Raw genomic sequence first — 144,179 nt, forward strand, 5'->3', positions numbered from 1 at the left:
TTTTTTTAAAACATCATCAAAAAGGTACATTGATTCTGATGGTTTTTTACTAAGTTTTGTGGTTGCGTCGAAATTGGGAAATGTTAGATCTGTGGTACGTATGACCCACATCTTATGTAATTTTAATGTTCAAATAGATTTTCCTTGTTGAAGTAAAAATCAACCATTTGCGTGTCTTGTATGTTTGAAGAAGTTTAAATAATTTATTTGCAGGCTCGCAAAGTGTGCTATCATATATTATAACCTGTCAACTGTGCGGTATTTTTACTGCAGTTGCACGACTGACTGCATATTGTACATATTTTACAGTCCTTTAAGATGTGATTTTATATTATGATGTATATATATTATTACTAAATATACTAGTTTCATAAAGAATAATAAAAAAACACTCAATATACTGTGTGGAGTGAATTATACTGTAGCATATAATATTAAGAGCACTTAACTGCTAAATCACTACCAATTAGTTTCAAGCAGATATAGATCTACTCTCAGATGAGAACAGGTCTATGTAGTCTTGAAATAAATTTGTACTGATTGACAACCTACTAAGTAATCTTTATATATTGCGCTTTGTATATTTATATCTATAAATAGACTAAAACTTATTTGGAAAGTTAAACTTTTTCATTTTGATTTTAAATATGTAAAGAGTTCTCCCCTTGGAATGTGGAACGAGATTAGTATAAAATTTGACGTGCCAAATAAGCTCTAATCTAAAAAACCACTCCGCTTATTAATATTAATATTATTACTATTATTATTATTATTCTTATTACTAGTGCAGAGTTGTTTTGTCACTTTCAATTTGACTTTATCTTATGTATGTTTAGTTGTAGAATTACTTTTGACCATAAACATGAAATAACTGACTATTTAAATATACTTATGTATATAAGTATATTTAAATAGTATATGTAATATATAATAATTCATGTATACATAATAGTAAAACGTTTCAACATGTTTATTAGTTTGATCATGACTTTATCTATAGGTTTTTTGTTTTTTGTAGCAACATTTCTCGCAAAAGAATGTTTAGGAACTGAGGTAAGTTGGTTTATGCTGCCTAGTAAAATGCTCTAGAAATATAACACTCTAAAAATATAACACTCTAGGAATATAACACTCTAGGAACATAACACTCTAGAAATATAACACTCTAGGAATATAACACTCTAGAAATATAACACTCTAGGAATATAACACTCTAGGAATATAACACTCTAGGAATATAACACTCTAGAAATATAACACTCTAGGAATATAACACTCTAGGAATATAACACTCTAGGATTATAACACTCTAGGAATATAACACTCTAGGAATATGACACTCCATGAATATAATGCTCCAGAAATATAATGCTCTCAGAATAGTTTTCTAGGATTATAATGCTCTAGAAATATAACGCGCTGGGAATATAAAACACTAGGAATATAATTATGACGGTGAACGGTGAAGGAGATGCCTTAGGAGTATCAGGCCGTTGGCTTATCTACAGCAGATTGTCTCTCATATAGTTAAAGAGACTCGCCCAAGCAAATGTTAGAAAAAGTTTGAAAGTGGACTACTGACCTACTGACTACTGCTGTATAAACATTTAACTATTACTCTGTTACAACTTTATTATTTATTCTTTAATTTGTTGAATTATAAAATTTAATCAAGTAATTTTCTTTTACAAGTTTGTATTGAAAAATGTTATTACTTTTTGATATACATTTGTATAGTATTTGGCAAGGCTAATCGTTATTTTCATTCATACCTTTTTGTTTCATTTTCTAGTTTTCTAAGAGACAGCATGTGTGAAGACGTTTTTTAGATCCATAGTTTGCTGTCTACAAGTATTTATGATTGAACTAAGAACTTTCGGTCTCCAAAAATTAGTGCAACAAGTTTGCAGCTCTAAGTTATAACAATTCAACTTCTTCAATTGTAATCTACTCTGTTAAAGGAGGGTATGGTGAAAAAGACTGTAGCTACTTTGCTCAAAGCTGGTTCTCTGGAAATGCCGATTCCACAGAAGAACTCTGGTTTCTTCAGGTTAGTGAATATTTGTAAACATTTAGTTTAGCAAATCCATTCATTCACTTGAGTTGCTAGTTTGGAAAAAATTTATTATAATACCTTGTTGCGTTTTTTAAAAGATATTGCTGGCTGCCTTGATCAAATATATATGGCTGTCTCGGTAGCTGCCTTGATCAAATATATATGGCTGTCTCGGTAGCTGCCTTGATCAAATATATATGGCTGTCTCGGTAGCTGCCTTGATCAAATATATATGGCTGTCTCGGTAGCTGCCTTGATCAAATATATATGGCTGTCTCGGTAGCTGCCTTGATCAAATATATATGGCTGTCTCGGTAGCTGCCTTGATCAAATATATATGGCTGTCTCGGTAGCTGCCTTGATCAAATATATATGGCTGTCTCGGTAGCTGCCTTGATCAAATATATATGGCTGTCTCGGTAGCTGCCTTGATCAAATATATATGGCTGTCTCGGTAGCTGCCTTGATCAAATATATATGGCTGTCTCGGTAGCTGCCTTGATCAAATATATATGGCTGTCTCGGTAGCTGCCTTGATCAAATATATATGGCTGTCTCGGTAGCTGCCTTGATCAAATATATATGGCTGTCTCGGTAGCTGCCTTGATCAAATATATATGGCTGTCTCGGTAGCTGCCTTGATCAAATATATATGGCTGTCTCGGTAGCTGCCTTGATCAAATATATATGGCTGTCTCGGTAGCTGCCTTGATCAAATATATATGGCTGTCTCGGTAGCTGCCTTGATCAAATATATATGGCTGTCTCGGTAGCTGCCTTGATCAAATATATATGGCTGTCTCGGTAGCTGCCTTGATCAAATATATATGGCTGTCTCGGTAGCTGCCTTGATCAAATATATATGGCTGTCTCGGTAGCTGCCTTGATCAAATATATATGGCTGTCTCGGTAGCTGCCTTGATCAAATATATATGACTGTCTCGGTAGCTGCCTTGATCAAATATATATGGCTGTCTCGGTGGCTGCCTTGATCAAATATATATGGCTGTCTCGGTAGCTGCCTTGATCAAATATATATGGCTGTCTCGGTGGCTGCCTTGATCAAATATATATGGCTGTCTCGGTGGCTGCCTTGATCAAATATATATGGCTGTCTCGGTGGCTGCCTTGATCAAATATATATGGCTGTCTCGGTAGCTGCCTTGATCAAATATATATGGCTGTCTCGGTAGCTGCCTTGATCAAATATATATGGCTGTCTCGGTAGCTGCCTTGATCAAATATATATGGCTGTCTCGGTAGCTGCCTTGATCAAATATATATGGCTGTCTCGGTAGCTGCCTTGATCAAATATATATGGCTGTCTCGGTAGCTGCCTTGATCAAATATATATGGCTGTCTCGGTAGCTGCCTTGATCAAATATATATGGCTGTCTCGGTAGCTGCCTTGATCAAATATATATGGCTGTCTCGGTAGCTGCCTTGATCAAATATATATGGCTGTCTCGGTAGCTGCCTTGATCAAATATATATGGCTGTCTCGGTAGCTGCCTTGATCAAATATATATGGCTGTCTCGGTAGCTGCCTTGATCAAATATATATGGCTGTCTCGGTAGCTGCCTTGATCAAATATATATGGCTGTCTCGGTAGCTGCCTTGATCAAATATATATGGCTGTCTCGGTAGCTGCCTTGATCAAATATATATGGCTGTCTCGGTAGCTGCCTTGATCAAATATATATGGCTGTCTCGGTAGCTGCCTTGATCAAATATATATGGCTGTCTCGGTAGCTGCCTTGATCAAATATATATGGCTGTCTCGGTAGCTGCCTTGATCAAATATATATGGCTGTCTCGGTAGCTGCCTTGATCAAATATATATGGCTGTCTCGGTAGCTGCCTTGATCAAATATATATGGCTGTCTCGGTAGCTGCCTTGATCAAATATATATGGCTGTCTCGGTAGCTGCCTTGATCAAATATATATGGCTGTCTCGGTAGCTGCCTTGATCAAATATATATGGCTGTCTCGGTAGCTGCCTTGATCAAATATATATGGCTGTCTCGGTAGCTGCCTTGATCAAATATATATGGCTGTCTCGGTAGCTGCCTTGATCAAATATATATGGCTGTCTCGGTAGCTGCCTTGATCAAATATATATGGCTGTCTCGGTAGCTGCCTTGATCAAATATATATGGCTGTCTCGGTAGCTGCCTTGATCAAATATATATGGCTGTCTCGGTAGCTGCCTTGATCAAATATATATGGCTGTCTCGGTAGCTGCCTTGATCAAATATATATGGCTGTCTCGGTAGCTGCCTTGATCAAATATATATGGCTGTCTCGGTAGCTGCCTTGATCAAATATATATGGCTGTCTCGGTAGCTGCCTTGATCAAATATATATGGCTGTCTCGGTAGCTGCCTTGATCAAATATATATGGCTGTCTCGGTAGCTGCCTTGATCAAATATATATGGCTGTCTCGGTAGCTGCCTTGATCAAATATATATGGCTGTCTCGGTAGCTGCCTTGATCAAATATATATGGCTGTCTCGGTAGCTGCCTTGATCAAATATATATGGCTGTCTCGGTAGCTGCCTTGATCAAATATATATGGCTGTCTCGGTAGCTGCCTTGATCAAATATATATGGCTGTCTCGGTAGCTGCCTTGATCAAATATATATGGCTGTCTCGGTAGCTGCCTTGATCAAATATATATGGCTGTCTCGGTAGCTGCCTTGATCAAATATATATGGCTGTCTCGGTGGCTGCCTTGATCAAATATATATGGCTGTCTCGGTAGCTGCCTTGATCAAATATATATGGCTGTCTCGGTGGCTGCCTTGATCAAATATATATGGCTGTCTCGGTGGCTGCCTTGATCAAATATATATGGCTGTCTCGGTGGCTGCCTTGATCAAATATATATGGCTGTCTCGGTAGCTGCCTTGATCAAATATATATGGCTGTCTCGGTAGCTGCCTTGATCAAATATATATGGCTGTCTCGGTAGCTGCCTTGATCAAATATATATGGCTGTCTCGGTAGCTGCCTTGATCAAATATATATGGCTGTCTCGGTAGCTGCCTTGATCAAATATATATGGCTGTCTCGGTAGCTGCCTTGATCAAATATATATGGCTGTCTCGGTAGCTGCCTTGATCAAATATATATGGCTGTCTCGGTAGCTGCCTTGATCAAATATATATGGCTGTCTCGGTAGCTGCCTTGATCAAATATATATGGCTGTCTCGGTAGCTGCCTTGATCAAATATATATGGCTGTCTCGGTAGCTGCCTTGATCAAATATATATGGCTGTCTCGGTAGCTGCCTTGATCAAATATATATGGCTGTCTCGGTAGCTGCCTTGATCAAATATATATGGCTGTCTCGGTAGCTGCCTTGATCAAATATATATGGCTGTCTCGGTAGCTGCCTTGATCAAATATATATGGCTGTCTCGGTAGCTGCCTTGATCAAATATATATGGCTGTCTCGGTAGCTGCCTTGATCAAATATATATGGCTGTCTCGGTAGCTGCCTTGATCAAATATATATGGCTGTCTCGGTAGCTGCCTTGATCAAATATATATGGCTGTCTCGGTAGCTGCCTTGATCAAATATATATGGCTGTCTCGGTAGCTGCCTTGATCAAATATATATGGCTGTCTCGGTAGCTGCCTTGATCAAATATATATGGCTGTCTCGGTAGCTGCCTTGATCAAATATATATGGCTGTCTCGGTAGCTGCCTTGATCAAATATATATGGCTGTCTCGGTAGCTGCCTTGATCAAATATATATGGCTGTCTCGGTAGCTGCCTTGATCAAATATATATGGCTGTCTCGGTAGCTGCCTTGATCAAATATATATGGCTGTCTCGGTAGCTGCCTTGATCAAATATATATGGCTGTCTCGGTAGCTGCCTTGATCAAATATATATGGCTGTCTCGGTAGCTGCCTTGATCAAATATATATGGCTGTCTCGGTAGCTGCCTTGATCAAATATATATGGCTGTCTCGGTAGCTGCCTTGATCAAATATATATGGCTGTCTCGGTAGCTGCCTTGATCAAATATATATGGCTGTCTCGGTAGCTGCCTTGATCAAATATATATGGCTGTCTCGGTAGCTGCCTTGATCAAATATATATGGCTGTCTCGGTAGCTGCCTTGATCAAATATATATGGCTGTCTCGGTAGCTGCCTTGATCAAATATATATGGCTGTCTCGGTAGCTGCCTTGATCAAATATATATGGCTGTCTCGGTAGCTGCCTTGATCAAATATAAAACTATTGCTGGTATCCAGTAGATATATTGGTCTGGCTTCCCATGCTTACAACTCCTAGGTTATGAGAGGAGCAGTGGGCTGGCAAATTATTTGGTAAACATTCTAATCGAGAGGTGAAAAAATATGGTGCATTTGTTTGAATTCCACTCACATTTCGCTATCATATTGCTATCCTTTACTTAGAGCAGTGACAGTTTCCTCTCTGGGATTTAGTTTGAGTCTTAGATATTCTCAATAGCTTTATATTCCAGCTGCATGATACAACATGAGAATATATTTAGAACAGCAGCTGCAAAGTAGTTGTTTTTATTTATTCTATCGTAGACAAGTTGCTAAAGTTAAACCAAAACAAACCATTGATGTATCACAAAAAACTAACACAAAAAACTAACATACCGTATTGGCTTTTTAACTGGGATTGTCATAAACCTTTTTTAAAAGATCTGTTGCAGTATTTTTATATTTACATTACACTTCACAACAGCATGATGAAATGTTTGTAAACAAACCACTTACAACACAACCAAATAATAATAATAATAATTCTCGCAGCGAAGAGCTTCCAGAGGTGTACCCAGCACCAGAATTGAGAGAGCCGACACACACCAGTTGGATAAATCCTGCACTCGGAGGAAAGAACACACAAAGAAGCCGCCAGACAGCCATAAAGAGGAGTTTACAGAAAGACGATGAGAGGCATCGGAGAATCAAACGATCTGATGTATTTATCTAAACTTTATAGTTTTACAAGTTTATTCTCCAAAATTATGAGAGACGATAAGTATGACTCATATTGACAGCAAGCAGCTAGTGTGTCTGTCAAAAGTCATAACTTGAGAGAAAACATAAAAGAGACTTTGGTGACTGCCTCTAAATGATGACATTTTCTTTTAGGGTGCGTTCTTTTTGTAAAAGAATTGGGTTACATTAGAGAGTCTAATGCGCGATGTTTAGCCTGCTAGTTTGGATTTTCTAATCTACAAACTGTAACCTAGTAATCTAAGATTGTCTAACCTATGGACAGCAGGCCAAGTTCCAATCTTGACAGAGGCAAGAGGCATCCAACCTTAGAATGTTCCCTCTGTAAGATTAGCATTGCAGATTATTCTGCTGAGACTTTACTAATATTCCAATTGATGACCATTCAACATAGGCTGACTAGTACATGAGACTAACTCTGATCGGGGCTGTCGGTTAAACTGTCACAAAATACTTCTTCTCTTCTAGATCGGAAACAGTTTGTCGGAGGGATACAAATTCTCCCTGAAAGCTCTTTCTCCATATGATAGCGATGGAGCTACATTCAAGTTTGGCTCGATCATATCCTACCAGTGCATTATTACTGCTAGCGATGTGGACAAAGACTTGTCGGTGAGTATCTTCAATAAAAATGGGTCAGCAACGGAACAGCGGTTTTTGACTCATCCGGTACCAGACCACAGCTCGTTGAGATTATGGAAGTTTTAATGCGCTTGTAGAGCTTGCTTCAGAGTATCTCTAAGATACAGTGTGTATGAGCAACAAGGGGGTGAACATGTAGTGTGTATGAACAGCAAGAGTTGAACATACAGTGTGTATAAGCAGCAAGGGGGTGAACATGCAGTGTGTATGAACAGCAAGGGGGTGAACATGTAGTGTGTATAAGCAGCAAGGGGGTGAACATGCAGTGTGTATGAGCAGCGAGAGGGTGAACACAAAAAAAAAAGATACGACAAATTGGATTCAAAGTTAAAAACTTACTTTTAAAAGTCCAGTCTAACCATTGAACTACTTCACACATGTTGGGCAATCAGTTGATGCAGCCGTATTAAAACTTTCGTAATTGAAGCAAACGTAGTTGATTGGCAACAGGGTATAAGTTGACAAATGCAATGCTTCAAAAAGTCCAACTTTTGGGAAGTAAAGCAAGTAATTTTTGATGTACTTGTAAAATACAGATTTCTCAAGCACTTTGACAGTTAAAATCATCTAAGATTTTTGTTTTAAGTTACGATGAAAATGTAAATTCATAGAATTGTATTGTAGCTGGAAGTCTATACAGACCTGAATGGTGGGGCATATTTCATGATCTCTAATGTACGATTTGGATATGTGGGTAGTAACCTTGACACCTTCATAGTGGAAGAGAAAGAAATACTTTACTATTCCACCTACAAAGATGGCAGAGTGAGTGACTATGAACTTTAGTTTCAAATTCTTTAACTATACTTACATTTAGCCTCTTAAATATTCTGGATTACATTATAATATTAGGTGTAAAACACAATCTTCTATGATATATTGTGCTTTAAAAGAATATAATAATATATCGTAATGTAATATAAGATAATATGATATAATACAGTTTAAAAAACATGGTATTGCATAATATAATCTAACAAGCCTACATTTTAATAAAGTCAAATGTATTGATAAGTGATATAATACAATGCAATGAAACACAACTTACCATAACATAACATACCACAGCGTAGCATAACATAACTTAACATAGCATAACACAATGCAGTGCCATGTCACATAACATAATACCATGAAAGTATAACTCTATACTAAGCAGTGTTATTGGAGTCAACGTAAAGCTGTTATGTGCTTCGCTATGCAATGATATTTATTGTGATGCAATACAATGAAATACAGTACAGTATAGTACAATAGGTTACAATATCACACAATAGTCACTATACCATAGGATGCAGCACGATTCCATATGATGCTATACGATATTACATAATACATAACACAATATAATATATTATGGAAAGCGAGTGGCCACTGTCAAATTCAAACTACCGGTAATATTTTAGTATGACCGTGCAACAATAGCCCTGGGAAAGGTACACAACTCTCTCGCAGATCTGAGTGATTATCAGCCCAGTCAAGTTGAGATACTGTTTGAGGTGCAAACTCTGCCTCATAGCGAGTGGGTACACGGAGAGTCCTACCGGATTAGCATAGCTGCTCTCTTGGATTCTGAGCTATTCTCTGTAGCTCAAGATGCTGTAGTATATGACAGCACATTTGATGCCTTGGTATGTGCTACTAAACATAGTTAAATATATACTTATTTACTTTAAAGTTTGACTTCACTGCTAATAAAAGATAATACATATTTTTATTAATGCTAATGTTTTCCCATTTTTTATAATTCAAGCATGCTGAATTGGCATAACAAGCCTCTAACAAGTTATTTGCAGTTGTTATATCATGAGCACCTGTTGATTGCCTGTCAAAGCCTGTCACCCTAACATGATAGCAACAAAGCTTATTATCAGTTATAAGAGTACGGTTGACTAGTAGCGCTTCGAAGGACATAAGTTTTTTTAGCTTCAGTTTTTTAGAATCAAGGGCTACTGGGTTAGTATTTAGCAGCATGCTAGAGTTTGAGAAACTACCAATTCTGCATAGGATAGCATAAATATACCCCAACATTTTCAGAAGTTAATGTATCAGCATCATTATTACATTATTATTATTATTACATTATTACAGCATCAGTATTACTTTAATTTTACAGCCAGCGGTAGAGCAGGGCTTAACAGGAAACATTTTATAAATAAGATAAAGCCTGAAAAAAAAAACAAATATTACACATTTAGCGTTTGTTTTGTTTATATCAAGCATTGGTAATGTTGAAATCTATTTGTTATCAATAGTATATTTTATGACTCATAAAATGAACACAAAATTTTGTCTGTAACCATCTTGTGTCAAGGTCGCCATTATATATAAGTGACAAAATAGGTGTGATAGTTTACTGTTATCTCTCACTCTCCCTTCCAAAGATGTTAGCAGCCGTGTAGTTAATTACTAATATGTGTTTACTTTTTCCTCTGCTTTCTCTTTTCTGATTGCTGAATCAATCGAACAAAAAACTTAAAAATATTTATCTCTCACTTTTCTGTCTCAGCAAGCAGAGAATCACGGAGTCTAGTTTACACCCAGATGTAAAGTTCTTTTTAAAATCATAACACTGCGATAGTAACATTGCTAAAGAAAGTCGAGGACACGTGACAGTTGGTCATGGTAGAGGGGGCAGGGGCGGGGGTAAGGTGGAGTGCTGGGGGTAAGGTGGAGTGCTGGGGGTAAGGTGGAGTGCTGGGGGTAAGGTGGAGTGCTGGGGGTAAGGTGGAGTGCTGGAGGTAAGGTGGAGTGCTGGGGGTAAGGTGGAGTGCTGGGGGTAAGGTGGAGTGCTGGGGGTAAGGTGGAGTGCTGGGGGTAAGGTGGAGTGCTGGGGGTAAGGTGGAGTGCTGGGGGTAAGGTGGAGTGCTGGGGGTAAGGTGGAGTGCTGGGGGTAAGGTGGAGTGCTGGGGGTAAGGTGGAGTGCTGGGGGTAAATTGGAGTGCTGGAGGAGATATAAACATAATATCCTAAGAGGGTAGTAGATAGTGTTACCCATCTAATATCCATATAAGACTTTAGTTTTATATCTTTACAATATTCTAGGACGTGGCCTCCTACAACCAATTTTCTGCTGATGGACCAGCAGAGTTAATGATTGGAATGACGGATGTATGGACAGTAACCGCTACCATACATGACCTCTCCTCTACTCTGGTTCTAGATGTCTTCACACCCATAGATCTACCTCAGGGCATGTCTATCGATCGTGTGTCAATCGCTTCTGTTGGTAAGTAGTTGGTGGTTACTTCTATGACTCATATAGTAGCAATAGGTAGCATCTCCACACATCTATGAACTCACAGCTCTATGAACTCACAGCTCTATGAACTCACAGCTCTATGAACTCACAGCTCTATGAACTCACAGCTCTATGAGCTGTCAGACATTTTCAATCCATGTTCATTGTCAGTCCATAGCATGAAGACTATGCATATACTTGGTCAATCCATAATTATAGCAGATAAAACATGCAACAAAATGTCATATATGATTTTAATGAAAAGGTATTCAGAAAATGTTTACAATTAGGATTTCATTTTCATGGCTGGTTTGTCTGGGCTTTTTGAACTTTTTAACATTGGCCTTGACATACAATGACAACTTTATTCACGGAAATACGCTGAGATGATTTCACGTACCAGAGAAGGTATTATTCACACACTGAATTCTAACCTTGTACATACAAGCAGGTCCCCTTGTTCCAGACTGTGGTCCTAGAATGTGTTAACAACTTTTTATCTACTGTGAACGCAGTTCAATTAGCACAATTCTTTTTGAACTAAATATAATTTTGAAGTGGTAACTGGAAAAACATAATGATTACAGTGCACCGAGTCTGATAGAGTCTGTATATTTGCTATGAATAAAAAAACAACTAGTTTCAATACTCATCTTGTTGAGGAGAAAAAGCTTTCAAGTTTTTTCTATTTTAGAGTTTTAATTACAAAAAATTTTAATCAGTGAGTCATCAGAAACTAATGCCCAGTTAGCAGCCATTTTTTATTTCTCATCAGTTTGAAACGATCTTGGTATTTTGAAGATATCTCAAAAACTAGCTATTCAATCAACTCGAAACTTTGGAATTATACTGAACACACATTACCCACAAAGTTACCACACTTTTGTAATTTTTGCTAAACTATAAGTAGGTGAAAACAAAGCAAAACCACCTAGTCGGGTTTCATTGGGCGTAGGATCAGGTAGGAAAACAACTCCCCGAATTAGCTTGTGCCCAGGTGTCAGAGTGTTAAGGTTACTGTGGAGCCATTTGGATGGCAATTACAAGATTAGCTTAATAAACTCTTCACTAATTTTACTTATATTTTTATTATGATTACAAAAAGTAAAACAAAAAAGTAAAAGGTTAACTATTGTTCCAAAAATGTCAGCGCCCAAGCCGTAACGACATTCTTCAACACCTTGATTATTTGCAGCAGTGTCACCAACTTGCTGACACTTGTCAAAAAAACCATATGAATTGCTTACTTTAATACAAAAATGCATTTTGCTTATAGTATGTTCTCTCAGGTTGATGGCAAGATAGCGTGTGTCAAGTAGAAAAAATATACATATAAATATACATTTCTCATACATCCTTATTAATTAAACTTATAACCAAGGTCAAACCATAGCCTAGGAACCTATACTCGTACAATCTCGCAGGTGCAAGTTATCAGAGTGGGATCAACAGCGACACATATAACGTAACGAGACAAGGATCAGCGGAAAGTGGAGACTATGTCAGAGTTGAACTCGGCACAGTTGTCAACACAGGTAAGAGCTCACTGCTAATTCAATAAAGGTGTCAGATGAGTAACAGATGAACTACAAAAGCATACATAGTGAAACCCATTAACATAATCTGTCATACATAATAATATTATGTAACACTCGAGCAGTAATTCATAAATCTGTTATCGCTGTATTATTTGTTTAATCATAATTATTCAAAGTTGTCAACAAACTTGTTACAAATTGTTTGTTAATATTTCCAAAGTAATCAAGTTTGATGCACTAACAGGGTTTTTACCTAAATACAATAAATTTTAATACAATTAAACAAAATAATGTTGAGGTGGGACCGCAATGCTACTATCTATCTATAATTAAGCGTTAATCAATGCCACAATTTAGAGTCACATCAAAATTATATTGTATCACATTGTATCATATTGTGACATATTATTGTGTTATATTATGTTAAAATGTATTAAACTAATCATACCATACTATATTACAATACATCACATTATTATATATTATAATATATACATGTAATGTATATATTGTACATATAAATGTAATTCTGTATTGCATTAAATTACTCGATGCCACAATTTAGAGTCACGCCAAAATTATATTGTATCACATTGTATCATATTGTAACATATTATTGTGTTATATTATGTTAAAATGTATTAAACTAATCATATCATACTATATTACAATACATCACATCATTATATATTATAATATATAATTTTGTATTGCATTAAATTACTCAATGCCACAATTTAGAGTCACGTCAAAAATTATATTGTACCACATTGTATCTTGTCATAATATTTTATTGTGTTATATTATCTTGGGATGTATCTTATTATATAGTATCATATCTTATTATTTTGCATTATATCGTATCTAAATTATACAACAACCTATCATGTTGGTTACAACTTATATGAAACTAAATAGAAGTTATCGTATTATCTCATCTTTTCAAAATTGTTTCCTACTTTTACTGCTGAAAATTATTAAGTATTAAATTTTCGTTTTGCTATCCTGTGGTTTATAACTATTTATAAAAGTTAATTCGTAAGAAAATGTACTAAAAAAGTTTACATAGGTCTTAAAATTGAATGAACATGCTTTACATGTCACGTATGCTCTGGTGTACATTCTACATCCTGTAAATGTACACACATCTTGTCCTTTATAATTTGATAGAATTGCATTTCACAGTCATTATTATATTGTTACTAGGCCTGAAGTCAAGCGCTGGTCATAGCATTGTTCAGATATTGATCTGTTTGAGATATGCCAATAATTGCAATTAGAGTCTTTCATATTTCTGCTCATCATTGTTCTCAACTTTGAAGCTTGTACAGCCTTTGCCTCCATCGCTTCTCTGTCACTCCACCATAACTCCACCTCCACTCCACTATCACTCCACCATCCCTCTACCATAACTCCACCTCCACTCCACTATCACTCCACCATCCCTCTACCATAACTCCACTTCCACTCCACCATCACTCCACTTCCACTCCACTATCACTCCACCATCCCTCTACCATAACTCCACCTTCACTCCACCATAACTCCACCATAACTCCACCATAACTCCACCATAACTCCACCATAACTCCATCTTCACTCCACCATCACTCCACCATTACTCTACCATCACTCCACCATAACTCTACCTTCACTCCACCATCACTCCACCATAACTCCATCTTCACTTCACCATAACTCCACCATAACTCCACCATCATTCCACCATAACTCCATCATCACTCCACCATAACTCCACCTTCACTTCACCTAACTCCATCATCACTCCACCATAACTCTACCATCACTCCACCATCACTCCATCATAACTCTACCAACACTCTACCATAAATCCTCCGTTACTCTCCAACAGCAACTTACCCATTTCTCTACCATAACTGACAGCTCACAGTTGACAGATGATATGATATGTGTAAAAAGACTGTGACTACTCAATTTGCTGTGTTATAAGTAAGACATGTAAGAAGATATTGCAGGCCATTGTGAATAGTGTAGTTGTTATTAACTAGAGCTGTTAGCTAAATCTGTTTCTAGAGCTGTTTCTTCTGCTTGATTTTAATTCCAATCATTTGATTGGTGGATTGAAGGTTTGTATTAACCTCACCTTGTAGCTGAGGTGTAGTTAGAATATAATTCTAATATTATTACTTTTTGCCTTAGTCTGAATACAAGTATAACCATGTGTGCATTGCGACAAATTCAAGTCAACTTATCACAGGCTATCTCTCAAGAAACTATGACGTCAATGACAACACAATAACATTTGAAGTTGTCATCACTATGCTGGAGCATGAACTTGATGCTGAGAATCCGTATGACATAACCTTTGCAATATGGAAGAGAAGGGAGTCTGACTCTATGGAGATAATGTGGACTGGCAGTGTGCCTGTCCAAGCTGTCGATGCTAATCTCCCAGAAATGGTAGGCTGCCAATATTGAGGGTGTACGATTGAGTTTGTTAGCTATATGTTTTAGAATGCAGATATGTGTATAGACGTTGTCTCTCACTTATATAAGGCTCCAAACAAAACCAGTGATGTTTGCATTATTGATGTCAATTCAAATTTTATAATATTTGATATTTCTTTTACAATATTGGTAGGATAAATTCAACTCTGTTGACAAATTGCTCAAATATTCAACCTACTATATATAATTCACACACTTTTGCTGCAGAGGGCCTACATTCGTGTCAACACCAATTACCAGAGTTATCCACCCCTTTGAGCCTTTATTTCTTTATTCAACCCTAACTCAGTGTTCAGTCCAGTATGGATTGTAAAGGTACGTGCTAACCGCAGTAATGACATCTTTGTTGCAGGAGATTTCAGCTGACTTCATGACATGGCCTAGCACTGACCAAGTGGCTATTGATGGTTTTTTCGGTATTGCTATCAACTTAACAATTCCAGCAAGCACGATCACTGATTACCTGGTGAGACAATTACAGCAAACAACTTTACTGATTAGATAATAAAACAACTCCTCTTCTCTCTTTTACTGCTTTAATGATTTGTTAGAGCCTATAAACATTCATCAATGACAAGACAACTCCTGTTAACATTTGCATTAATTGTTTTATATATTATATTTTTAAATTATATCTATATTTCAATTTTTTTATATATATGACTCGCATATAAATTGTTTTCTCATCCCATTTAATTTGAGTAGGCAGTAATGTCTACTAAAACTCAGGTCTTCTACCGGAGACCTGGGAGTTTGAGCACTTGCTTCAAAATTTTAGGCATTCCCAATCCCGCGCTTTGCTGCAACTCACTTGTATAAATTTGCGCCGGTCTTTGGGCAAATAACATTTGATGTGCAGGTGTTATTGCTTCAACGGCTAATAAAATTACAATTACATGTATTCTCATATGCCAGCACTTTTCAATCTCCTCACCGAGTGAGAGATATTTTTCGACTTTTTCCTCTTTTTGCTAGTTTTGTTTTAGTCATTGAGTACTGCTATATCTATATATATATAAATATATGTACATGTATATGCATATATATGTATATGTATATATATATATGTATATATATGTATATATACAAATATATGCATATATATGTATAGACATGTACATATATTTATACATAGCAGTAAATATATACATATAGATATAATATCTATACATTGTACAGTTGTGATGATAGCCGTCTTATCAACAAAGTATGGTCTGCAGGTTGAAGTCAATGTACCTGTACATGAAGGTAACTCGATAATGAACATAGAGAGCGAACGAGTGTCTAAGATTGGATTCAACATGCCACATCTCGAAAGGTTTACTGACTATGGCATAACTAAAGTATCAAAGGTATTGTGATGATTGCACCTCAAATATTTGGATTTATCCTTCCATCATATTACTTGCCACTGTTATTTATCTTAATGGTATGAGACTGTGTGATACTCTTAGTCAGTTGGACTATACATATGGATTTTTGTAAATTGGGCCATACAGTATTTTATGTAGCACACAGTATGACACTCAAAATTCTGAAAGTGAGGTATGACACAAAGGAGGAGTCGCCTTCTCAATATGCAGATATTACAGTATACTATGATTACATAAATTAATGCTAACTATACTTCGAGGCCAAAGTTGTGCGACAATTCCACCAAACTTTAATTGGCTGGAAAGTCAACATAAAGAGGAATTATTGCAAATTATTTAATTATTAATTGAATATTCCTTCAAACCGTTATTCTGTTTAAGCTCTGTATATAGAAATTGATGTTAGCACTTTCAAAGTGCGGAACGTAGCCAAAGCTGAAACTCTTACAACTTATGTCCAATGTAAATAACGAAGTTAAATTTTATAGGTTGAATACTGTTTTGATAAAATAGTTTGTAATAATTTTTTTGGTTTTAGTAAGTTGAATTAGTTAATAGTTATTTGTTAAAGTTTTAGCAAATTACGACATTTTACTGCAAAATATTAAAAGTTTTATAAACTTCTGTTTCACATTTAGAATATAAACATGCAAACTGGATAAGCGGTAAAAATCTAACTGTTATCAAAAAGTAGAAACATAGAACTTACCGACCAATAATGAGGCTTGTAATAGACTTGGACCAATAATGAGGCTTGTAATAGACTTGGACCAATAATACTGTCTTGTTGAAGAATCTCACAGAGTTTCCTGAGATGCTTAAGTATGCATCATGGGTTTTATTACATTCAGTTTTATTTTTAGGATGGAATTAATGTGGACTACCTTTCCATGCACTTTAGGAATGTTGGCAACATCGGGCAGAGAGATAGACCTGATGATGAGACTGTACAGGTATGCTGACCTATATCAGACTTCACCTCTCATCACTATTTTATGTCTAAATTAGTGTTTCCTTATAAGAGTCAGTCCAAAAAATGCTTCTCAGTTAAGATTTTTATACAAAGTTGAACCATCCTAACAATGGAACCAGAAGATGAATAAGATCACAAAATGGAAGCCAGACAGCTTTAGATAAATACAAATGTCTTATTTTAATTCTAGTCCCGACTTGTAACTAACGCCAGATTGGAATACGTCTGAACTGTCAAATATTTTTAAAGCAAGTAAATATTTGCTGTAGTAAACATATTTAACTACCAAAAACGTCTAAATTGAACATACTTAGACACCAATTGTTGTTATGAATAGAAAAACACATGATACAAAACATTTGGTTAGTGTTTAAAATGCTGTTAGTACTATATAGCTTATTTAAATTTACTTTTACCATAGTAAAACTATGTTATTATTTTAAGTGTTTTATAGCCAACTCATTCTGTTTATGCAGATAGAGATAGGTTTACGGCTTCTCAATGTAGTCACAAGCTACTACACTCTCAGCGACACACTACCTGTAGAAGTAGGTGTGACACATAATGAGAAGATCTACTGGGTGGATATTGTTAACGTGGATATGTCTGAAGTGCCCCAGAGCTATACAGTTGAGCAGGTATGTATGCCTGATATATCACTCAATTATTCACTTGAGTTGACATGTATGTCTGATATATCACTAAGTTATACACTTGAGTTGACATGTATGTCTGATATATCACTAAGTTATACACTTGAGTTGACATGTGTGTCTGATATATCACTAAGTTATACACTTGAGTTGACATGTATGTCTGATATATCACTAAGTTATACACTTGAGTTGACATGTGTGTCTGATATATCACTAAGTTATACACTTGAGTTGACATGTATGTCTGATATATCACTAAGTTATACACTTGAGTTGACATGTATGTCTGATATATCACTAAGTTATACACTTCAGTTGACATGTATGTCTGATATATCACTAAGTTATACACTTGAGTTGACATGTATGTCTGATATATCACTAAGTTATACACTTGAATAAGAATAGATCGTGTAAACTAAATTTGATGTAATCCTACACTAGCTCAGCTCCAAACTTAGTTTTGTATTTGACTAATATTATACAATACAGTCTGACACCTGTTTCATGTTAAACTGTTATCTTTATAACTGGTATACACTCTCTAGCTCTGACTTGCAGCTGCCTTCCTTTTCATTGGCGAATGTTATGGGAAGAAACTACAACATTACATCAGAAACAGGGGGCGTTGTCGACCTAGATATCATCATACCTCCTGCTTTATCATATGACTCTATGACGGTAAGATGAATGTAGCCATTTCTCATATCTACAACAGACTGCCTTAACAATGTGCTGTTAAGAGATGCCTTCAGCAACACTTTCTCTTTCGATAGTATACATGCTTTTATTTCTCAAAATATTGTTTACTAGTTTCATTACACCTATGTTTACAACCAGATTCATTTTTTGGGAAGGATGTTGAGGGAGTATTCTATGCTTTACTCTATGCTTCACTCTATGCCTTACTCTATGCCTTACTCTATGCTTCACTCTATGCCTTACTCTATGCCTTACTCTATGCCTTACTCTATGCCTTACTCTATGTCTTACTCTATGCCTTACTCAATGCCTTACTCTATGCCTTACTCTATGCCTTACTCTATGCCTTACTTTATGTCTTACTCTATGCCTTACTCTATGTCTTACTCTATGTCTTACTATATGTCTTACTCTATGTCTTACTCTATGTCTTACTCTATGCCTTACTTTATGTCTTACTCAATGCTTTACTCTATGTCTTACTCTATGTCTTACTCTATGCCTTACTCTATGCCTTACTCTATGCCTTACTCTATGCCTTACTCTATGTCTTACTCTATGCCTTACTCAATGCCTTACTCAATGCCTTACTCTATGCCTTACTCTATGCCTTACTTTACGTCTTACTCTATGCCTTACTCTATGTCTTACTCTATGTCTTACTATATGTCTTACTCTATGTCTTACTCTATGTCTTACTCTATGCCTTACTTTATGTCTTACTCAATGCTTTACTCTATGTCTTACTCTATGTCTTACTCTATGCCTTACTTTATGTCTTACTTTATGCCTTACTCTATGTCTTACTCTATGTCTTACTCTATGACTTACTCTATGTCTTACTCTATGCCTTACTCTATGTTTTACTCTATGTCTTACTCTATGCCTTACTTTATGTCTTATTCTATGCCTTACTCTATGCCTTACTTTGTGTCTTACTCAATGTCTTACTCTATGTCATAGAGTAAGACATAAAGTAAGGCATAGAGTAAGACATAGAGTAAGACATAGACTAAGACATAGAGTAACACATAGAGTAACACATAGAGTAAGACATAGAGTAAGACATAGACTCTATGTCTTACTCTATGTGTTACTCTATGTCTTACTCAATGTCTTACTCTATGTCTTACTCTATGCCTTACTCTATGCCTTACTCTGTCTTACTCTAGGCCTCTATATGGTATGCCTCTATTTAGGTTGAGTTTGCCACAACAAACACATCTCAGGATATGACAACTCTGAAGATTGTCGAAGTAAAACCTGATCATGTTGGCAAGTCTCTCATCTTTAGAAGTGAAGGTGTTTGGTACTATGGCAGTGCTGAAACTGAAGGTTAGCATAATTTAAACGATGCTCGCTGCAAGTAATACAATCAGCGATACGCTCTTAAAGCCTCTTGGCGTTCGTCATTCGTGTTAGTCTTTTTATATTTGAGTACTAACTTTGAATCTATAATACATATTTAATTTCAATTTTTTTAGTGATTTTGAGCCAGCGTTTCTCAGCTGCAGTCTTTCAAGTTTCTCAAGTATATAAAACTTGCTGTTTTTGATCAACTATGAAGTTATTGCTATATTAGTCAAGATACAATACAGAGTCTTTCACTGCAAACTGCTATTAACTTTTATGCTATACTAACCACGTGGCTAGTATATTCTTATACTAGCCTCTATCCTTTGCTGAGTTTTATTCTAAAGACATTTTTTTATTTCCATTTATATCTTAAATTCTGTAGTCAATCAGGATGCAGTGTATAACCATGCAAACAAGATCTTTGAATACTTGACAAGTTTGAAACGCGAGGACAGCCCGAGGTACGCGTATGAAGACAGAACTATTAGGCTAAGAGCCTATGTTGTCTGCAGAGGTCGAACTGCTGCCAGTTTGACTGATGGAGAAATTCTGTGGCTGTTGGTACGTCTCAGGATCATGTTGCTAGTTTATGTCAGCACTTAATTGCATTTAATAAATATATAATAAATAATTTACATCTTTTATCATATTATACGCTTATTTAAAATAGTACATGGACAGCAAGGAAAATAAGTTGTCAGCAGCATTTGAACTTGGGTTCATGAACTGGTCAAGGAAAACAAATCCAAGTTTAATTTTAATATGGAACATTATAATGATAATGTCATTATACATATGATGTTATATATCCCTTTTAAAGTTTTTCAAAATTTTAGAGCTGTTCCATCGCCTATTGATCAGTAGATATGCAATACCTAGCAATAGGATACTTCTATTCGCTCTACATTTGAGCGGCTTTTTAACTATAAACAATTTATTTCCCATGGATTATTTTCCAAGTACAGAACTATGACCAGGGAACCATTGTGAATATTAGTTTCTTATTGCAGGCAACTGTGACTCTCCCTCAAGGATACATCTACACAGCGCGAGTTGGATTCACTTACTCTGCTACAGCTCCTGACTATTACACAAATGTATGTTTTGGTATGAGACAGATAGCTCAGCCGCTAGATGTTGGCCTTCCAACATGAAGGTTATCTGTTAAATCTCAGATGGTGGTTCGTTTTATTGTAAAATGAAGCTCTCTGCATCTCCTTCTAGATCTGTCCACGCAACGCAATGCAGTCTGTTCAATAGGTTGGCCTGAAAAACAACACAGAAAAAAGCAATTGCAAGTTTCAACCATTCATACGATTGAGTAAGAGAGGAAAGAGTTGGTTGATAACTGTGATTGTTGGTGTTTTGCTAAGATCAAATAACTTTGGATGCAGACACCAAGTACAACTGCAATGCTTAGCCCAGAACATATGCTTAATCATTCCTCTTGAATTGATAGAAATCACAAACAAGTTACAACTCTAGAAGTATGTTTCCTGAGTGTGTAGCGACATTGTGTTATAGTTTGACTGGCAACCAGACCTCGACATGCGAATGGCGGAGGGCTACAAAACAAACGTTGTGAGACGAGGAGAAGTACTCAGATACAATATTGCAGTCAACCTTCCTTACCGGACCTCTGCTGACCTATATGTGAATATCGAGTCACTCTCACCTCAAATTCAGGTCTGTATTATCTACTGACAGTTTCAGACTGATAGTTTTGTTTAGTAAAATTTAAAATACAAATATGAATTACCTAATACATGTATTTAGCAGGTGTGGAAGGTGCTTGCTTGGCAGGTCTGCAATGTGCTATATTTGGCAGGGGTGCAAGCTGCTTGCTTGGCAGGTCTGCAATGAGCTACCTATATTTGCGAGGTCTGCAATGCGCTATACATGTATATGGCAAGGGCGCAATGTGTTATATTTGGCAGGAGTGCATTGCGCTATATTTGGCAGGTGTGGAAGGTGCTATACTGTATTTGGCAGGTGTGCAATGAGCTATATTTGAAAGGGTGCGCTGTGCTATATTTGGCAGGTGTGCAAAGTACTACGAGAAGGGTTCGGAAAAGCTCTTGTCGACTATCTTCCTCCGAACACAACTGATGCTGAAATCTTCTATGAGCCAGAAACTCACAGGCTTTGGAAGTCCTCTCTGAATATTCCTGCAGTGACTAGCTACAGTGTGTACATTACATTAAATCTTTTATTTAGTGCCAAACAGATTGTGAAACATATGACAGCTTTGCACAGTTTTTCAGGTTACGAAAGAATTTTGCGATACCACATACTTTTTTAACAGTTATATCATCTACGCAGCCTGTTCACCTAATTTCTTGTTATAACATCTACACTACCGACCACATATCTTTTTAGGCTATGACATCTACGCCGACCACCCACCAGAGGCGTTTGCAAATTTCACAGCTATTATAATGCTGGATGAGTCAGCAGCAATAAATGAGACATACACCTTCAGGTCAGAGGTCAGCCTCGGGCAGCTCACTACTGTTGAGTATGAACCTGAGATTGTGACCACAGCTGACCTCCCTGTTATTGTAAGTTGAAGAAGTTACAGGAAACACCTACCGATACATTGCTTGAGTTTTTATAGGTTAAGGGAAGGGTGCTGAGGGCAGTTGTGAAAATTTGTAGAAAAAAAGGCAGAAACTGGAATCCATAAAATAAAATTAGCCTTATAGGAAATGCAGTTTTTCATCACTAGGAAGTTTCTGACATGGCACTTTCGAGTGATGATAACAATTCGATGCATTGGTTACAATGATTTTCTCTCGTGATACTTAATAGAAATAGAAATAGTGTAGAAATATCTAGCATGCTGCTTTTTAGCCTTAAGAGGATTTTTACTATTTGAAACTCTGTTTATATTCAATCCAAACTGCAGCAATAAAAAGCAAAAAACTTTCCAAAATACGCCATCTTTTAAAAAGAAGTGTGACTGACTTCCCAGAATTCCACTAATATATAGAGCAACTTAGAATGTTTTCACTATTTACATAGCAAACTCAATCTCATTTTATTCATATTCTCACGACCTTTACCCAAACGCTTGATAATTCTCTATTTGCCTAACATTGGAATTCCCAGTAAGTTGATAGAATTTTTTTCTGAGACATTCTACTATTTATGATCATATCTTTCCATGAATGCTGCATACACCTTTACTGCGCTTGATTGACAGCAAGAGAGGCCTGTGTTTAAAATACTCCATCAGACGGAAACAGACACAATCAATGTAGGAGGTTCAGAAGTGCTATACTTTGACATGTACATTCCACCTGCCACCTCTCATCGCTACCACGTCATTGTCCATGCTCCTTGGAATGAGAGCAACTACGGTGAGTTCAATTCTCTTTTTAAATTGATTAAAAATTAAAATATAATTTATTGTAAAAACAAAAACTTTGTAATAATCCATGTACATATTTTGTTTTTGAATTGATGAACAATTTTTAATTATGGCGCCAAAATCATGTAAAAATATTTATCGTAAATAATATTGCAACTCAACCTTAGAAGCAGCTATAGCCTTAGTGGTCTAAAATGCCGAACCTGGGAAAAGCAGGTTGGGGTTCAATTCTCCAAGCAGTCCACCATGGTGACAAGAAGAGCGGGTAACTCTTAATCGCTCTATTTCTGTCTCGACTAGTCAGCAGGTTGACAGGCAATTTCTTATGTTGATTTTCATGAGTGAGTGAGACTTATCAATCTATATAGTTTTAGTTCTTACTGGAGAGGTTAAGCGGGTTAACACCTAAACCCAAATCAACTCTGTTCTCCTTTATGTTCACCAAACATATTGTCTCTACTTTTTCTTTAAAACTTATACTGAAATAGAGGATGACAGAGGATGACACGACTGAGTTGGCTAGTGAGGTTCAAGGTGCTTATTATGAACGGACAACTCCAGGGTTAAGAGAAGTTAAACTTTCATAAGGAAAGTTTTACATCAATTATATTAGTTTTACTTTAATTAAAGGTATCAAAATCTTTCAGAGTTTGTTTCCTTGTTTTTTACAGAACAGTTACAGGTTTTCAACTCATTTAAACTTACATGATATGAACAAATTGCATACAGCAACTAACAATTATTTTGAAAATAGTATCCTTGCTGGTTGCTTTAACAATCTTTTACCTAATGTCCGTTATCTTAGCAAAGAAAGACATTTTAAACACTACACGTACATGTCAAACTATTTATCCGATTTTCGTGTTTTGTTTCTTTTTTGTTTCATTATTGTTGTATGGCATAATTTCAAAAACCTTTCAATTTGAAATAAAATTATTGCCAATAAAGTAATATAATATAATATTAAGTGGATACACAAAAAGTTATGTTTTAAATCAATTAGTACTGTAGAATCTTATTCAAATAAGAGCCACTCTTTACAAGCTCATAAGCGATAACCAGTCCCGTAGACCATAACCCATCCCATAAACCATAACCCGTCCTGTAGACCATAAGCCGTCCCATGGATCATAACCCGTCCCGTAGACCATAACTCGTCTCATAGACCATTACCCATCCCATAGACCATAACCTGTCCCGTAGACCATAACCCGTCCCGTAGACTATAACCCGTCCCGTAGACTATAACCCGTCCCGTAGACTATAACCCGTCCCGTAGACTATAACCCGTCTCGTAGACCATAACCTGTCCCGTAGACCATAACCCATCCCGCAGACCATAACCCGTCCCGTAGACCATAACCCGTCCCATAGACCATAACCCGTCTCGTAGACTATAACAAGTCCCATAGACTATGACCTGTCCCGTGGACCATAACACGTCCCGTAGACTGTAACCCATCCCATAGACCATAACCCGTCCCATAGACAATAACCCGTCTCGTAGACTATAACAAGTCCCATAGACTATAACCCGCCCTGTAGACCATAACCCGTCCCGTAGACTATAACCCGTTCCGTAGACTATAACCCGTCCCGTAGACCCTAATCCGTCCTGTAGACCATAACCCATCCCGTAGACCATAACCCGTCCCGTAGACCATAACCCATCCCGTAGACCATAATCCGTCCCGTAGACCATAACCCATCCCGTAGACTATAACCCGCCCCGTAGACCATAAGCAGTCACGTAGAGCACATTCAACACAGTTAAACTAATTACAGCTAAACTTTTGAATATTCAGTTAAGACAAATGTGATTTACACATTAAGCATGGTTCTCAACGGTTGCTGTCTACTCACATAATTGACAGCCAAGTGAAAGTGCCTGTATGTGAACATTAAAGACAAGTGATGCAGGTAAGAATTTTGTGGACTCATCAAACTTTTTTGCCTCAATTGACTAATAAAAACTCTGACGGCATGTGAAGAGAGTTGGTAAGTGTTCATCTGAACTACTCTTCAACATCTTATAGGTCAATATACGATTCTGGATGCCTTCATGGTGTCGGCTGGAAGTGACCTTTCCTGTTTCAATGGCTACACTACAAATGTCACCATCCTGCAGTCTGAAACCGTCTCCAACAAGGCAGTCTTCACCACGAGTTATATTGCTAATGTGGACACTGCTCAGGAATTTGTGCTCAAGGAAAGCGACAAGGTTAGGTGTTATAACATCAAGTTTTTGTGTTAGCGTGTGTAGAAGTGTATGCAGTCAGTGAGAGGCAGCCGGGAAAACAGTTGAAACTGCAAACCTAAAAATCTTTGTAATCTTTCGTTGAAACCACTGCTCTTCCAATTCTTGACTTTGAAATGTCTTCACAGGCTATTCTGAGCATATGGAACTGATGCTAAGGAAGCAAGTTCATTGGTTAAACTTTAAATAATGTTTAAATTTGTTCTCCTCCTTCCTTTTTCTGCTCATCCGATCTCGTTAGCTGAAAAGTTCAGAGATAAGCATTAATGTTACCTGCAGGTAGGGGCCCAAGGCCAGCAGACTATTGCAAAGTTTGCCTGCAGGTAGGGTACACAAACACTACAGACTATTGCAAAGTATAACTGCAGGGAGGGTGCACAAACAAGAGACTATTGCAAAGTTTACCTGCAGGTAGGGTGCCAAACACTGGTGACTATTGCAAAGTATACTTGTGCATACAAGGTGTGAAATTATTCAAATTATTCCAAAATGAGCTTAACACTCCACTTTTTCATTTCAATAGAAATCTCAGATTTTTACATTCATTTGGCGACAACTTATCATTTTTGTTTTTGAGCTACACTTTCTCAATCAAATACTTTTTTTTATTAACTTTTCTCTGTTTTATTTTGAATACAACAATGATAGAATAATCCAACATCTATGATATATTGCAGGTTCGTCTGGCTGTGCATGTGGCTCTTATTGCCAACACAACAATACCAACAGGAGATCGCATACCGGTCACATTTACTGTTGATATGAACAATGGAGCGGATGTATACTTTGACTATGTCAACCTTGAAGTTATCTCCCCTGATGATGACAGAAATACAAATGTAAGTTTATTTCTCAGTCTCTATCAACACCATTGGTCCTTTTACCTCAAATTGGCAGCGGTTTCCTCTGTACTAGTCATTGCTGTCTTAGATCCTTAAAGACATTACGAATATAAGGGCTATTACTAATTTAAAAACTTGTCTCGTACTTCTGTAGTGTTTGTTTAACATTAAAACCTTATTACTCCATATCAATAAATCATACTTTGTCATTGTGCAGCTGTTAGTTTGCATAAATGCGATGCATTTTCACATTTTTCGGCCGATTTCATTCAAACTTAATATACATTTGCCCTTGCCTTCAGCCAGGTCGGTAAAAAATATTTGGTCTCAAAACTCCATTTGGTTCCTGAGAACTAGTGACCTACCTGCAAGCTATCTGCCAGCTATCTGCAGTCTATCTGTTTGAAAATAAAAGAAATCCTTGGCGTCACTGGGCTTACTGGTAACTCGGCTGTAGGATAGAAGGCAGTCGATTGGTACAGGTCATAAAGTGGTGATCTACTCAGCTGCATGTCATGATTTCATGTCTTATACAAAACAATCTGTTATGGAACACTTCAAATACCCCTTATATTATTTCTTTAGTGTGACAGTATCAAACAAGATTACAACAGTTTTCTTGTAAGTACATGTGTAAGTACATGCGCAAGTACATGCGCAAGTACATGCGGAAGTACATGCGAAAGTACATGCGGAAGTACATGCGCGAGTACATGCGCGAGTACATGCGCGAGTACATGCGCGAGTACATGCGCGAGTACATGCGCGAGTACATGCGCGAGTACATGCGCGAGTACATGCGCGAGTACATGCGCGAGTACTTGCGCGACTACATGCGCGAGTACATGTGCGACTACATGCGCGAGTACATGCGCGAGTACATGCGCGAGTACATGCGCGAGTACATGCGTAAGTACATGCGTAAGTAATCGGCTGCCTTCCAGCTTTGCAGTAAAATCTTTAATATAATAGGAGTGGTGTTCGGTGGCATTAAAAAATTTTCCTGCAAGGGAAGATTTATAAGAGCAGACTACCTGAGCCCTAGCGTTACCTTTAGTTTACGTAATGCGAAAATCAGGGCAACTCCAAGCAACACCATACTCAACTGACAATCTTAAAACTTTTTTTTTACATAAATACGCCATGATCTATTTGATTTGGCACTCAAGAATGCATGTTTGCATTCTGCAGTCCTTAATGCGCGCATTAAGGACAATTGTCTTCAATTAACGCCTTCATGGACTGTTGTCATGAAAGCAGTCTAGCAATTTGCAGAGAAAATCCTCAGGCTCACTGCAGGCTAGCTGATTAAATTTGAAAGAGATTCCAGGTTGACTGTGATTCTTTTCTATGATAAAAAAAGTGTTTGTTCATCGGTCCGTCTGAAGCCAGGATTGGAGGGTTTGGTTAGACGGGTACTTTTGTGGTACCTGAACTTATGGTATTCACCTTAGCGGTGAGACACTCTAACACATGCCCCAATCAACCATGTTAAAAAATATTCAGAATAATTATGCACATACTTATTATCTGTGCTTTAGTGGCACAAGATACTAGTATGTATAACAGTAACTGTGATAGTCTGATGCAAACAGGAAACTATTGAAGTCTGACAAATCAACATGCTGCCAACTTGTTATAGACATTATAACAGCACGCTGCCAACTTGTTATAGACATTATAACAGCACGCTGCCAACTTGTTATAGACATTATAACAGCATGCTGTTAACTTGTTATAGATATTATAACAGCACGCTGCCAACTTGTTATAGACATTATAACAGCACGCTGCCAACTTGTTATAGACATTATAACAGCACGCTGCCAACTTGTTATAGACACTATAACAGTCTGACACAATATTTAAAATCAATTATATTTTGTCGTAGCCATTGGACAACATGACAATGGCCATCACTGCCCTTGGTGACAGAGTGTTCTCTACTGGAGAGACACAGCACTTCTATGGGCTGATTAGATTCCCATCTGGTGCAGCTGTGACTAACCTCAAGGTAAGTGATTTGCACTACATTGTATGTATGTATGGCCAACATACGCTCTTGGCAACATTTATTTTTTTTAATTTTCAGCAGAATCAGGTGCTGTATTTATGTTGGTACCCAATATTGGTATTTAGTTGGTACTTGAAGCAATATAAAACTACATCTGAACACCTATTTGATTACGTGTCTATCATTGAGATATATCGGTTACACGATGTCTCTATCATGGTCTTTTTAAATAACTGGCTACTGGTAACTAAACACAGATGTTCTCTGAGTTTTTAAAAACATTTTATAAAGACTTCGCATTGTCCATAAGAATATTAATCATGAGATGTTGAAGCTCAACCGACGACCTGTAATGATAACAATCACCTTTGCTGACTGCTAATTTAGTGCCATGTATGAACCTGTAATGATAACAATCACCTTTGCTGACTGCTTATTTAGTGCCATGTATGAACCTTTAATGATAATAATCACCTTTGCTGACTGCTTATTTAGTGCCATGTATGAACCTGTAATGATAATAATCACCTTTGCTGACTGCTTATTTAGTGCCATGTATGAACCTTTAATGATAACAATCACCTTTGCTGACTTCTAATTTAGTGCCATGTATGAACCTTTAACGATAATAATCACCTTTGCTGACTGCTAATTTAGTGCCATGTATGAACCTTTAACGATAATAATCACCTTTGCTGACTGCTAATTTAGTGCCATGTATGAACCTGTAATGATAACAATCACCTTTGCTGACTGCTTATTTAGTGCCATGTATGAACCTTTAATGATAATAATCACCTTTGCTGACTGCTTATTTAGTGCCATGTATGAACCTGTAATGATAATAATCACCTTTGCTGACTGCTTATTTAGTGCCATGTATGAACCTTTAATGATAACAATCACCTTTGCTGACTTCTAATTTAGTGCCATGTATGAACCTTTAACGATAATAATCACCTTTGCTGACTGCTAATTTAGTGCCATGTATGAACCTTTAACGATAATAATCACCTTTGCTGACTGCTAATTTAGTGCCATGTATGAACCTTTAATGATAACAATCACCTTTGCTGACTTCTAATTTAGTGCCATGTATGAACCTGTAATGATAACAATCACCTTTGCTGACTTCTAATTTAGTGCCATGTATGAACCTGTAATGATAACAATCACCTTTGCTGACTTCTAATTTAGTGCCATGTATGAACCTGTAATGATAACAATCACCTTTGCTGACTTCTAATTTAGTGCCATATATAAACCTGTAATGATAACAATCACCTTTGCTGACTGCTTATTTAGTGCCATGTATGAACCTTTAATGATAATAATCACCTTTGCTGACTGCTTATTTAGTGCCATGTATGAACCTGTAATGATAATAATCACCTTTGCTGACTGCTTATTTAGTGCCATGTATGAACCTTTAATGATAACAATCACCTTTGCTGACTTCTAATTTAGTGCCATGTATGAACCTTTAACGATAATAATCACCTTTGCTGACTGCTAATTTAGTGCCATGTATGAACCTTTAATGATAACAATCACCTTTGCTGACTTCTAATTTAGTGCCATGTATGAACCTGTAATGATAACAATCACCTTTGCTGACTTCTAATTTAGTGCCATGTATGAACCTGTAATGATAACAATCACCTTTGCTGACTTCTAATTTAGTGCCATGTATGAACCTGTAATGATAACAATCACCTTTGCTGACTGCTTATTTAGTGCCATGTATGAACCTTTAATGATAATAATCACCTTTGCTGACTTCTAATTTAGTGCCATGTATGAACCTGTAATGATAACAATCACCTTTGCTGACTTCTAATTTAGTGCCATGTATGAACCTGTAATGATAACAATCACCTTTGCTGACTTCTAATTTAGTGCCATGTATGAACCTGTAATGATAACAATCACCTTTGCTGACTTCTAATTTAGTGCCATGTATGAACCTGTAATGATAACAATCACCTTTGCTGACTTCTAATTTAGTGCCATGTATGAACCTGTAATGATAACAATCACCTTTGCTGACTTCTAATTTAGTGCCATGTATGAACCTGTAATGATAACAATCACCTTTGCTGACTTCTAATTTAGTGCCATGTATGAACCTGTAATGATAACAATCACCTTTGCTGACTTCTAATTTAGTGCCATGTATGAACCTTTAACGATAATAATCACCTTTGCTGACAGCTAATTTAGTGCCATGTATGAACCTTTAATGATAATAATCACCTTTGCTGACTTCTAATTTAGTGCCATGTATGAACCTTTAATGATAATAATCACCTTTGCTGACTGCTAATTTAGTGCCATGTATGAACCTTTAATGATAATAATCACCTTTGCTGACTTCTAATTTAGTGCCATGTATGAACCTGTAATGATAACAATCACCTTTGCTGACTTCTAATTTAGTGCCATGTATGAACCTGTAATGATAACAATCACCTTTGCTGACTTCTAATTTAGTGCCATGTATGAACCTGTAATGATAACAATCACCTTTGCTGACTTCTAATTTAGTGCCATGTATGAACCTGTAATGATAACAATCACCTTTGCTGACTTCTAATTTAGTGCCATGTATGAACCTGTAATGATAACAATCACCTTTGCTGACTTCTAATTTAGTGCCATGTATGAACCTGTAATGATAACAATCACCTTTGCTGACTTCTAATTTAGTGCCATGTATGAACCTGTAATGATAACAATCACCTTTGCTGACTTCTAATTTAGTGCCATGTATGAACCTGTAATGATAACAATCACCTTTGCTGACTTCTAATTTAGTGCCATGTATGAACCTGTAATGATAACAATCACCTTTGCTGACTTCTAATTTAGTGCCATGTATGAACCTTTAACGATAATAATCACCTTTGCTGACAGCTAATTTAGTGCCATGTATGAACCTTTAATGATAATAATCACCTTTGCTGACTGCTAATTTAGTGCCATGTATGAACCTTTAATGATAATAATCACCTTTGCTGACTTCTAATTTAGTGCCATGTATGAACCTTTAACGATAATAATCACCTTTGCTGACTGCTAATTTAGTGCCATGTATGAACCTTTAATGATAATAATCACCTTTGCTGACTGCTAATTTAGTGCCATGTATGAACCTTTAATGATAATAATCACCTTTGCTGACTGCTAATTTAATATCATGTATAAACCTGTAATTACAGATTGTCATTGAAAGTCCGATGGTAAAGAATGAGACGATGCTTACTGTAGCTGAGCCTAATATTACCTTTTATGGCAACGATATACATGAGACTAAGGACTTCATACACTCTCACAATGAAACGAACTTCCTACAAACCTATTCAAGAACTTTGGACTTTGGGTTTGTCAGGAGCCTAGGTATATCTTTGTCATGTAATTTGATTTTGAGTTGCCAAGAAGCTATCAAAGTTTTGAACTATTTTCTTAGTAGAAATTAAGATGTTTGAAAAGTATTTTAAAATTAAAACAAAAAGAAACTTACAACAATTTAACACAACATGACACTTCATTATTATTTATTTTTTATTTATTTTATTTATTGTTATACTTTCATATAGGCTTTTGAAGGTTACAGTGATAAGTTTACTGTAGTTAAGTGTTTCACATAAAAACATTTCCCTATTTCATATCATATAGCTCTCCTATGACTATTGATAAAATGTTACAATTATGAATGTGTTCATAACCTACATCTACAGGTTGAAAGTCTGTGGTTTATATTTGAAAGTAAATAAGCTCACTAAAACGCATATTTTTTTATAAACTTTAACAAGTAACATGTTATATAACATGTAAATGAGTGACTTCAACAAGAAAATCAATAGATATTTTCTAGCCATGCAAAATGTAATCTTCATATTGAGAAAAAATCTCAATTCACTCTTATATTTAGACTCCACCAACAGTATTGTTTGAATGCTCTAACTATAGATTTAAAGGCATTCTCTATTCATCTCTTCAACAGACGTACAGACCTAAAATGATCCTGTATTTGCCTTTTCACTACGTATACACTCAAGCCTCTACATACTACAGTCAAACCTCTACATACTACAGTCAAGCCTCTACATACTACACTCAAGCCTCTACATACTACAGTCAAACCTCTACATACTACAGTCAAGCCTCTACATACTACAGTCAAACCTCTACATACTACAGCCAAACCTTTTTACTTACAACAGTCAAACCTCTACATATTACAGTCAAGCCTCTACATACTACAGTCTAACATCTACATACTACAGCTAAACCTTTGCTACTGTTAAACCTCCGTATATTACATTCGAAACTTTACATACTACAGTCAAACTTTCATATACTGCACTCAAACCTTCACCTTCAAAACCTTTATATACTATATTCAGACCATTAAATGCTACAGTCAAACCTCTACATGCAAAATTTAAATCATTCCAATATGTAAATTATATGTTAAAACTGTCCTATGTTTGCATGGCAACACTACTATTTGTTTAATTGTTTCTATAGACCAATAACAATGAAGATTGGTAAATAAATATTACAAGTAAAATACATGTAAAACTAAATGTATTATATAAAAACAATGAAATCATTGAATGTAACATCTATATTATAAATGAAAACCTAAAGTAATTAGATAACAACCATTCAAAGAGGTATTCATTTTTAATCTACCCTAAATCATGTGGAAGGAAGTAAAAGCTTGGTGAAATACACAGGTTGAGATATCGGGGAATTGATGAAGCCATGTGTTTCACATGTACCTGAGACTAGGTAAATATTTTAAACTACTTAATTGTACTTTTTTTCGTCTTTTTACGTTTTATCTTTAGTTTTTACCAGTCTTTTCGCTTTCTTATATGAAACTGTCATGATTCCAGAGACTTCTAATGTTATACTTTTGTAAACTACTTCTAGTTCAAAGACTGCCGAATATAAACTCAAATACCATGTTGGGAAATTTGTATGTTAAGAAGATAGTAATTTGAAGTTCACCTGAACCTGTAGATATAGGTTTGACTGTATTTGTAAGTTGAAGTTTAGCTGTAAGTAGAGGTTTGTCTGTTTCTGTAGGTAGAGGTTTGACTGTATTTGTAAGTCGAAGGTTAGCTGTAAGTAGAGGTTTAACTGTTTCTGTAGGTAGAGGTTTGACTGTATTTGTAAGTCGAAGGTTAGCTGTAAGTAGAGGTTTAACTGTTTCTGTAGGTAGAGGTTTGACTGTATTTGTAAGTCGAAGTTTAGCTGTAAGTAGAAGTTTGTCTGTTTCTGTAGGTAGAGGTTTGACTGTATTTGTAAGTCGAAGTTTAGCTGTAACTAGAGACTTGATAGCAGTCTCATTATATTCTAGGAATTGCCAATCAAAGCGACTTTCATGAGGAGACCCCTACAGAGGATGAGCTGGAGTTTGATTTTAGCTTAAGACTTATGGATCATGTCTCGCTCTATGATGGAAAGGTTTTTGACTTTATTGCCTACATTATATATGGAGACGGAGTCATTGTGAACGCTACTGGTGACACAAGCGTTACTGTTTCTGCTCCTGAAACAGACACAACTTCTCTCTTCTGGGATGTCTACAGCATTGATCAAACTACTGAAATAGTGTACAGAGAGTAAGCGTATACAGTTATAAATGAGTTGAATAACAAATAACGGGAGTACCCAGGTGATTAAAGTTCTAGAGCTTTCTATGGGCGTTTTTTAGTTGGTATTGACTTAGAACTGCTAGGAACCTTGACCTGTCACGTCTTTTGCTTCAAATTTGAAACCTACAGCAATGTATTGTCAAAGAATTCTTTATCATAATATAATATTATGCTGTTATCCTCGCCAGTTTTTACTATCACCATCAATGTACATGTATGTATGCAGTACCACTGTTTCCTTTGGGCTGGATATTGGAATTAGAGGAGACTCACGAAGATTTCCTGACAATGTGACAGTGTTCTATCGTGTGCCATTCATCAGCTCTCTGGTGGAGAATTCTATGTCATTTATTGGCCTAGAGAAAGAGTTCTATGTCACTCCTACCGTCAACCAATATGGCCTCCAGTTTGAGGTACTTGAGCTTGTGTTTATTTTCCTAAGTTAAAAAATGTCTAGTTCTCTTCTTGACAAACAGGTCATCAGATCATCTCAGCACCTTTGTATCCAACAGTGGCAGAAAAGGGGCATTAGGGGCAGCAGTGGCAAAAAAGCTGCCACTGCTGCCCCTAATCTTTATAAACTCGTTAAATTAGGGTTTTTTAAGATGGTTTGAAACTTGAACAAAAATAAATTTTGCGAGTAAAACAGTGAAGTGAGATTAGTACGGGCAGTGAAAAGTAGAATATTGTATGATGGCCCTTTCAGGGGCAAAACTATTTCTATGATCAGTAATAAATGCCTACAACCTAAATAAAAATTTACAGAGTATACAATAAATGTACAGTGCACATTAATAGTATATAGAAGTTTGACTGTATAAGTATGGTGCTGTCGTATATAAGGTTTGACTGTAATAGTATGGTACTGTTGTATATAAAGGTTTGACTGTATTAGTATGGTGCTGTTGTATATAAAGGTTTGACTGTATTAGTAAGGTACTGTTGTATATAGAGGTTTGACTGTAATAGTATGGTGCTGTGGTATATAAAGGTTTGAATGTATTAGTATTGTGATGTTGTATATAAAGGTTTGACTGTAATAGTATGGTACTGTTGTATATAAAGGTTTGACTGTATTAGTATGGTGCTGTTGTATATAAAGGTATGACTGTATTAGTATGGTACTGTTGTATATAAAGGTTTGACTGTATTGGTAAGGTACTGTTGTATATAGAGGTTTGACTGTAATAGTATGGTGCTGTTGTATATAGAGGTTTGACTGTAATAGTATGGTATTGTTGTATATAAAGGTTTGACTGTATTAGTAAGGTACTGTTGTATATAGAGGTTTGACTGTAATAGTATGGTGCTGTGTAGCCTGTCTTGACAAACTGTTGTTTTTTGCGGAGTTGTGTCTCCCGTCGAGCAGGCGAGCAACAACAGCTTGTCACAAGACGTACTGCACCTGATGCATCAGCTGCACTTATAGGGAGTTGTTCTCTTCCGTCTACGCGGCTTGGCTGCGATGTTATGTCGGTAGCTCCATTGGTAATCATAACGGGTTTCACGCAAAAATTTATGTAGAAAAATTAAGATAAGAACGTTTAACTAGCGACCCGTCTCTGCAGTAAACTTTAGTAGAATTTGAGAACTTAGGCAACAACAGCGACTAAACATGTCGTTATTCGTGCGTTCAGTAAGTTTTATTTCTATTTTTGTATCAGTCATGTTTTATTTGTTCTTATTGATTTTATTTTCAATTTATTTTATTCTCAAGCTTTACTAAAGTGTATTATAGAGGCTGATCTTTGGTTAAACGTTATAATCTTATTTTTTCTACATAAATTTTTGCGTGAAACCCGTTATGATTACCAATGGAGCGACCGACATAACATCGCAGCCAAGCCGTGTAGACGGAAGAGAACAACTCCCTATAAGTGCAGCTGATGCATCAGGTGCAGTACGTCTTGTGACAAGCTGTTGTTACTCGCCCGCTCGACGGGGACAACTCCGCAAAAACAACAGTTTGTCAAGACAGGCTAGGTGCTGTGGTATATAGAGGTTTGAATGTATTAGTATGGGCTAATATAGGGCATTTATTACATGACTCTCTATCAAAAGCTTGTTATAACAACATTTATCGAACATCTGTGTACTTGGCATACATTAATTTTAGCAACATTCCGTCTATGTAACTGGTCTCAAGACATCTCGTGTTATTTCAGTAGTTGTCCACACTTGACTAGCTTTAAACGGAACAAGTGGATACATAAGAATTTTCATAAGTTGGATGGATAATTTAAAAGAACATCGAATTTTTGCTTTTAGTTCAAGAGGCTACGATATGATTACCAAGCCCAAGCCAACTTTTCAATCATACTTGATCCAAATGCCTACTTGGAGCACGGGCTACTGCAGAGATTCATAAAGGTTCCTGTAGATGTACGCTATTATGAAGAGAGCAAAACTTCTCCTGGGCAGTTTGAAAAACTATTCACAGGTGTTAACACACTTGAGCTAGAACTCGACATACCAGGTGAGGCTCTCCTCTCCTCTATTCTGGAAGGGTAGATTACAAATGATAATTATATAATAAATAATATAATAGAATATTTCTTTTGCAATACTTTATGTAACCATTATATAATGTTTTTCTGACGGTGAGTAGGACACCCGACAAATACCGTATGTAGGAAATATTTTAATATAGATTTAAGAGAACTTGGCAGTTACAGAATTTATCACTGCCACTTCTGCAACCACTGATAGATGCACATGTGCATCTATGTGTTAACATAATGTATATATACATGTATGTATATATATACATTATGTTAACTCATATAAATCATGCTATCTCATATGTAATATAAATACTTGTATATTATACAAGTATATATAATATATTTATAAATATGCATTATATACAAATAAATTGAAAAAAAAAATTATATATATATATATACATATGCAAAAAAGTGTGCTATTGGGAACAGCTAAGATCTTGAGGCGAGTGCTCAAACTCCCAGGTCTCTGGTAGGAAACCGGAGTTAGAGAGAGCAGAAATTGCCACCCATGTGGGTTAACCGGAGTGAGGAAACCATTTTTTTTGTATATAAAATGTATTAAACCGTAGAACTAAATAATTGGCAACATTTTATTACTATTTAATTTCGTACAGTTAAAACGACTCATCAGATAAAATTTGTCTAATGGAATAACCTAATCATCTACATAGATGTATGCCACATTTTACATACCGGTATACTCTGCCTAGCATTGAGCACTTTTCAGTAGAGGCACACAACAATTTCATTCTATATATGTATATATATATATATATATTATGTATATTATATATAATGAAAACAAGAATTAACAACATAAAAATATAATGTAGATGACTATGAATATACAAAAAGCAACATTGTAAAAGCTCGCATGTTTAAAACAGTCAATGATCGGACATACATGTATATTGTTTTGTAGAGTGTTTGAACTCACTTGGTGTTGCGGATGGAAGCATCTTAGATTGTCAGCTTTCAGCATCGGTAGATGATGGCCAAGGTACAGCACAATATGCACGGCTGGATAGTGCTCATGGGTGGGCAACTCTAAAGAGAGGTCCTCCCTTCTACCAAAATGAGTATATTCAAGTACGACTACCCAGTGCCTATATATTGTGGGTGAAGCCTGTGATTACTACGAAACTTAAGCAATATTATAAGGAACTTAGGCATTATTATAAAAAACTTGGACATTATAAGGAACTTAGGCATTCTTATAAAAACTTAGGCAATATTATAAGGAACTTAGGCAATATTATAAAAGCTTAGGCAATATTATAGGGAACTTGGGCATTATTATAAAAAAAACTTAGGCAATATTATAAGGAGCTTAGGCAATATTATAAGGAACTTAGGTAATATTATAAAAACTTAGGCAGTATTATAAAAACTTAGGCAATATTATAAGGCTGTTCCTTCGTAGCGCTAAGCATCAAAATACCTTATTCCACTCTCACATACATAAACACTCTATGCAGCTTTTTCTCTTTCAGAATTTTAGAATAATGAATAAGCAGGATTCATACACAGACAGCCATTACAGCATTAAAAATGTTCTCTCGATAGTCAATCAAAATATTTTCAATCAAAATGAAAACTGAAAAAGATTTGGTACATGTTTGCCTAAGGAGAAAATACACCACAACTGCAAATCTAATACTCTATGAAATTTACATTCACCATGAGCAAGCAACTCCTTTTTGTATAAGATGATTGTTTAACTATGGTAATTAAGAATGTGGTAAAACTTTTTGTTTTAATATCATCGTCCAGATAAAAGTAAAAACAGCTTTCTAACCTTTTTTCAAGTCAGATGGTACAATAAATGTTCCGGTATTTGCTTACATTCTATGCTGCTCTTTTTCTAACATTATTGCATCCCATAACATGGTCTAAAATTCAATGACCTGGTGAACTTCAGGCCTGATTCTGAATGTTTGTTACATTCTCACTTATTACCTTTCAGTTAATCCTCGCTAAGTAATTAAGCTGCCTCTATTTTAGATTGACTTGGGAGGTCAAGTGAGGATGACCGCAGTGACAATTCAGCCATTCAAGAATGACTTCGACAGTAGGATGACATCTTTTAAGCTACAGTATAGTTGGGAAGGGTTAAGATGGGAATATCTGTTGGAAGGCGGAGTAGAAAAGGTAAAGATATTATGACATTTTTCAGAAAAATGTGTTCATAGTGAATAATGTCTTAAATGAATTTTAGCATGCTTTGGTATAACATTGTATGATATACTAAAGCATGCGTATGCTTAGTTTGATATACTGTAATGTTAAATTGCGGAATATTAGGACATAATGCAAATATTTTAGAATACTGCATTATAAACAATCTATTTATAGTATAGCTTGAGAGAAAATGATCCAATACCTATAATATAATAATTGTGGTAAATTGTGTTTTATTGGCTCTCATAGCCAACTTGTTTTACCTCTCGAGTACCTTCTGAGAAACTACTCAATAATCCAGCTCTGTTTGTTGATTGGATATGGTAGTTAGGAGCTGTTCTTGCTACACCAGCAGTATGTATTTAACAGACTTTTGTAGGTAAAACTGTAAAGATTATATGAGGTTATCAAGTAAACATGCATTGGTTTGTAAAACATTCTGTAATTCTTTCCACTATGTGAAGGTTTTTGACGTGGTCTGGCCAGTGAATGCTAACTCTTCTACCAAAGTTATGGTTCCACTGAATGAGCTCGCTTTTGAGACAAGGTTTCTACGACTCGTACCTCAGAGCAATGCAGCGAATTCCTATGTACAAAAGCTGAGATTTGATGTTCATGGCTGTTCATGGCCATACAAGACTGTTCTACCTGCATGTAAGTTTCACCTCCGTTTTGCTGTAATAGGGTAATCAATGGGCATAAAATGTTCATGTAGTTCCTACATACTATAAAATTGAGTAAACCATCAACTGTATCCTATTTGTTTTGAAACATTGTCATTTTATGAAGAGATAAGAAATTAATCAGATCATTTTCTTCCTGATACAAGAAACTCGCTGCCAAAGTAGAGAGCCATACTGTAAATTTTCCAAATGAATCAATGGACCGCTCTGTGATTAACGTCTAAAACTGAAAATACTGCATCAAGATTTTGGGAAAATTTTTGAAACAAACCATAATGAAGCAGAGACTCTTTGGAACCAGACCATAGTAGAGCAGAGACCCTTTATAAACAGACCATAGTTGAGCAGAGACCCTTTATAAACAGACCACAGTGGAACAGAGACCCTTTATAAACAGACCATAGTGGAGCAGCGCCCCTTAATAAACAGACCATAGTAAAGCAGAGCCCCTTTATAAACAGACCATAGTGGAGCAGAGACCCTTTAGAAACAGACCATAGTGGAGCAGAGACCCTTTATAAACAGACCATAGTGGAGCAGAGACCCTTTATAACCAGACCATAGTGGAACAGAGACCCTTTATAAACAGACCATAGTGGAACAGAGACCCTTTAAAAACAGACCATAGTGGAGCAGAGACCCTTTAAAACAGACCATAGTGGAGCAGAGACCCTTTATAAACAGACCATAGTGGAGCAGAGACCCTTTATAAACAGACCATAGTGGAGCAGAGCCCCTTTATAAACAGGCCATAGTAAAGCAGAGACCCTTTAGAAAGAGACCATAGTGGAACAGAGACCCTTTATAAACAGACCATAGAGGAGCAGAGACCCTTTATAAACAGACCCTAGTAGAGCAGAGACCCTTTATAAACAGGCCATAGTAAAGCAGAGACCCTTTATAAACAGACCATAGTAAAGCAGAGACCCTTTATAAACAGACCATAGTGAAGCAGAGACCCTTTATAAACAGACCATAGTGGAGCAGAGACCCTTTAGAAACAGACCATAGTAAAGCAGAGCCTCTTTATAAACATACCATAGTAAAGCAGAGACCCTTTATAAACAGACCATAGTAAAGCAGAGACCCTTTATAAACAGACCATAGTGGAGCAGAGACCCTTTAGAAACAGACCATAGTGAAGCAGAGACCCTTTAGAACCAGACCATAGTTGACCATAGTTCTCATAAACTTTATGAGAAATTTATAAGTTCTCATAAAGTTGAGATAATGAAAATGAATCATTGAACTGTCTTATTTACCTACTAAAACAGTTCTGTGTAATGTTTCACCAATAAGTGCTCAATTTTCTCCTCTACCATTTGTTACTTGGCTTTATATGAAGCCATGAAAAAATTCAGAATATTCTCGTCTCATACTGTTAGGCTAATAGAATAGTTAGCAGTGGTTAACAAGGTTGCTTCACTGTTTTCTCTTGCTAATCCTGATTTACCTGCTGTCACAGACTCGTGCCAAGAAACCGTAGAGTCAGAAAAGTCATACGAAGAGCGACAGATGTTGGCAGTAAAGGAAAATATCTTCGTCTGCATGATCAGCCAACCTAAGTAAGCCTTGAGGTCAAGGTCAATTTAGATAAAGATTTAACATTGACCTAACTATTTAACATTGACCTAATTATTCTGAGCCACTTTTAAGCATAGATAAATGTCTTGCTTTGAGGAACATTCAGATGTCCTTGTACAGTTATTAATATTTGAACATCGTACAAACAAAAGTGCGGAAGTTCTACTCAAGTCTGTTTGCATTGGTGAGCCTCAATTCTGTTGATTTGTTTGGGGACGTCTGTGAGTACTACTGTAAGTTACATAGAAACGATTATTAAAGCATCATTGAGTTTTCAAGGTGTACTTGTCCATTATTTAGCTTATATGTTAATGGCCAATTAAATTTATAAATTTTTGTGGAAGTCAAAATGAATAACACACATCTTATTTGCTTGCAGTGATCTACCATACTGCTCTGGCAGCAATGATGTTGGACTATCCTGGTTTGGTAAGGGTCAGCTTACCTGTGGTTTAAACGCTAAATTTTATAATTTATAATTTAGACTCTCTTCAAATTCATTTTTGTTAAAATAAGTAAGCAAATTATCACAAAATGTACGAGTTATGAAGCACAGCTTTAGCTTGAATCTATGAGTTGTCTGCTCATGGCATATTTACTTTTCTGAAGGATAAGTTATGTCGACCCGTAGTAAAAGCTGTTTCAGTAAAAGCTAACAATAGTTGCAACAATAAACAAACCGATTAAATATAGTTTTTAATAAACAATTATTTTCCATATTTTTACATAGCCATGGATGACAATGTGATGAACATGTTGGGTTATGATCCCTCCACTGAAGCTATCTATGCCCTCGCCCGCAACCGCTGGAACACCTTAAGAAGCACCGATATGGGCCACACCTGGTAAATTTTAGTCATTTCATTTTTTCACATTAAATTTAAAGAATAAAATGCTCTCATATATCGTAGAAAACACAGTGTGGGGTATTAACCTTCCCTTACTGAATTACAAAAAGAGTAACTACAGATCTGTTATGCTAGGAAACTAAGCTGACACCCAGAAAGTCTTCATTACCAAGTGCAGTCAGTCATATTACAGAACATTTTAAATACTGGCTGTAGATGTTTATTACATATGAAAGGGGAAAATAATTCCCTATATGGTTCAGTACGAAAACGACCAAACAAATTTAACTAGGAACTGTCCAAACTTGTTCAACAGCCAATCTGAATGCGGCTAAGTTAAAATTCTGGTATCAGGCTGAGGTTATTGATCAGTTGAGTCTAGATGTACTAAAGGGTGCTAGGTAGTCAAATGCTGGTAGACAAACCCTGGTGTCTTTGTCTACCAATGGTTTTATAGTTCCCACCAAAAGATATAGTAAACCCTTATCTATATCTATGATATTACTATGGGTATACTATATTTAATATTACTTAATTTAATAATTTAATTTACTATATAATACTATATATATAGTATTACATACTATATAGTATGGGTTTACTATATCTATGGTATTATCCATTACCATGTGTGTAAGATTCTTGCCTTTCTCATCCAAAGTCAGTTTTATATATTTTCAATAAAATATGCAGTTTCAGATGCACAAACTATAGAATAATTGTGCAGGTTTTATTGTTAAGTCAATAGGAATTCATAGATCAGCTGATTCACTCTACACAGCACCATGACATTGCGTCATGCTATTTATAGCCCTCATTTATTTTGATAATTTGGATATCTAGAGTTTACTATATCTGTGGTTCCCACCATCTATATTCATTACATTACTTACTCAAGAGGAGACAACCACCCAAGTATTCAAATCTCAACTTCTTTACTATATTAAGAGCGATGTTCGTTCGTTCACTAGTCTGAAACCATGCTAAAAGCATTAGGAAAAAGGATAGCACTATGCGGGAATCAAACCCAGATATTCAGCTTCCCAGCACGCTCCCATCTGCACCACTCAATCACCTTTCTACATTGGAGAATATTTGTGCGCATAGTTGTTGCGCATGACAATCTCTCACGGCACACCAGGCTACCTGAGTACTAGTGATTCATAATGCATATTGGATATGGTACTATAGAAAAAATAATAAGCTTACTACAACTCATATTGTTTGAAGAACGAAAAAGCGATGAACTACTCAATATAAAGTTTTTAGAGTGGAAGGGGTATAAGTAGTGATGAGTTGTAGTTGTCGCAGTATTAGTAGCAGTAATAGTAGTAGTGGCCATAGTAGTAGTAGCAGCAGTAGTAATAGTAGAAGTAGTAGTAGCAGTAGTAGTAGTTCTAGTAGTGGCAGTAGTAGTAGTAGTAGTAGCAGTAGTTCTAGTAGTGGCAGCAGCAGTAGTAGTAGTAGTAATAGTAGTAGTAGTAGTAGTAGTAATAGTAGTAGTAGTAGTAGTAGTAGTAGTAGTAGTAGTAGTAGTAGTAGTAGTAGTAGTAATCATAGTAGTGATAGTAGTAATAGTAGTAGTGATTGTTTTAATAGCAGTAGTAGTAGTAATAGTAGCAGTAATAGTAATACTAAATTAAATGGCGGTAGTAGTAGAATTTACAGCTGTATTAACAGTGGCAAATGTCTTTAGGTGGAAATTTAGACAATGTTTGAACACTTTTACATTTTATAAAGCACTAAAATGTATTGCTATTTTGTCTGTAAGTATGTTAATTTCCAAGGCATTTTACGACACGCCTGCTTAATTGTATAGTTTATGCAAATCTCGTATGTAGGTCTAGATACATTCATTTGTAGCAGAGCATTTCATCAATAGCAAACATACCTACTCGAGTGAGTGGATATTTTAGGGCAAAAGTAGAGGAAGATGACTTTGCAAGCATAGATGCACATGTGGACTACCACCGGACGACATATCTGCCATTTCCTCTTTCTGGTAATACTGTTTTTGATCTCCTCGAGCTGTATGGGGAGGAAACAGAGACAGGGCACACCTGGGCTGGTGAGGCATTATGAATCAATGCTGATACTGTTTGTCAGCGCATGCATTTCATGAGTTATGTTTCTGCGATAGCTATATTTAGGATGCAATTTCCTGTTACTTTGACACACATTCAAAAATCAATTGGTTTCAGAAAGGACAGCGGGTTCATTAAGGTTTATAGCATCTACGCTGCTCAACTTGTATAAATGGTTTCAAATGTTTTTGGTTGAGAAATGACTAGAACTAGGGCTATGTCAGGGGCTATGACTGAGGCTATGATTGGGGCTATGACTGGGGCTATGACTGGGGCTATGACTGGGGCTATGACTGGGGCTATGACTGGGGCTACGACTGGGGCTACGACTGGGGCAATGACTGGGGCTATGACTGGGGCTAAGACTGAGGCTATGATTAGGGCTATGACTGGGGCTATGACTGGGTCTATGACTGGGGCTAAGACTGGGGCTAAGACTGGGGCTATGTCTGAGGCTGTGACTGGGGCTATGTCTGGGGCTATGACTGGGGCTATGTCTGGGGATATGGCTGGGGCTATGTCTGGGGCTATGACTGGGGCTATGTCTGGGGATATGGCTGGGGCTATGACTGGGTCTATGACTGGGGCTATGACTGGAGCTAAAGATAGGGCTATGACTGGGGCTAAGACTGGGGCTAAGACTGGGGCTATGTCTGAGGCTGTGACTGGGGCTATGTCTGGGGCTATGACTGGGGCTATGTCTGGGGATATGGCTGGGGCTATGTCTGGGGCTATGACTGGGGCTATGTCTGGGGATATGGCTGGGGCTATGACTGGGGCTATGACTGGGGCTATGACTGGGGCTATGACTGTAGGTATGACTGGAGGTATGACTGGGGCTATGGCTGGAGGTATGACTGGAGGTATGACTGGAGGTATGACTGGAGGTATGACTGGAGGTATGACTGGAGTTATGACTGGAGTTATGACTGGAGTTATGACTGGAGGTATGACTAGAGTTATGACTGGAGTTATGACTGAAGTTATGACTGGAGGTATGACTAGAGTTATGACTGGAGGTATGACTGGAGGTATGACTGGGGCTGTGACTGGGGCTATGACTGGAGGTATGACTGGAGGTATGACTGGAGTTATGACTGGAGGTATGACTGGAGGTATGACTGGAGTTATGACTGGAGTTATGACTGGAGTTATGACTGGAGTTATGACTGGAGGTATGACTAGAGTTATGACTGGAGTTATGACTGGAGTTATGACTGGAGGTATGACTAGAGTTATGACTGGAGGTATGACTGGAGGTATGACTGGAGGTATGACTGGAGTTATGACTGGAGGTATGACTGGAGGTATGACTAGAGTTATGACTGGAGGTATGACTGGAGGTATGACTGGAGGTATGACTGGAGGTATGACTGGAGGTATGTCTGGAGTTATGACTGGAGGTATGACTGGAGTTATGACTGGAGGTATGACTGGAGTTATGTGTTTATCAGAACATCTATAAAACATGTTTAATCTCAAATTTTTTCTAAAGATATTTACCAGGTTTATTAAAGGTTGTTTCTGCTTTACCTTCTGGCACAAATCAAAAGTCATTGTTACCTCTCTCCACTAGTCATAACCGAAACACTGTTTTGTTATGATGATATACAAACATGCACCGCGCAGGACTAGACAGAGAGATTTTGCAACCACTAACAGCGGTTATTGATCGGAAAATTTTGAATTGGTCACTATGAACTTCCAGTTGCGGAAAAAATACACATTATATCATAATATTATATAATATATAGATACACAGTATGCTTGGTCAAACTAGAACTGATCATACAAACTGATACACTCCTTGGAGCAGGCTAAAGGTTCACAACTGACATCTGTTGCTGATTGGTTGTTTGTCAGGTTATACGCTATTGGTTGCTCCTCAGTCAGACCCCTCATTACATCTATCCGTCAATTTATCATCAATCTCTTTATCTTCATAACTATCTATACATCTATTTATATATCTATCTATATATCTCTATCTATATATCTATCTACATAACTATCTATCTATATATATATCTATCTCTATATCTACCTATATATCTATCTATATATCTATCTAAATATCTATTGACATAACTATCTATATATCTATCTCTATATCTAGCTATATATTTATCTATCTATCTATATAGCTATCTACAAAACTATCTAGATATCTATTCATATATCTATCTATATATCTAACTATTGGTTGATTTTTAGTTTCCAACCAAGCTCTCCACGCATATCCTGGTACTATAGCCGAAATAGTTGCAGCTGGAAAGTCTACAGCAGATGATCAAGTGGGCTATTGGGGGAGTACTGCATGGAACTAATCAATTACGGAACATTCCTTTTTCTCACCCACTTTTAATGATATAGTGTTGAAGAATAGTGGATATGCTCTAGCCAGTGCTCAGTAGTACGCCTGACCCTATGTTCACACTTGAGTACTGACATTAAGAATGGTACGTGACGTGGCTTCAAATAGTCAAGAAATACTATTTTTATTTATTTATTTGTTATACAACAGATATTAAGTATGGATCCTGTTGCATTATTTCTTAATACAAAATGTGATACCAGAAACTTTTTATCTATTTTCTAACTACATCCATAACTGCTTCCCCTTGTGAACAAAAGAAGGTAGTAGCTTATGAAATTAGCATTTAGCCAAAAACATTAGACTATTATAAAAACAATAGATAGAGTGATCAGACAATTAATAGAACTACATAACTCTATTGGAAAACAATACTCTGGTTATATAATACTTTTCCTCAATCTAGCGTCAGTTTCTTTTATGTGAGAGAAAGTTAATTCAGAGCGTAGTGTGTCCCTCATCAATCTCATTGCTATGTTTATTTCCAAGTCTTCGTTCCAAGTCCTTGCTAAAATGTTTATTATTCAGCAAAGCACAATTTAAAAAAACAGCTTTTCAAATTTTATTATTGGCTATAAATGATAAATGATGGTTTGACGTAACTGCCAGCAACTAGTTAACTATTTATGGATGATCAAGTGGAGTATTCAGTAAGGAGTTAAGCTGATGCAGCACTCCAGGCCCCTGCTAGGACACACAGTGCATGATTTATCATCTAAACTCTACTGAAGGATCATCAAAACAGTATGAGGCAGCCATATTCATGGCAGCCATATTCATACATTAAAGGCTGGTTTACACTATATCACCCTTGTCGGAGTTGTCCTCTCTGCGTTTATTGTCGACTATGTGCACTGTGAACAGATGGCATCGACGAAGAAACGCGAACACATCGGGAAAGTTTGACAGTGGCAAACTTTCCCGATAGTTCACCAAGCTTTGATGACAGCCTGTACAATGTGCACCACTTCGACGATGGTAATCGACTGTTGCAGATTGATTGATCTATATGTTCTTTCATCACAGTTAGTACAGGACTAGTACTTTGTCGTTTCTGTGAGCGCTTTGTATAATAAGAACGTGATTCTATGGAATATTTGCCGATGTAAACTTGAATAGGTTTGTGATAATGTGCAATTTGTTATCTCATACGATCACTAAAGCATTCTGAAATTAAGGCAGACATACGGCGATATAACCTTTAGACAACTACATATATTACAAAGAATGATACTATCATATAACATGGATAAACATGTTTTGTGATAGACTTAAGTTTCTGCTTGTAACTGCCTTGTCATAAACCATTTGAGTAGCCCAACCCAAACTGTGATTAAAGGAGCCTCAGAAGGCATAGAAGCACCTCTTGTATCTGCACATCGAAATCTTAATGACCAGTACTGAACACTTAGGCACCTCAAATGCTCAATTCGGCAAGACCAAGTTTTAACGAATACTCGAGAATTTTCTAGGTTCCTGCTATGAAAGGCTTTACTAGTACGTTACAAATACCACTAAATTATTGCTTTTTGGAGAGAAGCAGTTGGACTGGCTACAATTAAATCTCATTGACAGTGTGTTTATAACAATAGACTTGTGTGAATTGCATTTCATATATTGTGAGACTGCGTTAAAGCTTTATATCATATTCATAATCTAAATTGCCTTTCAGTGGGTTTCTGCTGCCAGGAACAAGTTACTAGCTCCCTCTTATATATAGACAGTTATTTTTGCTAGCCGAAAATACAAAGGAACATAATGGCTAAAAGCGAATGCTTACAAAGAGTAGAATTGTCCACACTTACAACTATGGAGCTGAAATTTGCCCAATTGGACATTAGCTTTATGCTACAAACAGTAGTAAGAGCCATTTCCTTTGCCATGCCTGCTCAATGCTAAACTCTAGTGGTTATCAGAGCTTGTGTAAACCATAACATAGAAGTTGCCTTCGTTTGGGAATCATCAATGACTTTGACGAGATACAGAAAAAGATTTTTGCCTTTCATATACCAGAGAACTTATCAGAAGGGAGCTGGAAACTTATGTTGCTATCTAATGTAATGTTGCTATCTAATCTAATGTTGCTATATAATCTAATGTCGCTATCTAATCTAATGTCGCTATTGAATCTATAATGTCGCTATCTAATCTAATATCGCTATCTAATATAATGTCGCTATCGAATCTAATGTCGCTATCTAATCTAATGTCGCTATTTAATCTAATGTCGCTATTTAATCTAATGTTGCTATCTGATCTATGCAGCATCTATGTTGTTATCTGGTGTCAGTTATCAATTATTAGATAAACGAAGGCCGAATAAATAATAAATATAGGAGTGTCACAAGTAGGCTATGGATTTCATATGGATGGCAGTGCCTGAAAAAACTCTGAGGCTATTCTGTGCTTGGCTAATTGGAGGAAACAAATGAACACTTAAGGTAAGAGTTGATAACATAAAAAACATAAAGTAATAGATGTTTTACATATAACAACATACAGTAATAGATATGTCATATACAAAATATAGTAATAGAGATGGTATATATACATGTAATAGCATATAGTAATAGAGATGTTATATATAACAACATACATATATAATAATACAGATGTCATATAGAGACACAACTGCTGATGGAGGAAACAGTTCCTTATCTTATCATCATATAGGCTTATGTCTCTCAACTCAATCTAAACATATAAAATTGGTAACAATCAGTTGCAGTGAAATCTTCTTTCAGGAGAAAAGATCTCATTCTTTTAATGCAAAATTAGAAAAATTAATCGCAACTTGCTAATTAACGTTTACCACACACAGATCTTGTAATTCACACAAACACATTTATAGCTTTGAACTCCTGCAATTTTTTTATGTCAAGGTATGTTCCCTATAATCAAACTTGACTTTTGTGAGAAAGGAGCCCAAACAGTCTGCAGTGAATGTTAACTGCGATGTATTGATTTGCAGTTAATTGCCTTTGTTGAATCAGTTGCCATAAACAGCTATGCGTCAATGGCTACAGGGTTGGCTATCAACCTGCTCAGTACAACAATGGTATTAACAGCTGATTAGTCAAAAACACTTAAGTGTTCAAACGTGTTTTGTTTTAGAATTACGTCAAGAAAACTAAAGCTCTGCATGGCCTTTGACCTCAGCCTTCTGATACAGCTGATGAGCCACAATAACGCCTTTTATCTAGAAAGGGGATAAAAATGCTGATGCTTTCTCTGCCTAAACTGTAGTAATGTACATTATAACAATGCATATAACCCTTGTTACGTATAATATTACATAAATTATTTTAACGCGAGCAGTTGAAAACTAGCACATATTTGACGATACCCAAGGCATAACTCGTCTTTATTGAATATATTGGATATTTGGATTAGTTTAAAACAATTTATATGATAATTCACCCTTCAACTCAACTGCACTTTGTTTTGCTAACTTCATATTATTTATAAGTTATACACCTTTCAATCCCTTTGTCCCGCTGTCGTGCAAGATACTATGGAAATAAACATGGCTAATATTATACGATGATGGATTCACTTGTTGTACGGCTTATCATTTTATACTGCCTATCGACTTTCTCCTCACGTCTGCTCAAAAATCAATAATGTGGCGGATTCTTTTATTGTTAGATTATTGAATTTTCTATTGATCACATTTGAGCCAAAGGATGAATTTTTAATGAAATATTGACATTTGCGTAGCTAGTGTGGTTGATGCCAATGTAAGCTAGCCCGCTCGTTGATGAGCACGAATTGGGACTCGCTTCGTACAACTTTTTGATTTTGTTTTTTTTAAAGGCGAGACTGAAAGAAAACTAGCGGACAGGTATGAAGAAAAGACATCAAGCTCTGCTGGTTCTAGCAATCTTTCTTTTGACACAGGGTGAGCTTCTTTCAATAGTTTTAAGCATGTCGAAAAGTGATCTTTGCTACATGTCGAATAAGAGCAAATTCTAGTTTAGCGGATGGGTTTAGCAAAACATCTATGTATCAAAAAACTACCAGGTATGCACCAAAACAACTCAGAGTCTAGACAGCTATATTTCAAGGTAGCTATGTGTCAGGATATCTTTGTGTCAAAACAGCTATGTGTCAAGACACCTAAGTGTCGAGACAGCTGTATGTTACCATGGACAGCTACCAGTCAAGTCAGCTGTGTGTCAAAATACATGTGTCAAGACAACAAAGCATTAGGTCGGCCAAGTGTTAGGACAGACTATTGACAGGACAGCTATGTGTCAGATTCAATTGTAAAATTAGTCAGCATATTAAAAAGTAACAAAAATTTTGTGTCGAATTATTATTAATTGAATTTGCAGCTTTTTATTTCGGATTTAATACCCGTTGATATTTATTTTAGCAACTTTTGCCAAAGCTGCGGAAGATGAAGGACAAGAACAAGTAAGCTTATTTTGTACTCCTGGGTTAGCTGTATTCTGTATTAGATTTGGCTTCATATGCAGTTTCATCTATTGTTCTTCAAATACACAATTACTGTGAAAGAAATATACTGTTCTATGTTCACGATCTTTCTTAGCATATTATTGTGTACATAGCTTCATCTCTCTGTCGCATTTGCTAAAACACACATGAAAATTGCAAATATGACTAAAAATGTTTTGGATACATGTTAAAAAATTTTGAATGCAAAATGAAACTACTTATATAGAAGTTACATAACTATCTTTTATGATATTTTGCTATCTTATTATTTGCTATTTTATTATTTGCTATCTTATTATTCAATAAAAACGACTGAAAAAAACAATTCACATTTTTTAGAAATTCTATAAAAATTTGTGAGTAACAAAATTTGCTTGATGGAAACAACAAAAAACTCATGAAGCTTTTTGTTGTTTCCATCTTGTGAATAACGCAAACATGAGAGTAACTGAGTCAGGAAAACATAGAGTTAACCAAATCGAGTGTTCTAACCAAAACCAGAAAAGCTGGTTTACCATAGCGCCGTACCATTACAATAGCCCCATATCTTTTAAACAAATTATCGATTATAATTTTTAAATGTATACATTTCCTTTCTGAAGAGAGCTTATAAAACATCAATATGGAATAAATAGCTATAAAATATGATATAGATACTTGTGTATAAACTTTGCTTGCATAATTTTAAAATTTAAATGAAGTATCATATGCTAATTTCATTTCTATATTAGATTCTGTTTGTGAATCCACTTAGTCTAATGCTATTATTGATTCAACCTTCTTTTAGCTCTGAGTGTCTTTTAACATGCTGCGCTGCCTGCCTGCGCAGACATGCTACGCTGCCTGCCTGCGCATACATGCTGTGCTGCCTGCCTGCGCATACATGCTGTGCTGCCTGCCTGCGCATACATGCTGTGTGTTATGAGTAGTAGTTCACGCTTTAGAATGGTTTGTCAACCTTGAACTGTAAGTTAAGTGGCCAGTAAAAAAGTGACCCTTGATTAGACCAAAGTAATAGAACAGTACATATTACCAAAACCATTATTATGGAGCAGTATCGTGACCTAATAACTATCGTTCTATATGTCGAACCTCAGGCTACACAAATGCCAACATTGCTTTAGAAATACATTTTGATCGTTTAAAATTATTTTAATGCAATTTTTATTCAATCATGCCATTATAATATTTTTCCGCATATAGAACACAAGAACAAGGTTTTGCAAACATGTGGGAGTGAGTTTTTTAAAAAAAATTTGCGAATTGTAGAACTTTAATTATTTTAATAGATGCCTAGATTGTTATTTAAGCAAAATAATTTAAAATATTTTTATTTTTTATTTCAGATTGCAGTTCTACTTCTATTTATATTAACACAAATGGCTTTCAACAAACTAATCAAAACTTTTTCAAATAAAATTTGTAAAATTTTTTTCAAATAAAAACACAAACTAAATGATTTTATTATTTTTAGGAAAATCAAGCTCTTGACGGTAAGATTTCGACTTTGTTGTGAAAGTGTCTCATAGATGTTGTTATCTGTATGATTGTAGTATGAGTCATTCGTAAACGTTGTTGCGAATAAGTTTGGAAGTCTTATGAAAGGTCTACTCAGTCAGAACTCTGATGCCGCAGAAGATACAGGCGAAGAAGTGGTGAATGATAACCAGATTGCTGATATCTTGATGGAAAAGACTGCTAAACAAAGGTAACACTTTTTCATACGTCGAGTCTGTCATCATTTATTTACCCAGATCTACACAACTTCACGAATTCGACTGCATAGCTAGATCACTACATAACATTCTCTTATATAGTGATGCAGGTATGCGAGATCTTTCGGCGGGGGCAGAGAGCGTCAATGCCAACGGTGACACTAGCCAACACAAGTATTCTGTCTTGTCTGAAAGGTCAAATAAGAAAACAGGAAGAAGGGTCAAGAGTTTCAAAGTGACCGGGAATGATTTCTCTAGTGAAGATGAACACCGAAGAGTTAAAAGATCTCATGTGAGGACGTGCTTTTCTACCATCTGCTGCACTTATCAATGCTATTGGAATTTTGATTGAAAGTGTTTTTGCTTTTGCACACAAGCTCAAACAGTGTCTCTCATCTGCATGTTATTAGATTATGGTCAGCCTTTTTATAGACTGAGTTCCTATATGAGAGAAATACTGTAACCATCAACAATACGGTTTATTCTTTCATCTAGCTTGGAAGTGGAATCCCTGATGCCTTCGAGTTTACACTAGAAGCGATTGGCGACTTTGAAAACACCGACGTCTTTAGGATCGGATCAGTGATTCCATACAGGTTGACGGTGCATGCTAGTGCTATAGAGACAGACGTGCAGGTAAGATAGCTTGATTTATGGCAGTAAGTTTTATTCTGGTGTCATAAGACTAGCATCATGGAGCTTAGTCTTGTCAGGTTCAACAGTTCTACAGGTTTCAAAGACTTCTCCAAGACATTAACGGTTTTATATGCATATACATGTAATATATATAATATACATTTATATTATATATATATATAAATTATTATCTTCATTATATATAAATATATATTTATATATATATATATATATATATATATATATATATATATATATATATATATGAATGTCAATGTCTGTCTGTCTGTACTTCCATCTGTTCAGCTATAACAATAAAGTTTTAAGAATGAGAAATCCGTGGCGAACTAGATTTGAACTCATAACCTTCAGCTCTGTGGACATCTATTTATCTGATACACTCCACTGCCCACTGCTACACCATGGAATAAATTTGGCGCAGACTTGGAATATATGCCAATCTTTCATGGCTTTACGTTAAACACTGCAGCTACAGTAGCTTTATGTGTAAAGTCATACCAGAAGAAACTTGCATGCCCATAAGTGAAGAAAAATGCTTAGACTCATATAGCCAACAAGACTATTGCAATCAATAGTAGGCACTGCACCCGGTATGGTATGAATCACACAGAAATATACACAGTAAACATAAATAGCACAGCTGACAGAAATAAACAAACATCTTGATTTAAAAGTTAGAATGGTAGATGTTGGTGTTGAACACATTGATTGAAAGTAAGTTTTCCGAACAAAAACTTTTTTATTACTCGTGCAACACCAAGCATCTAGCTAGTACATATATATATATATATATATATATATATATATATATATATATATATATTACATATATATGTCTTAGCTATATATATGTATATATATTTATATATAACATATATATAAATATATATGTTATATATCTTGTATATCTATATAAAACCGTTAACTTGAGACATCTTGAAGTCTAAGATACTTTCTTGGTGTTCATTTGCTAAGTTGAAGTACAGAATAATCTTAGGTAGTTACTAACATATTCTGTTGCATATTCTGAGGTTAGATTTTATAGACGTCTGGCATATGCTAGTTTTTGTTGGTTGGTCAAACTATTTGCTCTTTAGCAGTTGTCTCGTCTTCATTTTGTAGACTTTTTTTATAAAACTCAATATGGCTGTTAAAGCGTGCAGCATCCCATTGTAGCCCCAAAAGTGTTGACAGAAATGTTCCCAAATGTTCTTCACACTAGATCAGGCTGTAGGTGATTTTCTGGCACTCATCTGGTATATTCCTCAATTTTCATGCTGAGTTTCTCCTTTGTAGGTTGAGATATTTTCAGCTTTCGTAGGGGGACCTTTTTTCATGATTTCTCATATCGAGGCTGGAAACATCGGAGTCAACTTTAACGATACTTGGTCTAGCGACATGATGACTGTAGAATATCATTCCAAATTTGACGACGGACGGGTGAGGAAAATACAAGTGCTCAAATATCCCATTTAATTACGCACCTCCGATTTTAACTAAAAGATGGTGAAATTCAACTTGGCAGATAAATTATCTTGAAAAAGTTTGCGATTAAAATCTTTATTTGCTTTTGAAAAGAATTTTTTTTAGCAATCTCTCCATGATCTATTTGTAGCTGTTATGTATTCTTTCCACAGTGGGACTACGCTACTATAGACATGGGCACCATATTGAACCGAGCGTATGAGCCAGGGGTGGACATAGAAAGTCAGATAGAGATACTCTTTTCCGTGCAAGCTCTACCTCATGACGGCCTTCAGGCAGCAGGCAGCTATCGTGTCAGCGTTGGAGCCATGTACCAATCTGAGTCATTTGTGACCGTGGCGCAAGATGACTTGGTATACGAGGAATATACAGAAATGGTAGGCTGTCACACACTCAGTCTAACTCATACTCTCAGTCTAACCCACACTCTCAGTCTAACTATTATTGAGGTTGAGCTCTGAGTCATTCAGTCTAATAACACAGTCTATAAGCAAGTCGGATATAGCTGCTCATTATTATATTATGATATAATAATGGGATAATAATAATAATAATACAGATATATGCTAAGGGAGTCATGTGAGATGCAAAAGATTTTAGACAAGTTCTGGACCATACGGGTTTCTTTACAAGCTTCAAGTTAAAAGCTTGGTCCAGTTAAAAATTTTAAATCATATTTAAAGTTATTTATGAAATTAGCTCCCATATCTGCTTTATATTATTTTTTCACAAATATCACTATGCATGTTTTATTTAAATTAAGTAACTTAAAAACCGCTTTTCTTTGTTTTTTAATAGACTCCAGCAGATTCTGTCTTCTCAGTAACTGGACCAGATTCTCTGATGATGGGTACTTCCGGTGTCTGGACCATAGAGGCTACTATCTATGATCTCTACAGTGAAGTAGCTCTAGATGTTCTTGCGCCTCTCCACTTAACTGGTGTAATGACAATTGACTCAATCTCAGTTCTAACGGACAGCATCGGTAAGATGACCTCTATGTTGAGCCCTTAAGGCTCAGACTAAATACATGTATGTCTGTATGTATGTATGTCCATAATCTTGCACTTGCACTTAACACGCTCATTAAATAATTTTGGTTTGTGTACTTTCAGTTAGCAACAATTTTATTTGCTTGCTGTGCATTTTATGCTAAGCTTTGAGTAGGGCTGAGGTCTATAAATTTATTAATGTTCTATTGATTGAGTCTGTGTCATCAAGTACTTTAAAATGAAAACTGTTTTGGTTCATAGTTCTTTTTGTAAAATAAAAAGCCCCTTTGGGAACAGCAAATAATGGTACTACAATTAACTACCCAAGAAATAAACTGTTATAGCTAAGAGACTCGGGAATATACAGTAATCCTACAATTTATAACCAGACTATTCCGCTTGTTAAAAGGAATCAGTGGCAATCACTTTGGTTTTTTTATTGTAATGCTCTACTAGGCCTCAAGGTCAGCCTCTCAAGGAAGAAGTCAACAGCCAAACTAGTGATGATTGAATCCTTGACCTTAAAAGTCTGCCCTTTTTGCTGTCGGCTTTTGTTCTGTGCGATAACGGCAGTTTACTAGTAACAACTGATAGTGACTCTAGTGTCATACAAGATAATAAGAATGATTATAATAAGAATGACCGCTGATTTTGTAGGAGAAAACTATGCGTACAGCGCCATTGCCTTTGATGATGGCAGCAACTTCACAAGGTCAACATTTGAAAACTATGGCGATTATGGACGACTCGACCTCGGCAAAATTGTCAACAAAGGTAACAGAATACTGTTACTGTTGAGTTATATAGATATTCTCATGACAAATACTAAAATTTGAAGTTGAACTACTAATAGGATATGCTAGAGAATGAAGTAATTATGTATAGCAGGTTAAAAGTGGACAGAATAGATAGGTATAACTCTATTTACACCGGTCAATGCTGTTTAGAACAAACTAAACCATGAGACAAAAATACAAACGAAAAATAGTAATGGAGAAGTGCTAATAAAAGTTAGGAGAATATGATGAGTAAAGTTGTATGAGCTTATACTATTTTGGTTCAACATGCTTATCAGCAAGAACAGAATTTGTAAGGTGAGATAACTCCGTATGATAGAATAACTTGAAACTTAAGATAGCTGAACCAGGTGGTTGCCATGGGAATAGCAATGAAGATACACACGCTAACTGAGTTGATCAGCAAACATGTGAATAAAAATAGCAATGAAAAGATAGAAAAGAACAACGATGAACATACAGTATCAGGACGCAGGATACAGTATCAGGACGCACTCGGTTTGAACCAGGCAGCGCGATCAATGCAAGGCATTTGTTGAAAACTGTAGCACAAGTTTTTATCGACTTTTACACGTAGTTTGCTTAGAAAGTGAAAGGAAATCTGCAACGCATTGTTTATATTCAACGGTTAGTATTACCTCACAAACTCTTATATTGATCGCTACTATTGATTTATCACCAGCCAAATGACAGCTGGGTCAGCTTAACTATTCATCAAAACCTAAAATAAGTCTTGTCATCTATCCACATAGCTATCCACATAGCTATCCACATAGCTCGTTTTAAATATCTCGCTGACATCGCGAACTGAGTATGTCATCCGCTATATTGCAGACAATATAACAAAGCAAACAGACTGCCAGTTGGAATGCTGTGTGTTGAAGAGTTTGTCAGTTTAATATTGAACTGATGCGGTGATCGAACAGCGATGATATGAGTTAAAGACCACTTGCTAGCGTGAAACTATAGTCCTGTATGCAACTGCCCTGCTGCAGTTTGTGTGTAGTTTATTGAACAAATACTGTAAAAGCACCACTTTGTTAGTGGTTTAAAAGAAGAAAATGATATAATGTACTCGAGCACTGACTGCTCATGTTTCTGTATTGTCTTGTATTTCAGGCTACCACGCAGGAGACGATGATCCAGCGAATAACACCATCGTTTTTCAAGTAGCCATAACGATGCTAGAGCATGAATACAACACATCACATCCTTACACTGTCGGCTTCACTCTTTGGAAAAAAGACCAGGACAGCGTAGAGATCATGTGGTCAGCTCAGGAGACGGTTCAAGCAGTTGAAGCAGAGCTGGAGGCACTCGTAAGTTGATAATTTTTCATAATCGTATTTTCTGCATGAGAATTATACGCTTATAGTATTTCTGCTAATGCAGTGATTTACTTAAAGTAGTCAATACATGTAATTCAAAGATATATTAGTTCAATTCAAATCTGTAGTATATTTTTACTCTAGAATTATCGATTAGATTCATAAGTTCGATACATATTGTTTTATACTGCTGATTATTGTCGTTACATTAGAATAAAGCCTCGAGAACTGTCCTCTGCACCAATGGTGTATCTGGACCATAAATTTTCTGTTGCTCTACACAATGAAGTACTTGATTAAAAAGTTTCATGTGAATCACCTTTATGCAAGGAGCATGTGGAGTTTAAAGCTGACGATCTTACAATACTACAATAATAAGTTATGCTGTGGTAACATTGCAGCTGCCTCAAGTCCACATAATAATCACACTTGACAATCAATTTATCTTGGGTTATTAGATTTATACCCTTAGACAGATTCTATGATAGGAAGTTATTAAATTGTTTATTTTCTTGTTATTAGATTTATAGATTTAGACAGATTCTATGATAGGAAGTTACTAAATTGTTTATTTTCTTGTTATTAGATTTATACCTTTAGACAGATTCTATGACAGGAAGTTACTAAATTGTTTATTTTCTTGTTATTAGATTTATAGCTTTAGACAGATTCAATGATAGGAAGTTACTAAACTGTTTTTTTTCTTGTAACAAAAAATAGAGTATAATAATAAAGTATAATGGTATAATGTTGAGTAAGACAGAATCAAGTCTTATAACAAAGTAAAACAGGATAAAAATAAAAACATTTATGCTTTATGCTTAGACCGAAGACGACAGTCCTTGCTCACGAATATAGTTGGTCACTCTTATCTTTTATTTACAGTCGTCTTCTCCAGAGTTTAACTGGGGCCCTACCACAGACACAGTTGTTGTCGGAGGAAGGTTTGCGGTTCTTCTCAATATGTCCGTCCCACAGAACACCTCAGCTAAATATGTGGTTAGTAGGCTTATAATTTCCTGTTACTATTTTTCTGGTTACTAACATGCCACAGACATAGTAAGTCAATTTGGTTACTAATATGCCATAGACATAGTAGGTCAGTTTGGTTACTAATATGCCATTGACATAGTAAGTCAGTTTGGTTACTAATATGCCATAGTAAGTCAGTTTGGTTACTAATATGCCATAGTAAGTCAGTTTGGTTACTAATATGCCATAGACATAGTAAGTCAGTTTGGTTACTAACATGCCATAGACATAGTAAGTCAGTTTGGTTACTAATATGCCATAGACATAGTAAGTCAGTTTGGTTGCTAATATGCCATAGACATAGTAGGTCAGTTTGGTTACTAATATGCCATAGTAAGTCAGTTTGGTTACTAATATGCCATAGTAAGTCAGTTTGGTTACTAATATACCATAGTAAGTCAGTTTGGTTACTAATATGCCATAAACATAGAAAGTCAGTTTGGTTACCAACATGCCATAGACATAGTAAGTCAGATTGGTTACTAATAGCCATAGACATAGTAAGTCAGATTGGTTACTAATATGCCATAGACATAATAAGTCAGTTTGGTTACTAACATGCCATAGACATATTAAGTTAGTTTGGTCACTAACATGCCATAGACATTAATTAGATTGGCGTCTAGCGCACTATAGACACAATACACAACACAAAATTTGTGTAATAGGTGGAGGCCGCTGTACCTGTGAACAGCAGCTTAGCAATGATGAACATTGAACAAGTGAGAATTTCCAGAATTGGGTTCAACTTGCCCCATATTGGCATTTGGGCGGCTGACTACGCCACCAATTTGACCAGGGAAAGTGTTGTAAGTATTATGACTTGATTTTCTCTTTCAGACTTTACCTTTTTGAAGATCTTCAGAACATATCATATGATTAGTCAGCAACTTTGTTCCATGGTGCCAAAATGCGGCGAAGATATTTTTACCTCTTTAACTTTTGTCTTAGTGTCTTTTTTATGTTTTTGCTTTGTTATTGGTTGTTTATATTTAAACTGTCAGCCATTACACGATGTTGAGATAGAGATGTCGTATGACTAGCTCATGTTTTTAATCAGATCAAGACTTGAGCTTGCTAATCCAGCAAAGCCTTACCTTCACCTATGTGTAGTCATCATAACCAGTCGGTGTATGATAAATTGTGTATTCTTCTCTCGTCTCTCAGTTGCAGTTTAATAAGGAGCCAAATTTAAGTTGTTTTTTTTACTTCAAGCTTATCCTATCCATAGTCTGTTTAGAATATCTATAGAGATATGCTTAACTATTAAAAATCCTTAGTTGCAATGGTGTGATCACTAACAGTACATTTTACAAATTCTCACTTCATTGGGAGTATTTGACTCGAAAATGACAGGTTAGGGTTTCTAAACAAAAAGGTTGCTAAAGAATTCATTGATTTCGGTAGAAAAGCATCCAACGTTAAATAAGCAATTGGCACTTGAGTTAATCACAGCTTTCTCAATCACACTTTCTGAACTGCTGTCCTTCCTTAGGCTTATATTATATATTATAATATTATATATAATTATATATCATATTACGGGTGCAGATCTTTTTCTGAATCAAATAGAGCTTCAACAAAAGGAGTGCTTGCTCATTGCAAGGACAAATCAAGTGAATTTTCATGTTTTGATAAACTTTTAAATTGAGCTCCTAAAGTTTTAAACATTTCCTGACACAACAAACCAAATCTTATTACAAGGGTAATAAGATTTTGTTTGTAAGAATCTTAAAGAATAAGATTGTAAAAATAATTACAATCTTATTATTTAAGACACGTTGATATCAAAAACTGGTTAGCAGAAAGGCAGTCTTCATCTGAATACTTTCATAATATGCACAGTAGTAGCATGTAGCTCAACACACTGTGCTAAGTTAATACTTTTTTAGGATGGAACCTCTACAGACTTTATATCTTGGGACTTGGGCATCATAAGCAACACCGGCCAAAGAAGTGGGCCGGATGATGACATTATACAAGTATGAGCTTATAACATTTCCTCTGTAATATACCTTAGTGTTAGACAGTGCTGTGCTACGCGAATCATATTGATTCACTAAAAACTCATGAAAATTTATATAAGCAGTTTTTATTCCGTTACATGGATTATGTTAAATCTATGGAATATTTTCAAAAATGTTCAAGAGAAGAAAACTCTATAGTGAAAGAAGCCAAGTTTCTATCAGTAAATAAATAACTATTAGTTTTTAACACACTTAAAAATTTATCAAGTTCATTGCAGTTATTTTTGGTGCTGAGCTCTTATTAAGGGCTGCATGTGGACTTAAAACTACCAAATCAACAAGGGTTGCAAAACGTTCCAAAAGTATATGAAATATTGAATGATATCATGCAGGGTAGACTTTTGCCCTTCATGACACTGACACATAGCAGCTTTTAAGATTTTAACTTCATATCCTACTTTTAATGTACAAATAATATTTGTGTATTTTTATTTATATTTTAATTTTAAACCATTATAATTATTTAATCAATAAAGTGACAAAGAATTAGAATTGTAACACATGTGTTTTTGTTACTGAGTTTCACTGAAGAAATTTCTGTTTAGCCATTTGTTTCACATTTAGTTATCGATTTACTCTCTAAATTTTGCAAGTATGAATTGAGAAGACAACTACAAATAACATGTCTTGAGCTACTATCAATTCAACTAAGACCTCTGCCTATGGCATCTCTTTTTAGTTTGAGCTAACTATCATGGTGATGCCAGACTGTGAGACATATTACACGCCGGATGATCCGATGTACATCAGTGTTGGTATGAAGCACGCGGAGGACTACTATTGGGTAGGCAGGACCAGCATCAAACACACTGCAGAGAATGTCGAGTACAGCGGAGACCAGGTGAGAAGGAAGCTACAGAGTGTCTCAAACTCTTGATCACCTAAAGCCATGGTTAAATGACCGATCTGAATCCAATACCAGATCTCTTGTTCCATATCTTCTGGCCCTCTTTCAAGTCTGGTCTTAAAAAATAATTTGGAGGCAAAAAATGTGAAACAAGGCTAAGTTAATAGAATAAGCATGATGATGTAAAATAGCCTTAAAAACAGCATACGATGAAAAGATGTGAGACCTTTGTAATGAGTTTTTACTGCCTCGATAGAAATAGAATTTTCTTTGAGAAACATTAATTGGTCTAGTCGAGTCTTTCTCAACAAGCTTCACTTGCCATGTTTGTAATAGCCTGTGCTCTCAACATCCTTCTTCTCTGCTACGCTTTTCTGTTTGTAAATTGGTACTTTATCAGTAGGCGCCAAGATTATGGTATCTTCTTCGTAAAACATAAAAGTTGAAATTGAAATACTGATACCTTTGTGGATATTGAAAGCTTTAGTTGTTTTCAAACTGAGTTATAACCAATAACCTTTAACCCTTTGGTATCATCTACAGCTTGTATGCATACACTGGTAGGATGTGTGAGAACAGTTGTAAATATACTAAGGCTTCCTATGCTTTCACAATTTTCAGCATCTTCAAAAAGTTAATAAACGCTGCCAACATTATTGGTAACTAGTAAATATTTGCTATAACTGAACACTGAAGTAACAGAAGAATTCATTAAAATGACTTAGTCTTCCACTAAATGACTTACTCTTCCACTAAATGACTTAGTCTTCCACTAAATGACTTACTCTTCCCCTAAATGACTTACTCTTCCCCTAAATGACTTACTCTTCCCCTAAATGACTTACTCTTCCACTAAATGACTTAGTCTTCCACTAAATGACTTACTCTTCCACTAAATGTGGCAAACGTTACAGCATGAATTTGTCAGTGAAAATATTCCATGCATTTAAAAACCTGGTGATATAGCAGTTTCCTATGACAAAGGTACTGCATTTACTATTGAGTTCCACAGGCTGTAGCGATCTAGTGCCACAGGCTATGTATATGAGGTTAGTTACAGAGTGGCATAGTAGTTATCCATATGAGAGGTGCTACAATAACTATCTAGTGCCGCAGGCTATATTCTCTCACTATTTATGCAGCGCATGCCTTCAGTTATTGTAAGAGTATAGGAGAGGGTCAGTCATAGCAGCCTCGATGCTACATGCACGTAGAACCCTTGAATTCTAGACATGTAGGCTCTATGCTTAGCCGTAAAATATTTTGCCAAAAGCTGCTAAAGACACTTTGCTGCCACTCAGGTGCCAGAGTTTACTTTTACCAATGTGATGGGAGCTGACGCTGTCATTTATCCGGACTCCGCTGCGGTGTATGACCTTGACATAATTGTTCCAGCAGCTGTAGACTACACAAACTTCATCGTAAGTCTACACTCATTCTGTAAGAATGTTTGCACCGCAAGTATTTGATATTCGGAGACACGGTGGAATATGGCATCACTTATAGTACTATGACTAGCACGCATTGCAGTGCCGTTTGTACAATCTATGAAAAAATGTGTCATTGCCTAAAGAAAAGCAGATCTGTCATACTGAGACCGATTTGTGTGAATATAGAATTAGTTGCTAGTAGAATTGTGGAATAGTACTAATTGTAGTCTTTAGGCAGCGGGTTCATGTTAAGGTCAAATATGGAACATCTTGACCACACCTCTCAGTCTGGATTTTAGATTATTACATATACGGTAGTTTAAAATTATGTAAATGTCTCATTGGTTCATATACAGTTTATGAACAGCTAAATGTTTTCTCTTACCTTTTATGTAAGTTTACCTTATCATTTTTAAAGTAATAGTCACGATAAATCTGTTTTTGCAACCGCACCTTTTGGATGACAAGTGACAAAATTTTGCTTGTATTCATTATACATATACACATAGATACACGTATATATACACATAGATACACGTATATATACACATAGATACACGTATATATACACATAGATACACGTATATATACACATAGATACACGTATATATACACATAGATACACGTATATATACACATAGATACACGTATATATACACATAGATACACGTATATATACACATAGATGCACGTATATATACACATAGATACACGTATATATACACATAGATACACGTATATATACACATAGATGCACGTATATATACACATAGATACACGTATATATACACATAGATACACGTATATATACACATAGATACACGTATATATACACATAGATACACGTATATATACACATAGATGCACGTATATATACACATAGATACACGTATATATACACATAGATACACGTATATATATACACATAGATACACGTATATATACACATAGATACACGTATATATACACATAGATACACGTATATATACACACATAGATACACGTATATATACACATAGATACACGTATATATACACATAGATACACGTATATATACACATAGATACACGTATATATACACATAGATACACGTATATATACACATAGATACACGTATATATACACATAGATACACGTATATATACAAAGTTGTTTCCTTGTATATATACATGCAAGTTTGCATTAATGTTGATGTTACTTTGTATCACAAACTGCTAAAAGCCTTTGTCAGAAGCTAATGAGAGACGTTCCCTGGCATCTAATGAACGTGTTCAAGTTTTCTATACTTTTGCTCCATATTCTTATTTACATTTATATGTTAGCAATGACCATAGCAGCATATTTATACAGTTTACTTGAAGGTCCCATAATTAAAGTTTGTTTTTACTGATGTTAAAATATCATCCATTTTGAGTTACGTAGGTTAGGGTACCTGTTTCCTGCGCTGTAACTGCTCTTTAACAAGAACCTACATTCTGCAGATGGAAATATCAACACTGAATTTCACCAGCACCAGCCAGAGCCAACTGAGAATTGTCAGTATGGAAATGATACACGTGGGTAGCGCTCTTTACCTCGAAAATGTTGAACCTGTCAATCTCACCTACATATATGATGAAGGTATGTACACATGCGTGTCAATATATTACGAACCAAGAGAAAGATGGCCTAAGTGACACCTACATGTAGTGTTTACGCAGAGTTCAGCTAGCAATCTCATAATTATTGTCGTTCTGCTTCTGCAACTATCCATAATTTCAACTCATCGCCTATAAAAACAATGGTTCAGAAATTTGTTTCACTTTGCTAAAAAGTGTTTATTATTGAAAGAATAATTAGGCCAGAAGTTAAAAAACATTTTTTATCTTATAAAAGAATTTTAAAGTACATACAACCTTTATTTAGGAGGTTACATAAGTTTTTGTTACTAATATCTTAGCCTGTGGGCCGGATTGTGGCTCGCGGGCCGCCTGTTGCACACCCCTGATTTAGGAGGTTGCATAAGTTTTTCCAGCACAACATTAAATGTGTTGAATTGCATGAGAAAGTCATTAGTATTTTTACATATTTAGCTTCTTTAGTAAGTTTTACGCTGTCAGCATAGAGAAAGGTTAACTTCTTACTGTTCTAGATGATTCTAAGGGTGACAAGATCTTTACCGCGGGTGTCCTAAATATTGGGAGAATAACTAGCTTGAGAGATGAAAGTTTCTCACGCTACGCATACGAAGATAGCACCATCAGGATAAGAACTATGGTGGTGGCGAGGAGTGAACCAGACCTAGCTCTCATTGAGGATCAAATCTACTTTACTGAGGTAAGGTTTTAAGCAATTTAAATTGATTTAATTTTTAAACATTTTAATTACGTATTCACCAGTATTGTTTTATATCATTCGAGTTTAGGCATTCAAACAAATGTCAAACCTAAAAATGTCTGCTGCTATGCGTCTTGTCACAGATGTTTGTTTATGGGAAAAGTGCAAATATGGGTAGATGTTGATTGTTTTACTAATATGAATGAGCTATTGTTTGATGTTGAAATATATATTCTAATCTTAAATCACATATATATTCTCCTTTAGGGATAAAATTAGTGTGATGAATGATGCTTCACAGTTGTCTCCCTCCTCTAGTCTTGTTTGTTCTCTATTGATTGTATTTACCTCAAAAGAGTAACTCTATGATTGTCTTGTAGGCTACCGTGAGTTTTGCGGATAGTTACATTTATGCCGTTAGACAGGGAGTTGTCTATAAAGAAACAGTGCCCAACTACTATGAGACCCCAGATGCCAACGGCAATGTGAGTCAAAATCTTTATCCGTTCGTTTCATTCTTCCACAAAATTTGAATTGAAAAATTTTTTTTAAATATATTCAACTGAACAGCTTGTGCCATTGTATTCATTGTGTAGACGATAATATGTTGTACTATATAATATATCACATATGTGTCTGATACAATAACATGCTATATCATACTATACATATCACACATGTGTCTGATACAATAACTTGTTATAACACACTATACATATCACACATGTGTCTGATACAATAACTTGTTATAACACACTATACATATCACATATGTGTCTGATACAATAACATGTTATAACACACTATACATATCACATATATGTCAGATACAATAACATGTTATATCACACTATACATATCACATATATGTCTGATACACGGCAAAACTTTGTATTTCAGTACGTGTGGCAACCCACCATGTCCTTTGAACGTAACTTAGGATCATCAGAAGAAATAGCATTAGGAGCTCCAGCTGTCTTTAATGTCACCTTCGGATTTCCGTATCGAACTGTCTCAGATGTGTTTGCACAGATACAGACCGAAGCCCCCGAACTTCAGGTTTCCTATTTCACCTGTGATTGTGCATCTTTGCTCTTTCTATTTGCACTGTAAATAAAATTAAGTTTCTCTTAAACTTATTACACCTCAGTAAATTTTACAGATTTGTCGCCTGACCTTTGTCTCACATGGAAAAGCCTTAGTACCCTTTCTACCGATGTCCTACGAGGGAGATTTTTTGAACGCCACCAACTCTACTTCTAAAAACATAGACCTTGCTTACAGCTCCATTTCTACCGTTTCTAGCTTTGGTATGCAACTTTATGTTTTTGTAGAAAATAAATTTTATCTTTATATTACCTGTGTTAATAGTTAAATGATATAAATAGAGTATAAAGATACAATTAACAAAAATATAAAAAAGTAGTAATTAGTCTAGTTTTGGAGCATTATGGAGTTTCTTTTATTCTATTTATATAGACAAACTCTTTATTAGCATCAAATAGGATTTTATCAAGTTTTAATAGCAGGAAATAATATCAATAATATTAGTTGTTTGCCACGGGTTGACAACTCCTTTAACATAGAGCCTTGTGAGAAATAGTTGCCCTCACTTTTACACAGCGTAGTCATATCCTTCCTGTCATAACATGTATATTCTTGTTCAAATACACATATCGCTATACATATTGCTACATACACCGTCCTAGCAACATTGACTGTGGCCCACAGATATCTTTCTTGTTGCACAGGCTATGGTTACTATGTGGGGGACGTAAGAGACTCGTACCTGTCTTATGAAGCAATTGTTATGCTGAACACAAAGGCAACATTGGGCCAAAACTACTCTTTCACATCAATGATGAACATGGCAAATGGAGCGGTGAGCAGAGACCCCAACCCACAGAGCCATTATGTAACTGCAGCAAACGTGCCTCCAACTCTTGTGAGTCTCCTCAGCTCAGTTCAGCCGCTAGTACATTTCTAGTTTTTAGGCTGGTCTAGCCTGGGAATGAGTCAGCCAGTCTATGAGTCACGCACCCAAAAGTGTTAATGGTTTCAGAGTTAAATATTTGTTTATTTTATAATATAAAGTAATTCTAAACAGTTTACTCGTTTATTATAACATAAATTAATCTCCGGTATTGTGGAGAATTGAGTCTAATATTCGGTATACATGAAATTGAAAAACTTTAGGTTGGGTCTACAGCGGTTTACAGTTTTTCAACATTCTCATGACACAAATATTTAAAAGAAAGTTAGTTCTAACCATATCTATAAAGTTAAATACTTTTTAGCCTTCACTGATGCGGTGTTGTTGCTTTCTAAACAGGTCCTTTGGTTTCCTGCCATTTCTTTATAGCGGTAAATTCAGTACTGTGAGTTGTGCTATCTTGGAAACTATCATTCCTTATTAATCAAAAACTAAAAGAATACCTGTTTTTATTTATAAGAGCTGCAGCTATTTAAAAATGAATAGATTATTCATTTAAATTGATAATTAATTTAAATACGCAAGAGTTCTTATGTGACGATGCAATTTAATTGGTTAAATGTACTGTAATTCCTCATTTTAGTTACAAAAGTCACATAGTTATAGCATCAAGATTAAAATTGGTAGAGTTTTGTTAAAACTATGCAACCTTATGAGAGATGGAATAACTTGCCATGTGATGCAGACAACTCTACCAGAAGTGGAACTTGGGAAGCTAACAAATGCGACTGAGTACTCTATCAACATTGGAGGCTCAGAGATATTCTACATAGACATCTTCATTCCTCCGGGCACACAGCACCAATATGTTGTCAATATCTTTGCTCCATGGAATGAGTCCTTCTACGGTTAGTCTACAAGCCCTCCGTATATGGACTGTAGTCTCTGCAGTCCAATAAGATAGCTCAAGGCTTTTCAAATAAGTATTTCTATTTTTTTACTGTGCTATCTACTCCTGTACAGAACAAAGGCAGTTTTTGTGAGGATGACCACCAAATCATTGCGAGGCTAGAAGGTAAATGGTGACGCAATTCAACAGCTCAGTATGATAGTAGTCTAGCTCCAAAATAAACAATATTTTTGCATAAGTGCCTTCTCTTGGTTAAACAGTGGAAATTGTGCTTGTCTATTCAAGTGTTGACTTACGTACCATTCAAGTGTCGACTTACGTACCATTCAAGTGTTGACTTACGTACCATTCAAGTGTTGACTTACGTACCATTTAAAAATAAACTTACACAAAATTTTAATAGATTTTATCAGAAAATATCAGTATTGTTTATCATTTGCGATGGTTTCGGGGTTTGAGATGATCTGACAGCCAGGATGTTTTAAGATTAAAATTGAAAAAACTTTATCATGTTTAAAACGATCAAATTCAAGCAAAAGTACAATTATGATGTTAATAGTTACACTTTGGCAAAGAAGCGGACAGAATAGAGACTCGTAGAGCTGCGACTTGAACGCAATAGCCGATACCAATAATGAGAAAAACAGACAGCTTCGAAACTAGTTACATTTTTTCGGCAAGTATTTTTCTTCTGTGCATTTAACCACAATCAAGTTTAGTTGATTAGATCTCAAAACAACCTGGCAGTCAGATCACTTCAAACGCCAAGAGCAATCTCAAATGATATAAAAATACTGATACTTTCTGATAAAATCTAGTAAAACTTTGCCAAGCTCATCTCTAAACCAATCCATACCCATTACAATACATACTACCGTATGTTTATATGTGGCTGACATAGCATACTATGCTACAGGTGATTATGAACTGTTGGAGGCCTACGTCGTCAATGTTGGCGCCAATCTAGCCTGTTATGAGCATACTAACATAGAGACGGAAATCACAAAGACTGTTGACAATCTAAATGGACTCAACAATCTCGGTATCATCACACTTGGCTATGTGCCAAGTATCGCCCCAGCAGGGGCTGAGGATGTAGAAATCACAGATGAGGCTAATAGGGTAATGAGATAACAATATTGGTTAGAATACGACTAAAATATATTCACTGTTCTTTAAATTCACTGTTGGTCACCTCGAAATGTTAAAAATTTGACTATAAAAATAACAGTTTTATTTTATCAAAACTAAAATAGCGCAGAGCTATAACAATTTATTCAGTTATAACTTTTAATGGTTTGCATTATTTAAAATATGCTTTTGCGTAACTATGTTATAGCTATATATGTTGACGTGTATAATCATATCACAAGTGTGTATGTTGACCTATATAATCATATCACAAGTGTGTATGCTGACCTATATAATCATATCACAAGTGTGTATGCTGACCTATAACATAGTATCGTAAGTAGGGCCTATGTATATAAGTAAGTACCTATATAACATAGCTGATGTGTTAATGTTAAATAGAATGATTATATACGAAGTGCATGCATATGTTGTTCTAGATACTTATTTTACTAATATTACTATATGTTAACTTAGATAACTTCAATAATACAGCACTATTATAGATGTATAGCAACTATTCATTTGTCCGGGTTAATAGACTCCAAGATCAAATATGATGAGTGATTTTACAGAAAGTACTGACATCTTTTTACAAATTTTAACTTAATTTCTTAATTTTAGTAAATTAGACTTTTTAAACTCGGAATACTTGCGAGGCTCTAGTTCTGTATAACTGTGAGTACGACTGAACTCATTAGAGATCAGATGAAATATCAGGAAACTGCCTTTAGTCCCCGCTCACTAAATGCTGCAAGTATACATGTAGGTCAATCTTACCGTTCAATGCAGTACTATATCACATTTTCGTATTTTTACAGACTTTAAGAACACACTTTATTTTCTATATTGGATAATTAATAATTAAGGTTGAACATGCTGTCATGAATACATGTTGATGCCATGTAATGCCTTTTGTTGGCAGATCCGCCTAATGGCACACGTAGCCGTACCATACAACACTACTCTAGAGCCCACGGATATTATTCCAGTTGCTGCCACAATAAATATTGATGATGATGACATGTGGGTTGGTTTCATTGAGGCAGAAATCACATCGGACGTTGATCCAAGCAACAACGTGGTAAGGAACATCTGCTAATTATAATAATTGTAATAATAATTATAATTATATGTATTAAAAAAGTATAAGAGTTTGCAGAAAAATACATTACAAAGTAACATTAGTCTATTAAAACCTGTGCAAAAAGCATGGATTGAAACATTCTAGAAAGTGGTATGGGCACATAGCGGAGATAGTTTTGGAGAATGACAAAAGTTCTGTGGAACTTTTTATTGCAAGCAGACCATGTAATTCAAGCCTACAGACCAGACAGCGTTGAAAGAAAAAAGAAGGAAAACATAGGGAAATACCAAAAATTTGCGAGAGAAATAAGAGCTTTGAAAAACACCTGTGGTGGTGGAGGTAGAGGTGATGGAACCGGGAGCAGTTGCTAAACTGGAAGTATCCTGAGAATTCTACCCTACTGGAATCAGTGACTAGACTGAGAAAGATTTTGGATTTCTCAGGTTGGGATTTTAACCGGATGCCAACTAAAGACATCTGAAGAGCTGAGAAATTCAACTAATGGTGATAATGAGGAAATTCTCGCTGCTTCCTGGGTCTGATGGTAAACCAAAAGGTTAAGAAAACTAACTCTAACAGAAAATGGTTTTAAGGGAGGACACTCTGACATAAACCAAACCTTCATAGCCATAATGAATCCAAATCATACAAAACCAACCGACAACATAAATAGAATGACTAGCTCAGCTAGGCAGTCCTCATCTAGATGTGGAGAAGTGGAGAACCAGGAAACCCATGGTTGTCGACTCGTTATAGACACATCAAGAAGGAAATACTCATGCGGAAGCACCAGGGCTGTAAAGATGTGCTACTTTTAGAGTAGACCAGAAGTGATGGCTACATGAGAAGAATTCAGAACATTTGGAATGGTCGATGAAGCCTTTCTATGAGTGAACAGGTATTATCAATATACACACTGATAGGGTTATAGAGGCTACGAGTCCTGATATTGTAGTAGCAGATAAGCTGAGGTCAAAAACACTGATTGTTGATATGGCTGTCCCTAGTGATGTACGAGTGATTTACGAGTTTGACAGCAGAAAACAGAGAAGATAGAGAAATACCAGAACCTAACATTGGGGATGACCAGGATAGGGAAGACAACAGCGCAAGTTATCCTCTTCGTGGTAGGAGCTCTCGGTGCCAAACATTGGGTTACTGATTTGATAGTTCTACTGAGAGTTGATGTGAAGAAATATCAGTTGGCGCAGCGGACAGTTCTGTTAGGATCGTCTAACATCCTCAGGAAGGTCCTGTCCACCCCAACCTAGTAAAACTAGGTCGATGACAGGAAATAACACCAGCTTAAGCTGTGATAAAACCAATAGTAATTATAATGCATGATATGCTTCGAGTGAGGCTGAAAATGCCATCATCTCCATCTGTGGTAGCAATAATCATCTTGGTAAAGTCTGCAATTAACCGATAACTGTTATAAATGAGAGGAGCATTGTAGAATGTTTGCGGGTATAAGAGTATTGCGACTGTATTTGTAAGTAAATGCATCATTATTAACATGTTTGTAGGAGAAAGAAGGTGTTTCATTGGCGATATTTGCAAGCAGTGATAGAAACTTCACTGTTGGAGAGTGGCAAAACTTTACAGCCGTTCTCACAATGCCTCCTGGAGCTGCATACGCTGACTTCTCAGTAAGCAAATTTCCCTAAAGTCAGCAGTTCATAAGCACATTTCTATTTATCAAGACAGAAGACAGCCGCGATTACCAAAACAGCTGCGACAGCTCTCACTATATGCCTAGACCAGTTGTTATTATTGTATCATTATTGCTGTTGTCATTACTATTAGTGTTGTTAATATTGTTATTATTAGCACACGGACAACTACTTGTATTACTATTACTAATATTCTTGCCACATAATCCCATGTTTTAATGAACTGAGAATATGCAAGTTGATATGTTGAAAGGCGGAAATGTGTCGGTATGTCGAAGAGTCGTCCAACCATGTACTATTGTTCATTGTCCTACACTCTGTTTACAGAAAAATATTTCTTGGAACCATCAGCAAACTCCAAATTGTGCAACCAGAATGATATCTCACAGAAATCATTAATATGATTAACATTGACTTTCTGTCATGATCGTAGATAAATAAACCATAAATAATAAAACCATAAAGCCATAAACCATAAATGATCATAGGTATATATATCTATGGTCATGATTTAGAGCAAAGGTAGATCAATCAATAATTATGTTCAGATTGTGGATCGACCAACATGTATGTACAAGCTTTGATTGACACACGACAGCGCCATCTTGTTTCTCATGTCCCACCACTTATTGAAAACTTAATAATTGGCAGCATAAATGTGAAATTGACAATGGCACCTCACAGGTTTCAAAATAGGGGTTAATTGTAAAAAAATTGAATTTATTCAATTTGATTAATTCTAATTCAGATTGATGTTCTCAGTATGATAACTTGACTTGTCTGACTGTAGGTCAATCTTATCAGTCCAGAGGATCATGGAGAGTCACGACTTAAAATCTATGATGTAGAGTTTGTCTCAGCCGGACAAAACATGCTTGAGCTGGCAGAAGATTTTGAAATTGAGGCAGTTGAGAATCCGTACGGAGTTCTCGATACACAACACATACATTTTAAGTTCGCAAGGAATTCAGGTTAGTAAATATATACTGCTAGAAACTAGCAACCCCTTAGAACGCCTTATCTTATAATCATGTGTGTAGAATAGTCGTCAAAAAGTGTTAACAGAGTGAGCTGGAATAAATTTAATGTGGAAGTTTGTGTTAAAAGCCATAAATGATAAACACTGCCTGAACAACCTACCAAAAAGGTTAACCTTTTGTTGAAAAAGTTATGTTGCCCTCTACATTTTTTTTAAAACCTTTCGGCAGAACCAAGCCTGCTTTTTATGCATTAGATATGATCTTTCAAACATTATTCTGGTGATTGCAGAGTATGAAGTACAATTAGATTGCGTAATGTTAATATGCTGATATTGCCGTTACTGTAAAATTAATTAGAAGATTTTTTAATTAAATTAATTTTTAATCAATAAAATTAGTTTTTTAATTAATGAAATTGATTTTTTGAAATTAATTTAAAAAAAAATTTTAATTAATAAAATCACATTTTCAATTTTACCAATTTAAAAAAAATTGGAAAATTGGATAATAGACTAGTTGTTGCCTCTACCCAAGGCAACAACTTGTATTAGTTTTTTCATTTTTTTCGTTTACGTTTTTACATATTATCAATTTATTGCATTGTCAAAAATCATTTTAAAGTTTAGCAAAAACACTTGAATGAGATGCATAACTTTGACTGTTATTTTGTGATGAGGTACAACTAATGTGAACATGGGTAAATGGTCCCCGTATATACAATTCATGAGTCTTCAATGGTCACTGGAAATGTATCATCTGCATTCTATCCAAAAGGTTTCATCGAAGTGCCTTAATAAACAACATTGCTTGACAGCTAAACCTAGCCCTTTTTAGTTTCCGCATTTTTGGCTCAAATAAATTTGAAATTAACATGTGAACATGATGACATCATTGTACATGTTAAATGGTACTCAGGTGTTGAGTGTTTTGACAAGAACAAGCAATATCTTGTGTAGCTACGTAGAGTCAAGACCGACAAACTCATTGGTCGTTGTTGGAAGCAGCATATACATGTACAAGCTCTCGGTGCTCAAAGTTTAAAGGTTATGATAGCACACAACATGTCACAACATGTCACAACATGTCACAACATGTCACAACATGTCACAACATGTCACAACATGTATTGGCTTAGATTTGCTTGTGACATGTACACGGGGTATTACAAACGGTGTGTCTAGGCATGAAAATGCTTTCAGACATTGCCTAAATAAGTGTCAATCTATTATCGTAACAAGATTTTGAGCTACTCGCTTCTCTTGTAGATGTATCTGGCTTGTCAGACTTTGTTGATCCTGAGCTATCCAACCCGATGGGCCTGAATGACAATGAGTTCATGTTTACATTCTGGTTGCAAATGCTGGATACGGTTGAGTTGGTCAACCAATATTCGTTTGACATGATTGCAACTGTAACAGCAGATGGCACCGAGCTTTGTACAGCAACAAATGATACAACGTTGTATATCGAGGCGTATTACTATGACAACGCAGTGCTCATATGGGACGTGATGGTTATGAACGAGCCGAGTGTCATCAACCAAGAGTAAGTTCTCTGCAGATATGCGATTTCTCTGTCAGCTCGATTTAGTAGGAACTCAGAGTTTTTTTAAAGACCTGATGAGTAACAAGCTGATATCTGCTATGAATTCATTTATTTGCTAACTAAATTCTCAAGTACAGCTAAGAAGCATTCACATTAGTTGATGAGTTGTCCACTCTTTTATAGCAAATAGGAAAACTGAGGCAACTCTTAATTTTGTTGTTCAGAACTAGTAAAATATTGATACTTGTTATATATTTGCCACCCGCTCATCAAGCTGGTCTCTAAATTTGTTAAAACAACTTTCAGTCAATCGGCAAATTTATTTAGTGTTTTATAGCTAGCTTTACCATGACAAACAAAACAAAAATCACACAATTACTGTATTTAGGGCTTAGAGAATGCCAAGAAAGGCTAAGTACAGTCATTTACTAAATTTGCAAACAAAAAGCATATACATTATTCACAGTTATATTCCAACCTCATTATTAAGCTTTGCAATTGTATCTCCATTATCTCTCTTCTAGTTATTCCTATTTGTTTACTAACATTCGCAATTTAAATTTTAGCACACAGCTTGACTTCAACCTCTCGATCTATCTAGATAAGCCCAACGTCGCTCGAAGATTTGCCCACTCTGTCAAATTGAACTTCCGCGTGCCCCACTTTAGTCGGCTGGACGGTTTGAGTAATGAGCAAGTACTGGTGGACCAATTTCAGCCGCCGACCTCCGTCACCCAGTACGGTCTCGTATTCGAGGTACATACTCTTTTTCATCGTAATAAAATCTAAATGGCAGCTATTGTAGCAATTACTGTCGTGATACTTTTTATGCATGTGAAGAGCTAAATATCTTTCATTTTTAACAATATACATGTAAGTTTATATTAATGTTCTATGTTAAAGATATTGTATGTTAAAACATCTTCATATTTAAATGCTCTAAAAAGATTTTGTTATGTTTTATGTTATGCTGTGTTGTTGTGTGAAACACCTCATTATGTGAGTTTTATTCATATAGATAAATCTTACCTAAAGTAGTAGTTTTGTTTATTATTAAACTTTGTGAACTGTTTCTTGATCAAACAGTAAAATCAATAATAATGATAAAAATTGATTGGTAATAAATTGAATCAATTATATTCAACCAATAATAATTATTCACATGCTTGAGATATTTAAAAAAACTCATTTGCATAAAACTATGCTTAAAAAGTAAACAATGTTAATAATTTAAATATAAAAACAGACAAATCAAATGAGATGAAACATGCATTATAGAATTTTGCAAACATATTATTATTATATTATTATTATTTGCACTGCTTTTTAAAACTCAATGTATCTTTGAAAAACATGAAAAACAAATAACAAATATATTTTAAACTAGAAAATTTTGTAACAAAATTCTCCTAGCGGTTTTTGAGAAGCAATGGCTTATTGTAATAATAAACATGAGAAAGCTATTGGCTCCCTGCTTTGTAACTGGTGTGATAAAAATGCAATAAAACTAGGAATAAATGTACTTACACATTAGGAAATATTTTTAACATCGCTGCAGACAGTATGAGTAAAATCAGCAAAACCTACATGTATGTGATGCTAACATTTCAAACATTCAACTGATTGGAATTTTAGTGGGAGCAGATACGATGGGAGAACATCAACTATCTCGAGTTCAAAATAACTGTTGATCCAAATCACGAGCTCCCTCCCGGCCTTGGAACTAGGAAAATGACTATTCCTGTAGATGTTAGCTGGAAACGAGAAGATAAAGACAATCCGGGTACCTTCGATGACTGGTACACAGAGATGAGAACCATGGAGTTCAACCTTACCATCCCAGGTAGGTGCAATTCATTTGATATTGCCATCCCAGGTAGGTGCAATTCATTTGATATTACGATCTCAGGTAGGTGCAATTCATTTGATATTACGATCCCAGGTAGGTGCAATTCATTTGATATTGCGATCCCAGGTAGGTGCAATTCATTTGATATTACGATCCCAGGTAGGTGCAATTCATTTGATATTGCCATCCCAGGTAGATGCCATTCATTTGATATTACCATCCCAGGTAGTTGCAATTCATTTGATATTACTGTCCCAAGTAGGTGCCGTTCATTTGATATTACTATCTCAGGTAGGTGCAAATCATTTGATGCTATCATTCAAGTTAGGTGCAATTCATTTTATATTAGCATCCCAAGTAGAGGCTATTCCTTTGATGTCACTACCCTAAGCGATAAAAATACTGCAAGCAATAAGAGGTGATAATAAAGTACTGCAGGTAATAATAGGTGATAATAAAGTACTGCAGGTAATAAGAAGTGATAATAAAGTACTGCAGGTAATAATAGGTGATAATAAAGTACTGCAGGTAATAATAGGTGATAATAAAGTACTGCAGGTAATAATAGGAGATAATAAAGTACTGCAGGTAATAATAGGTGATAATAAAGTACTGCAGGTAATAATAGGTGATAATAAAGTACTGCAGGTAATAAGAAGTGATAATAAAGTACTGCAGGTAATAATAGGTGATAATAAAGTACTGCAGGTAATAAGAGGTGATAATAAAGTACTGCAGGTAATAAGAGGTGATAATAAAGTACTGCAGGTAATAAGAAGTGATAATAAAGTACTGCAGGTAATAAGAAGTGATAATAAAGTACTGCAGGTAATAAAAAGTGATAATAAAGTACTGCAGGTAATAAGAGGTGATAATGAAGTACTGCAGGTAACAAGAGGTGATTATCAAGGTTCCTAAGCTAGTTTATTCAAGATGATCTTTCATATTATAGTTTCGTTTGCTGAGACACACGTATATTACTATCATGTTTATAGAGAAACCTCTATACTGCTGTCATGTTTATATAAATATTTCTATAATACTGTCATGTTTATAGAGAACTACGATGCCCTCGGGATGGCCAGCGGAATTAAGGACTGCCAGATAACTGCTTCCTCTGACGATGGAACAAATGTTGCTAAGAATGCTCGACCAAGCGGCACTGGTTGGTCAACTGGCATTGGCAGAGGCCGTCCCCTCTACCAGAACGAATACATTCAAGTCAGTAAAATTATGGACTATCTGAGTAACAGGTTTTTTATATTTAAGCTTGTAGCCACCTTTTATGACTTCCGATTTGATGCTAACTACTTCAGGCGTTAAACACTTTAGTCGTTAAATATTTCAGGTGTCATAATAAACCTCGGTGAGGTCTTGTGCTGCTCTGAGTATTTCATATGAAAATCATCGTTTATTGTAATTTTGTTCTATAAAGAAACATGCAAATTCATTTCGGTAATCGAGTGGCAACATTCTTCTTTTATTGTCGATTAGTATTTTTGTTTAACTTCACACTTGAGGATTAAAAGGCCCGTTCATACCTCTAAAATCTATGCCTGTGTGTGGATTTGCCTTTCAATCAGTATCAAATTGTTTTGAATTGCTCTAATAAACTTGAAGAGTAAATGAAAAACTTGAGGAGAATCTCAGCTTCCTTTTATCTTAGCAATGTGGTTGCTCATTAATGTGACAGGTGGACTTCAGCGGAGATGTCAAGTTCACTGGAGTAACCATCTACCCATTTGATGATGCCGATGTCAGCAGAATTAACAGCTTCAACGTGCAATACAGTCGCAAAGGTGTACGCTGGGTCTATGCAGTCAACAGCTATTTTAAGGCAAAAGTGAGTTACTTTGTGCACCCTATCTGATGTGTCATCCGCTTCTCACTACCAACAGCCAAACTTGAAGGTTGACTTGCAACAGAATTCACATTACAGTTGTTTGGTATCAAAAGATTTACTGTGTCTTACTCTGCTGTGTTGTAGGTGAAAAATATGTGGAAATGTGATTACAAGCTCGTAAAAGCTCAAAAATGAACAGTTAATCGCAGCCATCATGAAAACGCCGTAGATTAAAATCCCTTTCCAAAACGGCTCAAATGGGACGTAGTTGAACACGACGGCTTCTGTTTACACTTTCATGCAGCCTCATTCGTCTAAATATTTGTACAAATAAACTTCTCAAATATACTTCAAATAAAACCATGTCTATTTTCCTTACGCGTCTGTTTCATCATCATTGTAATGCTGTCACTTTTAGCACTGATATCTTATAACTTACCATAAAAATTCGTTTAATTTTTTAATCTAAACTCGAAGGAGTGCATATCATCCTCTGATAAACATGACAAGCCTGTTGGTCACCTGTGATAGTCGAAAAATGCTGCCATATGGCAAGAAGTATGGGTCACATGATCAGATTACAACTAGATGATTAGATCAAGCCGAAACAAAATTGTAACGTAGCGAGCAGCTATATTTGATACGGGCTTTTTGGTAGAGCCCGAAGTGTTTGTCATAAACTAGTGCTGTGAGACGTTTTATATTGAGCATTTTATTGGCCTTTTATTTCACATGATCAAAAACAATAACCACGTAGAGTTGAGTACGTCGTCGAAATAAAGAGATTCCAATCTACGGCGTTTTTGTGATGGCAGCGATTAACTGTTCGTTTTTGAGCTTTTAAGAGCTTGTAATCACATTTCCACATATTTTGCACCTACAACACAGTAGAGTAAGACATAGTGAATCTTTTGATACCAAATAACTGTAATGTGAATTTTGTTGCAAGTCTACCTTTAAGGATAGTTATAAATGAGCTCAATCCCTTACCTAGGCCAAAGGGTTGTCACTGTCATCTTCTACTGTAGTGGCTTTCTCAAAATCTGTGTTGTCCCTAGAATGGCCGTTCTCTTTATTGTTTCAAAGGACATGCGTGCCTCTACTTCTGCCAAATATTGTTATTATTGTTCAATTGGAAAATTTGACGGTCAAATGGAGATGTGCTATGAAGTCCAAGTATGGTTCATGGCTATCAGCTGGTTTAGAGTCTCAAAGTTTTACTAAGTACATGTAGTCCACAAATGAACAGATAGATTGAATATTTGTGAGCGAATTTTATCATATTCTGAGTCATTCTGTAGTTGCATAAAGAATATTAAGCTAATTAATAATTTTGCTATTTATTTAACTTTCCACTTCACTTGATAATGCTGGTGATGAAAACTCAAGGTGTATTAAACTCGCTGTCTCTCTTTCTGCAGATATTCGATGTTGACTGGGACGGCAGTCCAAGTGCCAGTGATTCAAAGTTTGTTGCATTCGACAAGTCTGCTTTCATAGCGCAGCACATCAGAATAGTGCCTCAAACCAGCACTTCAGTTAATTACGACAGCAAGCTCAGGTTTGAGCTACACGGGTACGCCTACCCAGTGGGATCCAGTCTCCCAAGATGTAAGTGAATGCTGAATCTATCATAGTCAAAGTGATCGGAAGATATGATAATATGAGAAAATCTCAATTTTACGAGTTGAATGAAACATGTTAAGTGCGCTGACTTAGCACGAATAAGTTTATATCACTACAAGTAGTGCAATAGACTACAGCATTCCTCTACGAAATCACTTAATGAAATAATTAGGTTGATATTTTACTGCCTCTCCTTCTCACTGTAGGAAATGGATGGTTAATTAGGTTAAAGTCCGGAGCATCTCTAAAATCAAGAGATGTTGATGGAGTAGATGCTGTAGGCTTGCGCCTGCAGTAGATGTAGCTTGTATTCATTTTCATGTGTACAATGGTGTCTGTGCTAGTGTGTGCATGTAAGGCGGCATTTGTGCATGTGGTGCGCACATAGCAGCAGTAGTGAATGAGACTGTGTCTACAGGTGCGCAGTATTACTGTTGTTACGCTGAGAAGACTTAGAAGACAATGTGTCAACAGTGGTGTGTCACAAACTGTGGAAGTACTCAAAAAGCAACATATTTTTTTATAAAACAACATTTTATTTTCTCATTAACCCAACAGTTCAACCATTAACTAAGTTACTTTTCTCTGCAATATTTGCGTGAGAGCAGGCCTGTATTCACTCGTTGCAAGTTGGGGCGGCTAATGTTAGGCGACTAGTTATGAACACCTAGGGGTGTGGAGGGGGGGGCGGTGCAAGCCCCCAACAAGTTTCTCTCATGTAGGGCCTCAGTCGGGTCTCTCATGTGAAGTTTATCGGCAAGTATCCACATTTTTCTATATTTTTTAGATTTGTTTTGTTTTAGGTGATGTGACTGCTGGGACGTTTTTAGATAGGCAAAACTTGACCGCAGTTAAAATGCTCAGAAAAAAGACATCTTTTTTCTTTGAGCGTTTTAACAAAGATCATTTTTGCTGATTTTATTTTAAGTTCATCCAGGGGTTTCCACGCTTTTGGTGGGATATGGCCAAGCGGATGTTTGATAAAACTTGACCTTTTGCAAACTTTTGTAAAAATCATTAACAAGAATATTTTGCCGCTGATGATAATAATGACGCCTAAGAACTACCAAAAGTTGGTGTTTGTCTCTATGGCTTGGAATAAAGTGATATTCTACAACGATAAAAACCGTCTCCATAGCCGTTAGGCAAATAACTGTTCGAGTAAATTATGTTGAGGTCGAGTTATCTGAAGCAATTTATCATTGCGTGGGAATAAACCAAACAAATCCGTTCGGGTTAACCTCGTGTTCGAGGTGAAATGTTACATTTTATCTGAGGGCGGGTTATCCAAGGGGGAGTTATCCGAGTCTGACTGTACTTAGCCGCAGAAAATTCCTAAAAAGTTGGGGCGGCTGAGCCGGCCAGCTGCCCCAGAGAATACGGGCCTGCGTGAGAGATGAAAAAGGTCTGCTGAGACTACAGACCACATAGAAGCCTGAATAAATGATAATTTACATTAGCTATAAATCATTTCTTTTCTATCTTACTAAGTAAGCACTCATTCAACATTACAGACCGCTGCCCAAGTGCTGACTCCTCCTTGCAGACATATGTAGAAAGGCAGATCCTGTCCATTCCAAACTCAGAAGCGCTCTATGCATGCGTTGTTGCAAAGCCAGGGTTAGTCTCTCTTCTCCTCTTCAGTCTCTCTTCAGTCTCGCTTCTTTGCACAAGCGCTTTGTATGCCAACTATAGAATTGTATGCAAATTATAAGGCCTAGGAAAGCCTGATAGCAGCTCTAATTTACCGTGCCTTACATTTCTTGGCCATAATATTTAGTATTATTTACCAAGCTTTCTTTGGTTGCTCAAGTAAATGCTTTTTGGTTTCTATAAATACTGCTGGTGCATATCTTTCTCGAGTAACACAAAGTATTCCAATGACTCTGTTTTACAGGTCATTGCCAGTTTGTTCCGGAACACCAGACTTTGGAATTTCATGGTTTGGTAAGTGTTCTTAAGAGCAATTTTTGAAAAAAATATTTCCACAAAGCTAATTGAAAAGGAAATAGATTCATGATTGAACTGAAAAAAAAACCTTTACGGTACACCCGTTAGAGCTGGTTAGATCTATTTAAACCTAGTTAGATCTAGTTAGAACTAGTTAAAGCCATGCTAACAAGATTGTTATATTGGAGATCTATAAGGTTCCCTAACTGGTATTGCCTTCCAGCTGGTAACAAAATTAGCAAAACTTTTTAGCATTTACTTAGAACATGAGAAATCCAGCGGGTAGTCTGTCTCCAATTTGAACAGAGTGAGACATTTGTTTGTATCGCTAATAATTCTATCTAAAACTTAGCAAGCTGTCAGCCATGTGGAAAACTAGAAATAACAACAGACTCACAAGAACATTGCACCTTTCTTTTTAGCTATGGATGATAATCTTATCAACCTCTATGGATACGAATCTACAACCAATGCTCTCTACGGGCTAGCTAGAGATCGTGTATCTGTTCTCAGAAGCAAGGATGATGGACACAGCTGGTTAGTCCAATGTATTGATAATACTTCAAATGAAATCATCAATGATTTTTGCGAACAAGGATTCTGGGTTATAAACAACGCTACATATGTTCCGAATTATTGTAAGCAGAGCTGTGGTGTGGACATTTTTGTAAACAGAGCTGTGGGGTGGACATTGCAAACGGAGCTGTGGTGTGGACATTTTTAAATTAGGTGCGTAATAAGTTTAGCCTTACACTTATCCATATTTTAGCATCTTCATAAGCTTCTAAAGACGAGCAAAGTCTAATAACAAGTCACCAGCTAGTGTGCTGAGTCATGCCAATTTGTTAAAAACTAAAAACTGAATTATCTAGTTGAAAATGAAGAATACATGTATGTAGTCATATGAATAAGTGAACAGCATAAGATAAGTAGTTCCTGCAGCAAAGACCTCATCTAATTTTGAGACTTTGTGCTAATTAATCTATTTAAATCGATCTGTTAAGCTCATAACCTAAAGTTCTTGACACACCGACAGATAGCTGGAGTGGTTGAAGTTTGACTACTAAAAATCTACGAGTCTTAATACGAAGGGCACCTAACCTCAGACTGCTTAAGTTAAGCAGGAAGTCAAGCTTAAGAAGTTAACAATACAACTATTTTACAGTGGTTACCTCAAAAGGGCTACACCAAAATACCACCACTGACATCATTGCATTTCTTTGGTTCAGCCTCATTTAGATTTTTAATTTTTATCTATGAGAATAAAGCTAGTGAGTCGATTAGCAGCCATTTGAAGATGCAGCTATTATCTACCTACAGGTTACTTTAATATGAAAATGGCAATATTTCCAAAATTATAAAAAATATTGATATTATAATATTTTCAAATTTAAACACGGTATGTGCAGACAATATATTGCACCATGTAATCATGCTTTATATTTGATGTATTTTGCTCCAACAAAAAGTGATTAATTTTTCATCAACAAGTGTATGCTGCAAAACTTCAACAAGTGTATGTTGTAAGACTTTAAAGAGTGTATGCTTTAAGACATCAACAAGTGTATGCTGTAAGACATCAACAAGTGTATGCTGTAAGACATCAACAAGTGTATGCTGTAAGACTTCAACAAGTGTATGCTGTAAGACTTCAACAAGTGTATGCTGTAAGACTTCAACAAGTATATGCTGTAAGACATCAACAAGTGTATGCTGTAAGACTTCAACAAGTGTATGCTGTAAGACTTCAACAAGTGTATGCTGTAAGACTTCAACAAGTGTATGCTGTAAGACTTCAACAAGTGTATGCTGTAAGACTTCAACAAGTGTATGCTGTAAGACTTCAACAAGTGTATGCTGTAAGACTTCAACAAGTGTATGCTGTAAGACTTCAACAAGTGTATGCTGTAAGACTTCAACAAGTGTATGCTGTAAGACTTCAACAAGTGTATGCTGTAAGACTTCAACAAGTGTATGCTGTAAGACTTCAAGCTCTAGTTCCGTTTTTCTCTTGCAGGAAAGCCATTGCAACAGACCGCTTTGATGCTATCAAAGTATTGGGAACATTTGAACCTGTACTAGAAGTTCCATTTCCACCAGATGGCGCTGGTGATCTAGCAACAGTCTTTGGGAATTATGCTAAGGAAGTTGACTCAACTCACACTTGGGCTGGTAGGTTAAATAAGTTTTCTGTGTAATCTGGGTTAGTCAACCTAGCTGCATATTGCAGAACCACTAGATACAACACCGGCGCTTCCCTTATAGAGCAGCCGCCAACCAGCAGACGAAGTGACTCTTTAAACAGAGTTTGTAACAAATGGCTTAGGAAATCTGAAACATTAACATTATTTCTGCTTTTTTGTATCTTTTTGATACAAGATTTCATCTGGTTTGTTCTGAATGGTGATTGAATCTATTTATTGTAAAAAAATGCAGTGATTATTGCATTTACTGATAATATGTTATCCAACCCAACAGCTGGTTGAGATCAAGGTTTTTGTAAAGTAAGTTGTGCTCAAACCTGTATATACATGTACAGATTGCAAAAAGAATGCTATTCTAAACTGGCTGAAATGTGGTGATTACGCAGCGAACGTTAAGCTGTATAGTACAGTTTCACCAGATTGTTTTGTATAAAACTTTTCGCTAAAACCAGTTAGCAAACCTGATGTGTATGCAAATAATACGTTGTTTATTTTAGCCTCTGAAAAAGCTCTCCATGCTTATCCCAACAGTAAGTCAGAGGTGCTCTCCCTCTCTGACGCTGATGAACAAGTTGCCTATTGGGGCAACAAGGAATGGTTAGGGTCTTAGAATCTCCAACAGACCGCTGCTCTGAGCTAGACATCTCTCACGCTTTTCTACCGAGAGACATATTCCATCTATTTAACTCCCTTAACCATTGTCTTAGCTCTCAAATATCTTGTGAACAGAAAGCGAGTGTATGTCAAGCAGTTAACCAATAACGGCGATTCCTTTCTGACATTTTAAGAAACTGCTCAAAATTAATGTTCTTTCAGGTTACAAGACCTACACGTATCTCAACCATATTCATTCTACTGCCAGATTTACTGTTTTCCGTCCATTCTGTTTGTGCTTGACAAATGACCCACTGGTCTGAATTTAGATGCTTCTTCTCTCATATATTTTTGTACAGACTGATGGTTTTCTTATTTCTATGCCAAAATTGTGCTTAAAAAACTGTAAAAAATGTCAAAAGCCATCTTTATGAAAACAGCAAGTACTGAAACAAACAAGTCCAAAAAGAAGAGAAAAGAGAAAATGTCAATTATAGTGTAAATGTAAAGATAAGTTATATGGAAGGACACTAAATATTAAGATTTTAGCACCTGGCAATAAGTTTTACTAAACCAGCAATAAACTTCACTTCCCGTTCTCGACGCAGTTTTAAGGAATTTGAGAGATCCTAAAGTAAGCAAGTCAAACCTATAAATGTAGGTCACAGGAAAGATGAATAAAACCCATGAGATATAAAGTGCCGATGAAACAACTAGTAATATTTTGATTGCCTGTTACTCAGTGAGCATACACTACAAAGCTTCAGTGAATGCAATATCTATACATACGTGCTGCTATAATAGGGTAATCCATATAATTCGTACCGTTATTGGGTAATCCATAATAATACTTGCTGTTATTGAGAGTATACAGCCCATAATAATACACTCTGTTATTGGGATTATACAGTCCATAATCATTTTCATAGAAAAGTGTTTACATATGATGCTACATGTGCCTTAACAAAAAGGTATTGCTATCTGGTGTCATAAACGCAAAAACAAAAATTTACACATGGAAGACTAGAAACTACTAAGCTGTGTACATCAGGTACAGGTGTACATCTTATCTCTTTTGACAAAAGGTTAAAAGACTTAGCAATACAATTGTTCAAAAGCATCTTTTGGTGAGTAATGATTTGAATTTGATTGAAAAGGATGGAGCGATTCGAATTTATGGTCTTGGTGTCTAGCAACCAGTGTAACCAGTATATCCTAAAGAACTAAGCTGTTACACTGTCTATCATTTAAAGTTGAAGATCAGTCTATTTGTGGCCTCCGGAATAAACTGACGGATCACCTTTCATAACAAATAGTATAGCAGCCTCTTTCTCTAAAATATTCTGCCAGGTGATGCAGAATGGAAAATTTTTCAGAATTGAACGTTTTGTAGAAATGAAGATTTTACTGAATTGAAGGTGTTGTAGAATTGAAAGTTCTATAGAATACACTCGCCTATTTAAATTGTCAATATAACTTACCAACAAAACTGTTGGTAGCACAGCAAATGTCTATTGAAACACTTCAACACTAAAACATAGTCAACATCCACGCAATTCCAATTCTGTATTACCTGAGCAATGGAAACATAGCGTGCGAGCATGCGTGGGAAAGGTAGAAGTAGACAGTGCTGCATGAAGTGCTGTCACCTGTACTATAAATGTTGTAAGAGACTTTCTCTTTAGGATGTGCTGCCAAGTCTGCTGACTCTGGGAAGTCAATATGCTAATAAAGAAGCAAGTTATTTACAAACACCAGAATTGTAAGCTGAGACAGTCATCAGCCTGAAACCCTATTTGCCCTTTTGTCAACTCTGTTCTAAAACTAACAAAGCGCTCTTGTAGGTGTTTGTGCTGAAGCTTCTGTTTAACCAGGGAGTTGTCTTACCACTCACCTTTACATAATATTGTTGTATGAAATTTTACTTTAAACCAGGGGCTTGTATTCATATACTGATTACAACATTGGAACTCTTCTCAATGCGTCCCATATTGATGTCAAAGCTAAATTAATAAGAGTACATTACAAAATATTGCCTTTTGTAAGCGACAATGCCACATTAGCTTTTTTGTCCAAGACATTTATATATTTATAAAGTATTCCATTATAAATTGTTTTTGTATAAACCCAACTAGTTTTGAAATCTAGTTTATTGTAGACAATCTAATCTGCTCCAACACAACTAAAGTGAAAAAGTAAAAAGCATTCATTATGGTGCGGTGAATGACCTATTGAACCATGCTCCTATTCATGTGACCAAACTTTCTGTAATATCTGGGACTTGCAGAAGCTGTGCTAGAGGTAGCGACCTTACAAATGTATGCTTGCACTTGGCAAAAGAGAAACTACGCAAGTAAACATTGCTGCTCTTAAGAATAATGGTCTTTTGAGAAATTTGCTTCTGTTTTGTGTGAGTATCCCATTTTTGTCCAGGTTCACCATGATTATTTTTGACAGCTGTAGCGAGTTCTCTTATAATAAAGGAAGAGCTCTTCACAAGTGTCAAGAAGGCAGCACTTATGCACCTGTGCTCATTTGCTTATGCTAAAGCATACAAATGCACAGACCCAGTTAATGCTAGTTATGAAACTACATAGTTATAGGTTTACAAAACTAAAATATGATCTTGATAAGAATTCGAAAATGTTTGTGCCTTTTAAAAATGTGCAGCAAATAATTAATATTTCCTTTGTTAATGAATATTGTTGTTGAAACTGAAAAAACTGAGGGCAGGTCTCATCCCAAAATATTTAAAACAGCAAAAAGTTTACCTTCAGCTTCAGCTCTTACTTCTGAAGGAATGCATGCTGCCGCATGGAGACATAATATGAGAGCAGCAATAAGGGTTCCTCTTGAAGCATAAATCTAGATAAAGTTTGACATGAAAGCAGACAAAGTATTTGCTTGTCTATTTAGTAGTTTGTTACGTTGAAAAAAAAATTTTGGTAAATAGTTTTTGGTAAATAAATCTTTTATATGCTCGTTACTCAAAAGTTTTAAAAATTTTTACTCGCTGTTCATTGAGACCACAAATTTGTTTAACTTTTCACTGCAAATAGGTAGACTAGCTGTGCCACCCGGCGTTGCCCGGTTATTAAAATCAGCTTATAAACTGTGAGAGGTAATGAGAGTTGCCTGCCACTTGCTATTAGCCAGGCACATAGCCAATGGATAATTTGAGGAAGCTTACTAATAAGAGCTACCGCTTCTCATGACGTTATGCCGTCACTTTGCATTGTGACCGAAAGTGGTAGCCTATTTGCTCCCATATAGCGACATATGTTGCCTAACAAATATATCAAAGCTCGTCTGGTTTAGTTAGTACAGTGTTGGACTAGTGAATGGGAGTTCCGAGATCAAATCTTCTGCTTTACAGATTCTTCATTCCAAAATTTTAATAGCTATAGATGGACATATATACAACGACAAACGACCAGCATTGAGAAATAAATATATAGAATGAAGGACCGCAGCCAGCGAGTCTCACTGCAACACACCCTTAAATATATTGTGTACTATATGAATTGGGAATGCTGAGTAAATAGTTTTGCCACTCATGCGGTCCATCTCACAATAGCACGCTTTAACCAAATCGTATTATAGCATCTGGTAAACCTTTTATCATCAAACAACCATCCTGGTTTTCAAAAGTACTACTCAGCTTTTACTGGCGAACGTCATTGTACCATTGCCAAAATTCATAACTGCAAACCTTTCACTTTTGGGTATCGATTCGCCAGATGGAAATAACTGCTTCCATTACTAATTGTAAGTAAATTATTGTTTTATATTCATTGTGGAATGAAAAAAGATCAGAAAGAGTGATAATACACTATTTGAATTGCAAAAGAACAAAATCACAGAACAACCAGCTCAACTCAACCTAATCTCGATTCACTACTTGACATTGTGCTTAAAGTGATGCATAGCGTCAAGTCTGACCCTGCATATTGGAAAAGCAAGAAGCAGTAAATGTCATATATACAATTGTGACAAGTTTTCATATGTACAATGTAAAATACTAGACGAATACCTGGCGTTGCACAGGTATTAAAAACAGCTTATAAACAGTGAAAGGTAATGTACGAGTAGTTGTACATGTAGTTGTCTGCCACTTGCCATTAGCCTGGCACAGTGCCAATAGGTGATTTGAGTACGCTGCTATCCGTATTGCTAATAAGAGCTGTGAAAGCAAGCTTTAGTGACGTTGCAAATTTTAATCGACATAACCACACATATCGCCAAATGGGATCATTGCATCTTGCGTAGCTTAATTGGTAAGCCTGACGATCGGGAGGTTTAAAGAGCAAATTCGGAGCAAAGCAGATATTTCTTTTTTAGATTTTGATAGCTATCGTTGGACACACCAAACGACGGACTTTGAGATTTACAGTATATACATAGATTCCACATTTATGCTCTTTATTCTGTATTATTCCTTTGCCCATCAGTAACAGGAGCCGTCTATACAGGTTTGTTTGTCTCTCCAATGTTTTGCATGTACGTGCCATTATTATTTTATGTTTCACATTTCACATTTATAGAATACACCACAAACTCTTAATAACAAACACGCAGTACTCAAGAAGGACCGTTGGCAACATCCATTCCACCACAATGGCTCCTCTCCGTCTATAGACTAACTAATTTGGACTTATTGATAAAATGGTGGCAGTTCTAACAGCACACCTTGCTCATCATCGACAATCTCGTTCCTCAGTAGCCATAAATAAGTTTGTTAGACCCAACTACAGACATGCGAACAGATGTACATAAGGTTATTGTCAGCTTTAATTTGTACGACAGTAAATATAAGCCTATCTATTTAGAATTCTGTCCACAACTGCTTTATGGGGTAGTTAACATGCGTAACGGATGTCTTTTTGGTGAGTAACATTTTCTGAGCCATCAGCAAAGTATTGCCTTTTCACTTTTGTAGTCAGACTTACTTCAGGTAGTACGGAGCGCAATAGCCAAAAGGAAGAAAGCATTTACTGTTGTTTCTTAACCACAGTTTATCAGGAAAAATAGTATAACTTGTTGGATAGTATTTTGCTTAAAGCATTTATAATTAAAGTTTAATTTTTCTGCATGACACAGGAGGCCAAAGGCCACAGGATGACCAAGTTCGGACTTGTCCACCCAGTTCAATAGGCCTCTAGAAATCATATGCCGAGAGTCAACAATACTAATTATTCAAAATGTCGCTCAATGGTAGTTTTAATGAGGTTGACATAAATCTACAGTAATTAGAACTTTACCTAATTTGAGCTGTTAATTTTGCATAAGGATGAGTTGTGACAAAGCGTTAAAAATTGCTCACGTCATGGCTCTATGTAGATTGTTTTACCCATTTTAAGATGTAACTATTTTCCATATAAGTGAACATTGTCAGAATGCTCTAAAAACCTTATAAACCTTGCTTTATTGAAAAACTGCCAGTGGCTGGAAACAAAGATAAGTAAACATGTAAAGTTAAACTACATTACCGGTATATGTATATAAATATATACATATACATTTCATGATAACATATGTATCATGATATGCATATACATGTATATACCGGTATATATAAAAATTTCGACGTCCCTCATTCATTGTGTAAAATTTAGGAATGAAGTATCAACTTCGTGCGGGATTTGATCTCAGAACCTCCTGGTTCTGAGGCGAATATCTTACCAATTAAGCTACACTATTCATAAGACCTTACGAGTAGTTGTGTCGGTTCAAATACACAAAGTACTAAAGCTTGCTTTCATGGCTCTTATTAGTAAGTTTAGCAATACTAGCATATTAAAATTAGTCATTGGCAATGTGCCAGGCAATTACATTACCTGTCACTGTTTATAAGCTGATTTTTAATACCCGTGCAATGCTCGGAACTCACCTAGTAAAAATATAAAAGTAAGAGGAATCGTTCGTTGAAGCAGAGTCGTACTGTGCACACACTCTTTGCATGTAAGTTCTTAGTTGATTGCCTGTCCTGCATGTATACTTATATATTTATTCAGTAAATATGTATTTCATTGGCACATAACACTTGGTGTTTTTGTTTGACTGCTTTGTAGAGAGTAAAGGGAACTGACAGTTTCCTTCACAATATCTTATAATAAATTGTATACTTGTAATATATATTAATATATATATATATGTATATATATATAATTCTAATAAGGTATATATTATTATAGATTAAAATAATATATATTACGACATAGTACCATTAACGCTACCACTAAAAATTGTTTTCTACATTTGATGGTAATTTCTGTGCCAGCTTTCATTAACGTCCGTGACTCAACACAAACTCTTTACAATTTACATTCTTTTTATGTAGAAGAGCCTATTATAATAGAGCTTATAGGTAGATGACGAAGACCAAATGCGGAGTTGTCTCATCACTTTCCTACACGGGGAAATTTTATTCAAAGAAATGTTTTACGCAGTACGCCGATACAGGTCGGGAATTTTTACGGGTCAATGTAAAACTCCAAATTTAATGATTCGCGACCGTGTTGGCCTTGTACCTATAGATCGCTACTTTGGACTAAGTGTAAAACAGTTTCGGACTAATTTAAGGTAGTGTTGTAAATGATTATCGACAAGGAGATCAAAAGAAGAGATAAGTGTTTATTATTAACAAGCTGAAATTAACTTCACTCGTTCAATGATGACATAAGCTGCTAACATTTTAACGACACCATAAGAACTAGGTTTACCATGAACCACAGAGGTCAAAGCCAAAATAATCTTTATAAAATAAGTCAGAAGAAACAGTTGGTGTGCAACTATCCCAGAACAAAAAAGTTCGAAAAGTTGGCTGTGTACTCTCCCTGCAAGGTAATGTTATAAATGGTAATATTTTTCTGTGGTCTTGTAGTCAACTCGCTGCAAACTTTTGTAATTGGAACCGTTGTAACTTATAATTTCATGTATATACGCTCACCCACCCATGGCTCAATAAATGACATAATTGACTACCCACAAGAAAGGGTAAGAAGTACATCAACTAATTGCTAAACATCCAGGACTACAACACGTGATATTAGGACATGTTTTTTACTTGGAAGAAATTGGCGTGATCTAAATTCTGATAACATCTTGGTAAACAGTAATGCATTTTTACTATGTTTAAATGATCTAAATTTGCAACAAGTAGTTGAGGTCCCCAAAAATACAAGCAAACATCTTTGACCTTGTATGTCCAGACAATGAAGTGGCAATAAATGAATTATAAATTTTAAATCTTGGTTTATCAGATCACTACATGCTAAAATTTTGCTACAGATTTTCTCTAGACAGATGTCTCAAAAATGTCAAACAAGACTTTAAGAGACTATAAAAAGTTGATCATCCGTCATTTTCCCAATCACTGCGATCATTTAAAACAGAATTAGCTATGCTTAAATTAAATGATGAAGGAATAAATGTCGTTTGCGATATTTTCCAGAGAAGATTTATTGGTGCTCTAAATTCACTTGTTTGTAAAATAAATTGTACCATACGACAGGATAGCGAATTGGTACGGTTTAACAAAACAAGCGAAAGGGTTTGTCATAAACAGCTAAAATTATTTAATGACTAAGTGTAATGAAAATGAACACAAGCTTTTCAAGTATAAAAGTGTACACAGAAGTAATGAAAAAGAATTCAAAATTATTGCAAGGGAGTATATGCTTAGAAATTATACCAACCGCTGTCAGAAGAAATCCATTATTTAGATGTATCAGAAAGATAAAGGGCTGTGAATCTACAATTGATGAGCTAAAAACTGAACATAACAAATTGAAAGATGATCTTCTTGTCAAATAAATGTCAAATACGCTAAATAAGTACTTTTGTAGGGTATACTTACAATGAGCTGAACTTGAAAACGACACCAATATTGAAACTGACACATTAAATCATCAAATGTCAGAATGTGAAGATGAGTAATGAAATTAATCAAAGAGCTACAGAATGGAAAGGCTCCTGGACCAGATGGTCTTAGGAAGGAAGACTTATGCTTAGATATTACTACCACAGCAACAATTCTAGCTCAAATTTTTAATTATTTCATACAAAAATGTAAGTTGCCAAATAGCTGGAAAATAGCAAATGTCTGTATTATACTAAAATGTGGGAATAAACATGATCCAAAAATTATAAACTCATTTCACTTACAAGCATACCCTGCTAATTACTTGAACATATTGTTTTACATCAGATGTTCAAAAAAGTTGATAACATGATCGTCAAAAACCAACATAGCTTTAAAAAGGGTTTTTCCTGTAGTACTCAACTTGTGACTTTCCTAAATGACCTGCAGAAGTCTTGATACAACAAAAAACTGCACATACTGTCATCTTACACTTCCCAAAAGCGTTTGATAAAATAGATCATAACAAATTAATACTCAAGTTACAATTTCAATAAAATGTAAATCCTAGCTTTTGTTGTAGATACAAGATTTTCTGTCCAAAAGGTATCAACAGGTTGTGGTGAATGGTAAACTTTCAGAAATGTTGCCAGTTACATCCGGAGTTCCTCGGGTTCTGTTCTATGTCCAACATTGTTTATCCTATACATAAATGACGATCATTATGATTAAACATTCAAAAATCAGATTTATGCTAATGATGTCTTGTTTTACTGTGATATCAAAACAGGACGGTATAAAATTTCAGGATGACCTTAATAGACAATACATAGCAGATAAATGGAAGATGTACATGTCAATTCTGTAAAATCACATGTTATAGTGTTTAGACAAGATATCCTTGAAAATTACCACCTGTGTGGTTAACCTTTTAGCTATGTGGAAACTATAATATGTAGCTGTGAATATCAGAAGGATATTGTCTGGGATGTGCATATTGAAACATTGTGTAAAACAGCATCCAAGATGCTTGGATTGATAAAACATATACTATTGCAAGCTCCCCCGAAGTAAAGTATGTAGTATACCTCTGCTTATGTAGACCATTACTGGAATATGCAATGGAAGCTTGAGATCTATACAGGGTAAAGCACATAGATGATCTATGCAGGGTAAAGCACATAGATGGTCTATACAGGGTAAAGCATATAGATGATCTATACAGGGTAAAGCACATAAATGGTCTATACAGGGTAAAGCATATAGATGATCTATACAGGGTAAAGCATATAGCTGATTCATACAGGGCAAATCACATAGATGGTCTATACAAGGTAAAACACATAGATGATCCATACAGGGTAAATCACATAGATAGTCTATACAGGGTAAAGCACATACATGATCCATACAGGGTAGAGCACATAGATGGTCTATACAGGGTAAAGCACATAGATGATCTATACAGGGTAAAGCATATAGATGATCCATACAGGGTAAATCACATAGATGGTCTATACAGGATAAAACACATAGATGGTCTATACAGGGTAAAGCACATATAGATGATCTATACTGGGTAAAGCGCATAGATGATCTAGACAGGGTAAAGCATATAGATGATCCATACAGGGTAAAGTACATAGATGGTCTATACAGGGTAAAGCACATAGATGATCTATACAGGGTAAAGCATATAGATGATCCATACAGGGTAAATCACATAGATGGTTCTTACAGGGTAAAGCACATAGATGGTCTATACATAGTAAAGCACATAGATATGCTTGAAAAAATTCAGTCTTATGCTGTTATGTTTATTGAAAATGCAAAGAGGAGAGATTTCTCTGTGACCGTAGCAAGAGATGGCCAAAATCTATATTCGCTAAAAGACTGAAGAACTAGTGCTCTTAGAAACACGCTTTTTGACATTCTTAAAGATCATGATAAGTTCCCAAGTCTAAATGATTCATATGACCAAGTTATTGAGACTGTTACTAATATACGTACAAGATCTGGTATGAAGGTTTTTACATATAAGACTGATCATTACCTTTTCAGTTTCTTAACACGCACCACTAGGGAACTTGGACTAAATTAACATCATCTTTGGCAATTCTGCCTACTGCTTTTTTATGCCTTTCATGTTCTTACTAGACTGAACTAATGTAGTACATGTATGTTTTATTGTAAGACATATTAGTAAAAGACTATCAAGAAGATCCTCTCCTTTCTTATCAAACGGGGTCTAGAGAATATACAAAGAAACAGAAGAAAAAGTTGGAAAAATTTTGAAGTAGTTCTCCATGTCATTATTAGTGAAAGTATTGGCTTCTGTATTCGTTGAAGTAATTATGTAGCAGTGGAACGCAATCAATTTCATGAAAGAAGCCAGTTTTTTTCTTAAAAGTAAAACTTTAAAAAATAATTTAGGTTATTGAGAGGTAGCTATTGCAACTGCAATCCATAATTTCATGCAGTTGTTGAAAGAAGTTCATTTATTGAATATACGTACTTGCAAATACAGTACTCAAGTTAACCCAGATACAATTTAATGATGACTGAGCTATCAATTATTTGTTCACATTATATTTAACAATGTTGAGTAAAAGCTCATTACACTCATTGAATTGTTTGCTACAGTTTGCAGCTAAAACTAGCTTTCTATGTGCAATAGAAGAGTTACTAGCGTAGATTAATGGTAAGATCAGATTACCGCAATGATGCTATCAAATAATATGTTATAAATCTGGATATTTATAATTTATAAATGATAATCTATCAAATGCTACAAATATATATTCATGAACAAATGACATGAACAAGCTTGTATTTAAACATAAACATGACACAAGTTTCATACACATACATGTACTTATATTACATGCAGGAACAAAAATTAACGGTTTTGAAAACAAAAACACTTGCATCGTTTGATAGGATAGCTTTGTTCTGATTGTGGCTTTCGATGGAATGAATATCTTCTGGTTGTCTAATACCTTCTACAATGTCATCTGACCTCAAATCTTCTTCTGCATTGCTGAACTAGTCAATATTAGCGGCCAAACAATTTTTGGCAGAGCATAACTTTTACGCAATGCATTTAAAGCAATTACAACGCGTTAAAAGTTCTGTTCGCTAAACGTAACATTTGGCCCAAAACTTGCAAACCATTTTTATATACACTACTTCAAAGTATCAAGACCACGTTGAAAAAGGAACTACTATTAGTCTGAAACAGTTATTAATTATTTCTATGGTGTTGCTTTCAAAGTTTTAATGAAAAAAAGCGAAAAACTTTGGAGTTGGAAAACGAGAGAGTTGATCGTTATTAGTCTAAATGATTAATTATTAATACAATTTTATAGACACTTCTCTACTGATCCCATGATATTATGAGTTCATAAAGATCAAAGATAATTACAGTGGCGGTCAAATGGAGGTGGTGTTCAAATAGAGGGTGGCGCTCTATTTTTCAACCTTTCTTTCATAGTGGCAGTCAAATAGAAGTGGCGTTCAAATAGGGGTGGCGTTCAATCAAAAGTTTTCAGTAATTTGAAGTGAAGCTCAATACGCGAATACAAAGCAAGCTATAACACAACCACTGTACAGTATCGGCAACTGTACAGTATCGACAACTGTACAGTATCGGCAACTGTACAGTATCGACAACTGTACAGTATCGACAACTGTACAGTATCGACAACTGTACAGTATCGACAACTGTACAGTATCGACAACTGTACAGTATCGACAACTGTACAGTATCGACAACTGTACAGTATCGACAACTGTACAGTATCGACAACTGTACAGTATCGACAACTGTACAGTATCGACAACTGTACAGTATCGACAACTGTACAGTATCGACAACTGTACAGTATCGACAACTGTACAGTATCGACAACTGTACAGTATCGACAACTGTACAGTATCGACAACTGTACAGTATCGACAACTGTACAGTATCGACAACTGTACAGTATCGACAACTGTACAGTATCGACAACTGTACAGTATCGACAACTGTACAGTATCGACAACTGTACAGTATCGACAACTGTACAGTATCGACAACTGTACAGTATCGACAACTGTACAGTATCGACAACTGTACAGGCTCGCACTAAGACATGTTATTTCCACTACAATTCATTTGGGTTAATGTATTATCAGGCACTAAAGAAACTAAAGGCATTCTGCAGTAGTTTTTCCTGGTTGGTGTTAGGGCTGAGTGTGTGACTGTTGTAATGCCTGGACAGATACTGGTTCATTCTTTTCAGTTCTTTTTGTTTAGTGAGGACAGTCCTGCTTTTGTAATAATTAGCAATTTTTAAATCATGCAAATCATCCCTAACTCTACATGCATGCATCTGTCATATTTTTTGTAGACTGATAAGTGCAAATGTACAGGATGGAAAAATCCAAATCCACCCCCTATTGCTCGCAATGATATAACACAGCCTCTTGCGTCTGTAGATGATCCGTGTCGCCAATGCTCACACACATTGGGTCAGTGTTCCTGCTTGTTCACTCATTATTCTTCTATTTCTTGCTTAGGAATTCATCTTCTTGTCTTCTCTGCTGTTCTCTTGCTTTATGTTCAGCTATTCCTATATTTGCTAGCTTACACTTTCCACAGAAGAGCATAGACACATGAACTTACTATGCTGGTGTAATCTGTATCACCTATTTTATTATGGTGTTTGCTATATGTTACTCGCGATGCTAGTGTAATCTGTATCACTTATTTTATGATGATGTTTGCTCTATGGTACCCGTGATGCTAGTGTAATCTGTATCACTTATTTTATGATGATGTTTGCTCTATGGTACCCGTGATGCTAGTGTAATCTGTATCACTTATTTTATGACGATGTTTGCTCTATGGTACCCGTGATGCTAGTGTAATCTGTATCACTTATTTTTTGACGATGTTTGCTCTATGGTACACGCGATGCTAGTGTAATCTGTATCACTTATTTTATGGTGATGTTTGCTTTATGGTACTCGTGAAGGTCATATAGTTCATTGTGTGTTAAACAGCAAGTCATGTATCCCACTTGGAGCAGACGTCTGAAGATCAACTTAACAGGTTACTCAGTGTTGTCATTGACATAGAAAACTTGTTTCTATTTGTGCATAAGGAGGAGGATGCTGACACTAAGCAGGTCTATTTCTACCTTTTCAAGGTATGCTAATGTGTTTTGCTTCTTATCACATAGAAATGGATATGAAACTAATGCATAAACGATCGCACTGGCAATAGTATTATGGTTATTGATCTAGAATGTTCTACTGACAAAACGGTTTTTTACCTGTTCGTATCATATCTATAGATTTAGCATCAAATGATCTTATGCTGTGAGCCCCTTTGCTGCCACTTGATTGAATGGAAACTGCTGGAATTTTTGTGCTTTCACGTATGTTGACCATGTATAAATGTTTAATAGTGGTGTAATAGAAAATATTTTAAATAGAGAAAATTTCTGTTCATTTTATAGGTGCTGAGAAAATGCATGACCAACTTATCACTCCCTTCTGTTGAGGGGCCCCTTGGCAGCCCTCCATTTGAGAAGCCAAGCATATCACAAGTAAGTTGGCTATGTACTTTGTATAGCTGGACCAACCGTCTTGGTAACTATGGTTCATAGCTATTCATTGGTGAGATTCCTTGGAAAGCAACTGGCTTCTCCGCCACCATTGACAGATTTGTGAAATAGTTTATTTGGTTTTACTGTGGCCAATGACCAGCTGTAGGTGGTTACTAACTTGGTGTTACTGTAGGTGGTGACTAACTTTGTGTTACTGTAGGTGATGACTAGCTTGGTGTTACTGCAGGTGGTGACTAACTTGGTGTTACTGTAGGTGATGACTAACTTGTTGTTACTGTAGGTGGTGACTAACTTGTTGTTACTGTAGGTGGTGACTAACTTGGTGTTACTGTAGGTGATGACTAACTTGGTGTTACTGTAGATGATGACTAACTTGGTGTTACTGTAGGTGATGACTAACTTGGCGTTACTGTAAGTGGTGACTAACATGGTGTTACTGTAAGTGGTGACTAACTTGTGACTGTAGGTGGTGACTAACATGGTGTTATTGTAAACGATTACTAATTTATTGCTACTGTAGGCGGTGACCAACTTTGTCACATACAGATACAGGAATCTGGCTAGCAAAGATCAACAGATAATATTTGGACTTGCTAACATGTTCCTCAAGTGCATAAATCACTGCACTCTGGAATCTCCCTCGCAGAGGTCGACTCACTTGGATGATCTTCATGCCTACAAAGTCAACTATACGAGGTGTCAATTTCCTGCCTGTTTTGCTCTTGTCTTGAACGAGTAATATTATATTTTGCATTTAGCGAGCATGTTCAATATAAGAGTGCTGTTTCCACATGGGCAAGTGACTTCTCATAGTGATATTTTGATTTCATATACACATATGTTTGAGAGGTACATAAGTTGTACCTGAGGTACTTGCACTTCTTTTAAGGTAAGTATGTATGTACTGTAAGTATGTACTATCATGACCGAGCAAAGTAAACTGTAAGTTAATTTGTAAAGTCATGTTCAGGTGTTTCATTCTTTATGAACATTTGCTAGCTAAACTGGTAATGAAACCAGGAAACGTAGTAAACAGTCAAACTTTTAATAGGATTTAATATTGGCAACTATCCGCATATATTGTTAGAAAGGATACACATAATTATAATACTCAAACGTGCCCCATTCATGTCCTCGTCTGTTTTATAAACGTGGATTCAAATAATGCTTCTGCAAAAGCTTGTCATGCGTTCGTTTCCCATTTTTGACACAAGAATTTTTGCATCTAGTTCAAAAGACTAAACTTTGGCTACGCTACTTCATCTTATACAGCCAATATAGCTGCTGGTTTCAGGCTTCAGCCTCCGTCTGTCCGTGTGGGTTCAAATCATCCATGCTCATACACCATTTATGGCTTCAACTACTAACATTTTTATGCAAAATACCGCGATAGTTCTAGTTACAAGCAGGGTTGTACATATTTCCTCCAGATGGCTGTGCTACTGCAGAGTGCCTACATTCTGTGACAGTCTTCCCAAGTATGACCTGACATCCATTTTTGGGCGTACGCTCATCAAATCAATATTTGCCACTGCTAGACGTCAGATTATGGAGAAGTTTGAAGCGGATAGAGACAAGATGCCCATCGAGAAGCGGCCTCTGGTTTTGGAACAGTTTCCGAAGTAAGCACTTTAGTCTTACCTACAGCGGCTAGAATCGTGGTACTACAAATGACATTTGCTCATGCTTAACAGGTCTGGAAATTAGTTGAAAAATTTAGTTCAAGTCTGAGAAGATGATAAAACAATTAAATTTTCATTTACGGTCACCTTAACGTACGATGTAAAACTTGATTGTATCCTTGGCTCTTCATCTGAAGTAATATCTACCATGCGACTTGTGAAGTTTATTGAAACGTCTCAGTCTTCTGTGAGTGAAATGGATGATGAAAGTTAAGTAAAACACGTCAAAAATATAGAAATGACAGAAGAAGTATAACTTGACTAGTTCAGATTTCTCCTAGTTCGAGTTAGAGAAAGTTATGGTAGCAGATGTGATCCAGAGCGTCTGGTTTATGGGCATCAGGATTTTATTAGACTTCTAAAAAGGGGGGTTGTTGATGACAGGAAGTGCATCCGACCCTAATAAGCGCCTTTTGCAAAATCAATATGTTACTCTGCGCTGCTACCTAGATACGGGGACTAGGTGAAAAAGTTTCGAGTGAGTTGTGCAGAGTACCTTGTTCACCGTCTCTTCTTTAGAACTTGAGCGTCGGTGAACGTAAACTTTCATTTTGGTCTTATGGCAACCAGCCATTAAAACTACCTTTACTTTATGATTATTACTTTATCATTTTATTGTGACATAATTTATTTTTTTACATTTGGTATTTTATAGATCTTTTTCGTATTATGTGTATAGTCAAATTTTGGCTTACGATCACGTTAACATTCCAACTTTCTGACATACATTTGTGACATGCAGTGGACCCTCGCCATATAATTTTAATTCGTTTCGTGTTGGTATTGTAAGGCAAAAATGTCATATAGAGGGGTATAGAAACCCATAGTAATTATTTAATGAAAACACCCCTTGATAAAAAAACATCCAAATTTTCCATATGTACTGTAGATATTAACAATTGGTAAGAAATTAGTAAGTTAACCTTAGTAACTATAGCTACCTACAGTAACTTTAGAGTATTTAGTAGTTATGATCTGCAATAAAATGTAAAATTACAATGTACTATTCAGTAGTACGTACTATAGAGAGTTCTTACCTTCGAGACAGACGTATTACATAAACTGTGAATTTAACTTTGCATTAAATGAATATATCTTACTGCACAAGCACAAAGCTAAGCTTTAGTATGTATTTTACTAAACTAAGCTTTAATTTTGTCATCGTCTAAACTTTTCTTATCTGTTTCCAGTTTCGTTTTCACTGTAACTTATCACGAATAATGCTGAACTGAGAGAGAGAATGAATGAATCGTATCTCTTTCATGCATTGTGGGAGGGATTTGGCGATAAGAAATCTACTTGATTTCTTATCGCAAATTTACAAGCTTATTACTTTTTTTCATAGATATATAAACCTAGATTATAAATAGATATAAACCATAGATATATAAACCTAGATTATAAATAGATATAAACCATAGATATATAAACCTAGATTGACCAATAATAGCTGTTCCCATTGGTTGCCTTGTCAGACTTAAATAGCATGACGTTATTTCATTGAATTGTACCTCATGCTTGACTGCACTGTTGTTTACAATGGAGCAAATGAGGAGAAGGTGACAAAATCACATTTATTTTCCCATAAAAACCTTTTTGGATACATAATCCAGTAAACTAAAGCAATTACATAATCCAGTAAACTAAAGCAATTACATAATCCAGTAAACTAAAGCAATTATGTGATAATATCTGATAACCACCATAGATTAAAACTATAAAAGTTATGAAATGTTGCACACAAATCACATCACCCCTCTCCTATCCCCCCTTCTCTGTTTTCCTCTTGCCCCTTCTCCCAAGAACAAGTGGGAAGGGATATGTGGGAAGGGAAAAAGAGAGAAGGGGGAAAAGAGAGAGGGTGGCAAATAGCCCACCTACCCAAATAGCTAGACTCTGGCTAGGTAAATAGAATAATATCATGCTATACTAAACATGACTAAATATGAGTAGACCTATGCAAATATGTCTTAAGTGAAAAATGAGACAGAATGATTATTTTACAGCAGGCTTTGTATCTCGGTCACTAAAGCTGAAGTATAATGATTGTATCACTAACATCGTGGATGTTACCAACACAATGACAACCAAGCACCGAATTCCCGAATCGTGGTGGCTTGACTTTGTCTTCGCCTTTGGTGGTTGAGGTTTGCAACCACAGTGAGAAAGGGATGAGAGTGTTGCTTAGTAGTGCTGGATTGGTGACAAACTTTCCCAGGCTAGCACTAATTGCCACCATGGAGAGGTTGCTGACGTGCAACATCATGCTATTGTTTAAGTTTAATCATCATGCTAGTAGCCTAGCTCGTGAGATAGCAAAGAGATATATGTCGATTAAGGCAAATTAATGAAGCTAAGAAAGCCACTGATTCCACTTCCCTGATCAGATCAAAACTTCACAGGCTCATCATATTTAGTCATGTTTAGTTCAGCATGATATTATTCTATTTACCTAGCCAGGGTGTGGCTCATTGGGTGAGTGGGTGGGCTATTTGCCCCCCCCTCTCTCTTTTCCCCTTCTCTCTTTTTCTCTTTCCACATCTCCCTTCCCACTTGTTCTTGAGAGAAGGGGGAAGGGAAAAAGAGAGAAGGGGGATAGGAGCGGGGTGATGTGATTTGTGTGCAGCATTTCATAACTTTTATAGTTTTAATCTATGCTGGTTATCAGGTATTATCACAGAATCGCTTTGGTTTACTGGATTATGTATCCAAGAAGGTTTTTATGTGAAAATAAATGTGATTTTGTCACCTTCTCCTCATTTGCTCCATTGTAAACAACAGTGCAGTCAAGCATTAGGTACAATTCAATGACGTAACGTCATGCTATTTAAGTCTGACAAGGCAACCAATGGGAATAGCTATTATTGGCCAATCTAGGTTTATATATCTATGCTTTTTTTAATTTCGTTCACTCTAGTATTTTGTTATAATGGTTCTTCCTGGCAGTAAATAAAATATTCTTCATAGCGTTTGCTTTTAGTTTTTATTTGCTGCTTTTGAGTATGTTGGTTTCAAATGCTTTGACAGGTTTCTACAAAGTTTAGATGATCAATTGGAAGATGCCGACTCGCCCATTTGGAATGTCGATTTTGATGTAAAATCTCTTCGCAGTCTTGAAGAAGATCTGCCTATAAAATCAACTGATTCGACCGAGGTACCAAGTGAATCTCCAGTGAAGATGGAAGCTCTAACTATTGACATCGACCCAAATTCTGAAGGGAAACCATGTGTGCCAGGTTATATATTAAACAAGCCTGTAACATCACAACTATGTGTGTCGCTGTTTTCTGATTTTCTTGCAAAAATGCAGCAATTAAAAATTGGACATCAAAAATTGTATGCTGTAGCTTTCTAACTATATTTTACAGACATCTCCAACTCTAAGTATACTATTTCTTACAGAAAGAGAGAAAAGGAAGCTGGAGGACTCCGATACCGATTCATTGCAATCACTGCCTTCGAACAAACGAAGAAAACTCTCAAATGACTCATCAGCTAATTCTACCTCAGCATTTAACTTCTCTGAACACAAGGAATGTGACATTGCGGATGACCTTGTCGTAACTGTAAAAGCCATCATAGATGACTCCGAGGGGATGGTTGGACCAGAAGTAAGTTTTTGTCTGATATGCCTTTCTTGTGTACAGTCATACCTCTACATACGAGTGCCCCAACACACGACAAACTCAAGATGCCAGCTGACTTTCTAGCAAGTTTTTTCCTTCAGAATATTTGAGATACTAGTGTACGAGCCGCTTCTCGGTGGTCACTACATTATATGGCAAAGTATGTGAGAGGCCGCTTTCGAGAACAGTGTCGCTCGGTCTTTCTCCTTAAATCAGTTTGAAAGATTTTTAAAAGGCTGGCTAAAAGTTATAGTAAACGCGAGGCAAAACCGCATAACTGGAAACAAATACTAAAAAACATGACGACAAAATTAGAGTAAGTTTAGCAAAAGATTAAAATTTAACTTCAAGTGTGTGTTTAGTAAGCTAAATTCAGTGAAATTAAATTCAAAGTTTCTATTACATAAAGTCGCAAATTTTTTGGTGTACCGAACGCATTGCTCTCAAATCTCTCTCAGACCGCTGTTATTAACATTGTCTGTCTCAAAGGTAAAACTCCATTCAGTAGTGTACATAGTGTTGTTATATTTTATTGTAGACCAACCATAACAACTAAATGGGTATTTGTTATTTTGTTAAATAAAAACACTTTTTTCACCATAATATCCTCTTTAGGTGGTTTTTCCTAATGTGGTAACGGATTAATTTTTACTTAGTTGTCTTATATAGGAAATAGTGCCTTGAGATGCAAGTAAATTGATGTCAGCGGAGCTCAGGCCCCATAACGCATTAAGCTCGTATGTCGAGGTATGACTGTAGTCTCTTTTACACATTGTTCACTGTTTGGTGTAATTACGCTTCAACTGGCTTCACTGATTGTTACATTTCTATTGTAAGTTTTTGAACTAAATAACAGTTAAAAGTGTTGATCAATATTTAAATTAACATAAATTTATTGTTTGTTTATTTTAAAACAAGGGTGAGAGTTTCATAGACATTATTCTGGGTATTCGCTTCAAAAGGCAACTTTCAAACTTAGAGGAAATATCTTGCAGCCTGTTCAAAGGATAAATAACGCAGTCCAGTTTATGGAATTTATCTGGTTATAATACCTTGAAATGGCTGAGCTTTTATCCAGCTGGTGTCTATCTATATATATATTTCTCAAAGTATAGCTATAGCTATTAGACTAGCTGTAGCTGGACAACAATGCAGACGCAAAGTCATGGCTTACCGCCATTAGAAGCTTAGCTTATTAAGCAGCTTACTGGAATTTTCCATTGGCAATATGCCTGGCTAACAGCTTGAAAGTTACAGTTGTTTGACAAAGTTTTAAAACCTTTACAGTTGTTTTTATTTTTTTCTTAATTTATTGCAACAGCACAAAACACTTCGCTCATGATATGTAGTTTGAAAGTTAGAATGGGAAATGTTGTTATATGTTAAATACAAATCAATTTCCTCTCCAAAGACTTTTTCATTACCCGGGCAGCGCCGGGTAGCACAGCTAGTTAACTTCATTTCTCAGCTACTGTTCTCACCTTGCGCTGTTCCACGACTTGTTTGTCCAATTTTCTATTTATACCGTAGTCATGGTAAGGGTCATTACAATCTGTATTGAGCTTTTTTCACTTAATTGATGATTCGAGATTCCATGCTGCTAGTGTTGAATTTTTCAAGCTTGGATCATATTCCTGTTTACATTTGTGCCTTGATGACGGAAGTCAGACGAGTTTGTACCGGTGTTTTTACAGACAACGGAGTCAGCAGCCAACCAAGCGAGAGATGACGGCGCAAGATTAGAGGAGCAAAAGGGACTCATATCCTTCCACGTGATCAGCAACACGCTGAGTCGACAGCCGAGCAAGGAGACCCTGCTCTGGCTCATTGGCCTCCAAAATGTTTTTTCTCATCAGCTGCCAAGGATGCCAAAGGAGTACATTACACGGCTTGTCTTCGATCCGTGAGTCTGTCACATTTTTGCTCCTTTTTTTAGCTGAATTTCACATGAATGTTTTCAGTCCCTCATGGCTAAGCGCATAGTTAACAACTTAAATGGTTATTTTTCCTAGGCTTTTAGTACCAAGGAAAATGAGCTGTCAGCCACATACATATCCGCTGTCAGCTTACATCTTAAAATCTTCTCTTATAGACCTTATAGAGACTTCATTGAACCTCACCTAATATTGCAATGCATTATCAGGGCTAGTGCATCAATAGAAATAATATAACCAGGCGTCTACTCATCCAATGATAACTCGGAGTTTTCTTTCTTAGAGTATTTCATCAACTTACTGACAATCCTCACTGTCAAACAACAATAAATATTCAAATTGTGGAAAAGTTTGAAGGATGATTTGCTAGCAGTGAGAGGAGCTGGAAATATGTAAATTTAGACTGCAGTACTCTATGTATCTATGGCTTCAGCCCAGTTGGGAAGTCAAACACATGGCATGTTTTAAAGCGGATGTGATCAAAATTATCAAGTGGTCATGAGAATATGAGTGATATGGAGGGAGTGCAATGTAAGTGACCATCAAAAGAAGACAGAGGAAGTGCAATGTAAGGGGCCATTAGAGGGAGATAGAGGGAGTGCAATGTAAGGGGCCATTAGAGGGAGATAGAGGGAGTACAATGTAGGTGGCCGTCTGAGGGAGGGAAGGGGAGTGCAAGATAAGTGGCCAGCAGAGTGCAATAACTGGTTGTCTCGAGCGTACGCTCTTCTTGTGTGGTAGGTGAATGTAACTCAAGAGCTTTCACTGATGTATAAATGTATATCAGGATAATAAATAAACTACTAAAATATGACTGTTGTGATAGGCATAAATTACATGGATGTCCATTGCTGGGCGATAAGAATGAAATTAAGAGTTTTCTTCTCTCACCAGCATCAAGCCTTCTATAATCAGACAACTCTGAATATCACATGAGGTTGTTTTACTAAAGTTCTCCCTAGTTGCATGAACACTTGCCCAAATCTATTTCTATCTATTATTTATATCTATTTTGTCCAGTCTAAAAGTTGCTCAGTAAGTTTCTTTATTGCTGGCATCCTTGACCGTTATAACATGACTTGGCTCATCAGTGAGTGCTTCAATATGGAGGTGAACACTTGATTATTACTATACTGTAGACAAGTCTGGTACAGAGTTTCACTTAACTAGGCTATACTTGTCTATGTATAGCCCATGGGAAGGTACTGCTTTCTGACATAGATTAACCTGAAGTAATGTAATAAACCCAAGGAATGTACATGTATGTCAACTTGGCTTATATATTAACTTGGTTTGAGTGTTGGAACTTCTGCAAGTTAATGATGCTTGCAAATTTAGTTACACCCAGTTATGTAAGTCTTGCAGGTATGTAATGACATGGTTACTCTAATATGCATGAACAGCAGTTATGTGAGTTTTTTTTATAGAAATGGGGTTGACACGGAATTGTTTGAACATAGTAATGGTATGCAGCGGCATTTTATGGTTTGGAATCAGACTGACACGTCGTACCATTTGATTGTTTTAAGTGAGTGATTGCTCTTGTTTGAAGGAAACACAAGTGTCTGGCTCTTCTCAAGGACAACAGAGTTATTGGGGGGATCTGCTTTAGAATGTTTCCTAGCCAGGGATTCACCGAGATTGTCTTTTGCGCCGTGTCTTCCAATGAACAAGTGAAGGTGAACTCTAAAGTTGCATGCGGCATCATGAAATTGTGTTCTCAGTCTCAGCCAGTAAAGAGAATACAGTTTACCTAACAGCATTAACATATGTTTTCTTTTACAGGGCTATGGAACACATCTTATGAACCATCTCAAAGATTACCACATCAACCATGGTGTGCTGCATTTTCTAACGTACGCTGATGAGTTTGCCATTGGCTATTTCAAAAAACAGGTCAGTATGCGAGTCAAAGTTTAATGCATCCAATTGGCTAGCTCGAGCATCGCTGCTACCAAAGTAGCCAATCGCTGTAATCCTATTTGTGAAATGTTTGTTAGCTGAAACTAACATTCCTTGCCCTGAGTAACTGTAAACTGTTCATCTAGCATGAACTAGCTAATGGCAGCTGTACAAATATTGGACAGTCCTCTTCCCTCCCTCTTCTCGTAACAGTACAACGGTCATTTGGTAACTTGTTTTTAGTGCTGTGCGATATGACACCGCATGCCAAAACGATATATTGGCCCTATGAGATATCTACATGTATATTGTTCAAAACTTTGGAGTTACGCTCTCTCGATATAGATTATTGTGACGTTTCACCTGAAAACGAAAATACAAGGGTGATAATCGTTTCAAAATACAAAAAAATAGGAGTTGTCTTTTCTCTCTAACTTTAAGAAACTTTTACAACTTTTTTTTACCTCGCCGGTCCGGTTCTAGAGGAACCTCAAAGATGAAGGAAATCCGCTGGCTCGCAAATAAGTTTTCAGGAACTAGTGCTGTGCCGATATTGAGTCACGAAAGCCGGAGATAACTAATGTTGGTTCTGCCAATTAAACACAGATATTTATAGTTTTGGCATGATATCGAAAACGTCGATATACCCAATTACAGAATCGACTGACAAAATGCCCCAAAATTATATCGTCCCACACAAGAGTGACACCTATCATGCAATATTGTTTTATCGTGCAGCACTACCTGGTTCAAGGGCCTGCAAATGCAACATTGTTTTTGGTATTTTGCTTGGAAAAAATGATGAATGCATTGCTTTGCTGTGAAATGTTATTTTGTGAATGCGCTCTAAATTATGTATACATCTATTGTATGTATCTTTTGTATGTGTCTGTTGTATGTATCTGTTGCGTGTATCTGTTGTATGTATCTATTGTATGTATCTATTGTATGTATCTATTGTATGTATCTATTGTATGTGTCTGTTGTATGTATCTGTTGCGTGTATCTATTTTATGTATCTATTGTATGTATCTAATGTATGTATCTATTGTATGTATCTATTGTATGTATCTATTGTATGTGTCTGTTGTATGTATCTGTTGCGTGTATCTATTTTATGTATCTATTGTATGTATCTATTGTATGTATCTATTGTATGTATCTATTGTATGTATCTATTGTATGTATCTATTGTATGTATCTGTTGCGTGTATCTATTGCGTGTATCTATTGCGTGTATCTATTGCATACAGAGTCATACTGTGCTGAGTGCTTTTATCACCGTGCATGAAGGTGGCCATTAAAACTATACAAAGATATGAGCCCACTGTGTGAAAAGGACAGGTTTAACAATTATCAGATAGTGTTCAATCACTCATTGATGTAAATAAATTTGATTGTTCAACGGCATGATTACATTATTATAACATTTCTTTCCATAATATTAATATTATTATAGTGTTTATGTTATGGTACTATTATCTTATTCCAAGGCCTTATAGAAATGTCAACAACTACAAGTCAAATAATAAATGACCACAGTATGACTTTGATCTCTTTCAACAGTTTGAATAGTGTCTACTGTTGAAACCCACTGATCTTTTTTGGTTGTTAACATTACAATCTTCTTCAGGGTTTCTCCAAAGATATAAAGCTATCTAAAGATGTCTACCAAGGCTACATAAAAGACTATGAGGGGGCAACTCCTATGGGCTGTGAACTGAATCCAAGAATACAATACACTGAGTTTTCTCTTGTTATAAAAAAACAGAAAGAGGTAAACGGTCTAGCTTGTTTAGCAATCTCTAAGTGATATAGAGTGACTTGTTTAGCTATCTCTATGTCCCGTAGAGTGACTTGTTTAGCTATCTCTATGTGCCGTAGAGTGACTTGTTTAGCTATCGCTATGTGCTATTTACATTATCGCCTTTCCTGAATTAATGCTATGTTTCATTTTTGGTTTACGAAAACCATTTTACATTTTTGTTGTGAAGTTTGTAGAGCTGATTCACGTAGCAAAACCAGTTCCTCTTAGGAATGTTTAAAATAGATGTAAACGCGATTCCAACATAAATTCCAATAATCAGGCTTGAAAGATAGTTAGAAATTTGGCAAATATCCAAAATCAGATCAAATTTTGTATTGGTTCGAGGCTAGCTTGGCAATGTTTGCATTACTTGGCATGTCTAGCTTCTTGTGTGTAACTTCAGTGTCCCTATTGTTTACTATTTCCCTCTTTGTGTCTTTGTCATGTGACCATCTGCATTAAAGTGTGTACATGTACGTCACACAAGAATACTCCTCTGCCAACATAGCGCATTGAAGATACTCGCCCTGCATCAGAGCAGATGAAGGAAAATTTAGTTAAAATGGTTTGAACTAGACATATCCAATGTAGTGGTAGCCTTTGGCCAGCTTGTGTTACAATCTTATGCATTGCGTTGAGCCGATTCCATGATGGCCGCTAAATTCAAACAGTTCGCTAGAAACGATTCTTCAGAAGGTCAATTGATGAACTAACAAAGACAGTTTGGCCTGAGCAATGCTTGAGTTCAAATAATTGTTGTTTAAATTTTATAAGTGTTAAAATTGGCTACATGCATCAACAACATGCTTAGTTGATCCATAGTTTAAATATTTGTGGTGGTTAAACACACTGGCGCTATCGACCAATGTGCCCTGTTGACAAATAGATTGGTGATCATAATTGTCATCAGTTGTGTGATTTGCCATTGTGGTTATTATAGTTACTAGTATGCTTGGCAGTCCTGTGCACCATGAGAGATCATCATGGGTAATCAGTATGTGCATTATTATCCCCGAGAAGTTGTAAGGTGGCTAAGTAGTGTTGTGGTTAGTGCACTGGTATGTGAAACTAAGTGTTTGTGTTCAATTCCAGTGCGAGGCAATTTTTTCGCTAACGCTTTCACTGTGGCTACAGATGGACGGATACAGCTCTTATCATAGTAAAGATTAATGTATTATGGTTAGCATTGTTATTATGGTTAGCATTGTTATTATGGTTAGTATTGTTATTATGGTTAGTATTGTTATTATGGTTAGTATTGTTATTATGGTTAGTATTGTTATTATGGTTAGTATTGTTATTATGGTTAGTATTGTTATTATGGTTAGTATTGTTATTATGGTTAGTATTGTTATTATGGTTAGTATTGTTATTATGGTTAGTATTGTTATTATGGTTAGCATTGTTATTATGGTTAGCATTGTTATTATGGTTAGTATTGTTATTATGGTTAGTATTGTTATTATGGTTAGTATTGTTATTATGGTTAGTATTGCTATTATGGTTAGTATTGTTATTATGGTTAGTATTGTTATTATGGTTAGTATTGTTATTATGGTTAGTATTGTTATTATGGTTAGTATTGTTATTATGGTTAGTATTGTTATTATGGTTAATATTGTTATTATGGTTATTGAAGTATCATGATCCTCAACGTTACAGTAACATTTCGGCGACTATTCGTTCGTTTAGACATACCGCGTCGCCGACACATTCTAACGTATTGGCTATACATAAAGACCACTTTGGTTGGTGGGTGTAGGGAGGCCTTTACACTTTGTAAGCCTATAATGGCACAATAATAATACTATTAATAATAATAATGAAACCTCATGAAATTGTTGCAGATCGTCAAGGCTTTGATAGAGAAGAGGAGAGAAGACAGCAAGAAAGTATATCCTGGTATCAGATGTTTTGAGGTAGGTCCTTATAACACATTAGTCTTGGCCATGGGAAGCTTTACGACACACTGATATACATGTAGTTTAGACAATGCGCGGCGAATCGGTGGAGTCAAGGTCACTAAGTTTGTAATTTTAGCATATTAGCATAATCCCGCTGGTTGCTTTTCAGTATCAGTGCCTTACTGCCTCTAAAATGTTCGGTTGTTTGTTCAAACTCGATGACATACAAAGTTAACCCATTCGAATATGTTATTTGTCTATTATAATAATTTAGTGTAACACGACCCTACCTGTATGCTATTTATTTTGTTCTGCAGCCCCTAATGGCAAATATTTGAGGTACATGCTGCATTAAACTAATTACATTATATAAAACTATGAAAAAAATTTGTGTGTAAGAAACCAAATTAATAAAGTAATAATCAAAAAACAGAGGTTTTCATTCTCACATCACTTTTACTAGGTTACTTTTAGGTTGACTTGCAACAAAATTCACATTACAGTTATTTGGTATCAAAAGATTCACCATGTCTTACTCTGTTGTGTTGTAAGTGCCAAATATGTGGAAATGTGATTACAAGCTCTTAAAAGCTCAAGAAGGAAAAGCCTCCGTAGATTGGAATCTCTTTATTTCGTTGATGTAACCACGCAATTTGGTTATCGTCTTGTCACGTATGTTCTCCCATGAATTGAAAGGCCAATAAAAAGCTCAATATGAAACTTATCGTAGTACTAGTTGATGACAAACACGTCAGGTTTTACCGAAGACCCCGTATCAAATATAGATGCTCGCTACTTTACAGTTTGGTTTCGGCATTATTCAATCGTCAAGTCGTAATCTGATCATGTGACCCAATACTTCGCAAATAATTTTTGCAGCACTTTTCGATTATCACAGATGACCAACAGGCTCGTCATGATTATCAGACAATGATATGTACTCATTCGAGGTAAGGTTAAAAAGTTTAACGATTTTTTGCGGTAAGTTGTAAGATATCAGTGCTAAAAGTGACAGCATTACGATGACGATAAAATAGACGCGTAAGATCAATAGACATAGTTTTATTGAATGCGTGAACTATATTTGTGAAAATATTTCGACGAATAAGGTTGCAAGAAAGTGTAAACAGAAACCATCTCTCACAACCACATCACATTTGAGCCGTTTTGGAAAGGGAATCCAAACTACGGCGGTCTCGTGTGGCTGCGATTTTCTGTTCATTTTTGAGCTTTTAAGAGCTTGTAATCACCTTTCCACATATTTTGCACCTACAACACAACAGAGTAAGACATGGTGAATCTTTTGATATCAAATAACGGTAATGTGAATTTTGTTGCAAGTCAACCTTTAATGTAAGGGAGGCAAATGGAAGGCGGGGTAACTCTAGTGATACAGGAAATGGATGAGGGTTAAGTCTAGTGATACAGGAGATGGATGGAGGGGTAACTTTAGTGATACAGGAAATGGATGAGGGGTGAGTCTAGGGATATAGGAGATGGATGGAGGGGTAAGTCTAGTGATACAGGAGATGGATGAGGGGTATGTCTAGTGATACAGGAAATGGATGAGGGGTAAGTCTAGTGATACAGGAGATGGATTGAGGGGTAAGTCTAGTGATACAGGAGATGGATGGAGGGGTATGTAGAGGTGGTAATCCAAAGTTAACCTTATTCATTTTTTGTCATGTTTGTTATTTTTACATTTTAAAAATTTTTTAAAACTTTAAATGAAAGATATTATTTAAGCAGCATAGAGTCAACTTACATTATATGATGAAGACCTGCATACATATGCACTGATTTAAATATATGTAATAATTCGAGAAATTGCAAACAATGTTTTAGCTGATTAAACTGGAATGATACGATGTTATCAGCAAGGGTAGACAACACTTAATGATACAATGTTATCAGCAAGGGGAGACAACACTGAATGATACAATGTTATCAGCAAGAGGAGATAACACTTAATGATACAATGTTATCAGCAAGGGGAGACAACACTTAATGATACAATGTTATCAGCAAGGGGAGACAACACTTAATGATACAATGTTATCAGCAAGGGTAGACAACACTTAATGATACAATGTTATCAGCAAGGGGAGACAACACTTAATGATACAATGTTATCAGCAAGGGTAGACAACACTTAATGATACAATGTTATCAGCAAGGGGAGACAACACTTTAGCTTTAGCAGTTGAGAAGAGGCAATAGAACATCTCGGTTAAGCAAGGATCTACTACTAGTCATAGAGGAATCATAAACTAGAGCTGTATGGGTTTACATGCAGTTCCCTTGAGCCATTTATGCATTTCATGTCATGAAATCTTAACAAATAATGAAAGGCATCTCATTTTGTGTAAAAAGTATATGAGAGATTGTTGAGCGTTTCATTGTCAGAGAGCTTTTTGTTGCAGGATGGGGTACAGCAAATTCAGGTAGAAGATATACCTGGCCTTAAAGAAGTCTGCCAAGGTTCAAGCGCTATTCCAAAGCCACCAGAGTCGAACCTGACACCAGATCAACTCTATAACGCGTGTAGAACTATATTGCAAGCTCTTAAGGTATATCATGTTTCCCAAGTCATGCATAGCCAATAGTAAGGCTGCAATCTGCAGAATGACTTAATTTTATTTTTTGGTTAAAATTTTGTGAATGGAATCTTTTTAAAGAGGACACTGCAGTTGCAAACAATAGGAGGTTTGTTTTTTCTGAGAAACTTAAATAAAAACATCAAAAATAATAAAAATTTAACAGTAAACGATTAGAAATGTGTAAATAAATAAAGTATATCGGGGCCTAGCAGTCTAGAGGCTTAGCAGTCTAGAGGCTTAGCAGTCTAGAGGCTTAGCAGTCTAGAGGCTTAGCAGTCTAGAGGCTGAGCAGTCTAGAGGCTGAGCACTCTAGAGGCTTAGCAGTATGTATGTTGTGCGCTATGTTGTACCCTGACTACAACATAGCGCACAGCTTAGACATAAAGTTAAAGTGTCAAGGTATAACTGTACAGGACAATGTAGCGAGGATCTCCATGACCTTCACACGACTCAGTGTGTGGTCACAACGTGTAATTACAGCAAATATCCATACTATGCGCGTTCTATGCATCTTGTTGGTGTTTGGAGTCAGGTAACCTCAACAATAATGCCTTCGACGACGTTAAACAATGCACTTGTGTGTATCTGCATGATTTCTACATTTTTAGTTTTTCTAATTGTTCTTCAAATGGTTATAGTTGTTCCGTTTACATATGGATTGTTAAATGCGCTCCTTATGCGAAGTGTTGTGTACACTTGCAATTTATATGACAGGACTGTCACTATGACAGGACTGTCACTATGACAGGACTGTCACTATGACAGGACTGTCACTATGACAGGACTGTCACTATGTTTCCTTGACACGTGTGGCAGGTTTAGAGTTGTACGCAAGTTGAGTTACTGTGCAAATTAAGTGTTTCTATGAACATCCGCATGATGTGCATTGACTCCGACGCCTTGTTGAAAAAAAGGTATGGAATTGTACGCTATAAGTTAATACTTGAGGAAACACGTGAAACTCGATCTAGAAAGGACGATGGAAGTATTGAAAATGTTTAAAATTGAATAGCTGGCGCGATATGTTAATGCACATCATTTGCAAGTGCTGTTTCCATTATTCGCAAACAAGATAGATTCGATAAAGTTTTGCGAATCGCAAAAATCGCTTAGCTTGCGGATTTATGCCGTTTCCATGATGCGGTTAATTTGCAGATTGGCTACAATTTGCTCATCATGCGTATCATGGCAACATAAAGTATACGAAGGGAACGGGTTGCTTGATACTTACAGACCTAGACCCACTTCTTATTCACTTTATCTAAGCCATTGTCTGTAGTCTCTAGAAGACCTCAGTAAACTAAGTTTGTATGTTCTGGACAACCGTGTAGGATTTTGACTTGAGAACAAGTTTAGCCAACAGACGATTCATAGGTATTTTCTTGTATCAATAGTTCATGCAAACGTCGGTTCGTAAGATCTGGTCCTGTATCAATTGTTTAGTGATTACATACGTGTATATGTATGCATTGCTTATAGGCACACAGCTCTTCCTGGCCTTTTCAAACTCCTGTAAGTGCGGCTGCTGTCCCCGATTATTACGAGTACATAAAGTATCCAATGGGTAAGTTTTAAGGTTGTCAAGCTGTCTGTATGGTAGACGGGCTAATGGATGAAAGGTGTTTTATATGGTGGTTATTTTTAATTGTACTCAAAAGATGTATGACCGTTTTATCTTCGCACACTTGAAAAATGTGCTTTATATATAATTCATTTTGATATTGTAAATGACACACATTTTATCGTTGAAAGATTAGCAGGACGATAAAAATGTAACCATGTACCGATATTGCACCAGCAATGATCAACACTATTTAAATCGAAGCAACCAGATCATTAAAAACTGATTGTCAGCTAACGGCCAGCCATACTTCCCTTAGCTAGGATATACACTGAGTTTCCATGACACGCACGTGCATTTGGAGTTGTGTGCAATTAAGTGTCTCAACGGACATTTGCACAATGCACATTCAATGCTAGCGCTTCGGTGGAAAGACTAGACTGGTGTTAGAGACCTGAGACAATACTAAAATACCAGACTGCAGCGCTATTTATTGACCCCACAGGTCAATAAATAGTGACGCAGTCTTGAAACGCTTAGCATCATTGGATCATTAGCCCAATGGAACTGCTAAAATCGAATTTGAGATGACTGAAGTGTGAAAATGTTTAAAATGGAATAGCCTGCGGGATATTTTAATGCGCATCATTCGCAAGTGCCGTTTCCATAATTCGCAATCATGATTACAACATTCGATAAACATTTGCGAATAGAAAAACGCGCTTAACTTCTGGATTTTTGCTGTTTCCATAATGCGGATTCCTTGATGATTGGCTCAAACCTGCGTGTCATAGAAACATAGTGATGGTATCCCTACTCCGTGCTCCTTATATTGTCACCTGTTATTCATCATTGTTGGTTAATTGTGTGGCAGCATTACCAGTATTTACATAATGGCTGCTGTATTTGTTGTAAAGGTCTTGTTGCTGAAAATTTATCCATAACATATCCACATTGCATTCACTCATAAGGTATTCACACTGCTGAGGGCTCACTCATAGAATATTCCAGAAGTCTCACGATACTGACAGTGTTTAGATCATCATGCCAATCTTATTCTGTCTTTCAGATCTTGAGACCATGTCAAAAAGGTTGAAGAGCAACTATTATGTCTCTAAGAAACTCTTCATCGCTGACATGAGCAGGATGGTGGCAAATTGTCGAGTGTATAACGAGCCAGACACCGAGTACTACCGTTGTGCGAACATTTTAGAAAAATATTTTTTAACGAAATGTAGAGACCATAAACTAATAGTGTGATGGATGTTGTAAAGATGTTTCCTGTATATTAATTCTGCTGATCGATTACAGTGAAGGTGCAGCCATCCATTTGGTGATAAATTTCACTCCATCTTGTACAGCTTTTGTCAATTAAATTTCAGAGAATTTCTTCTGCTTTTTTTTATCTTTGTGCTTCAACTAGATGTCCATACGTGTAATAGATGTCTGTATGTGGAAAATATTTCTGTGGATGTAATAAATGTCTGTATATGTAATAAATGTCTGTATATGTAATAGATGTCTGTATACAGTATGTAATAAACGTCTGTATATGTAATAGATGTCTGTATACAGTATGTAATAAACGTCTGTATATGTAATAGATGTCTGTTTATGTAATAGATGTCTGTTGATGTAATAGATGTCTGTTGATGTAATAGATGTCTGTTGATGTAATAGATGTCTGTTGATATAATAGATGTCTGTTGATGTAATAGATGTCTGTTGATGTAATAAGTGTCTGTTAATGTAATAGATGTCTGTTGATGTAATAGATGTCTGTTGTTGTAATAGTTGTCTGTTGATGCAATAGATGTCTGTTGATGTAATAGTTGTCTGTTGATGCAATAGATGTCTGTTGTTGTAATAGATGTCTGTTGGTGCAATATGTAATAGATGTCAAGACCAGAGTAGCATCTTTTCGATTTGCTGAGTATTGATAAAACAAGTTATATCTATTTTAAATGTACAAAGGTGTGAATGAAGTAGTCTCTCCAATAATTTATTGTTTGATGAATTATGTTCCAATAGACTGGTGGACAGTGTTTGTAATCTGTACATAGGTCTACAGCAGCGTAACGTATTGAAATGTTTTTACAATAAGTGGATTGGTACGCTCTAAGTATCAGTTAAAACCTAGTCACCAAGATTCCACTGAAGTTATAGTAATACAATCCTTTCATTGACTCTCCAAACTGGTTAAGGCAATAATATCAAATGCTTCAAAATTAACAAAGTTTTTAGTGATAAATGGAGTACCACTAACGTAAAGAGTGGCGAATAGAGAGAATTTTCTTTCTTGCATTTGTTTGCACACTTCATTAAGAGATATGTTGTAGATAATTGTGATTTGCTAATCTGTTTAGCAAGTATTCTAATGAGTGTAGTGAATGTTATCTATTCCTACAGCATCCTATAAACTGGATCCCTGAACAGCCCTGGCGCGCTCTGATGTGACCAGAACTAACTGTGTTCAAGATGGCTGACCTCTCACAAGAGTTCATGTAATTGTGACCCATAACGGCGACTGACACCCGTATAACCATCAATGCAAACACTAGTTTAAAACATATTGCATGTATTTGGTTATATCTGAGTAACAAGAAACAAATACAATAACAAACAATTAGCATTGACTGATTAACGTGATGGACAATGACAAAGATGAGGTAAAACAGCCTAATAAGTCTCATGGGCAATTTCTATAATGGGCATGATCAAAAATATTGATAGAATACAAATACTATAACACCGAGCAAATATCGCTGCTAGGTTTGGTTTTTTGATGCAATAAAAATCTCCAAAACATTCAGTGAAACAGTAGGCAATTGTGAGCATTAAAATGCATTAATACATAACACCAAAGAATCTAGTTATTATGCTTACCTACATCAATAGACCAGTAAAATCTCCCGGGGGACTTCGATTGACTAAATATAAAGTATATCCAAACGAGACACGGAGGTCATTTGAGTGATATGTATAATAAAAATGATTAAAATGAAAAAATAACAAGAGAGTATTTGTTCAAATGGTGTTGTAGACTGGCATGAAGACACTTTGACTTCATATAAAGCAAAACCAATTGAGCTTTACATCTCTTTCTCAAATATTTTGGGGAGACAAATGCTGATTTGATGCAACATAGAGCTTCAGAACTGTCACATTTTGAGGCTGTACCTAACCGAAAAGAGAAAAAAATTGTTGCAAACAATTAGTTTATAATACAAGGTGGCGAGAGAAATACGGGGTAGAATTCATCTAAATTTCCTTTGAATAATGTAATGCCAGGCAAATTCTGGCAAGTTCAGCTATGACTGTAGTACATCCAAGTTTGACTGTAGTGTGGTGAGGTTTGACTGGAGTATGGTAAGGCTTGACTGTAAGTATGGTAAAGTTTCATTGTAGTATGGATATGTTTGAGTATAGTATGGATATATTTGAGTGTAGTATGGAGAGGTTTGACTGTAGTATGGATATGTTTGAGTGTAGTATGTAGAGGTTTGACTGTAGTATGGATATATTTGAGTGTAGTATGGAGAGGTTTGACTGTAGTATGGATATGTTTGAGTATAGTATGTAGAGGTTTGACTGTAGTAGTATCGACATGCTTGAGTGTAGTATGCAAAGGCTTGATTGTAGTATGGATATGTTTGAACGTAGAATCTAGAGGTTTGACTATAGTATGACGGATGTTTGACCGTATGCCTATATAACCTGGTTGTCTGCTTTAATGAAATGAATCCAAATAGAATTGAGTCAACTCCTATGAATTTACGAAAAATTTGAATGGCTGATGGTTGTAGTAAAACATTTGGGAGTTGAGTTGGAAGAAAACTGTTGGAAGCAAAATAACTTGGATAAATCTTAAGGATTGGGGAGATAATTTAGACAGGTTATGTACTATACACTGAATAAACCTGAGAAGAGGATGCACAAACATAGCTAAACACAATCTACTAAGTAAATCAGCCCTGCAAAAAGTACCAAACATATCCCCGAGTGAAACTACAATTGGATTGAAACCGCAGCTAATGCTAGCATATTAACGTGTAGAAAAAGTGCTTGATTTTTCACCTTCCACTTTGTCTTAGTTGGAGAGCTGACCATCGGAGAGTATATTTTGAACTATATAAAACAAAAACACGTCATTAAAATAATAGTCATTTTGAATAAAAAAATTTTATAAACCAAATTATTAAAGACAAATCCTAAAAAAAGAAAACAATTTTATTACAATTTTTAAAATTAAACTAAATATTTACAAATGTCAAGGAAAACTGATTTCAGTTTGCTTTGCCGTATGTTTGTTACAAGGTTGCGAGTGATACTAGTTTTTCGGAATACTTCTCGCTTCAGCGTAGATATGCTTCAGTCTCCCCGATGTTTTCAAATTTCCTATGCGTACCCTAGAAAGGTATGTATGATAAAATATCTATAAAATATCCTTTATAAAATGGGGTCTGCGATAAGCCCTCCTTTAGTCCAATGCGTATCTAAAAACTTAGTTGTCTTCTCTTTGCCCTTTCGACAATATGTGATCGACGCAGTAAATACTATATAGATTATCTATGAACGAATTCAATAAAACAATTCAGCATACAGTATGCGCTCCTCCGACGCAAACAATCCGTTCCAGTAACGTTTACGTTATAGAGATTTTATGTTATAAGAACAGTAAAACACATTTAAATTGCCTAATTTGTTCCAAGATCTTTCCAAACGTACCCCTTTGGGCACACAAAAAGGAAAAACTTAATTTAAACTTTTTAATTTGTGGGCTATACGGTTACTGCCACATTATCAGTTGCCATCGACAACTTTTCTCCTTTTTATGATCAATCTCACTGGTTTTATAGATCATTATTGCGATAATTCTACAATATATTTATGGGGAGCGCACATCTTCGACGTTCATCTACGATTTGTTTATTTTTCTAAACAGCAAAGCATACTCTGCAAAGTAAAACTAAAAACAAATATTTTATGTCTACAACAAAACAACCCAATATTTACAAAAAGCGGTACTACCTGTTCGTCATCGATTTGTATCCAGGGGTCAAGGTTAGGATAAAAGAAAACTTTCGACAATACTCCAACTCGTGTCATTCAGATACCGACGCTGTAACACCTGCACAAATCGGGCGCTTTTTTATTTATGAGCAATGCGCAGCTATCCTATTCTCTGTTGCGTCAACACATCTGGCGATCTATCATGACAAACTAGACTGTTACATACAAAAATTGTATATATAATAGGTATAACGCTATACAGACGTCGTTTTGTCTTTTGCAAATGCGGCGAGATAGATTAACGTTCAAATCGATTTTGAGAACTCGCCTGACTTGGCACTTTACGTTATATGGAATTCTTTACATAGTAGGAAGCAAATACTTCACATCAATTTTTTACATTATCGGGAATTTACATTGTAGGAGCGTCTACTGTACACTGAACATGTTTATTGTAAGGAAGCATTCAGTTACTGTAGCTTACATTCTTTTAATTTTTTATAAAGATTTGTAGGGGGCTGCTGATGCATCACCCAGCTTCAGCTTACCCAAATCGGTATAAACTGTAACATCGTACACCTCAATCAAGTCAGAAGACTACCATATTTCTCCTAAAACTGCGAAGGGTACGTGACCAGAACCCGAACCTCTTACGTCTACCCATATCGCGTGTCAACGTCTTATCAGTACCACCAACTCTGAACAAAAACTGACAGTGAAGAGTCATGTGTAGGTTTAACCTACTGCAAGGGTCAAGGAAGTCCGGATGCTGTCAGCGTTATACAATCGAGATCTTGCACTACGCCAATGTCATACTCCTTATCCACAAAGTATTCAGCCCAGACCGGGCAGTGATCACTTACTACTCCTCCCCATGACCAACCATCTGGAATCCAGGGACTTGTGAGACCTACTCTAACCACGCCATGATTACCTAAATAAACAGAAAAGCATTGACTGGCTGCAAGCAACTAGTATATCTTTGGTTTGGCTGAATACGAGGGCTATAATAAGCAAGCACAAATATGAGATGGCTCGCCAATCCTCACAGAAACTGTCAGATTGAGACTCTATTTTTAATGAGCTGACTTTGATGTTGATGTAGTCATTTACATATAACTAAGCATGACTACAAACTACAAAAAGGCATTGCATGACATCGTGTCATACTGTATATAAGATGTTTGTTTTTCCAAACAAAACATAACCAACTCACCTGTATACATCTCCTGAAGTTGTCTGCTCATCCAGATGTTGTCATAAGCATGAGACCCTAACATATTCGTAGTGCTGATATTGGTGTAGCTCTCAGGAGGGATAGTGTTCACGTATCCACCAGTTCGGAAGGAATCAAACTCTGTATAAAACAATCTGACCGTCAAGATATTTTATTATACAAAACTAGCATCTCAAAATCTTTCCTCCTATTTGGACCAGCATAGGGAAGTATTACACAGGCATCCTAAGGCTGCCTGTGTAACAAAACATGTGTCAGGAGTGTCAGAAACAGAACATGTGTCAGAAACATATCTGTTGAATGAGTTAGTTGACCTAGCAAATACATCAACATGACCTGATGGCGGTAGCTGGAAAACACAGCAAAAGTGAACAACCTGTAGTGTGCTAATTACCAAATGACAAATCCTAGGAGTCAAGTGGGGACAATTACAATGAAGGTCAAAACACTGATTGATTTAAAATCAAAATTTATTCAAGTTAAATGGATTTACAATAATAACATAAAAGGAATTGTGTCATTCAACTTCAATACTAGACTGGCTGCAAACAGTCTACATGTATCTTGAGTAATAAATCTGGCGGGAGGAGAAGCAATGAATTACCCTACAATCATTGTAGCTGTCTATTTTCTAACAAAAGAAGCAGCAGAAAATGGTTGCAACATGGCAAATGTGCATCGCGTAAGCCATAGTTGGAACAATGAGTTACACAATCAAAATAAACTTCTGTATAAACATTGCATCAAAACATTACACGATGTATTTTTATAACAGCTCCCAGAGTTTCGAATAAACTGTTAACAAGCAATGAAAAGCATGCACCCCATGTTCATAAATGCATGTATTTCTATACACTCAGCCTGCATTCAACATAAGCGAGTTTTTTTACTTGAAACGACCTGAGTACCAATTTATGTTAGTTCGAAAAATTTGAATATATTTGCCTTTTTATCAAAAGCCAGATTTTTGTGCGCAATCAACTGTTCCTCGGAAATCACAATCAAGGCTAATTATGAAAGTTCCCTCAACGCTCTTTGGTAGGTTTTTGGAGTACAGTGGAACTTGGGTTCTCAAACGTTTCGTTTCTCGGCCAACTCGGTTTTCGACCAAAAAATTGAGATTTGTTCGTCTCGGATCTCGAACATAAATTCGGTTCTCGACCAAACCGGAGCATGCGCATTAGAATTAAACACTCAGAACAGCTCCGGAAACAGTACGGAAACATTCATTAACAAAGGAAGAAGCAAGTTACACTTCATAAATTCTTTACAAAAAGGAAGGAACCCTCTGGGATGATATCCTTCTACCGAAGATATTTGCTAGGGAGACAACTCCTCCCAGTGGAGTTAACCTAAATTGTTTTGGAGGAGGATTCGCCTTCAAAGATGTGAAGTAAACGTGCCATTGCTATTTATACTTTCTTTTTTCACATGATTTTTGATGTAACTGATCTGTTGCATTCTTTGCTGTTTCATTATCAATTTCTGCAATATTTGGTATTGTATCTTAACCTAGAATGTTTTCGATGTTTTAAGAGCAAATCATGCGAAATGTTTACTTTTTGTTTTCTGTTTTCATCATCACGGATAGAAAACATTTTATTAAAAATAAACACGATCTATATCTACTCATTTTTATTTATAGTATATATAGTATACAGTATGGTGTAAAATGTTTATGGTGTAAAATATTTATGGTGTAAAATGTTTAAAAAATACTTTACGGAAGTTAATTTCTCGGCTTGGAACGGATTAAAACTTACATACAGTAATTCTAATGGGAATAATTGTTTCAGATCTCGAACTCGGTTTTCGAACCTTCTTGAACGGATTATGTTCGAGAACCGAGGTTCCACTGTAATTATTCTTAAAGATGTTTAAAAAGGACCAATCTCCTATGATGCACTAACCAGTATGGCTTCAACCGAACACTGTTACGAATAGAACTATTCAATTTATCTGGTCCATGAACAATCTATACCTATTTCGAATACAGACAACTTCGAATTTTAGAGTTTTGGTTTTTAGAATAGTCTGCTATGGCATTGTGATCATCATTCTTGGTAAAAGAAAGGATTTACAACGTCTACATGCATGATGGTATGCTATAGAATGATGCAAAAACAAACCACAGAATAATGTTCAAGTTTGTTGATTAGGGTAAACGCTGAGCAGCTTGACCTTGACCGGTCATTACATCATCAGGTCTATTCTTGGAGAAGAAACAAGCAAGTATTGACACTATTTTGATAGTTGGGTGACGTGAAGAGGGAGGTACAAGGTTTCTATTAGAGTGTCTTGCGGGAAGTGACAGGGACAGCCTAGTGCCTTATCCAAATACACTCATCTTCGAATGCAGCAATATTGCCTCTCTTTACAGCTCTCAAGAGAGTTTATAGCGAGTGTCAAGCTTTCCAATCACCTAGTTTTAAGCATAAGGGAATGAACCTCTCATAGTTGACAGTAATTCAATCTAGTACTACGTCATTGCTTTAATGTGTCGCTGTCATAGCTCGCTAAATAACCAGAATGTGCTACAATTTCCTGCCGAGTTTTAAACTACACGGTCGGTCAGCAAATAAGCAAATAGGTATAGCGAACGATGTCCAGGGAAAGGAATTATAGTGAAAACATGATTTGATGAAAATGGCAATTGGAAAAGCTCAGCTCAAAACAAATGTTTTAAGAGTGACCAATAAAACTCAGTGAAACTGAGGAACACACAAAGAGGGGGCCTTGGTAACCTTCTAGGAGAATTGCAACAGAGTTGACCCGTGACACTGGTGTAAGTTTCAGTGGGCAGAATGTTTACTTTTGATATCATCAAACAGAATTCAAACAATAACAGCCAATAAGCAGAGCTCAGCCATCCATTTCCTGTCTCAGACTAATTACTAAAGAGCAAGAATGCTTATAAATGAGAAATGTTATATACTGTAGTTATAGGGTCCATCATTCAACTTTGGCAGAGTTATTGTTTGCCCAGCACAAGAGCACTTCAGCCTGTAACAGGGGGATGGGTAGAGCGTGGGTGCAGTGAAGGACAATCACTATGTTTCCATGGTGCGCAGTACTGCGAAGCAGCCCCCTCCGAAGTCGAGGGGATTGTACGTTTCCATGCTGCGCAGAGGTTTTCAGCAAATCAGCCAGAGAAGAAAAATTGTATAAATCGAATCGCCTGATGGAGAAATAGAATCGATCACGGATACCGAATGTCCGAAACAGTCTTTTTATGCTTCTGTCATCATTATACTTTTATTTACAATACACATTCACAAAGTTTTACAAACCTTAACACAATTTTTACAAAGTAATATATTTTCAAGTAATATATTATTTAAACGTTAATTTAAGACTTGCCACCTATTTTTCGAAGTGTTGGCATCGATAACAAAGTCCAGGAAAGTAATCACCTCATCATCCTCGTGAATGCAGACCATAATTAAATTTAGGTGAAAGAAGATCGGAAGAATAGAAAAAAAACAAGATTAGCGGGATAACCTTTGTACTAGTTTGTAGCCCTCAAAGAATCTGTCTCCACGGCATGAGAGCTATGCGCAGCCACTGCGCAGTCGCTGTTTCCTTGCTGCGAATTTGCACTGGCTTCGCACTGATCAGTGCGCAGTGATTTCTGTGCGAAGACGCCGTTTCCATGATTCGGAGATAGTGCAACTCCGAAGCACTGCGCATCATGGAAACATAGTGTATAGCTGATTACTGTGAGTCACCACACCAGCTCAGAGCTATTTCTGAGTGCCCCGGGGTTATCAAGAGCAGATGCAAGAGCAGCTGAACAACTCCCCTATTATACTGCATTACGACACTACTCCGAGTGTCTGTTCACAGTGCAATAGTTTGTGATGGGAGAAGCAAGCCAATTTTCAAAGCACTCAAAAGACTAGAAATGATATTTCCTCCATAAGGATAAGCAAGAACATAACACTGACTGGAGCCATAACATTTGCCAAATCTCTATCGCGCCTTTGAGAAAATTGCCTGTTATTTGATTAAAACTTGTGTCACCTAAACAGCAGCAAGGAGCAAAGGAAAACCTTTATTACCATACTGTATTGTTCGGACACAGAATTAATTTTAGATGTAAATGTGAATTTTATGATGTAATGTACTAACTAGCTATGTGACTAGCAACTCCAAATAGCTGAAATGGTTGCCTTCACCCTTTCACTGTCGTAGACGCATAAATGCGTTTTTTTGGGACGACTGCCGTAGACGCATTATTGCGACTTTCCCAGCAATTGCATAGTTACCTAATTTTATTATCCATTGACAGCATAACCCACGGTCTTTAAGACTTTTATGAAATTGACAGTGTTGTCTGAAGATTTGTCTATAAAATTAGCCTAAAATAACGAAGCAATTTTAAACTTTTGTTTGAGAATTTCTAATTTAATAACAAACATTTTTTTGTGTGAGTTCATTAGTTACCGTCAGAAGTGAGTCAGAAAACAGGTAATTAGTTATGTTGATGACATTATAGCCAATTCAGATTCAGATTTTCGTGATTATACAGATAATTAAAGCAGCAGCAATGTCTCTGATAGTGGTGAAAGTAATAATTTTGTAAGAGTAAGGAACATAATGGAGGATCGTTTGAGCTTCGTATCGATCGTAGCTTCACACAGCTTTATCATCGCACAAAGTATAGACCCTTTGAATTTTTGCATAGCCTTGTTGGTTAAAATGTTGGCAAATTAAAATATGTAACAAAAATGTTCTAGATAGAGATTGAAATTGGAATAAAATACTGTTTACATATCATGAAGCAATATCGGCAATTTTCGGTAAATGGCTGGCACTAGGCCGATAGCCGAATTTGTACATGGTTGCCAGTGAAAGGGTTAAAGATAAACTTACATCAAACTTTAAGTAGGTTTTATTAGAAAGTATCAGTATTTTTCGATCATTTGCCATTGTTTTTTATGTTTGAGGTGATTTTGACTGCAAAAATGTTAGAAGATTAAAGTCAACAAAACTTGATGCCAGTTAAGGCGGTAAGATCAAGCGAAACTGTGATTACGACGTCTATAATAGTTGTAAAGAGACCGACAGAATAGGGCCGCTTAATGCTGCAACTTTATATCGGCAACAGCTGATATCAACTATAGCAATAATAACATTAAATGACATCGTCTTGCATGTATTGTTTTCCAAGCATTCTAACTGACATCAAGTTTTGTTGATTTTAATCTTAAAACATCCCGGCATTTAGGTCACCTCAAACATCACAAACAATCGCAAATGATCGAAAAATACCGATACTTTCTCATAAAATCTACTAAAATTTTCGTGCAAGTTTGTCTTTAGGTTATATAAGACTAGTACACCGGCAATCCTGCTCACCATGAGAGATCATCATGTGTAGTAACTATGTGCACAATTAATCAAACTCCTGGTTATATAAGACTAGTACACCGGCAATCCTGCTCACCATGAGAGATCATCATGTGTAGTAACTATGCGCACAATTAATCAAACTCCTGGTTATATAAGACTAGTACACCGGCAATCCTGCACACCATGAGAGATCATCATGTGTAGTAACTATGCGCACAATTAATCAAACTCCTGGTTATATAAGACTAGTACACCGGCAATCCTGCTCACCATGAGAGATCATCATGTGTAGTAACTATGCGCACAATTAATCAAACTCCTGGTTATATAAGACTAGTACACCGGCAATCCTGCTCACCATGAGAGATCATCATGTGTAGTAACTATGCGCACAATTAATCAAACTCCTGGTTATATAAGACTAGTACACCGGCAATCCTGCTCACCATGAGAGATCATCATGTGTAGTAACTATGCGCACAATTAATCAAACTCCTGGTTATATAAGACTAGTACACCGGCAATCCTGCGCACCATGAGAGATCATCATGTGTAGTAACTATGCGCACAATTAATCAAACTCCTGGTTATATAAGACTAGTACACCGGCAATCCTGCTCACCATGAGAGATCATCATGTGTAGTAACTATGTGCACAATTAATCAAACTCCTGGTTATATAAGACTAGTACACCGGCAATCCTGCTCACCATGAGAGATCATCATGTGTAGTAACTATGCGCACAATTAATCAAACTCCTGGTTATATAAGACTAGTACACCGGCAATCCTGCTCACCATGAGAGATCATCATGTGTAGTAACTATGCGCACAATTAATCAAACTCCTGGTTATATAAGACTAGTACACCGGCAATCCTGCGCACCATGAGAGATCATCATGTGTAGTAACTATGCGCACAATTAATCAAACTCCTGGTTATATAAGACTAGTACACCGGCAATCCTGCGCACCATGAGAGATCATCATGTGTAGTAACTATGCGCACAATTAATCAAACTCCTGGTTATATAAGACTAGTACACCGGCAATCCTGCTCACCATGAGAGATCATCATGTGTAGTAACTATGTGCACAATTAATCAAACTCCTGGTTATATAAGACTAGTACACCGGCAATCCTGCTCACCATGAGAGATCATCATGTGTAGTAACTATGCGCACAATTAATCAAACTCCTGGTTATATAAGACTAGTACACCGGCAATCCTGCTCACCATGAGAGATCATCATGTGTAGTAACTATGCGCACAATTAATCAAACTCCTGGTTATATAAGACTAGTACACCGGCAATCCTGCACACCATGAGAGATCATCATGTGTAGTAACTATGCGCACAATTAATCAAACTCCTGGTTATATAAGACTAGTACACCGGCAATCCTGCTCACCATGAGAGATCATCATGTGTAGTAACTATGCGCACAATTAATCAAACTCCTGGTTATATAAGACTAGTACACCGGCAATCCTGCTCACCATGAGAGATCATCATGTGTAGTAACTATGCGCACAATTAATCAAACTCCTGGTTATATAAGACTAGTACACCGGCAATCCTGCTCACCATGAGAGATCATCATGTGTAGTAACTATGCGCACAATTAATCAAACTCCTGGTTATATAAGACTAGTACACGGGCAATCCTGCTCACCATGAGAGATCATCATGTGTAGTAACTATGCGCACAATTAATCAAACTCCTGGTTATATAAGACTAGTACACCGGCAATCCTGCGCACCATGAGAGATCATCATGTGTAGTAACTATGCGCACAATTAATCAAACTCCTGGTTATATAAGACTAGTACACCGGCAATCCTGCTCACCATGAGAGATCATCATGTGTAGTAACTATGCGCACAATTAATCAAACTCCTGGTTATATAAGACTAGTACACCGGCAATCCTGCTCACCATGAGAGATCATCATGTGTAGTAACTATGCGCACAATTAATCAAACTCCTGGTTATATAAGACTAGTACACCGGCAATCCTGCACACCATGAGAGATCATCATGTGTAGTAACTATGCGCACAATTAATCAAACTCCTGGTTATATAAGACTAGTACACCGGCAATCCTGCTCACCATGAGAGATCATCATGTGTAGTAACTATGCGCACAATTAATCAAACTCCTGGTTATATAAGACTAGTACACCGGCAATCCTGCTCACCATGAGAGATCATCATGTGTAGTAACTATGCGCACAATTAATCAAACTCCTGGTTATATAAGACTAGTACACGGGCAATCCTGCTCACCATGAGAGATCATCATGTGTAGTAACTATGCGCACAATTAATCAAACTCCTGGTTATATAAGACTAGTACACCGGCAATCCTGCGCACCATGAGAGATCATCATGTGTAGTAACTATGCGCACAATTAATCAAACTCCTGGTTATATAAGACTAGTACACCGGCAATCCTGCTCACCATGAGAGATCATCATGTGTAGTAACTATGCGCACAATTAATCAAACTCCTGGTTATATAAGACTAGTACACCGGCAATCCTGCTCACCATGAGAGATCATCATGTGTAGTAACTATGCGCACAATTAATCAAACTCCTGGTTATATAAGACTAGTACACCGGCAATCCTGCTCACCATGAGAGATCATCATGTGTAGTAACTATGCGCACAATTAATCAAACTCCTGGTTATATAAGACTAGTACACCGGCAATCCTGCTCACCATGAGAGATCATCATGTGTAGTAACTATGCGCACAATTAATCAAACTCCTGGTTATATAAGACTAGTACACCGGCAATCCTGCTCACCATGAGAGATCATCATGTGTAGTAACTATGCGCACAATTAATCAAACTCCTGGTTATATAAGACTAGTACACCGGCAATCCTGCTCACCATGAGAGATCATCATGTGTAGTAACTATGCGCACAATTAATCAAACTCCTGGTTATATAAGACTAGTACACCGGCAATCCTGCTCACCATGAGAGATCATCATGTGTAGTAACTATGCGCACAATTAATCAAACTCCTGGTTATATAAGACTAGTACACCGGCAATCCTGCTCACCATGAGAGATCATCATGTGTAGTAACTATGCGCACAATTAATCAAACTCCTGGTTATATAAGACTAGTACACCGGCAATCCTGCTCACCATGAGAGATCATCATGTGTAGTAACTATGCGCACAATTAATCAAACTCCTGGTTATATAAGACTAGTACACCGGCAATCCTGCTCACCATGAGAGATCATCATGTGTAGTAACTATGCGCACAATTAATCAAACTCCTGGTTATATAAGACTAGTACACCGGCAATCCTGCTCACCATGAGAGATCATCATGTGTAGTAACTATGCGCACAATTAATCAAACTCCTGGTTATATAAGACTAGTACACCGGCAATCCTGCTCACCATGAGAGATCATCATGTGTAGTAACTATGCGCACAATTAATCAAACTCCTGGTTATATAAGACTAGTACACCGGCAATCCTGCTCACCATGAGAGATCATCATGTGTAGTAACTATGCGCACAATTAATCAAACTCCTGGTTATATAAGACTAGTACACCGGCAATCCTGCTCACCATGAGAGATCATCATGTGTAGTAACTATGCGCACAATTAATCAAACTCCTGGTTATATAAGACTAGTACACCGGCAATCCTGCTCACCATGAGAGATCATCATGTGTAGTAACTATGCGCACAATTAATCAAACTCCTGGTTATATAAGACTAGTACACCGGCAATCCTGCTCACCATGAGAGATCATCATGTGTAGTAACTATGTGCACAATTAATCAAACTCCTGGTTATATAAGACTAGTACACCGGCAATCCTGCTCACCATGAGAGATCATCATGTGTAGTAACTATGCGCACAATTAATCAAACTCCTGGTTATATAAGACTAGTACACCGGCAATCCTGCGCACCATGAGAGATCATCATGTGTAGTAACTATGTGCACAATTAATCAAACTCCTGGTTATATAAGACTAGTACACCGGCAATCCTGCGCACCATGAGAGATCATCATGTGTAGTAACTATGCGCACAATTAATCAAACTCCTGGTTATATAAGACTAGTACACCGGCAATCCTGCGCACCATGAGAGATCATCATGTGTAGTAACTATGCGCACAATTAATCAAACTCCTGGTTATATAAGACTAGTACACCGGCAATCCTGCGCACCATGAGAGATCATCATGTGTAGTAACTATGCGCACAATTAATCAAACTCCTGGTTATATAAGACTAGTACACCGGCAATCCTGCACACCATGAGAGATCATCATGTGTAGTAACTATGCGCACAATTAATCAAACTCCTGGTTATATAAGACTAGTACACCGGCAATCCTGCTCACCATGAGAGATCATCATGTGTAGTAACTATGCGCACAATTAATCAAACTCCTGGTTATATAAGACTAGTACACCGGCAATCCTGCTCACCATGAGAGATCATCATGTGTAGTAACTATGCGCACAATTAATCAAACTCCTGGTTATATAAGACTAGTACACCGGCAATCCTGCTCACCATGAGAGATCATCATGTGTAGTAACTATGCGCACAATTAATCAAACTCCTGGTTATATAAGACTAGTACACCGGCAATCCTGCTCACCATGAGAGATCATCATGTGTAGTAACTATGCGCACAATTAATCAAACTCCTGGTTATATAAGACTAGTACACCGGCAATCCTGCGCACCATGAGAGATCATCATGTGTAGTAACTATGTGCACAATTAATCAAACTCCTGGTTATATAAGACTAGTACACCGGCAATCCTGCGCACCATGAGAGATCATCATGTGTAGTAACTATGCGCACAATTAATCAAACTCCTGGTTATATAAGACTAGTACACCGGCAATCCTGCTCACCATGAGAGATCATCATGTGTAGTAACTATGCGCACAATTAATCAAACTCCTGGTTATATAAGACTAGTACACCGGCAATCCTGCGCACCATGAGAGATCATCATGTGTAGTAACTATGCGCACAATTAATCAAACTCCTGGTTATATAAGACTAGTACACCGGCAATCCTGCGCACCATGAGAGATCATCATGTGTAGTAACTATGCGCACAATTAATCAAACTCCTGGTTATATAAGACTAGTACACCGGCAATCCTGCGCACCATGAGAGATCATCATGTGTAGTAACTATGCGCACAATTAATCAAACTCCTGGTTATATAAGACTAGTACACGGGCAATCCTGCTCACCATGAGAGATCATCATGTGTAGTAACTATGCGCACAATTAATCAAACTCCTGGTTATATAAGACTAGTACACCGGCAATCCTGCACACCATGAGAGATCATCATGTGTAGTAACTATGCGCACAATTAATCAAACTCCTGGTTATATAAGACTAGTACACCGGCAATCCTGCGCACCATGAGAGATCATCATGTGTAGTAACTATGCGCACAATTAATCAAACTCCTGGTTATATAAGACTAGTACACCGGCAATCCTGCACACCATGAGAGATCATCATGTGTAGTAACTATGCGCACAATTAATCAAACTCCTGGTTATATAAGACTAGTACACCGGCAATCCTGCTCACCATGAGAGATCATCATGTGTAGTAACTATGCGCACAATTAATCAAACTCCTGGTTATATAAGACTAGTACACCGGCAATCCTGCTCACCATGAGAGATCATCATGTGTAGTAACTATGCGCACAATTAATCTTAGATCTGGAAAGATGGTTGGGTGGTGCAGATGTTAGCAAGCTTGGCTGGGACTCCAACATCCGTTTTCGAATCTCATGAGGTACAATTTTATTCCCTAATGCTCTTAGCGTGACCTCGGACAGGCAGACATGGCTATTATTATAGTGAAGATGCCTTGAAAAATGGAATATGGAGAAAGAAACCTCAATCTGAGCACTCTATCCTAGCTGTAAAATCAACTACGGACAACAGTTTGACCTTTATACTTATGGTAATGGCATATCATAGGGGACCAGACTAGTGGCAGTGCATGAACACAATGTACACCTAATACTTAATAGTTCAGTGCATTCACCAATTCCACTTACTTCCACGCCTCAGTGGACCTAAGGAATGGTGTAGGATAGTTGTGACGTGACGTTCAAATAACCAAAGTATGTAAAGTTTAATTTATCGAAATGAAATGAGTAGGAAGGGGTGGCATTGTGCACTGGAAGTCGAGCATGATACATCCCACACACAGTAGAAAGCGAATCTTAGCGAAAACTCAAGGACAAAACCATTCGTTTGATTGGGTTTTGTGTCCACCCACGCATATTCGCAACTTACCCGTGCAGTCTGGAGACAGATTGAAATCTCCCAACACTACTATATCCTTTTCTTCTTTTAGTTTGTTTGTAATAGTCTCAGCGAGGCTTGAAACAGCTGCTACCTCGACATCTTCCTCGTTAAGCCCGGCATTCTTAAGGTGCACTGAGCAAAGTGCCAAGTCAAGAGAATGCAACTACAACCAGGAAACATAATCAGCATCAAAGAATAACTAGAGACTACTACAATACATGTTAGTACCATAACTAGAGACTACTACAATACATGTTACTGCCATAACTACAGACTACTATAATAGATGTTAGTACCATAACTAGAGACTACTACAATATATGTTAGTACCATAACTAGAAACTACTACAATACATGTTAATACCATAACTAGAGACTACTACAATACATGTTAGTACCATAACTAGAGACTACTACAATACATGTTAGTACCATAACTAGAGACTACTACAATATATGTTAGTGCCATAACTAAAGACTACTACAATGCATGTTGGTACCATAACTAGAGACTACTACAATACATGTTACTACCATAACTAGAGACTACTACAATACATGTTACTACCATAACTACAGACTACTATAATAGATGTTAGTACCATAACTAGAGACTACTACAATACGTGTTAACTAGTACCATAACTAGAGACTATCAGTATTCCTATAAAACAATTACCCTACGGGATGAAAATATTCGATAGATTTAATAATTCGCGATTTCGCGAGCAGTTAATTCCGCGAATTATTAAATTCTGTGAATAATTAGTTCTATTTTTAAACATAACTGAGAATAACTAATGCCTCAAATTAAAAACTAACCGCTAGGCAGAAGTACTAAACGTAGCTGAGTTCCAAACTTTTTTAAAATCATCGCCGGGGCTTCGAGTTAACCCCATTGCCAATGCATCACACTTCTTCACAAAATTATACAAGGTTTTCACAAGTTATTCGGCGTGGCGTCGTCATCGCAAAAGTCTCTCCTACAGCTTTTTACATTGAAATCAACTCCATCAACCACTAATACCGAAGTTGATGACGATAATGATTTGGACATTATGGTATGTATTTAATTTGCAGTGCAGATAACTTTTTCCATAATCAACTGCGTTAGTTCATTCTCTTGTTTAAAAACTGATCGCTTTCATTCAATACTTCAGCTATTGTTTTTGTATTTCCTTTACACTTGTTAATATTTTTGTTTTGTGTTTACTGCAGATTGCGAATGAAACGGAACCTATTCGGATTACGAAAACTAGAAACATGTAGTAAATCACCAAGGCCATTCACCAAGGCAGGAATATTGGCAGAGAAGCAACCAATCAACCTAGACCTCTTCATCAACAACAACTTCTTGATATCGCTGCAGCAAACATAATTATATTATATATATTTATATGTAGAGATATATATATATTCAGAATATATATGTATATACATATTTTATATATAGATATTTTTTAAGCATTTTTAGAGATATTTATATAGAGATATTTTTATGTATAGATATATTACCGTATAATTTATTACAAACTTGAGTGTGCAAATAAAATATTTCAAATAGAAATAAAATTTTACAAACAATGAATGTAGTAAATAAAAACAGTTTGGCCCGTATGACGGTTGTCTGGCAATAAAATTAAACTGATACTCTTGATAAGTAAGTACTCGCGTGTAGTAGTGCTCTCTGACTAGTTATTTTGGTAATAGCAGCGCTATATCGCTGTCACTGTCTTGGGTAGATGTTAAAGGCGATTCTCTCGCTACTAAATGGCTAGTAAGACAGTTGTCATCGGAGCTCTCCTCGTGGCTTACCATTGCATCATTCTGCCGGTTGGCCAAAAATTTGTGATCGTAAAGGCAGTTGACTAAAAAATTGTGATCGTAAAGGCGTTCTGTTCCTTTTTAAAACAGATATATTCTCCCCATTAGCAGCTGCGGTCACTTCTACCTCTATTTCAAAGCCTCCCTGAATTATTGGTGATCTTCTAGGAATGACATCCATCACCCTTGCAGTCATTGAGCCTCCGTCTATGATGAAAAGGCTGCTTACTCTACTTATTTCACGGGAAGATGACTGGGTCAACTGTTGCGCAGTCTGCGTTTACTAGCTTTACTGCAAACGGGTTGTGCAGATTATTGGGCTCTGTCTTACACTAAAACAAATAAAGCGGTAGGTATGGAAAAAATAAATATTGTGTTTTACCAAAGTAAAATTCAATTATTAATTTAGTAAATGGTTTTGAAAAAACTCATAACTTACCACAAGTTGTTGGTTCATCAAAGGCCTCCAAATTGATGAATATTCATGAAAATCTCTGAACGCAGCAAGAACTTTATAGCTTAGCATGATCGTCTCGTAGTTGCCAGCTAAATAGAATCCTAAACGCGTGGTGTACGCATGTGAAGGGTTAACTCTATTGCTAGTCACAATAGAGTTAACTTTTAATAGAGAGCGATTGTGTTTATCCGCGAATAAATTAGTCCACGAATATGCATGAAAAAGGCAATTTGCGTGAAACTTAACTTCGCGAATAAATTCATCCTGTAGGGTATGACATCAACAGACTCACAAGCTAAAATACATATTTATTATGTTTATTTATTATAAACATTTTTATGCTATATAAACAAGTTGTAAGAGTATCGTGAGATGGTGAGAAGAAATGAAGGCTGTGCAGAACCATCTAAAATCTAAATGGCATAAGGTTGTCACCTGCCATGTGAGCAGCAGCCGCACTATAAGCATTGGCATTTAGTTTACCGTAATAATTACATTAGCATCTTTGAACTCCGGCTCTCCGTTAGCATATGAAAGGCAAGCGGATGATCCTAACCCATGACAGCTCTAACGCACTGCTATCGCTAGTAACATTCAGGATATTGTAATTAATAGCTTGTAGGCAGCACAGCATCTGACTTTCAGACAATCAGGTCATGCTAATCCGATCATACACTGTTTCATGTCTCACAATTATGAGATACTTTGCTTAGAATATCGCAAAACATTTCCTGAAAGAAATGGAAGTTTTACTTCTACAGATGTAACAATCATTACAATGAATCATGGGGATGGACTACAAGTTTCTAATGACAAAAAGTGTTAAACGATATACTGAGCATAATTATTGTATCTCATTTCAGAGACAAATTTCTACAACGGCAAGGTTGTCTTGTGACCTCCGACACGGCAAGGTTTTTTGTGACCTCCGCCACGGCAAGGTTGTCTTGTGACCTCCGACACGGCAAGGTTGTCTTGTGACCTCCGCCACGGCAAGGTTGTCTTGTGACCTCCGACACGGCAAGGTTTTTTGTGACCTCCGACATGGCAAGGTTGTCTTGTGACCTCCGACACGGCAAGGTTGTCTTGTGACCTCCGACACGGCAAGGTTGTCTTGTGACCTCTGACACGGCAAGGTTTTCTTGTGACCTCCGACACGGCAAGGTTCTCTTGTGACCTCCGACACGGCAAGGTTGTCTTGTGACCTTTGACACGGCGAGGTTGTCTTGTGACCTTCGACACGGCAAGATTGTCTTGTGACCCTCGACATGGCAAGATTGTCTTGTGACCTCCGACACGGCAAGGTTGTCTTGTGACCTTCGACACGCAGAGCTGCTAAAACTCTGTGTACAACAGCTGACAATCAGCAGAGTTCACTAAAACTGAACCTTCAGCGCACCGAAGTCGTTCAGCGCAACGATTAATAACCTGCCTGTCAGAAACTTGCTGGATGAACTGTTGACATATGGATTGCTAGTGTTCAATTGTCAGATAATCGTGCTCTTGTGATGACAGATAAGAAGACTCAAACACCGAGTGAGTGCGCTTCCATTCAATAATGAGCCACAATCATTTTCAAAAGTGCGACTAAGTTCACTAGATCTCTGTTACAAGCATTCTTACACAAAATTATTTACCCTGAGCAGAGAGCTGTACATAAATACACTTAATGTTACAGGAAGTTGCTCGACATTTGCGCTCGATGGGTTGGCTATTTAAATAAAAGTAACTATTATTACTTTTATATAAAATTGTTATTATGCATCATTTGTCTTCAAGTAAATACACAGTGAATATCAATGCATGTCTAATGAAATATAATTTAATTGCAATTTATTAAAATACTTATAAATTATGTTAACAAAAAATGGTTATCAATAGAACTAGCCACCTCTTATGTCCTCTACATGGACAGCTTCAAATATGCATGAATCTCATATAACTAGCTGAACTTTAAGCTAGTTATAATCACGAAAAAGTCGTGTGATAAAAAATTCAACCACTATAGTTCTAATAAGGTGTCATCGCTCTGTTGCAACAAGACCAAGTGGATAGAAAAGTTGTAACAAAGTTTTTAACTTTTTTTAATGATTTTGACTAAGTTGTAAATCTTTGACCTTGAAATCAGACAAAATATTTCGCTTTGAGGTGCCTGTTCCAATGACCAATAATATAAAGCACACCATTTGTGTTTTCAGCTGAACCAGTCGCTCACATTACAAATTATTGACATAAACTCGGGCTAAAATGTAATAAAACTGTCATGGTAACTATGCCAAAGAATTTGTAACCAAGATTAAAATACATATTACAACTTCCTGCTGTGGAATAACCATATTGAGCACTTTATTGACAAAAGTCTCTAGTACAAAGTGAAATTACAACCACTCCCGCTGAAAATCAACATTCTAGCTCTCTTTTGGAAGTTGTATGTAAATTCCTTAACTGTGACAGGTAACAGTGACAACGAATGTTCATTCCGACAACAGATGTGCATTCCACAATTGTTTATAGTAAGTTCAAATCCCGCTTTCAACCCACGTTGAATTGAAATTGTATGAGTCAGTAACAAGCATGAATAGCTTGTTTTCTTATCATCAAACACTCTTGTAATTGGCTTGTGTGGTGCACTCTTGTAATCCAACTACTTGGAAGCGAGGTTTAGTGGTTACCATAGATATAGTTAAATATCAAGCCAGTCTAGTCCTACATCCGTAGTTACCACGGGTTAATGATTTCATACATCAAATAAGAATACACTGTATTTAATTCACCTGTTCTACAGCCTAAAAACTTCTTAAAGACATACAAAGAAGTTCTTACGGTAGCTGTGGCTACAGAAGTATAGTGCAGAGATATAGGTGAAGATGGAGATATGTGGTTTTACCTGCTATATCTTCGACTAGGTGAAATGACTAGGCTATAATTTAACCTTCAATAGGATAACTGAGAAATTCATCTATCAGATTTCACACCATCGTTATATATGTGAGATTCGAAGGCCGTAAATTTATTGGTCAGCCATCCTAAACGATATGACACACATCTTTATATATCTTATCAAGTGACTGGTCGAGACAGCAGTTGTTTCTATATATATCGCTTATTAGTTGTGGCCTTATTGTCGATAGTCGCCTTTTAGCCGTGGCCAAATATGCATCTACATTTTAGCCAGTCATAAAAAATGGTGCTTCAAATGAATTGAAAGATGGTAAGACTACATAACAGACTCCATTTAAAAACATGTTAACAAACTTTTTCACCTGAACATTGTCCAACTACCATTAAATCTGCAGAACAGAGCAGGACGTATTCCAAACTATTAGAAAGCATTAACTAGTAATTACTCTACCACTTTGAATACTACTTTTGCTACTTGTCCGTTGCCTATCAATACTATTTTTAATTTTTTTTTTTAAATTGTCTACAATTTACTACACTTAGTAGTAAAATTTCTAAAGAAAATTCATTCGTAAGAGATCTTTATAGATTCATATGAGATCTTTATAGATTCGTATGAGATCTTTATAGATTTGTATGAGCTGTCAGCTTAGCCTTATCCAAGAACGTTTATGATGTTCAACAAAGTTTGCTGAAGCATAATTTTGACCTGGATTCTTGGTTCCTCGGGCTAAAACATTAGACTTTGAACATACAAACCTTGAAGTGGCCGATGAAAGGTTTTCTAACAAATTCTTTATTGTTCTGTATTGAATTCTCAATGAGGGAAGCTGAAAGTAGGGATATGTCTTGCTCAGTGTCGTACAGGAATCCATTGTATTCGACACCCTGAAACATTTGGCCTGTAGTTTCGGAGATATGAACATCCCAGTGCCCCTTGGCACCTCTCCACTTGCATACTGTTGGCAGCGTCGGGTTGTTCAACTCATCACAGATCTTTTGCAGTGCCTCTTTTTTAGCTATCTCTTGTAAAGCCACCAGACCAAACCTGTGGAAGATCAGCATGAGTCAAAATAGATTCCACACCTTCATGAACCAAATAACAGTGTGTCACATTTTTATAGCTGTTTACGCACAATCCAAAGACCTAGATGATATACATAATAGCGACTTGGCATGGCAGAAATTTGATGAGTACAATGAGAGTAGATAGTGGTAAACATATCGTAGCTATAGACTAGCATTGTGCCAGCACAGATCGACAATCAGTGGCTTGGTATAATCGCTTTGATACAACCCTTAAAGTCGATCTTTATTTAGAAGATAATGTTCATGGAAGAGAAGAATGGAAGGAAAAGCTGGAACATGAAAAAAGGAGGGAGAAGGAGGAAGATGCAAAAGAGGAAGGGAAAAAGATGGAAATATCGAACGAACGATAATCCTGGTGTTGCAAAGCAGTAAATATATTTAGTAATTCTAAAGAACAAGTTTTTCCACAACATAATAAAACTGAAAAACAAAAGAGAAAATAAAATTGTACCCTTTCAGGACTGTACCATCAGTGTGACCAATTCTCCAAGCACAAACAATCATGAAAAAGACCTCTGACATGGACTCGGTAGCAAATATCACTATTTAGAAAAATCAATAAAAAACAATCGATGGCTACTAGATGGCTTCCTAGTACATTAGTGTCTCTCAATTTCCCCTATACATACATATATATCGAAAGGATCTATGAACTTGACTTGACTCCATTGGAGATAAGAAGTAAGGGCTACGATGACTCTGACAGCCAAGCGGAGTTGTTAGTCAGTTCCACTTGCCATTCGGCAAATACCGTTTACTTTTTGCGCTATTAGTACTTTGGTATAATAGACAAACACAATATTATCTTGTGATTTTCAATTAAGTATTCTAACACTTAATCAATATCTCACAAGACTTAAAAAGGGAAGAATATATATGGCAAGTGTGCTACTTCTAATAGACACAGTTGCTTTCTTGCCAGCAAATGCCTAATGATATAACGGTAATAATATTCTTACTGACCAGGCTAGGAAAAGCTAAGAAACAACCAATAGATTAGGGACATTGAATATGGACTTACACAAAAATTTTAGTAGATTTTATCAGAATGTATCGGTCTTTTTTCTATTATTTGCGATTGTTTTTGATGTTTGAGGTGAATTGACTGCTAAGATATTGCAAGATTAAAATCGATGAAACGCGATCGTTGTTAAAATTCATAGTCGATATCAATAACAAGAGAGACAGGCAGTCCCGCAACTAGTGATGTCATTTTGCCACGTATTTACTTTCTGAGCATTTTAAGTGCGATCAAGTTTTTTGAATTCAATCTTGAAACATCCTGGCAGTCAGCTCACCTCAAACAACAAAGACATTCGAAACTGTTACTTACTTTACTTTACAGAAAAAATACTGATACTTCCTGATAAAATCTACTAAGATTTTGCCTAAGTTCATCATTAGTCTTTAAACCTTTCATCTTTAATTCGAGTCGGACACCTAATGAACTCGGCTAACACAAATCGCTCTATGGTAAGCAGCCGTAGTCTAACCTAGCAGCCCTTTTGAGCCATCCAACTATTGACTGTGCAGCCGTAGTCTAACCTAGCAGCCCTTTTTAGCTATCCAACCATTGACTGTGCAGCCATAGTCTAACCTAGCAGCCCTTTTGAGCTATCCAACCATTGACTGTGCAGCCATAGTCTAACCTAGCAGCCCTTTTGAGCCATTCAACGATTGACTGTCCAGCCATAGTCTAACCTAGCAGCCCTTTTGAGCCATCCAACTATTGACTGTGCAGCCGTAGTCTAACCTAGCAGCCCTTTTGAGCCATTCAACGATTGACTCTGCAGCCGTAGTCTAACCTAGCAGCCCTTTTGAGCCATTCAACGATTGACTGTCCAGCCATAGTCTAACCTAGCAGCCCTTTTGAGCCATTCAACGATTGACTGTCCAGCCATAGTCTAACCTAGCAGCCCTTTTGAGCTATCCAACTATTGACTGTCCAGCCATAGTCTAACCTAGCAGCCCATTTGAGCCATCCAACAATTGACTGTGCAGCCGTAGTCTAACCTAGCAGCCCTTTTGAGCCATTCAACGATTGACTCTGCAGCCGTAGTCTAACCTAGCAGCCCTTTTGAGCCATTCAACGATTGACTGTCCAGCCATAGTCTAACCTAGCAGCCCTTTTGAGCCATTCAACGATTGACTGTCCAGCCATAGTCTAACCTAGCAGCCCTTTTGAGCTATCCAACTATTGACTGTCCAGCCATAGTCTAACCTAGCAGCCCATTTGAGCCATAAAACTATTGACTCTGCAGCCATAGTCTAACCTAGCAGCCCTTTTTAGCTATCCAACCATTGACTGTGCAGCCATAGTCTAACCTAGCAGCCCTTTTGAGCTATCCAACCATTGACTGTGCAGCCAGTCTAACCTAGCAGCCTTTTGAGCTATCCAACCATTGACTGTCCGATGATAACATACTGAGTGTCCTTCATATCTAGGTTACACTCAGATATCTTGATAAGTAACAAAAAGGGAGCAGGAATGAGCCTTTCACTGAGTCAACCACAAAACAGATAACAAACCAAACTCCCATTCTTTGCCTGTTTAAACGTCTTACCACGCTCATGACACACTGCGGACACACAGTGGTCCATAGACTTGCATAAGGCAATGGCGCTCGGCTGCTTAGCTCTTTGGCAGCATCTGTGTGATACGGACATCTCTGCTGCAGACAGATGTAGGCTGGTTTACGGTTTTACTGACTACTGAATTAAGGTGGCCATGAATGCTGCTACGAAGTCAGGCTTACATATAACACAGATACTGTCACATGTAGTACATTTATAACAGATGAAAAACAGGTTAAAGATTGAAATTGTCGACGATTCGGTTTGTCAACGTATGAAAATGAACAACTATGTTGACAAATCGTTTATCGATGTACTGAGATTACATATGTACTGTAATGTGTATTTTGTTGCGAATCAACTTTTAAGAATAACATTGCTCCAAGTTGCCACTAAACAGTGCTCTTGTTTATTGCAGAGACAAATGACACCATGCTGTAAATATTAGAATGATGTATTCCATTAATCTGGATTTCAAGAATAAAACAAACCTGGCAGCGATTTCTTTATACAATAAAAGGCTTGTGTCATTGGCAGCTGGTTGGTACGACTGTATTTTAATTGACATTTATCGACAGTAATTCGTTGTAACGATCGACACATCTCACAACTGAATCTTCAATGTGCCATTATCTAATTGGATGACTGCTAAGTCCCAATGCTAACGGAGATTGTACGAATGTACGTACATGTGAGTCAAGCTCATTTCAATTAATCGCCTTTTATAAGTTATTTTTACTAGAAATTACATTTATAAGGAATATAGAGTTAGACAGATAATATCATTTTATAGACAAGAATGTAGCTATACAACTCCAAGATGTTGGGTGTATGTTTGTGACAGGACACATGCATATGAACTTGTTAGAACCACACGATTATGGATAGATCTTCACCTTTAGACTCTTTCTATAGTCTGCTAGGCTTCATTAAACACGAACTACAGGAGAATTCACCCTGCTACAGTATCAGTAATTTCTGATAGAAATAATTTTAAAGCATTGAGAATGTTTAAAGATATTACATGTGAGCAATTACCACAGTGAATTTGTACCAGAAAGGCTGACCAAGTCCAAATTCTCACTCAAAAGCACACAAGCGCTATACATGGACAATTCCAATGTTCACAGTCATTCAGAGTTTATCGTTTAAATTCCGTAGGCATTTTCGTAGGTCACATAAAGGTGCATGTACCGTTAGCAAGGACAAGTTTACAAACAATCTAAATTCTATAAAAATTCTAAATGCTATAGAAATTCTAAATTCTAAAAAAATTCTAAATTCTAAAAAAATTCTAAATTCTATAGAAAATCAAAATTCTATAAAAATTCTAAATGCTGTAGCTATTCTAAATTCAATAGAAAATCTAAATTTTATTAAAATTCTAAATTCTATAGAAATTATAAATCTGTAGAAGCCAATTAAACACTAATGCTTTGCGGACTTGAGCTCTTCCATCAAGACCCAAAAGTAATAATGGAGAGAAGGCTTAGATACCGAGGAGCCAGTGAATGTGCTCATAGAAACAGGTTCACATCAATCACGAAAGCTATTTATCAGCTCTATAAAAATAACTAGTGAAAATTGGCAACAAATAGTTGAGCAATTTAACCCAGCCAATTCTTATATTCAACTTTCAATAGTATAGATATTTGTGCGGCTGTGAAATGTATCGTATTGGGTTTAAGGGATACTCATGAACACCATCTTCCTCAAGAAGGACTGATCTAGCAATACAGTAATAACAGTATATAACAGTAATAACAGTATACAATAATAGACATACAGTTGACGCTCCTATAATGTATATCTCCTATAGCAAAAATTCTAGGTAATGTAAAAAAATTAGGAAAAGTTTTTGCTTCGTACGAGGTAAAAAATTCCATATAACGCCAAGTCGGAAGAGTTTTCAAATTCAATTTGAGTATTAGTTTATCTCGCCGCACTTGCGGAAGAGAAAATGCCGTGCGTATAGCGTTATATCTAT

The 144,179-nt window shown here is 36.4% G+C and overlaps 4 protein-coding genes across 5 annotated transcripts in view; 3 read left to right on the forward strand and 1 right to left on the reverse strand.

The window, feature by feature from the left end:
* Positions 1 to 1,967: 1,967 nt before the first annotated feature.
* LOC137390557 (uncharacterized) lies at positions 1,968 to 46,660 on the forward strand. The gene is made up of 34 exons (XM_068076886.1): positions 1,968 to 2,050; positions 6,867 to 7,035; positions 7,542 to 7,685; positions 8,340 to 8,480; positions 9,122 to 9,346; positions 10,761 to 10,944; positions 14,734 to 14,936; positions 15,337 to 15,450; positions 16,205 to 16,336; positions 17,221 to 17,310; positions 17,807 to 17,968; positions 18,548 to 18,667; positions 19,888 to 20,023; positions 20,427 to 20,605; positions 21,055 to 21,141; positions 21,569 to 21,730; positions 22,086 to 22,230; positions 22,424 to 22,605; positions 23,250 to 23,406; positions 25,454 to 25,638; positions 26,352 to 26,513; positions 28,408 to 28,530; positions 31,752 to 31,929; positions 33,905 to 34,169; positions 34,429 to 34,615; positions 36,471 to 36,678; positions 37,674 to 37,798; positions 38,714 to 38,860; positions 39,355 to 39,544; positions 41,039 to 41,138; positions 41,537 to 41,586; positions 41,888 to 42,002; positions 43,922 to 44,073; positions 46,304 to 46,660. The coding sequence occupies exons 1-34, from the start codon at positions 1,968 to 1,970 to the stop codon at positions 46,414 to 46,416; spliced, it is 5,115 nt and encodes a 1,704-aa protein (XP_067932987.1). The 3' UTR covers positions 46,417 to 46,660.
* A 3,876-nt stretch (positions 46,661 to 50,536) lies between these two features.
* LOC137390558 (uncharacterized) lies at positions 50,537 to 84,891 on the forward strand. Its single transcript, XM_068076887.1, has 38 exons — positions 50,537 to 50,600; positions 50,842 to 50,882; positions 52,478 to 52,632; positions 52,742 to 52,931; positions 53,135 to 53,275; positions 54,593 to 54,736; positions 54,934 to 55,158; positions 55,580 to 55,766; positions 56,431 to 56,547; positions 57,690 to 57,889; positions 58,784 to 58,897; positions 59,599 to 59,739; positions 60,823 to 60,912; positions 61,637 to 61,798; positions 63,106 to 63,225; positions 64,716 to 64,854; positions 65,366 to 65,550; positions 65,931 to 66,035; positions 66,451 to 66,609; positions 66,713 to 66,860; positions 67,302 to 67,495; positions 68,229 to 68,391; positions 69,310 to 69,515; positions 70,450 to 70,608; positions 71,649 to 71,861; positions 72,138 to 72,260; positions 73,075 to 73,255; positions 74,530 to 74,809; positions 75,376 to 75,565; positions 76,445 to 76,652; positions 77,716 to 77,879; positions 78,352 to 78,501; positions 79,923 to 80,112; positions 81,642 to 81,747; positions 82,025 to 82,074; positions 82,500 to 82,614; positions 84,095 to 84,249; positions 84,779 to 84,891. The coding sequence occupies exons 1-38, from the start codon at positions 50,537 to 50,539 to the stop codon at positions 84,889 to 84,891; spliced, it is 5,787 nt and encodes a 1,928-aa protein (XP_067932988.1).
* A 6,565-nt stretch (positions 84,892 to 91,456) lies between these two features.
* On the forward strand, positions 91,457 to 117,103 carry LOC137389678 (histone acetyltransferase KAT2A-like). The gene is made up of 16 exons (XM_068075753.1): positions 91,457 to 91,718; positions 97,131 to 97,251; positions 97,786 to 97,931; positions 98,244 to 98,333; positions 98,875 to 99,050; positions 99,785 to 99,976; positions 103,064 to 103,272; positions 103,439 to 103,647; positions 105,357 to 105,565; positions 107,149 to 107,275; positions 107,382 to 107,492; positions 109,132 to 109,275; positions 111,153 to 111,224; positions 113,633 to 113,779; positions 115,289 to 115,373; positions 116,440 to 117,103. The coding sequence occupies exons 1-16, from the start codon at positions 91,599 to 91,601 to the stop codon at positions 116,628 to 116,630; spliced, it is 2,349 nt and encodes a 782-aa protein (XP_067931854.1). The 5' UTR covers positions 91,457 to 91,598; the 3' UTR covers positions 116,631 to 117,103.
* Positions 117,104 to 117,954: 851 nt separating this feature from the next.
* The window catches only part of LOC137390077 (endonuclease/exonuclease/phosphatase family domain-containing protein 1-like), a 33,858-nt gene continuing 7,633 nt past the window's right edge, over positions 117,955 to 144,179 (reverse strand). For both annotated transcript variants that reach the window (XM_068076324.1, XM_068076323.1), the window contains exons 5-9: positions 139,289 to 139,577; positions 133,336 to 133,510; positions 121,600 to 121,740; positions 121,128 to 121,317; positions 117,955 to 118,550 (exon numbers count right to left, since the gene is read on the reverse strand). In XM_068076324.1, the coding sequence (XP_067932425.1) occupies positions 121,136 to 121,317; positions 121,600 to 121,740; positions 133,336 to 133,510; positions 139,289 to 139,577 (787 nt within the window). In that variant the 3' untranslated portion in view covers positions 117,955 to 118,550; positions 121,128 to 121,135. The remainder of the gene's footprint in view (positions 118,551 to 121,127; positions 121,318 to 121,599; positions 121,741 to 133,335; positions 133,511 to 139,288; positions 139,578 to 144,179) is intronic.

This window comes from Watersipora subatra, chromosome 3 (assembly GCF_963576615.1).
Source record: "Watersipora subatra chromosome 3, tzWatSuba1.1, whole genome shotgun sequence".
Lineage (NCBI taxonomy): Eukaryota > Metazoa > Bryozoa > Gymnolaemata > Cheilostomatida > Watersiporidae > Watersipora > Watersipora subatra.

Bases quoted from the DNA above. Each gene is read 5' to 3' on its own strand.
- LOC137389678 (XM_068075753.1), top strand. From the start codon at position 91,599: ATGAACCACAGAGGTCAAAGCCAAAATAATCTTTATAAAATAAGTCAG. The intron at 103,273-103,438 runs GTTATATATTAA...TATTTCTTACAG, and splicing joins AGGGAAACCATGTGTGCCAG to AAAGAGAGAAAAGGAAGCTG. The intron at 107,493-109,131 runs GTCAGTATGCGA...AATCTTCTTCAG, and splicing joins TTGGCTATTTCAAAAAACAG to GGTTTCTCCAAAGATATAAA.
- LOC137390557 (XM_068076886.1), top strand. From the start codon at position 1,968: ATGGTGAAAAAGACTGTAGCTACTTTGCTCAAAGCTGGTTCTCTGGAA. The intron at 23,407-25,453 runs GTGAGTTCAATT...AACATCTTATAG, and splicing joins TTGGAATGAGAGCAACTACG to GTCAATATACGATTCTGGAT. The intron at 38,861-39,354 runs GTAAAGATATTA...CACTATGTGAAG, and splicing joins TGGAAGGCGGAGTAGAAAAG to GTTTTTGACGTGGTCTGGCC.
- LOC137390558 (XM_068076887.1), top strand. From the start codon at position 50,537: ATGTGTCAGGATATCTTTGTGTCAAAACAGCTATGTGTCAAGACACCT. The intron at 54,737-54,933 runs GTGAGGAAAATA...TTCTTTCCACAG, and splicing joins CCAAATTTGACGACGGACGG to TGGGACTACGCTACTATAGA. The intron at 75,566-76,444 runs GTACATACTCTT...TTGGAATTTTAG, and splicing joins AGTACGGTCTCGTATTCGAG to TGGGAGCAGATACGATGGGA.